At 40.6% G+C, this 116,515-nt stretch overlaps 2 protein-coding genes across 3 annotated transcripts; both read right to left on the bottom strand.

Moving 5' to 3' along the window:
• Positions 1–3,483: 3,483 nt before the first annotated feature.
• Positions 3,484–69,161, bottom strand: FBLN5 (fibulin 5). 2 transcript variants are annotated; one of them, XM_076345306.1, is made up of 11 exons: positions 69,103–69,161; positions 56,200–56,254; positions 53,656–53,707; positions 52,245–52,487; positions 24,772–24,894; positions 21,399–21,515; positions 20,325–20,444; positions 17,377–17,499; positions 16,714–16,840; positions 13,619–13,814; positions 3,484–11,471 (listed from the first exon to the last, which is right to left on the bottom strand). In XM_076345306.1, exons 4-11 carry the CDS (start codon positions 52,441–52,443, stop codon positions 11,310–11,312), a joined length of 1,167 nt encoding a protein of 388 aa, XP_076201421.1. In that variant the 5' UTR covers positions 52,444–52,487; positions 53,656–53,707; positions 56,200–56,254; positions 69,103–69,161; the 3' UTR covers positions 3,484–11,309. The 2 variants fall into 2 exon arrangements, with proteins under 2 accessions (XP_076201421.1, XP_076201420.1); XM_076345305.1 differs by lacking the exon at positions 69,103–69,161 and adding an exon at positions 58,408–58,903.
• A 5,492-nt stretch (positions 69,162–74,653) lies between these two features.
• TRIP11 (thyroid hormone receptor interactor 11) lies at positions 74,654–109,967 on the bottom strand. The gene is made up of 20 exons (XM_076345307.1): positions 109,829–109,967; positions 107,149–107,225; positions 105,933–106,043; positions 104,515–104,790; positions 103,602–103,670; positions 102,714–102,879; positions 100,469–100,834; positions 99,753–99,793; positions 98,507–98,713; positions 94,819–97,848; positions 91,816–91,956; positions 91,406–91,599; positions 89,714–89,877; positions 89,301–89,404; positions 88,866–88,965; positions 82,771–82,852; positions 81,799–81,913; positions 80,525–80,647; positions 79,069–79,216; positions 74,654–76,922 (listed from the first exon to the last, which is right to left on the bottom strand). The coding sequence occupies exons 1-20, from the start codon at positions 109,965–109,967 to the stop codon at positions 76,714–76,716; spliced, it is 5,862 nt and encodes a 1,953-aa protein (XP_076201422.1). The 3' UTR covers positions 74,654–76,713.
• Between the last annotated feature and the right edge of the window lie 6,548 nt (positions 109,968–116,515).

Genomic DNA, 116,515 nt, shown 5'->3' on the forward strand with positions numbered 1-116,515 from the left:
CTACCCTAATTTAAATGCTTTAATCCAGCTGCAGGGTGTTTGGCCATGATCCCAGACAAACCAACCAATATACAGTCAACCTGCTGCCCACCCTTCCAGCCTTCACTTTGCAGGCCCGCTGGCAGCATTGGCTGCTCCTCACCAGTGCACCCAGAATCACTGGGAAGCAAACATGCTGCAGCTACAACCCTTGTTAATATCACTGGAGATTTTAGGGCAGGAAAAAGGATGCACTCTCACCCCAAGGCAGGGGATTATGCATATTGAACTCATGTTTGGTTATATGCATAAATATCTAGAGAGGGGAGAATGCGCAGCTCTTCAGAGACCGCTCCGCTGAACAGACTGAAGTGGGTTACCTTCTTGGTACAACTTGATCATATACCCAAGCTGAATGGCGCAGGTGTCACGAACCTGTGTTTTAACAGAAAGTTTAACAACTGCGAACTGCAGGATGTTTATTCTTGACAGTATTTTCTTGACAGGTTATTTTCAAAAATCCTGACTCAGCAGTAATAACTGTAGGTGCAAATATTTGTTTGCAGGACATGGTAGCTTTGCCATGTTATTTACCTGTTCTCCCTAAGCCAGAAAGTTTATGTCTGTATGACTAAGGCTGGCCTTCCATGGTGAGCAAATATCTGCTCGCCTCAAGTATTACATTCAGCTGTCGCTATTGCTTTAACTCTTAGCTCCATAAGAACTAGATCATATGGTAGCAAGGAATTCAAGGGTGAAGGGTTAATCATTTCACTGCAGCTCGGGGATTAACTTCACATTAAAAACATGTGCATTTGTATCCAAGTGACATAATGAAAAATGTGGTGGGAGATGGAAGGTGCACTCATTCAAGCAAGCAAGGATTTATTGAACTAGTTCTTCAAGATCCTAGGAAATTTCACTGAACATTTCTCAGCCAAAGCACTGGCTGGTCCCTCAGTTAAACTGATGTGATGATCCCATGACTGACAAGGATTTTCATTAGCAGGCAGATGGAGGCTGTGTTTCGGTACTGGATTTTAGGGGGCCTTGGCAATCATTCTGTAATGGTATGGTGACTGAACTGTGCAAGAGCCCAGGAAAGGAGAAATAACACAGGCTAGAAAGAAAAAAAAAAGGAAATGCAGAAGTGCCATTAAAGATCAGCAATCAGCTGCCATTTGGGACAGTCCTTGCGAACAGTGGCACAGACTATGAACCCTTGCGTTAGTGTGAACGAGCTGAGTTCACACATGCTGTCCTAATGAGTTATTGGTGTGAGAAAATGTTCACCTGTATGAGATGGGGAGCTGCAGTCTGGCTTCCTGGAAAAAACATGTAGGGCTCATTTTTTCCATCGCTGATGTGGCTATGTGCAGGCTGACACAGAGGACTGCTGTTTAACAGCAGTCAGCAGCACCTGCAGGCCCAAGGAGTAACCAGTGCCACCAAAAACAGAGGGGAGGAGAAGGCAGGAGTTCTGGTACACAAAATACAGCCCGTGGGACTTCTCAAGGAAATACGATTCACAGCTCATCCTTAAGGAAGTGCAGCAGGAGGTTAAATCCCTGCAGGATATCCGTTTTACAGGCCAGCCAAGCCCTATCTCTCCAGCAGCACAGTGTCCTTTACCAGCTGGCTGGACAGCACTGACAGAAGAGAAAGTGCAACCCCCTTCTCCTGTCCACACTTGTGAGTCAATTCCGGAGATACCGTTGCCTTATCCACAGAGCTCTTGCTGAACGGAGAGACCCTTGGCTGGGAGGGTACTGTCAGAGCAGATTGGTCTCGCATTGTGAAAAGAGCAATAAAAGGGGAGGGGATCACACTATTCAGTCCCATGTGAAACCCTGTCTAAGACAAACATGACAGCATGTATAATAAGAATAACCTGAAAAGCAGACTGTAAGCAGCTAGAGAAAGAAGGATGCAGTGGCTCAAGTCTGGAAACCTCAGATTAGGCTCCTTGAGCTGTATGCCAACAGCTAAATCTGAGCAACTTTGTTTCCTAAAGTGTCCATTCTCCACCAAATTGAGCGGAAAGTCCAGCTGTTCGGTGGCTTCACTGGTCAGGCCACTTCTACCAAGGCACCCCGGTGGGGACTGAAGAACAAGTCTTTGATCATGGGTCACAGACTTGCTTTCTTATTTTCTTTGAGCAGTTCTAGAGACTTGTTTGCTTCTCCTGAAATTTTGCAGCCCAGTGTTCCTGCACTTGGCCTCACCTCTTTCACTTTGCATGTGTGCCTGTTTCAGTGTAATTTTTCTTGAGCGTGTGATTCAGAATTAATGCATTTGCAGTGCAGTGGAGGGAACTGACGTGTCCTTGTGATACTGTAAATGAGCAGCGGCAGTTCCTTTGAGTTCAAAACAGCTATAAAGATCTTTATCGGCTTTCTCAGTGGCCTGTAAATCATCACAAGCCCAGTGAATGGCGTATTACCTACCTCACTTCTGCAGTGAGTTATTTGAGTGATGAGAATGCAAGAGCGCAACTGTGTGACATAAGTTCATTCACTTTCCACAAAGTAAACCAGAGCCAGGCTTGGCTGCCCTTGCGATTTCCTGAAATAAGAACATTCCACCTGCAAAACACAAACCCAACCAACAAACAGCCAAACCCCATTAGGCATGGGTCATTGAGTATGGTGTGGGTGGAAAAGCCTTTCTTGTAGTAAAGTCACAAGCTATATAGTGCAGGTGGGAGTGAGAACTAGCTACTAGTTAATGATTTATGTATGAGGAAACCAGTTCAGTCTAAATTATCTCATATTAACAGTACTTGTTAAGGACATAAGTTTATTCTGCAGAGCTAAGCAAATTCTGCCCCTAGTCTCATGTTCGCTGCACAAACCCCTGCCTTCACTGGTCCATGTTGTGCCTCCCAAGACCCAGGGCAACTGGGAGAGGAGAGTGGCACCGTGTCATGCTGGGAGGAGAGCTCATCTCCTGGGATCCTCCGGGAACTCCTCCAAGGCTGCAGCATGCAGCCTGTACACCCTCCCATACACCCTTCGAACACGTGCCAGGTAAAGCATTGCTGGTGCTTGCGGGAACCGGGCAAGGGAGCCATCCCCACCATCAGAAGTGGGGGAGTTCACTTCCGTGGAGTTGCAGGGGAAAGAAATGCCTCAGATACATCAAGCTCCTGGTACAGATGAAGTAGTATTACACAAAATGTTAATTGGAGCCTTATCATGCATAAACCCAGCAGGAAGAGAAGGTAAAATACACACATGTACCTCCAAGTATGGGCAAGTTTACAACATAAAAACTGTGAAAGACAATTAGCCTCTTGAGAATTAATTGTATTTTGCTTTGAAGTTTTCTCTGCTACTGTATATATGTTACTAGAGTTTATGACCAATAGATGTACCAGTATCATTGATCCTCATTCAACTTGCTTTCCAGAGGGGTTACATGATTCTGGCATGAATACTTGCAATGATCTTATATGATCACCGCTAAACCAGGCAATGATCAAAATAAACTATAATTCACTTATAATTTTTGTTAGCAATATATTTTTTTATTTTAAAAAAGCTTTAAAATAGTCCCTACTGGCATATTCAATGTAAATTGCTCACAAGTTGTAAAACAATGCAAGAATTAGAAGCTCATTTTCTGCTACAAATGAAGTAATGGTTATAGGTTAAAGGGGCAGGACAAGGGACATTGAAACCATTCATTCTAAATTACAGTATTCCTCTTCTGAAAAGAATGAAGACTACAATATATAACACGTTTATTAATCTGGACAGCCTGCAAGTAAGAGTTAGGGAAATGACTGTTTAAGCAGAAGCAGAAGTTCTGTGGAGCATCCGTCGAGCTGGGCAGTGAGTCCTTCTCCCTCCACCTGTACTGGCTGCAGGAGCAACTGTTGGTGTAAGGTGGTGCTATATGTGCTATACCTTAAATTGTACTTGTAGGCTTCCGGTGTCCAGTGCTTCTCCTTAGGCGACAGGCTAGCCAGGGCAGCATGATTTTTTTGAAAACTGGTGCTGCATTCAAACACATGAATGCTGCCCTCCTATTTTTGTTGAAGTGACTGTTAGCACTTTTCTGTCTTTCAAAGGCCCAAGCAAAGCTAAAATGCTTCGTACAGCAAGAGAGAGACTTGTCTCAGAGATCCTGCACACTGAGAGCATTCCTTAGTACTTTTACATGGTCTTGGTTTGTCCTTCCCTTGCCTCTGGCCATGCCTGCCTCTTCCTTGGCCCATCCGTTAGCCAGCCACTGTCTGTATCCTGGTAAGGATCAACCGTGCTTAATCCTGCCGGTGGGAGACAGGGATGCTGGAGGTCAAGGAGTGAATTCTTCCTTTTCCAGATGTTAGGTGGGATGTCTTCATTCCAGAGCTATTTGTAGGCTACGTGGGCACTTATCTTTCTAAGGAGATAATCTCCTTTTTAATATTTTGGGTTTCTGGTTGATTATTTTGTTCATAGCAATGACATCATAACCAAAGCACTGAAGGTTAACTAACGAGCAAGCTCTTTTTTATTAACTTTCTGGTTCAATTGTACTTTTATCCCTCAATAATTCTCTTTTTTCATCTATGGGAATGAATTTACGCTGGTGTGAACTGAATGCTGTCACTTACACCATCGTAACTCACACCAAATCAGACCGGGTAATTCTAAGTGAGCACAACCCTGGGGAATGGCAGAGGGGTATGCTAGAGCTTGCTGCAGGTAGTATGCATGTGGTAGGCAACAGCTTGGTCCTGTCATTTTAAATTTTCCATAGATGTAAAAACACAATGATAAATTTTATACACATTATGAAGTAAATCTCCACCTGACATCATTAAGAAGTCAAGGAAGATATCTGTCTTCCAGCTGAGGACATGTCTCTCTGAGTTTTGTGCCTTCCTCACTGATCTGGGGTTCAGGCTTGGGCTGACAGGTGTTTCTGATCGCTGCAGGAGCCCTGGGATCTCTGTAGAGCAGCTGCTGTTGTTTTGGAAGCAGCCAGGTTTTTTCATCCCCCTCCCCTACCTGAATGGCATCCGATGTCAGAGTCCAAAGGAATATTTTTAAATGATGAACTAGATTCAGGTTTTCTTGGGGATACTGATTTGGGTAACAAATCTGTGTAATCTTGGCAGGCCTTCTGCCTCTTTGTTTGCATTTCACATAATCTACAAAATGAGTTTACTGACCAAAATGTTTCCTAAAAACAGCGGTTTCTTATGAATACTGAAATTCATGGAAACATGTCAACGAGTGGCTTGAAATACCAGAGGAAATTTTGAAGTGTCAAAGGATATCTCAGGAAATCTTGAAGTACCCAAAGACAGTGCCCACAGAGAAAGAGATACTGCAATCATACTACTGTTTATTTACTGGAAACAATCTTTCAGCTCTACTGTAAAAAATAATACATATCTGTTTACATTTATACCACTGACACTGAGATTCAAGACTTAAAATAAAACTGGGCTAAATCCAGACCTGATGTAAGGTGGTTAGTGATCACTGACTTCAGCATAGTGGTGATCACATTGCATTCTTTCTGACTGGGCCAAATACTCTGTTTGCAACCTGGGAAAACCTCATCCAAGGTGTGAAAAGCCTAAGGATGTATTGCATAAGCATGTCCTTATCAGGCTTCTTAAAAAGCCTTGAGATTATCAAGCCGGTATGATATAGATGCAATTTCAGGAGAACAGTGATTCATGAGGACCTAAAAGAGCATCTATCGCCTTCCAAACTGGGAGGTTGTGGGGTTTTTTTTAATCCTCTTCATGAAGCCAGGCTCTGCCAGCAGGCTGGGCAATCCCTTCAGCCATTCAGACCTAGTATTTTGCTGTAAGGGTGCCTAACGACATTGCAGAGGGAGGGGGGTACAAAAGCAGCAGATGGGCCAATAGCAGTGCCTGCATTTTCAGTGAAACACATGAAGAGCTTTTTGTACAGATGGTGGGTGCAGAGGAACCTGGCAGGGAAATAACGGATCTGCCTTGGCTATGAGAAAAGCAACTGAGGTCAGTCAGAGCCTAGAAGAGACACATAGCCTACAACTGATCTCCGAAAAGCAAAGTGAAACATGTTACGTAGTGCCAGAGGAGAAGTGGAGCTCACTCAGCATGTGCTTGCAGTGCATGACCATAATGAGATCACTTGTCCAGGACAAACTCAAAAGAGAGAATGAGCGACTTCTGGGATGCAGGAGGGAATTGAAAGAGATTGAATCTTTCAGGAATTTTTGTTTGCTGAAGTGTTTTCTAAAGATCCCTTTGCTACCCAGCTACATTCCTCAATTCTTACGTCAAGGTTACTGTATCATTATTCACTTGCTGGTGCAAAAGTGTATCTGCCTTGTACCCAAACTATCCCTCGTGTCACTTCATCAATATTAGTTGAGTTACACGGGGGGATCAGTTTGGCCAATGGAAACCACCAGGGGGATCTCAGAAGTTTGAACTAAGAACTGGAATAGGTGAGATTTCCACCTCTGATGTGCACACTTATAAACATCAGATGCACTCTGCACTGAAACGGGTGAGGAAAGAGGCAGCTGCAGGACCAGAGGCACCCCCGCACAAATACCTCTGGACCATTACACTCCCTACAGCACTGACCCTTCAGCACAGGTCACCTTTCTGGGCAGGCTTTCTGCGGAATCCCCAAAAGTCTAGTTATGACCATCAGCCTCAGTCTTCATGCATGGCACCTACTTTGGGGTTGAGCTATTCAGAATTCATTCAAAGACTTAAAACAACCAAATGTGATGGGTGTAAATCACTTGTCTGCACTCATCTCGGATGAGGAAACACAATTTGCTTGTGCTGTGTTATCTTACAACTTTTTGACTTCCAAATGCAGAGCCACACTACCACAACTAGTTTTAGCTTCTGTAAATTCTCCTTGTATACAGATACATGCACAATGCTTTACACACATACAGGGAAGATCCTAAGGATACTTTTTATCTTTCCATTAAAAAGCAGCAGTCATGCAAATTAACACCAGCTGAGGGTTTTGTCCATCCAGGATAGAGATTTATTTTAACAATAGTCAGGCTTGAATAACGTTAGGGCATACTTTTATTTCTTTTTTTTTTTTTTTAACATCTTTGTGCTATGAAATTTTCATTGGGTTCTAATACAGCTACATGCTACAGAAGATATTCAGTAGCATATTCTGTGAATAAGCTAGACTGGAGAACTTGAATGATTACAAACTGTACTGATTCTATTGTTCTGCTTGCTCTAGACAGAGAAAAATGAATGTGTAAGTTCTGCTGATGCTGATACCATGTTTATGAGACAATGAAAGTTGACTCTTCTAAAAGCTGAGCCAAAAAAAGGTAAATATGAGTACAGGCCCCCAGTGTGAAAAGGAGAAAGCTCTGTGTGAGTGGCCCTGGACACTACACTCAGTGATGGTGGGTGACCAGGTACTCAAAGTAGCTCAGTTATTCTCAACAAAGTTATTGTTGTCAGAGAAGTACAAGTTGAAAAGCGATTCTGTGGGATCCAACAAACTCTTAGGTAAAATAACATTTTGTTGTCTGTGTCAAAAAAAGTCAATCCCCTAAAAATATCTCAAAGTCAAATAAGCCAGATGATAGGACCCATTCAGCTCTACAGCACTGGATCATTCATCTCTTGCCATTCTTCTCCCTCCCGACTAGCATGAATCACTTGATTCATTTATCAGAATAGATTCTGCTTCCCAATCATTGTGATCTGTATCAAAGATTACTGCCATTTCTGCTTTTGTTTACTTTTATTCCAATTATTGCACTGGCAATAGGTGCTATACGAACACATAGTGAGAGGCAATCTTTCTCCCGAGAACCTTCGGTCAAACAGACATGACAGCCGATAGGCAGGAGAGGCAAAGAGCTGTCCCCCCCAGCTTGGCCAGGGAACGGCTCTGCCACCCTGAGCGAAGAGCATGTCAGAGCAGAGCCAGAGGGAAGCCACACATACCCAGACCAGGGTCAGTGCCCTCATCTGGTGCTGGCCAGAATACTGTCTATTAACCACATGGTAAAAGTCTTTGTGTTAGAAAATCCTCAGCAACAGGTTAGAATAAAGAATCATTTTCTGAGCAGACCTGGAATTCTGTCTGCTTTTAGGGAGGCCCAGCCTCAAAGGAGAACATGAATGTATACAGCAGTTGCAAGTTTGCGTTTTTATCTTTCATGCTGTAAAAACCTGACATGCATAGTCCTTTTTTTTATTTGGTGAGAATTGCTGTAATATACGAGCCTGCAATGGTCTATTGGAAACAGACCCCTGACTAGGCAATGGAGAGTTTAGATGTTATAAACTGCTAGTAATTTATTATTTTGAAATTGGCATATATTTTGGCAAAGTTAAAGTTGGCTGGAGTGATAGTGAGTGATGAAAGATGTTATGGCGGTGGATAAGTGCCTGAATTCCTTTGTTTCCAGACTTTTCACTTTTTTTTTAAGGCGCAGAATGTTTATATAGAAAGTGTAATATTGTTTTATGAGTATTTGCTGGACCCGGCTAAAACCAGGCATTCAAGCCTTACTCTTTTAACAAAGTGTTTTGTTATGGAATTCCTCTGGGTTTTGATGTTTCTAAATTAGGGTTAAATCAGGTTGGTATGTGGGGGCCATGGGAGAACAGCCCAGAAGTGAGAAACTGTCTGATGTCTAACAGGGTGCACTTCCTCTCCAGAAGGTGATGTGATGGCAGGAAGAGAGAGGTCTCCTCAATTGGGCATGAAGAAGCCATAACATATGGGCACAAAAGGGGGAAAAGGGGGCTTTTAAGCACTGGGAAAACTTCCAGCATGTTAAGAGTTTAACGTCTTTAATGCAAGACCTTGCCTGCCCCTTGTCTGCTCTCTGGGCCACCAGAGCCTGCTTGTTTCCCACATCTCACTTCCATCATCTGGGACACATGAGCACTTTTAGACCCATGGTTATAAACTAGCATTCCTCCTTCCTGGTCATCTCTATTTTCCCCTCCAAGACTATGGTATACGATGAGCCATGATACACTCAGGAAACACATTCTTGTTTCTAATATTTCTCTGCACATTTCCTCTACATTTATCTCCTCCAAGTCAGCTACTCACAAAACTCATTGGCTTCCTGCCCTCAGCTTGGCCCACTAAACCCTGGAGTCAGGCTTCAGGCTTTTTGTTTTTACAAAAAGGACAGCCTGTGTACAGAGCTCTGAGCCACAGGATCCCAGGATGTTGTAGCAGCACGGAGAAAACTTTAAACCATTAAGAAATGGAAGCTGCTGAAGCACACTCAACTCAGCATTTTGTGGCTGTGAGCCATTGCATCAGGGCTTCCTTCAAGCTGAATACAAGTAAAAAGAGCAGAGTCTCTACTAAAGCTAAGGAAGAACAACTCCAGACTAACTCACAAAGCTTATTAGGAACAAGAAAGTCAATTTTCTGATTGTGTCATGTGGTCTGTGTTGTGATAACTTTCTGAGTCTGTATTCTCCCATTTAATACTCCACTTTAATGAAGACCTCACATAATGCTTCTACTCTGCTTCAGCCTGCTCGCATTATAATCTTCATAAACTCCTTTTCCCAAGTAGCATTAAGCACTTCCAGTCCTCAAAAAGATGAAGCAAAGGTTATCTTTCCTGCCCTAGTGATGCCGGAGAGCAAATGAGCCAATAAGGAAAAAGCAGGGGGCAGAAGCAAAAGAGCTTGTTTCAGAGAAATTTAAGAACAAGGCATATGAACCCTCATCCCTACTAAAATAAAAGACCAAACTGCCAGTGGCTTCAACAAGGTAAGCATTATACTTCCAAACTCTACAATGATTTTTATTTTTTTTTCAGACTCCTAAACATATATATAGATTTAGCGTAGCACTGTGAGGCCTCCGCTGGAATACTTTTCACAGTTTTGGGCACTGCACTTCAAGAAAGACGTGAACCAACTGGAGAGAATCCAGACGAGAGCAACAAGAATGATCAAAGGTCCAGAAAATGTGATGTATGAGGAAAGACCAAAAGAATTGGGTTTGTTTAGACTAGAGAGAAACAGTCTGAGGGGAGACGTGACAACAGTCTTCAGACATGTTAAAGACTGCTGCAAAGGGGAAGATAAACTGTTCTCTATTTCTACTGGAAGTAGGCTAAAAAGCAATGGATTTAAATTACAATAGCGGAGATTCAGATTAGACTTTAGGAGAAACTTTCTATTGGTTACAGCAGTTATACCTGAGAAGACATTGCCTACGGAAACTGTGGGATCCCATCATTTGAGGTCTGGGTACTGGTATAGTGGTGTCTGCTTTGTGGCAGAGGCATGAACAGTAAGACTGGTCCAAGTACTTTCAGCTTATTTTCCCCAATGTTAGGAATGTAGGAGAGAGACTGCACGTGAACAGAACAATTTTTCTGAAGGAATTTGGACGGGTCTGAGCTGAGCAGTCCTTGAACAGGAGATTAGTTGCAGCCTTAATTACAGTTAGTATCACTGCCTTATAACCATTACAAATTGTTTGCAACTACCACACTCAGGAAAACAGGGAAAAATAAAGTTCTGATTCTCATCTGCTCTAAAGTCCCTGGACGCTATTCTAGCAGTGGAGGCCTGTGTCAAAGAGTCTGGGTGTAAATAAGTGTAACACCCTAAACATTGTAAAACATACCAACCAGTGATAGATTTCTATGAACTCTGTTATATAGAAAGATTTAATACAGGAAGGAACCCAAACATGTGACACTTTGTTAGAAAGTAGAAGATTACATACTACAACATGTATTTTTGGAATGAATTTACAATGAATTTTAACTATAAAATAGAATCAAAGAAAAAACAGGTGAAACTAAGACAAATGCAGGGTGAATTGAGACAAAGTGCCTGACTGATAATTCCAGAGATAATTGGGAATGTAAGTTAGCACTTCTGAGATCCCTTGTTTCAATAGGTGGCTTTTTGTTTCTGTTTCTGCTTGTTTGTCTGCTTTCCATTTATAATGAAAAAGAAGGCAAGATTGCAAAAGCCAGCTTTTTCCTCAGTTTCTTTGGTGCTTTTTGCTAAGCAGCCTTGGAGCTACAAAGGTTCACAGTCTTTCAAACATAGACTCATACCCTAGAAGTGTTTACAATGGGAAGAAGAGTCCTTAAAATATATGACCACATACAGAATCATATGGGATCTGCTGACGATACATCTTCAGAAGTCTGCATCCTGGTAAGGACTGTGCATGAAGAGACCTCCCTCCTCAGACAGGCATAGGTCACCGGGTCTGTGGAAATACTGGTTTGGTTTAGAGCTGCTATACGTACTGGCTTCTGAGGAGAGAGTTCTGCAGAGGAGGAACCGTCTCTTTTGTTTTAATGTTTCCAGGGCACAAACTCAAGGTTTAGAAGGAGTACTGTGATACATATATCCTCAGCCGGATGACAGAGCTTCCTCTGAAGTTAATGACGGTGTTAACAGTGATCATTTCCAAGTCCAACTGAATAGTACGGGGCCCCTTCACGGGGCGGGTCATCACCAGAGTAGCACTGATCGGTCCTGTTTGCTGTGCACAAAACAAGAGGAAACAGGTGAGATTTTAAAAAACGGCTCTTGAAAACGATCATCTCAGGTGAGACAACATTATGGCCATGGTCCTTAGGCAGCCAAAATAACACTGTTTTCTGCTGTATTGTTAGAGGCTACTGCAATTCACGGCAGAGAGAGCTTCATTTCAGCATTTGGCTCCATTTCAGTGTTTTGTATGAACTATCACCTTCTATAGTTTGTAAAGCTTTTGGGAACCCTGCACATAAAAGGAGCTATTGAACATAGAAATTTGCTATTGTCCAAATGGAAAAAGATGAAAACATGGATTTAGGGTATGCACAAGCAGCGACACCAATTTTTTTGTGCATAAGATATTATTTTGTTTGATATAAAGAGCACTGTTACTTTGAAGGAGCAAACACCAAGAAGGGGTTATGTTAACAGAGCTTGGCGAACAGATGTTCCTATGTGAACAGGATCAGGGTTTGTTGTATAATTGCATATGTTAACGTTGCAAAACTTTACCCTCTGAAGAGAGCTTTAAATATATGAAGGCACTTCAGAAAAATCTGTCTTTTAGTAAGTGGAAGCAGACCTTTGAAATATCTGGCCAGAACAGTGGATTATGAGCATTTAAAAATCAGAGCTTCTGATGTTAAAACCAAGTGCAATTTGCTTTCCAGCAGAAACACAAAGCGGGACCTGTTTTCCCACGAAATGGAGCGTTTGCATTATCTCTGATCGGAGAAGCCTGACAAAGCCGTGAGGAGGAGCCGGGTGGGCCGCCCGGGCCGGGCCGCGGGCCCTGCTGCCTCAGCCCCCGGGGAGCAGCGCCCCGGGGCCCCACTCCTCCCCAGCGCCCCTTCCCCTTCCCCTTCCCCTTCCCCTTCCCCTTCCCCTTCCCCTTCCCCTTCCCCTTCCCCTTCCCTTCCCTTCCCTTCCCTTCCCTTCCCTTCCCTTCCCCTTCCCCTTCCCCTTCCCCTTCCCTTCCCACTGCTCTCGCTCTTCCCAACGCAACAAATAGGCACCACCTGCTGGCTACCAACCTGACACGGGAGCAATGCTGCTGCCAGCGGAGGGAAAAGGACAGCCTGTGCAAGTGGAGTGTTTTATGTGACAAACGAATGGGGGGTGTGATAAATAAATAAAAGAAGACTAGCAGGCTTGAGCAACGATGCTGGTCACTGGAGCCTTAGCACCTGGTGGAGCGACCGAGATGAGGGGAAAAGGTCGGTGGGATCAGTAACGACTTTGCAACATGAAAGATCTTGTGAGATGTAAATGATCGTTCTTGGACCACTTTGGAATTTTGAAACATTTTCTTTTTTTTAACAGTGAGAATCTGAGGCTCTCGGGAGAAATATGTATTGGAATCTACTGAAATCCATCACGCTACCGGTTTCTGTGGGGCATGGGAACCAACAATAGCTACTGAACATCACTTAACGTGAATATCAAAGCCAGGTTTTGCCTAGGGTTAAAAATCAACCTTCTGAATGCCACCATCCCTGGTGGCTGTGCCTCATTCTGTGCAGACACTTCCCATCACCCCCGTGTCTCAGAGGTGTAGTGAAGATGACTGGGGAACAGAGATGTCTTCTGAGGAAAATTCAGATTAAAAAAAAAAGTAGTTGTGTTTTCTCTAACAGTTTCTACATACAATATGTGTTCTCAGTGAAAAAAATACATAACAAATGAAAGCAAAGCACCCAGAAAGTCAATTCTTGGGATAAAGGGGGGTTGTTTTGCTTACTTTTTTGGTTTTCAGGTTTTTCAATTTCCAATGAAGAGTTTAATAAAACAAATGAGAAACGTTCACTCTTTCAGTGACAATTATTGATTGCCCGTCAGATGAAAAAAGGTTTGGCACAATAGTTTCTCCTGAGCATGGGAGACCTGAGCTATTCTTAGACATGGGTACAGCCCTGGACTTTCCTGAACCTAATGTCTCATAAAACAAGCGTGTTTGCTTTGGGTAGGTTACCTTCCTGAAAGAGCCAGCAGCTCATGCAGATCAGCACACCGCTCTGCATGTCTGCATGTAAAAATGCCTCATACTGAAGGTTTAAATGATATTCATTAAAAACTGAGTTCTGCTATCAGAAGGATAATCAGCTAATGAGAAGATACTCCGTGTTTTCTCTCAGTGAGTGCCAGACTTACCCGCATGTAGAATTCCCTGCCCTCGTTCCCTGATTTGATTTGGAAGATATAATAGGCTCCAGGGTAGCGAGTTGTTGCTTGCATCTGAAAAATGTCAGAAGGCACAGACCGCCCGGACACCATATCCATCACTCTGTACAAGATGGTGAATGGCTGATCTCTGCAACCGGCGTTTTCAGCTGGACACATGCAGCGGCTAATTGTCAAAGATAGGATTGTCATCAGGGGTTACAAATTGCTGTAATATTTGATTCTTTATATGCAAAAACAGCTGCATAAATAAATAAATAAACAAATAATGTTGTCGACCAGCTAAAAGAATCAATGAAACTTGTAATGAATTTTCTCCCTTTTAGTATTCTCTGTGTTGCTATTCTGACCTACCTATATCCCTGCCTTCTTTTTCCTGTCTTCTAGGCCAAAATATCTTGGCATCCTGGTCTCCTTAAATCACTCGAAAATCTGTACTTTATTTAAAGCAGCTCTGCAGGTGTAGAATACCCGGTACGTGTTTGTTCTGATAGTAATTTAAACTGAGCTGTCCCCAAAATAATGTTAATTGTTGCATCATTTCACTGATAGTGCTACATAAATGTTGTATTCTTTGTTTAACAATCTTTTACATACCATACGAAAACATACAGCGAGACATCCTGGATCAAACCAAAGCTCTAGCATCAAATGCAGAGCCCTAAGGAAGAGCAGGATAGCAAGCCAAGCGTATGACACTTCTACCAACAGACTCCCAATTGTTTGTGACTCAGGAAATTCTTGAAACAAAGTTGTCTTCTGTGTATTCATCAGCCCTTAATGCATTTCTTATCCATCAGCTTGTCCAGCTTCCCCTTGCACCGACATGAATGTTTGGCATCCACAGCCCCCTGTGGCCAGGAGCTCCACAGCCCCCTTCACCTCCCTCTGCACTGCCCCTTACTGACTTCGTCTGATGCTCCCAGCTCTTCTATTGAAAGGAGAGCAGCCAGTCAACCCCTGATCATCCTCCTCACGCAACTCAGGGTTTCATATTTGACCCTGTTCGTGGCTGAAGAGTCCTGACTTAGTTGTTTCTCACAAGGAAGCTATTCCATCCTTTTGATCATCCTCATTGCTCTTTATGAACCTGTGTCCAGTTATATTTCTTTTGGGAGGAGGGGAAGGAACTGCACAGTCTTGAAGATATGGGTACGCAATGGCACGTGCTCTAAGGATATTCTCTACCTATTAACACCTCAAATTCAGATTGTTTTTCTGACCTCTAGTAAGTGCTGCAGATCATGGAACTATCTATAATAACCCTCAAATCTCAGTTTGGATGGATTGTGATCAGATCAGTGCTCTTTATTTAATTTGTGCATTTGGGATTGTCTTTTTACTTTACATTCATATACACTGAATTTCATCTGCCATTTTTATTGCACAGTCATTGAGGCTCCTTCTACAACTGTTTTCTGCCCACGCTTTTCTCTACTGTCCTCAGATACTGTTGCACACTTTGCCCATCTCATGGTTTACCCTTTTTCCAAGATTGCTTACAAATATGTTGGACAAAGCAGGTCCAGCTCAGACCTCTGCAGAACTTCACTGTGAAAGTTGACAATTTAATACTATACTCTATTTATTTTTTGTCTTTCAACCTCTTATTCTTCTTTGCCAGGGACTTCTCTCTTACTTATGGCTGCTTAATTTCCATAATAACCTTATGTGAGGTTCTTTTCAGAAGCCTTTGGAAACCCAAACATCAGCCCATGTGCCCTAGCCACATGCTGCTGCTTTCTTCAGAGAACTCCAGTAAATTGTGAGGCAGGATGTCCCTTTATAAAAGCCATGTTGGGGAATTTACTGGAAAAGAGTTGGGTCTTTTTGCCTGTTTTTTCCTATAACCTCCACTACTGACACCAATTTCAGACAGTTCATCTGGCATGTCCCCCATAAAAAGGTTCCTGGCATTACAAACACCCAATTCCTTCCACAGAAAACACAGATGCAAGGAATTCACTTGGCTTTCATACTGACCACTTCTAGACATATGCCACAAATTAAATGCAGTCACATCTAGACACGAGCCAAAGCCACCAAACACAAAGCTCAGAGATCAAGAGTTCTGGTGCAAGATGATCTGTGAGGACTCTGTAGTTGGGCTCTGGGGAATTTAGATACAGAGAGAGGCTTCAGATATTTCAAATTCCAGTTAAAGACTCTACCACCTCTGAAGGTAGGTAAACCCAGAACTGGAAGAACAGAATGTGTCCGCTCCTCAGCTGCCCTTGTTCAGAAAGCAATGTAAAGACGTGAATAAATTATGATGGAAAGAAGCTGATGCCTCATCTCTTGCCTTTCTATAAAATACATGAGGCTACCAAGCAATCCCAAGTAATTGGGTTTAATGCAAACACTATGGATGAAATACTATGGGCTGCAATATATAGAGATCTGTCTGGAGCTGAAATATTTTGAGCCCCAGGCAAATACCTACAAAAATGTAAAAGAAACAGGCAATTTTTAGAGATGTGGGATTTATGTTTTTGCTTGCTCAAATAATTCCAAATTTAGACAGCAACAGTGCTAACAGCCCCATCCAGACATACCCAATTTCTGGACAAGGCAAATCAGTCTGTGGACTTTTCAGCACTTTTAACCTTTAAGCAGAAAGAAACTACTTGTATCCTGCTATAACTATCATCTAATGTTTTAAAGTACTTCCCAGACATAAGCTAGTTAATATTTACAGGAAATACTCATACTAATAAACAGGCTGCATTTGAGCATATATGAAGTCAGTTAGTAACGTAAGTAAACATCTCTTGTTACACTACAAACCTTGCTGTTTTCTCTACTCACTGATAGGTGTTTTTCCAGTCTAACCTCCCACATATCTGGGTATCATATCATATCATATCCCACCTGGTGACCTGGTAAGGAATTGCAATTTATTATTTTTATAAAGCTTACCAATGGTAAATGCAGCAACAGCATCTATGCATAGCTCTCTAGACACACTTCATGGCTCTGTTGTAAAAATGCAGCTCATTTGGTTCACTCTAGATAGGCTTCACAGAGATAGAATTTGCTTTTGTGGCTGTGCGTATGTTACTCACTTCTCATTAATCTGGATATAAGGATCCTCGCATCTTACTGGGTCTAAACATTTATATTCTCCTGGGATATTGAAACACGTTTGCTGCGGAGTGCAGGTGAAGTTTCTGTTTTCACATTCATTGATATCTAAAACGCAAGAAACAAGAGAAAGGCTAAAGCAGGGAAATATGTGCAAGACACCACTCTTACAAACCGGTTTCCATCTTCAGGAGTTGCCCCAAAATTCATAACACTCTTGCACCATGAGAAGTGGCCTTTTGATAACTGGCCCCTCTTTTAAGATCAGTTTTTACTTCATTCATTTCTGCTTATTGGAAATATGCTAAGTGCTGCAAAAATGTAAAAGAAATTGGCTGCTCAAGCTCTCTGACCTTAGAGAATGGGAAAACTAAAGAGAGACATGCAGCAGAGGAGAATATCTGAGGGCTTTCTTGTGTAGCTGTTTCCTAGTCAGTAAAGTCTCACTTACACCAACACACCAGTTCACCTCAGTGGGACTATTCACGTGATGACATTCTTCCCAGAATTACATAATTGGCCCCTGCGAGTATTTCACTGTGCAATGCCAAGACCAAGCATCTCAGTTCTTGAAAACCTCTTTCCAGACACAGGACCTATTTTCTGGTCCTCTTGGGTTTTAATCAGCTCAGGAATGTTCTTACCTTGGCAGCTTCTGCTATCGTCAAGCAAGTTATAGCCCGAAGGACAGATACAGTAGTAAGAACCAGGCCCGTTCACACATTCGTGCTGGCAGAGGAACTCTGAGAAGCTGCATTCGTCCATGTCTGCAGTGGTAAAACAAAGTTCAGTGTCTTTGGCTTTACAGTCAAAAGAGCAGTCGCACAGGCAGGTGGCCATCCAGTCTGTGTGCCCATCACCCCAGCTGGAGGTTGGCACCCTCCAACTCCCTAGAGCTCTGCAGCAACCTGGCAAAATGCTATACAAGTTCTTGGTTAAACATTTTTCTCCTAGGGAAACCAAAGCTGCTGCTGAACACAATGCGTGGCTTTTATTTATTTATTTTTCTTTTTGGATACCTGTCACCAGTTGGCCATGTTTTTAGTTCTGTTTTACGTCAGAGATAGGGCTACTCCAACAACAAAGCTGCAACTGTAATTTGAAAGGAGAGACTTGGCAGTGGTTTTCTTTTCTTTTTTTTTTCTTTTTTCTGGAGAGCAAACTTCCCTTTCCCAGGGCCACATGGGTCCCAGCAGAAGTCCTGCAGCCAGCCCCGGCTGTTTTATGTTTCTTAGCCTCTAGCCAGTTACTTCCAAGGCATTCCAGGAAGACTACAGAGCTCATCCCAGCTTGGGTCAGACCTACTGGAAGGCCCAGCCATCTCCCAGATACCCAAGAAGCTAAGCAGTCTGTCAAATCTCTGACTGAAGGCAGAAATTGTGCTCTTTTCCCCTTGCACTCATGAATTGACCAGTCATTGTGTTCTGCAGAACTGTGCTCAGGCGAGAAAGACAAACTTCAGAGCTGCTCATGGAGGCATGGCTGACTGAGGGGAAAACACATGCAAAGATGCTAGACTGAAGGAAGCTGCAGTTAATCATTTCCTTATTTCCCTGTTCAGAGGAAGAAAGAAACAAAGGCCAGAGCCCCAGCCAGGAACTCCCAAGTTCTTATTCCCAGCTCTGACATGTTGACTCTCCCAGGCAAATCACTTTTACTCTTCGGACTGAATTTCCCTTTCTTCTAAATTGGGCTCAGTCCATTTATCCACTTCTGGTGTTTTGTGCAGATGGATTGGGAAGTATTTGAAGTCCAAATATGTTAAAGTGGCTTTATGGCTGCAACCACATTATCAAAAGGGAGATGAAAGGAACTCTACACGTACATAGTCCTGTTAGTGTGTGACTTGACCCAGAGAGTCCGCTGAAAAAACACCTTCCTGACAAAACATGGACCGAGGGCTGGCTCCATAAAGGGACCGAGATATCACCCACCCCCTCGAGGTGTCCTAGCCCAGACCTCCAGCACATCGGATTCATATGATCTGTGCTCAGCTGCTGTTAAGTGCTGGAGGGACTTAAAGCCCCGAGGGTCCTACATTTCTGCTGCTGAGCCCACACAGGACAGACACACCTTTGCTGTTCCTAAACACTTCTGGCATTCTGCTGACTATCTGCAGAGGACAAGATGGTAGGCATTTCAGAGCACATCTAATGCACATGCAAGACCTCTGTGAATAGAAAATAATGCCGAAGTTGGGAAAGCCAGGTTGAAATCTCTGCCTCTCTCCTTGAATTGGGCAGGGATGCCTCCCATCTTCAAGGTAAGCTGGCTGCTAGGCCATGGGCTAATCCAGTGGCTGTTGAAGTACATCTGGATCCTGGATGTCTCATAGGAGTGTCCTCCTAACCAGGCATTCCCTTTGTGAGCCTCAGAGATGTCTAGTGATTGCTTGTGAAGTGAAAGAAGCTCATCCAGAGAAATTTGACCTGCTTTGACAAGCATTTTCTTGCACAGAATTGTCAAGAAAAGGTTTTCTGCCCTAAATCTGGGTAGTGGAAAGTCCCTTTTGCTGGCTTAACTCTCAGACATGAATGAGGCTCAAGCATCACCTTTTCTGTCACCATTTTGTACTGGCAATGTTTATGTGGCATTGCGTTGAACTTAACTGGTTCAGGCCCCCAACTAGCTCAGGAGCACATAAAAAGGTGCAGAAGTCTAACTTAGAAGCAGAAACTCCATTAAAAAGCAGAAAACTTGAGTTAGGTCTTGCAGCTCTAAATGTTAAATGACCCTTTAGAGATTTAAGTCTTTGTTCTTTCCCTTATAATAAGGAGGTTTACATGGAAGAACAGCTTTGGAAACACTAATCTATACACATACTGCATATCACATGTCTTCTCTCTCACAAACAGCATGTTACATCTGTTTACTGTAAATTAAAAAACAAGTATTTTCCAATGCATTTTTCCTTCCAAGAAATATTGGCGGGATTCTCTAATTTTATCAGGCTGTGGGAACATTAAGCACAGAAATAAGTTTTGCCTTCAATTAAAATAAAGCAATAAAATAAAAACAAAAACAAGAGAGGAAAAAGTACAGTGACATAAGCACAGTTTCTTCTGCTATGTGCTGAACTGATTAGCAATAGCTGTACTAAGAAACCATATATTGCTTCTGAAGTGTAGCCAGAGCCAGACAGGGGAAACTGGGGAAGGTGTCAGGCAGAAGTGTGCAGTCATAACAGCAAGAGGAATACAGGCATTCACCAGACAAATGGAAAAGTGCTTTATATATAGTATTTCTTTAATCATGGAAGAATGTTCTAGGGCTATCCCTACTTTACTTGCTCTAATAAAGCTTCCTGTTCAGCATTACAAAGTGTTTTCTTATGTTTTGCTGTTATCTTGGAGCTTTTTGGTGTTTAGCTTATTTCCTTAAAACCACTTGCAGCCCCCCTCCATTGTGCTTTTCTGGGTATTTGCTGTGTGCTTTAACTGGAAAGAAAATCATATGAGTTGCAGCTATCCTGCTGCTAATCATGGACCAAGGCAAAAAACTTTTTAAAAAGCATGTACAAAACAATACATTGGAAAAAGAAACCTTAATAGAATTAAAGAAACCAAAACAATAAATAACTAAAGACAGTTACCACTGCAGTTAACTCCATCAGCTTCCAGTTCATAGCCAGGTTCACAGCGGCAGAGAAAAGAGCCGTAGGTATTGACGCAGGTCTGAGTGCAAGGGTTTTCGCTTGTACATTCGTTCACATCTATGGGAAACCAATGCCCAATGCATCAGTGACTTTTCCCCAAACTCTATTTTCAATTCATTACTGTAAAGCATTTCAAAGAGATTAGCTGTGCAGTCAGAATGATTTGTTCTGAAAAAATATAACCAAGTCAGTATTGTTTATTGGGATTCAGGCTGATGCCTGGAAATAGCATGTTGGAAACACAACATGCGTGGAAATGAAGCATTCTGGAATGTCTTCAATCAAAAAAATAACATGGAAGATGGGGATGAAATATTTGTTACAAATGCTTCTGTCCTTATCCTGCAATTTTAAAACCATTGAACTGATTTTGTCATAACAGACCTGAGACAAAATGCAGCAGGATATTCCTGAGGAAGATAATGCAATGAGGAACGGTCCTCATGGAAACCTAGGGCTAAGACAAAACCAATTTTTTTTTTCCTTTTAGGACATTAGCAGCTTCTGGACATCATTAGCACAGACCATTTCCTGCAGCATGTGGAAAGATGCTCCCCGCTTAGCTAGGGAGAGGCTTTATGAAGAGGTTGTGTTGACTATGATTGAGGTAGCACATCACAGTGAAAGGGGGTCCAACGCTCAGGACCCTAGTCTGGAACTTGGGAGACTCAGATCTAATTTATTGATCTGACAGAGTTTTCCTGTCTCAGGTGGGTCACACAGCCTCAGATTTTAAAAGTAAATTCAGTGCCTAAACTCTTGGTAATTTCAGTGAATTGAGTAACTCTATATTTTAGGGGGCTTGGGCCTCTGTGCATATTCCTCCTGATATACTCATGTTGCAGCTGTACCCCTCCGAGGTACTACAGAAATATCTCAGGCTGGCAAGGCTATGAACATTTTCAAAAGCAGTGTTGGGAAGGTTACTTGTATTCTAAAAACTAAACAAGTTTTAAGGGTGTTGCTGGGTTGGGACCAAAGATTTCAGTCGTGGTTTACCATACACAGTACCTTGGCATGATCTTCCATCCTCATTAAGGGTAAAGCCTGGGTTGCACGTACAGGAGTAGGAACCGGGCACATTGGCACACAGCTGCTGGCAGTAGCCGTAGCGACATTCATCTATATCTATAGATGGGAAAGACAAAAAGTAGAGTGGTCTGCATTTTCACATGCAGGTACAAAGCCGCAAACACACTGTTTCAATGGTACCAATAACACGGAAGTAACCCCGCGTGCTGGTTACGGATATAACAGCCAAACTTTCAGGTGTTGAGACCCAGAGTTATAGTTAAAATACATCTCTACCCAAAAGAATGTAGTAATGTGTTTTTATCCACAGCTGACATCTATCAGTACGTCCTATGAACTGATTGTCATTGCTGTAATCTTCAGCTTAATGTGATGTCATCAGGAAGCCCACAGTCAGTCCCTTTAAGCAGCTACCTCGAAGCATACCCGATAGCTGGCACAGCCTGTCAGCACAAGCGCAGCCAACGTTGTAGCAAAGTTTTGTCAGAATCAAGATAGAAACCTTTTTTACCTCCATGTATACCAAAACTACTCTCTAGAAAAGCAATCAGTATTTGTTACTAAATACTTCTTTTTTTAGATAGGATATTCTTTAAAGACTTTTTTTCCGAATGGTCACATTCACATTTTGGATGAATTTTCAACTGACAAGTTATAGACTCTAAAATGTAAACAGTAAATTTAATGCCAAAATATAAGTTTGGGCTGAATTGCAGCATTAGCCATACATGCAACTGACTGTTACAAGCACAAGAAAATGCTGTAAGATACATATGATGGTAAGTGCTAGAAGAATTTTGCCCCTGGACTAAGAACTGGAGTGAAACACCTGGAGTAGTTGTCCTTTCCAAGGCTTTACATTTCCTTTGGTATCAACTGGCTTTTGATTTATGGAGACTTTTTTAATGGCTACTCTCAAAGCTTTGAAGTTAAGTTTGTGCAGTAGAAAACCAAGTGTATTATCTCCAGTCAGGTTGCCAGAAGGAGCAAAGCAGGAAGGCACAGATTTTGGTGAAATGCCCCCCACCGCAGGTTCCAATGCACGTGAAAATCAAAATGACAGTACTCTCCCTATGGTTCACACATATACATATACATCTGCATGAATTCCAGCAGTTCGTTATTTGTTAGCTAAATTGGCTGCTTCCTGTTTTAGTGTTAGATATTAAGAATGTGTTGGGAAACTGAATTCTTGAACTACTTGAACATTTACATGATGTGGTAATACCATAAAAACAACAATGTTGTGAATCTGTTGTACAAGTAGCTACATCCTGCAATTCAAGTTTATTTTTTTGGCCTCATTGAGGCAGTTTTGCCATAGAAAGTCTCAGGAAACCATGCTGAAAATGTCAAAAGTCTTGGAAATACTCTCTCTGTGTAAAATAACAAGGACGCTGACACTCAGTTTTACCCTTACTAGCTTTTATTTCCCACTGCATTCTAAATAGCAAGATAACCTAAAGGCCAGGGTCAGCTACGGTATGTACACCAGCAGTAGGCTTGGCCCAAATCCTGCAAAAACTGACATGGGTTTTAAGTAAATTAATACCTCGTTTCACTGACACAATGCATTATTTAAATACATGCTTTGGCTTTTGCAGGACTGTTATCTCAAGAGTGCTACATTTTGAGTATAAGGACTTTTACAGGGCTTCTTGTGGGTGGGTCGTGTGGATACTGCTGTACTGGCTCCTCCTGTATAAACTTTACTGGGATAATTACAACAGATAGAAGTGTAGCTTTTTGTAACTGCGGTTTACTAACAGTGCACCAAAAAAGCCTGTCTCTGAAACCCAGCCCAGCCCTCTGATTACAGTAAATGGTCTTTTACTGCTTTATGCCAGCAAAAATCACTTCTCCAAGGCCAGTGGAAAGTATGGAAAACTCAGAATTTTTTGACACTTAGGGAAAAATATAGCAACTCTAAACACAATTTGCTTTTAGCTCTTTGCATTGCCTTGTAATAATCCACCCCATGATTACTTAAAATGGGCAACACTGGGATGTTATTGCCTATTTTAAATAGCATAAGCAGATATTCAAATCAGTTCAGCAATGCAGCCATTTCAGTTCTCTGGTATATCCATCAAGCAGTAAAGTACTTTAGATCCATGTCCAAATCCTTGTGCTGCACACAACCCTTTCGTTTGGGCTGTAACTGGGAGAAGTAAATGGGTAACAAAACAGGTGATGCAGAGCAGAATCCCCCACCCTGCCCTCCCTCATCCCCACCCCATCACGTACGCCTGTACAACCCCTGGCACAAGTTTCTTTTCCCAAGAGAAGAGGAATTATCAGAGATTAAAGAGCAGGGGGCTTGGACGCTTCGTATCCCAGGGGAACTACAAGACAGTGATTCCCCAAAGCGGCTATGGCTGCACAGACCCCAGCTTGGATGAGGCTCAGCTCTGTCCCTGCCAGGTGAGTTACACAGCAGCTGTTTGCAGTAGTTAGGAAAGCAGCCGTGAGTCAGTCCTTCACTGGAATTGGTACTTGGGAGGAGAAAGTTGGAAAATAACTGGAGAGGCTCCAGGGATGAATGGGCAGGGAAAGCCCGTTCTCCTTCCAGCGGAGGTGTTGTGACAGGACGGTCCAGCTCCGCAGAGCTGGCAGGCAAACAGCCTGCGCTGAGGGGAAAAAAATAATAAAAAGCAAACTTAAAAAAAAAAAGTTGTATCCCATCTCCCAGGTCCTATCTGTATACCTAAAATTAACATCTACTTCATCATCCCGTGGGCATGTCTAGTGAGGGGAATGGGCTGGAGGAGAGGGGAGCTGGGAGGTTTTCCCGTGCTGTTTGTTGAGGGATGTTTTTTTCAACAGGGCTGAGCTAAAAGGATGAACAGGACATTGCTGCAAGGCAAATAATGAAATCGAAATAAAACTGCTTGGAAGCTACCGAAACGGCACCCAGTTCAGAGGTAATTTTTTTCTCACCCCCAAGCAAAACGGTTCGTTGAATCTAGGGATTTACTGGCCTGTTTCTTGGTGTCAAATACTGATCCCTTCGGATGCAGACTCTCACGGTGCGGAAAGGACAGGTCTGTTTGGGAATAAATCTTTTTGTATACATGCTTGTGACTGATCTTATGTGAAAGGGAATCCTTCAGACTGGAAATATGAAAATCCCACGTTACATGGAGGCTAGTCATATGGCATTTGCATCTACATTTTTGTTCCACAGGGGAGTCTCTCTGCCAAGCATACCATTGGCACTTACAAAGATGAAAGACAGTTTCCACGTAGCCAAAGGTTTAACCGTGTACTTGACAAAGATGCTCAGTGCCATTATTTCAACTGTTCACAAGTACGCATACACAGATGCTCAAATACCGCACGAGGTTTTTACCTAAACACTGGCCTTCTAACAGCCAGTAGCCTTCAGTGCAGGAACAGGTATAGCCCCCCTCAGTATTTATGCAGATCTGGGTGGGGTTACACTGGTGAGAATCTGAAGCGCATTCATCCACATCTGCAACACAGAAATACAGCAAGAACATATTAGAAATAGCAACAACAAAAGATTATTCACACTGTACAGGGACTTGCGTGTACACCAGCTCCGTGCGAGGAACCAAAGTGTGGTGGAATAGAGAGAATGACCATAACCTGAAGTAAAATTCATAATAATAAATGTCTGAGGGCAGTGAGAACTGAGGGTGCTCATCAAACCTCTCCCTTTTGCAGATGACCCAGTGTTTCTCAGAGCTCCTCAAGAAAGGGATCGCATTACCTCGAGCTTTTTATTACTTCCACATTTGCTTTGTCACTGAACTGGGATTTCCATGCTACAGGGTACTGTTCAGCCCTAGGGAAAGGCTGCTGAAAGGGCTATATAACCCCACTGCGGAGTAAGAGATGAACGAGATGTTCGAGAGATGTACAAACACAACTCAGACATATAAAAAAAATTACTTCCTACCCCCACCAACACAGATTATCTCACTGTAATTTTTCTGACAGAAGGTTCAACCAAAATCAACCTTCACCTGACAAAAAATTGTATACTTCCCTGGAATCAATTTCCTGACAATAAAACTCTTTTCCTTTTTTTTTTTTTTTTACTATCCTTACTGTATTTAATGTATTTGGTTTTTTATTACAACCCCTTAGGGTGGTTTTGTTGTGGGCGTTTTTTTTGTTTTTTGGTTTGGGGTTTTTTTTTGTTGCAAAGGAGGTGAATAGCATTCCTACATTTATATAAGCCAGGACCCTGGAACCTAACTGATTAAAAATGCCTTTCAGTGTCAGAAGTTCAGTTTGAATCCCTCCTTGCTCAATCTCTTCCGTGATGTTTCTGGCATTGGTTTTGCCTCTAGATGTCAGAAATGGAAGTATCAAAAGATAAATGGTGTCATTTTTTCAGCCAACTCAGATTTCTATGTTTTATTTATTGATACCTAAACTATTTTTTATTCCAGCATACTGTGCACTGGCCTTTGCTGAAGTACTATGTCATCCAAGCAATGCTACTCCCTTGATCCCCCCCCAATTCTTATTAACCCAGACTTTGCTGGGTCGTGACTGAAAGTATCTCACAAATGCACTGGGCTGGAGCAGGCAGCAGAGGGCAGGAATTGCATCTCACTATCTGCCCCTGAGGCACCTAGCACAGTCAGTCAGCTGTAAAATCCCAGCAGTCATGAAATAACTGATCCAATCTACCACACCAACATACCTAACATGTTCGGATATATGAATAAATACATACATATTATATATATGGAGAGAGTCTAGAATTCTTATCTTGCCAGCATCTGTACCAGAGCAATTTATGGTGAGTCAAAGCTGGTAAGATAACAAGAGTGGCACAATTAGAGGTAATTAACTCTGTTGGAAATCAGTTCCCATGTATTTATTGGCCAGATGAAGGTTGGCAAAATGGTGGGGAAGTGGGAAAGGGGTAAGATAACAAGTCTAGACTATATAGGTACAGAGGTATGTTGTTCAGTTCAGCTATTGCTTCTGCGATTGGGCTAAAAATTCTGGATTCTCCCTTCATACGGCGTATCACACATAATTGGTAGTAGCTGAACACAGATTTTATCTAACCATAAATTTAGTAAGAATGACATTAATGTTTTCTAAATGAAAAATCTTTCTATCTGTCATGTTTGCTTATTGTTTTAGGAGTGGGACCTTGGGATCTGGCCAATTCTGCTGTTTCTAGCCTACCCCAAGCTGAAAAAGGAGATTCTCATTTTCCATGCTCCCAGCTTCCAGTAATATTACTAGGTGAAGCACAGTGGAGACAAAATGAGGGTCAGGGTCTTACCACCACATATGGTAGCAATGCTGTTTGAAGACTATAGATCCTCCACTCTTCTGTGGTGCATCTTTCTTGCAGGGGTACAACATGCATCGTTCACCAAAAGCAACGGGTGGCTACAGGATCGGTTTTGTTCCCGAGTCATCTTTGTAGCAGTTGCATAAGCAGCAGTACAATCACTCCAGAAAAGTAAGACATCAATCGTCTCTTCTTTGCTATCTACCAAGCAGATTTCTTTGCTTACTCCCAGTCTTCAGCTTTTGTGGTGGTATTGGAGACATATTTCCATTTGAATGCAGAATTTTTTACAATGGAGGCTACCTGTGGAGTTTCTGCTGTCCCTAGAAAACCTGATCAACCTGAAGTTGTCTATGCAGAACACCTTGACTCCCCGCATTTTACACTGAATAATACCTCACTGACTTCATTAATGAAGTTTTATGCAACCAACAAGTGTAAACAGCTTTACTGGTAGAATCAAATCTTTTTGCTTGGGCCTGAGCAAAGAACACACCCAGTTCTATATTACATATCTCTGGCTTTCTCTAAGATTGCCCCTTACCATGATGTGCCATTAAACTCTGACAGACCCAGACAGTGCAATCAAATCAATTATTTTTGGCAAGCAGCCTTCTCAGTTCAAACAGGTAGTATAACCCCAGCCTGTCTGCCATGGGTTATTTACATTACACGGTTTCACTAGGTGAAAGCTGATACTTGCTCACTGAGAAAAAAGTCGGTGCAACAATTGGCTAACCATTAGGTATCCTCGTGAAGAATAACAGAGCTGGGAGACAGAGGGTGCCTTGCCCAGCCCATTTACACAGTGTGCATACAGTGAGAACTGGTGTGGTTGATAAAGTCAAAATTAGACATTTGACAGGGAAAGAAAAAAAAAAACCCAGCAATTATTTCCACTGGGGAGAAAGCCAGCCATAAAACATTGAGAGATTGCCTATAATGGATTCACTAGACTTAGGTGCCAGCATAGAAACTATATCAAAACACTCCCAGGGCATTTTTGGTTGAGTGGAAAATTGCAAGTGGAAACAGCCTGACAGCTAGTCAATAATGTGTAAATCATTTCTTATTCTGGTTGCACAGCTTATTTCTGTCCCGTTCAAACATAAATCTTAGGTGTGTTCATGCCCTGGCAATATCACTTCAAAGCTCATTTGTACCACCTCTGCCCTTCTGATGGGTCATACGCAATACTAGAGTAAAACTGTGATGCTAAATATACATGATACTAAATTGTCAATAGTTTTGTAGGTTCAAAGCAGATAAGACAAATTCAGAGAATAAAAAATTGTAAGGACTACTCAATACAAGGATAGCACATGTGGCTTAGAAGTCCCTGAGATGCAGTTTTCTGGAGCCTGGAAGAGTGCCTCTGACCCAGCATAACTTGTATTGCAGTCTTCACCATGGAAAGAAATACAGCAATAAGTTGTCTGAGCCCCAGAGTAAAGTCTAATCAGCTGGAGAGCGGAAGAGTTACTAAAGTGAAGCAAGCTAGCAAGAAACCCTAGAAACACCGTTGCCCCCTATTCACGGTGTTAATAGATTGTGATATTTGATGATTTTGGCATCAGTACCATGAAAGCATCAGATGGTGTCACCCATCACTGATATCCAAGGATGGTTTTCATTATAGTGAACCTGCTTTTAGTACCTTTCATCGCCAAAACCCTTAGAAAACATTACTTGCATCCCAAGAGCAAGTCTAGGTTTTACCAATAGCTAGTGTTATTGAATACCTCTTCTGTGATTTTGGCTAGATTACTCAGTACGTGGCTACAAGAATTGCCATGAGGTGAACTAGGAAGCAAATATAAATTAGGTCTGTCCTCAGTGAAAACAGACTAAGGTACCTGGTAGTTACTGTGCAGGACAAGGAACTGGCACCAGTGACCACCCTGTAACTCATGTGCTGAGAATTTACCTTGTGGGAACTCATCCTTGCTCTTCATCTTCCACTGCCCTGCTTCCGATTTGAAAAATGGGGATAACAAAAATCTCTGTCATAGTCCAGCCTCCCTCACTGTTTAGCATCTAAAACTATTCAGGGCAGGGCCTGTCCTCTTATATACAGAGCCAGTTCACAATTAGTCCATTTTTATTTGAAACCTTCCAATCCTAATAGAAATCAAACTGTACTACGAAACCCTGCAATGTCCCACTTGGTGATAAATATCAGTGCGCCTGGATTTTAACCAGAAAATTCAAGACTAAGGAATTAAAGGACTAGCCTGTGACCACTCAACAAGACAGAAGCAAGAACAGGTCACAGATGTTTCTGACTTGTAGTCCTTCAGGTAGCCCAATACAGCCTGCCCCTATTATATGAACACTTAAAGATGTGTCTTTTTCAGAAATTTTGCGCAGCCTCTACATTGGCTAATGAGATCTAAAGTAAAAGATTAACCATCATTCTGAAAGCACTATGTTCTGCTAGGAGACCTCAGAGGCATCAAAGGCTCTTTCAGCTAAACTCTATGCTACTCACTATGTTACTGTTCTACTCTAATGGTGCATTGAACCTCAGTTTCCAGTAGTTACTGAAACAGAGAGAGAACTAGTGACACAGTCCATGGCAAATTGAAAGAGTTATCTAGCTACCACACCTCTTCGTACCCTTACAGACAGGACTGCGACTGTTGCTGTGAAATTACATAGGAAAACAAGAGGATGTTAAAGATCGTCATACCTAATCATTTTGAGTAAGTCCGAATTTTCCCAAGTGACTAGTGAGTCTGGGTGACTCCTTAGAAGTTCCTGATTTTAAGAGAGCAGCTGTTCGGCACTTAAAATCAGAATGGATCCCTGTTCAAAACTTCTCTTGCCAAGAAGTGCTTGGCCAATGCTGGCCCTGAATGTCTCGGCTCTTGATTATGCTGCTGTGTCCTACCAAATTAGCAGTCATCTGTATTCTTTCATCCATCCTTCCAGTTGTTCTGTTCACATTACTGCTCCCACAGCTAGTTCCAAGGGTAGAAGTTCAGGCAGAAGTCCAGACTGAAATTAAAATTTGACCTGAAGTGGGAATGATTTACTTTGTTACTTCCCAACCGAATACTGAGAGCAACCACACGGCCCATCCAGACCACTGCTCTCTGTCTCCTAAGAAATACCACCTAGAATGAACACAGAGCCTCATGGCTCGAAGCCATGAGTTTTTAAAGGTCTTTGGTTTACTGACTAAATGAGAGAATAGGTAGTCAGCATCGCCATATACATTGTCAGGAAGCCCTTGCTGCAAGAGCCTGAGCCCAAATACTCCAAAACTAACCACATCCCTCTCTCTTAGCTCAGTGTGTCTACCTTAAAAATTTATGGCTGTGGTGGTTTGGTCTAGCAGCCCTGGGGTGTGATGTTCTGTTTACTTGACATTTTGACAGAGGTGAGGTGGCTGGGGAAATGGGGTTTCATCTGGGGATTGGAAGGGTGGAGAAAGTGGTTTTTTATATTTCTGGCTGACTGGTTGCCTTTTGTGGGATGTGATGTGCTGATGCTTTGTTTTTATTGGTACAGATTGTGTTTTTAATGGATGGCGGGATGCCTGGTGACTGGATAGATACAATTTACAATGTCAAAATAAATAAATGAACTAATTGTGCTTAACATGCAAATTACTGGCTTTGTGTTTTATTATCTGTAAAAGCTAGCAGTAGTCTTCATAGATTCTTTAGAATTTAGCTACATCATAGAATAATGAATTAAATTTTTAATTCATTGCCCATAAATTAAAAAAAAAAGAAATAATTTAAAAGCCATGCATACAAAAAAAGGGGCAGCATATTAATATAGTCAGAAAGAAAACCTAGATGTCAAACTGCAGCACAACACCACATCTCACCAGGGAGGCTAATTCTTATCAGAAGACGTAGTGATCTCTTACACTGACTCATGTCCACAGAGAATGCAGGACTGAGGCCACTCTCATTTGTATCAATAATATCACAAGAAATCACAGCATAAAAAGAAAAACAATACTCTAATCCATTGAATTAAGACCAGACATATTCAATACTGCTCAAATGAAAGAGGCTAAAACTAGGAGACCAGAAATCTCAAGAGAGAATCATAAATGTGGAATCATGCTGCGTCTACAGGATCCTGAGGATATGGTTTTGGTCCACTATTTTCCACATTTGGAATAAAATGCAGAGGATCACAAGCTGGCGGAGTTTCAAACTAAAAAGTGAACAGAACTCTTACATAAAAGTAATTTGCTAGGTATGGTGGGCGCATCTGAAAGTGCATTTCAAGGCAGACAAATGCAAGGTCATATATCAAGAGTAAAAAATGTTGGTCATGAAAATAACTCTGGGGTCATTAAAGATAATCACTTGAACACGAACTTTTCCTGACATAGTGCTGCTGAAAGGACAAGCATAAACATGAGAACACTGAGTAGACACAGGAAATTGTTCTTACCGCTGTATACTGCATTAGTAAAATAATTACTGAAATACGTTTCTGGTGTCAACATTTCAAAAAGTGATATTGCAAAGAGATCAGGAAATCTCCAAAGAGTAATTCCAAGTCACAAAACTTTGTCTCAGAGCAAGATAATGCTCCATTTAATAATCTATTTAAGAAAAGGTTCAAGGTATATTTGCCTGTGATCTGTAAAGATCTTCATGGAAACAAAGTTTTTAGCTGGAGATGGTCACTAAAGCTAGCAAAAGACAATGGGATGAAATTAAGTGTTTAGAAGACAAATTCAAAATAAAAATAAGGCACAAACTTTAGTAGTGCTACTGATTAACCATCTGAAAAACATTCTAAAGCACATGGTAGATGTTCCCTTAGTTTAGGGCCTTATACCTGAACAGTATTTCTTCTTTGAAATATGCTGTAGCAAAAAACTATGTGCTTGAAACACCAATTGCTGGGTAAGGTTCTATGGCCTGTGTCAGAAAAAATACAGATTATGTGGTCAAAGTGGTGTCTTAAAGCCTTCCTCAAATGATTTAACATCATTCAACGTTTAGTTATTTTTATCTATATCCATAACCATCACACCTGAGATTTTCTGCTTACCTTACATCTTTTTTCATTTCCTAGGCCGTTAGGAGATCTATCTTGGCAAGTGAAACTGCTGAAAATGGGGATAGGAGTTTGTAAAGTTCTTCCAAGTGATTTCTCCTTTGCAAAGATTTAAATGTATGCATGTGCAATTTTTCATTTTTTTGTTTGTACTTTTATCAATAAATTTAATTTTTAGTGGGAGATATTGTACCTCTAATGTTTGTAGTAACTGCAGAAAAAATACGGAAAATTTAGAAAATGTTGATTGATAACATTGTTATGCTGGAAGACGTTGAGTCATCAGCCTAAAGATGTTGGGCATGCCAACCACCTCCCTTTCAGGACACATAGAATGATTGCATCTTTATGAAGCATGAAGCAAGATAAAGAGGAAGAATCCAAGTTATTACCACAGACAATCTGTTGAATCAAAGACCCCAGAGAGGACTAAACTGCAGGTTAGGGGAAGTGGACATGCAGGAAGCAGGAGATTGTTTGGCAAGCTAAGTGACTTTAAGAGGTGGAAAGCCAGGGGAGAAAGCCCACAGACAAGAGGAGAAAGAGCAGAGGTGCTTAGGAACTCGAAGCCCCTGCCCACTGGAAGGTGAGGTTCAAAAACTCTAAGCAAAGACACTGTTTACCTTTCTTCTGCTCAGAAAAACAGGACTTTGTGCATAAACAGGACTTTATGCATTAAAGAATACAGAAGGAAACAAAGTGCTTAAGATCAGCTCATCAGTTCAGAGACAATATCGGAGTCCTTCAGGAAAAGACTTTCTTGACAAAAAGCTACTTTTAAAAGAAAAAAAAAGTTAAATAAATATATTGATGAGTTTCATTTTGGTATTTATGAGCATGTGGTTACATACCACATGACAGAGTAAATGCATGTGGAAAGCTTACCAAAGAAGCTCCACCCCAAGGAGATGATTTGCACCTGCCACTACAGGAACAAGGGATACTACTGCCTTGTTAAGTCCATCCACTGGTGTTGAAAGTGGTGGGATCCATGACTACACTTATCCCTCCACAGGCATGGTCCATGCTCAGGGTGCTGTGACCATTCCACTCCCTCCGTGACAGCTTCTTTCCCTGCTGGCTGGCAAGGTGATAACGCCCCTAGCAGAGAGCTATCATGGAAGGACGTGGACTTACCATCTCTGAGCTAGAACCACATTCTTGGAAACTTTGGCGATTAGAAGAGAAACTTTGCTTGGACTCTGTATTCAAGAGGGAAGCCAATGCGGACAGCAGATTTCCAAGATGATATGCTCTTGGCAATGTGCGCTGTTTCACAGATGGACTGTTACATTTTGTTCTATTTGGAACATATTTAGCATGCATGACTTCCTTTCTTAAGTAATGAATTCTGATAATCGTGCCACAAATTTCTGTGGGTCACAGTAGTAGCTATGGCTATGTTTCCTTCTTTTGATCAACCATTGACAAAAGTGGGTATGTTTTTGCCATCATGATTATTTGAGAGCCATTAGCACCACGGGGTTCAACATAGTAAGGCTGAAGATTAATTTGACAGTTGTGAGACACAGGTCTTGCAGATCGAAAAAAGTTTGCCATGGAAAGTCTTCTTCCCCCTTCTACTAGGAGGTGTGGGTGATTTTGGGGCCCTACTTCTTTGTTTTATTCTGTCTGTATTTTAGTCCTGCTGTGGTACCATCACAACCCCGGGAGCTCACCCTGCTCTCGAGGTACAAGGTTCTTGCAGAGAGGCTCAAGGCTGCGAGCTTGTTCCAGAATCTCTGTCTGCTCAAACACTGAAGCTCTTTCAGTCATTTATAACCCTCGGGGCTCCATTTTAAAATAATACAAAGATTGGATGCCTATTTTTTATAGGAATAATTGCAGGCCAGGACTAAACATCCGAGCTCAGTAACATGGGTGTCAGTTCCAAGATTACTTGGAACAGAGCACTTTCCCCAAACTTCTCCTCCACTCCTTATTTGGACACTGAGAAATAATTTCCTCAGTAGTAGATTTTTACTCAGTGAAATCACATGTTTTCTCAAAACTTTTTTTTCTCAAGATAATTACATTTGATAAGAAAAGGGGAGAAATAACAATGCCACATTCCTAAAGTGCAGTCTGAAGCCAAATTCAAACTGCTGCTGTGTGGGGTCAGTGTTTTTTTCCAAGGACGACTGACCCTGCTGAGCTTGGACACAATCCAAGATCAACTCCCTAAACACCTGTTTAATTGCATATTTCAGTGTCTGAGGACTGGCCGTTGATTCCTGAATTCATTTTCTATCTGCATCCCATATGCATTATTATGTTATTGGTTGATTGCTAAACAAGGATTAAAGTGTTTCTTCACATAGATGGTCAGCCTGGAAGTGGATACTAAATAGTGTGAGGCATGAATCTGTAATGCTGCTCCTTCGGCCTGGTATGAAAATTGCTCAACATGTGTCACAGGTTCTAGATCTCCTGCCAGCTATCTAAGCCTTTCCTTAGCTAGCACACTTTTAACATTACTCAAAGGTGATAAACAACAGCTAAACTGTCAAAGGACTTTGCTCTCTGAGCAGTTCTAGTCCTGCTTTTGTGATTGAGATTTATAGGACAGCCATGCAGATAAGTGCATAGCAAGGGGACAAAAGGGGCAGCAGCCTCTTCCCCTTCTGCTCAGAACAGACCCGTGCATGGTTCATACACTTGGCATCACCTGCATGACCACGGCTCCTCACTCCCACCAATTACCAGGCTTCCCTGTTGGTACAAGATCATACCCAGTTGTGTGGACTATTTCCCGCGTCCCATGAGAGCTTTTGCACAAATGCACAGTCTGCATGTTAATTCTGGGATCAGAAATGAGACAAACTACTGATTTCAATTAAGGGCTTTGCTTAAACATGGAAACTCCATGGACTGGAGTATAACTGACTCTCTGGATTCATGATTTCCTGTTGCAGATTCTGCACAACTTATGAAATCCATGGTCAGTGCATGCGATTTGGGAATCTTAGTTATTTCCCCGCTGCACTTATGCTATTCCAAGTAGCAGCAGAGGAGTGACCCAGGTACCCTGCTGGAGTGGGGTAGAGATGTGTTAGCATCCCACTGATGACACTGAACCTGCTGAATTAGGAGGTACCAAGCAGTTGCTGCTCAGCATGATTTCATCTTTATCAGCAGGAAACATATTTTTCAGCTGAATAAATGGAGCATTACTGTTGTACTACCCATTTCTCAAAATTACCTATTTTGTATGATCATATGCTACACTGAGATCTGCTGGTATGGTGGTGAGAGGAGCCAGTGAGCACTTACTGAGAATACTCCCAGCTGCTGGGAGGTTATGTAAGTGACACTTTCTATTGCAGTGGAAACGAAAAAGATGTGCAATCAGAGCCAGGAAATGCACACTAAGAAATTAAAACATACTTCTAGCAAAAGGTCCTTACAGTCCTCCCTTTGCTGCATGATATGAAATAGTCTCATGCAAGAACTTCTAGAGAAGGCTTATGAAATTTCACAGAAGAGGAGTAGAACTGTTAACACTGAAAAAGTGCATTTTCTATGGCTGAACTGTATATTTTCTCTGCAATTCTATGGGATAGTTTAAAAAAACCCTGTAAGAAGTTTATTAAGAAGAATATATTAAAAATATAGGAGTTTAAAGAACTATTTATAAAGCTTTTAAACATGTCTGTGAAATCTTATTGGCTTCTCCTCCAACAAATTCTTTCAAAGACTTTTCTGTTCGGGTACAGAGCATGAGAGAACTAAAAGAAGAGAACTGCTATTCCCACTTTTGCTCCCTGGGGAGCTTTGAGAAATCACTAGCACAAATAGTCCAGCCAGCTGTTTTAGCCAATTGGTGGTCAGTTTACATTTCCTCTAATAAGTGAACTTCTTGACCGTACATTTTAACTGAGTCATTAAGAGCTCCTTTTCCAAGTGTTTTGGCAGGCTAAAGAGGTCTGAGACTGTGAATAGACCACAATAACTAGTAAAGAGGAGAACAGCCCTACTTTTAATACAGCAGAAGAAATTGATCCAAATGGATCCAGAAATCAAAGCTGCAATGAAAACAAAGGGATGCAAATATCCACCTGCAGGATATAACGGAAACTTTTATTGGAAGGGTTGCTTCTTCCATTAAAATGCAGCCACTTCGGACGTGCGACAAAAGCTTTAACCATTGCTCAAGCACGTTGTGCAAACATCTGTGGGAGTGAAGTATTGGAGAAAATACTGAAAATACAAGAGAGATTCTAGGTGAGCGATATGTCCATACCCCTAGAGAGAATTCAGTATGGATGCTCTAGTCACTCTCACAGGACACCTTGAAATCCTTAATATACATGAAAAAAGAGGACCCCATGCATGTATATAAACAAGGGATCTCCATTATGGGGAACTGGAATAGTAATATGAGGTTCATCACTAACTAATCTCTCACAAAGCTTCAGCAATCACCACCAGCATCTTATTCAGGAATGGACTGGATTCAAAGCTGCTTGGCTTGAGCATGCAAAGAGGCTCCAGCCGGAGGTGGCATGGCTGTAGATTGCCTCATGTCACTTGAACTGCATGAGTCAAACACACATGCAATGGAGACTACGGTGCTTTGTCTTCCTCCAGGAATCTAAGTCCTTATTCCCTGAACCTAGCTGATAAAACAGGGAAAAGAGCCTGACTGCACCAACAGTGCAGAACATGTGTCTGGACAGTGGGGCAGTTTTATATTTGCTTTAGAGGCTCTGTAGAGCTGACCAGTTATACATGACTCAACACTCACATCACTAGTCCGCCCAGGCACAGCCACAAGCTTTGCAGGCAGCAGGAGTTAGAAGTCCTTCTTAGGAAGGGAGAGCTTCGGATGTCTGCCCATGGCAGCAACCCTTGCCAGCTGCTCTAGGAGCTGTCGTGATTGACTACGAAGAGAGTGTTATGCTTGGCACTAAGGGCATTGGGGAGCTTATCAGGGGAGAAAATTGTTTTTCATATTTCATCTGAGTTTCAAATCTGTCCATGTGTCAGCATGCTTTATAACAATCTCCAAAGCGCCACAAAGCCACAGTAATTCTTGTATAAATGTTAGGACCTTTTGGGCTCTTTTGTAAGCAAAGAATGGGTAGTGGACAAAAGCCAGTGGACAAGAAAAATCTTTGAGAATTATCCTCTGCAAATACTGGCTTCCAGGCTCAGACAGCTGCGTCCTCATTACTGTTAATAGCAAAGAGCTATGCATGTTGGGCAACGTTCCCCTTTGACTGTATACATAGCAAGCCATCTATTTATTTATTTCTGTGGTGGTGATCATTGGAAAATGCCTATAATCCCTGCTCAAATAACTGGCTTTAACTCAGATTTGGCATTCACTGTTTTATAATGATTGAGCCACATTTGCTTGCAATGTTCCAAAAATTGCCGCCAGCCAACTGGGTTGCAAACCTTCCTAGATAAATGAAAACTGTGTGGATATGGGAGGTTTACTTTGTTCCAATTAGTGTGTGATGTGGATGTCTACTGGCAATTCTCCTGCTCTCCTTACTCTCAGTTCATGGCTCCCTGGAAAAAGAGGTTTTTAATCTCAAAGGGCTTTTTCCCTTTCTCTCTCTCTCTCTCTCTCTCTCTGTTTTAAAACTCATTCAATTACCTTTAATGCATAAATTAAGACAGAAACTTTCAAGATTTGTGAAATCTTGAGATAACAAGCCCTCAAAGCAGATGTGCTGAGCCTTTAAAGGCAGAAAGTTGTGTTTCGTTTAGCCCCAAGAACTGCCAGTTTTGAGCAGGACCACAACAGGTTCTGGATGGCTGTGAAACTCACAGGCAGGACAAGATGTGAGGCTGAAACTGCAGCAAAGAAAATTTCTAATAAAAGTTACCTAACGCTTGCAGGAGTCCTGGCCCCCGCCTGTCAATCAATAAATAAGGGCAGATCATTTTCCCCTGTACTGATCCTGGTGTAAAACAGATGTGTTGATCTGGATGGTCTTGACTGAATTTGCACTCGGTGAAACTCAAGATTCACTTCACTGAAAAGCTGAGAATAAAATCCTTCACTTCTGATTATTGCTTCTACTTCGCTATATCATCTTCCATCCAAAGATCTTACAGCACTTTAAAATCAATGCTCAAACTCAAAGCCTATGTGACAAAGAGAATATCACTTTCATTTTATGGGAGTCTTAGATAAATTAAAGGCTAGAACCAGTATCAGACACAGGGTCCTGCACTTCAGGCACTGCAGTCTCAGAACCATTGCACAAGGCATGTTGGAGTTGACCTCTGGAAGTCATCTGGTCCAAGCCTCCACTCAAAGCAAGGGCAATTCAGTCAGGTTGCTCAGGGCCTTCTCCAGCTGAGGTTTGAATTTCTTCAAGGATACAATCTTTAGCCACAAACTTTATGAGCCTCTGTTCCAGTGTTTGATGACCTTCACAGTGATAGCATTTCTCCTTTTATCTAATAAGAATTTCCTATGTTGCAACTTTTGCCCATTCCTGTCCATGTGCACCTCTGAGATAAATCTGGCTTCATCTTCTTCGCGCACTCACATTAGACAGTTGAAGACAGCAAGCAATACAATTCCCTCACCAGCCTCATCTTCTTAAGGCAGAGTAAACCCACTTCTCTCAACCTTTCCTTGTATGTTATGGGCTCCCACCCTCTAACCACCATGGTGGTCCTTTGCTGGATACCCTTCAGTATGCCCATGTCTTTCTTATACCAGGGAACCAGTATGGTTGGGAGAACTGGGTGCCTGTGAAGGCAACAGGAATCCACTGCACACTGAGCTCTCTCCTGGAGGTAGCTAAGAGAAAATACTTAGAATGCTTGTATATACAGATTAGTTGTAAACCTTGTTATCAGTGTGGTTCATCACAGCAGCAATATTTTGTGAATCTGCTTAATTTACTAGAAACTGTTGAGGTGGGAGAACTATTTCATTGGATGCTGTACAAACACAGCTAGAACCAGGACTGCCCTACTCACACATACAGATCTGCACATTTTTGTCCCCAAAACTTCAAGGTAAGTCTACCTTCTCTGCACCAGAATTCAGAAATTGCCGACTAGCACTAAAGGCTGAACATGTGGCCAGTCATATCATCAATGTCACAGGCAGTCCCACCAGCTCTCACAGTACCCATGAAAGCTCAGAAAGACATGTGTTCACATTGAGCATTCCCAAGCCAAATGGTTCAATTCCAAGTAGCCTGGCCTGAAAAAATGTGTTCTGTTTAGGTAATTAAAAAAAAGAAGTACATAAATAAACAAAAAAGGCAATGTTCCCAACTAGCAGGAACATTTAATGTCTGTGGTTATTCCTGGAGCAAACTCCTGCTCTTACTCTCCAGAAGGCACATCCCAGTGAATTTTCCATCATGTGGGCCTGCTCTAGTGAAAAGCTAAATTACATTTTTTCCTTTATCGTAGTACTTTCCTTCATTAGTCCCTTATTACCACAAGGTCTCTGGTCATACTCAGTCATGCAAGAAAGCAGGCACATTTTAGAAGGCACAAGCTCCAGCACAGAAGCATGACTAGCAAATCCTTAGCATGATTAGCATTTTACCATTTGTAGTCTTTCTAATAATCTCCAATCAAATACCGCAGACAGTGTTTAATTCAGCATTTCACATGCCTCCCCAGGTCAGAGGGAATGAACCACGGATGGATCATGTATTTCTGAAATGGTTTCATGTCCGAAGCTTCTAGATGTGAGCTTGAAATTTTGGTGGAGCAGAGTGCGATGGTATTTTGTATCTTGTGACGATATACATCCCTTATCAGCTTCAGAATACACATGATCTGCTGGGCCATTAATGGATATACTGCAAATTGTCAGCTGCTAATTACATTTAGAGGTATTCTCCATTCCGTGTAGGATACATCTATGCTGCAGCTCTCTGGGCTCAAATCTACACTCAGGTTTTCAAAATTGCCTGGGGAATATGGAGATAAAATTTTCACTTTTTTCAATTAAAATCACAGGCAGTGTTGGAAGTCGTATGTGTAACCCTGTAAAAAAAGTCTTATTCTCTTATGCCACTTCTCATCCATGACTAGTGAAACCTCTTGAAAATGTCTATGAGCCAAATTGTCATGTTGTAAGCCAAAAAAAAAACCCCAACACTGATTTCACTGAGAATTTTGTCCCAAAATGCAATGTACTACCTGAATAACGTAATACAGATTTTACAAAACCATATCTTCAAATAGCAGTTATTTAGTGGGGAAGAACACCTCCTTCCTAAAGCTGGCGTGCTACAGTCTTTTGGGATGACTGCATGAAACCAACTGATAACTGCCAATGCACAGTTCTGGGCTATTCCATCACAAAGTCAGCCCTGCTTTTAATTAAAATAATTTCAACCTGCTTCTGAATTAAAGCTCCAAATGCGGTGCTTAGTGATTTGCTGGCAACAAGTGTTGTATATATTGCTGCAGTCTGCCTTTGAAATACATGAGCATGATCCAAGGCTGCTCCAGCCTATGCCTGGTTTGGGATTCCCCACAGGGGTTGCAATAGCAGGAAATTAGCAGCGTGCTATAGTTTTCGGACCACATCTCGTCTCCCTGGCCCGGTTCCTGCTCCAGGAGTAAGGAGTGGCAGTCTGGCAAACTAACTCTGCGCTGCTCCAAGATTCCTCCTTCGGAAAGGGGATGTCAGGCTACCCGTTTAAACTATCTCAGCTTTGCGTTGCTCCACCATAGTGGCAACAACTGTTATTTAACGGGTGGAGGCTCTTACCCGTGCTATGAACTTTTCTCTGCAGCATTAAAGCAAACAGTTTTCTTTTGTGCCTCTGTGTGCACTGGAAGCTGGAAATACATCAAAGGACTCAAAAGTACAGCAACTTAAAGATACCTGATAACATCTATCCCACCCCCAACTTGTGCAAGACTCTTTCTTGCTAACAATTGTTCCAGGCAGTTTTTAAATGGTTCTGGTGCTACATTTTGTACTATTCCTCCACTACAACATACCTAGTGTATTCTTGTATAACCTGATACACTGCACTGTCATAAAGGGCTTTACTATGTTCAGTCTAAAAGTAGTTTTCCTTCATTTCAGCAAATTATACCCTATTCAGGAATAATCATTCTTTTGTACCACCCACCACACACAACTTCTGCTTCTCTGACATTTACAGTTCCAATTGCTGTCATCTTACCCTAAGCTTTACAATATACTTAACTCTTTTAATTAAAGTCAGCCTCAATAATGCCCCCAATTTACTGTTGCTCTATACTGAGATTTCCATAAAGTTACCTACATTTATCTGGTAGTAAAGTACTTACACTTAATGTCAGTAGGTTGGATCCATTCTCAGCAGAACAAATTCCCTCTCTGTTCTGCGATAAGTCTTAGTAACACTGCCAGAAACTACCCCATGCTACACTGCTCTTGACATCACTGCCTTCTACTGTTCATCTTCCATCAGATGGCCACGTGTTAGGTTATCTTTTCATCTACTGCTGGGTTTCCAGTCCCTTAATTTCCTGAACACAACTGCAGCTTTTCTAGGCTTCTGTGTATTACTGTTTGTACAATCTTCCCATTCAGTGTCACCTATAGATATGTTGGGGTTGTGCCACAAAACCAGTTAATGCCTTTGATCCAACCAGGAATTTACCAGCTCACCAGCTAATGCTTCATTTACTCAGGGGGCTGGCTGGAAAACAAAAATTTTACTTCACAAAAAAAAAAAAAAAAATAGAAAATGGAAACAAGCTCAAAATATTAGAACAAAGCAGACATTAAAATTATATCTTTCTGTGGAAAAACAAAACAAAACCCAAACCAAACAACACAGTTAGTGTCAGACCAAGCAGATCATGGATTCATTCAGACCCTGCAAGTTGATGATGCACTCCTCTCCCCCTTCTCTTAGGCTCTCCCTATTTAGCTGAAGCACTTCTTGTATTTTCAGTATCTGAATGCCTCGTGAACACAAACAGATTTATTCTCACTGTAGAGGCATGTTATTTATGTAGAGCTGAGCCATAGAAAATCTAAGGAAATTTTCCAGAAGGACTTATGAGTTTGTATATACACACTTGCAGGTGCCCAAATGAAGATACCATGTGCACACTGACTTTCAGAAAATGCTGAATGCCTCTGCCTGAAAACTTAGACCCCTCAAGGGTTTTCAGCTGGTTGCTCAGATATTGAGATTCCTCAGATAAGTAGTCAATTCTGAAAACAATATTGAGCAAAGAGGTCTGAGGTTATACTGGCAGCCTGTGGCAAAGACTGCAGGCCAGATTAATGGGCATTTATATGCTAAACTTCCACTGAGGATGAAGTTCAGTGAGAGCAAGGGACCTAACCAAGCTTTGGGGACCTGGGCCTCCATTTCAGCTGTCCTGTCATCCATACTACTGCCCTATCATCTGGACCATCCTTCTCCTCATACTGCAGCGTAGCCTTATACCACAGGGCACCTGCAACCATGAGTTATGGTTGAAAAGAACTAAAAGCAAAGAGGGTTTTGCTGGTGTTAAAACTGAAGATGGACTTCAGCACATCTTGTCATCCCCAACGGGCAACACATCCCAGCCAAGAGGCAGAACACTGAAACTACTACCCTGAACTGGGCTGGTGATGTGTAACTCCCGTTCATCTTCTGGTAGCTTTATTTTTGAAAAATTCTCTCATCTCATTGAAGTACTAAAATGGGAAGCCAGTCAATTGGCAGATGAAGGGGTCAGAGCATGTTAAACTCCACACAACATCAGGCAGCTCTTCTATTTCTGCGTGACAGCTCTGTCATGGGTCTGGTGTCTTAGGGACAAGACAAAGGAGCAATGCCAGCACATTACCGCTGCCTATAGAGTCTGGCAAAACATATGGTCCATCTGGCTGATTTATAATGGCAAAGGAGCCAATTCATATTTTCTATATATTTTGGCTTAACATCTTGATTGTGACATATAACCATGGCCAATTTCAGGCTGGAACCAAGCAAAAAGAAACAAAGCTGACCCAAAAAATATAAGGGAGAGGCCAAGAAAAATGGTGACTTTTAAGTCATTGAGAATACTGCCATCTCTAGGCACTCGGGGTGCTGCAAATATATGCAAAAATTAACGTAGGCCTGAGCAGAGTGCTGGTGCTATGAAGGGCACTGGAAATAAATAAGCCTTCCATGTAAGGAGAGACACTCTATCATGTACTGAACTCTGCACGTTATGCCACAGGGAGGTAGAGAAGGCGTCACTCATGCAACCAAAGTCCCCAAGGGTTGCAGCAGAAAGCTAGGCATGGACTGTCATCCACAGCCAAAACAGACACCCATAGGAAAATGAGAGAAGAACAAGCCACGGAGCCAATGGATTGGGGAAGGGCACTCATGAAGTCTGTCAATCTTCCAGCACCATTAAGTGACTTAATTTTCTTTTAAGCCCTGTAATTGTCTAGTTGGCGGGACTGCCTTGCATGACAGCTATCCCACAAAGGAAAGCTCACGAAATCTGCTCCAGAGCAGACAGAGCTAATTGGTACATAGTGGCTTTAACTGATCTGGCACTGCTGAAATCCCTGGAAGTAAGACATAATAAAGGCAAGGCGGCCACAAAGCCCCACATATCAAACCGCTGTTAGCAGCGAGTCTAAGGAATCATTCGGAGATTAACAGCAGGGGTGAGAGCCCTGCCCTGGCCAGCACATACCTGAGGATATGGCAGGCCGGGCACGATTACTGCTTCTCTGAAGTGAGTCAGATACAACCTCCTGCCAACTAGCCCTTGGTGACAAGGGAAGTCTATGTATTATCTGGCTCAGAGCCCAGTGACCAATAAACCCCAATTCAGAGACCAAGCTCAGCCGAGGCCATTAAACCAACCAAAACCCAGACTATCATTTAAACCTCTTTCCCTTGCATATCCTTTCTCTCTGTGGTCTACAAAGTGCAAGGGAGATGGGATTCCTGGGTTCTTGCCACCTTGTATACCAACGTATCATACAGTTCCAAGAAAGAGGGAAAACTGAAACACATCATGAAATAGAGAGGTCACAGTCTAGAGAGGTTTTAACCTTCCTGTGTCTGGACTGTGGCCTGCACATCTAAGAAGACATGGACATTGTCCCTTCTGTGCTTATGCCCCTTCTCTGCATACAAACCAGTTATGTTTTGTAATGTGATATATTCTCATTCAGCTGTCCCCCACCATATGCCACTGTGCTTCCCTCCTGGCTCCCAGCCTCAGTACAGAAGAAACCAGAAAACTTTTAATCACCCCTAATAAGCAGGTGAATGCACTTCCACAGACAGAATCAGTTTAGCTCAAGCTAAAGCTGAATGCAAATTTAAACACTCCTGGTGGCCACAGTTTTTAATCACAAGGTGATCTTCTGACCAGCTGTCTATTCTTCCCTCACAATGTCCAGGAAATCCTTATCATGGTATCAGGAGTCTGGCAGGAGGAAGATATGGTGCCAAACTCCCTGACCATAAGCTACTTATGGTCAGTGGCTTAGGCTCAAGACAGATTAACTTAAACCTAATAAATTCACTGCAAGAACTTCTGCTCCAAGATCCTAAAATCTTCACCAAAGTCAATGGGGACTGTAATCAGAGGTCTAAGAGTTTTTGGTCTCCAGTTGACTATCCAGCTGTCTACCCAGTATGACTGTAGTTCAGTCAAGTTCAGTTGTGGCTATACTGTAGTTGTGTTTATTTTATTTTCCCTTCTCACATCATCACACATAAATACAATCGGTCAGCGATGCTTGAAAGGCACTGACATGCAGAATGATACACTTGCACTTACTGTTACACTTTGCCATACCCAGGAGCCTTCTGCTTTTCATTCCAGTACACAGAGATGCCAGTTTTCTTAATAACATGCCAGCCTTCTTGGCTTGCATGTTATATTTCTTCATTCAATTTTTCTCATTTCTTTGCGAGTAGTAGAAGCTTCACAAATAAACGAAGCACTCGCCTGTGCTTTAACCACCAGACAATATTCCTCCCACACTGCACTTAGTGAGAAATGAAAGAAGTAATAAAGCCACAGAAGGTTCAGTTTACCCTGCTACAGACAGATATGTAAAGCAACCTCTTCTATCAAGCCAACTCCTCCACCACAAATGGATTCACTTCAGTGAAAAGCAGCATTTCCACCCTCATTCTCCTTGGTAAATTCTGCTTGGGGAGGATATGTTTATTGATGGTCCAATTTCTGTAGGAATGACCCTACTGATGGACCGTACTGTAGGGACTAGCTGAACCTTGCCTTTCCTCAGCCCCGGCCCATCCTCTGTGCTAATGCAATGGTTTCCTGAGGGAGGAAGGAGCTCTGAATGTTTTCAGATGTACCTTTTTGCCCATGAATATTTTATGGTCAACTCGCGATTACCTTTATGAAGATTGTTGGGGTTGTGAATAGATCAGGCCATCAGATCAGAAGCACTGAGGCTGGACCCAGAAGAATTATAGTTATGTTTGTCTGGAGCTGTATAATGTGGGTTTATCCAATGGGACAGGGCTATGTTAAGTATGTCTGTACTCTATGATGTTAATGAACCTTCTTCCATTAGTCCCCAGCATATGGTCTTCTGTCTTAAAGTACATAGTTTGTATTTTCCACTTCTTTATTTTTTCTGACTTGTCTAGTCTCATTACATTAGATAATCAAGGGTCAACCGTCTTGAATTGTGCTAAAACATTAAATGAGCACAGCATAAGCAGATGGTGACTGAAAAACTCCAGGGTCAAATAACCACTGAAAGCTTTTGTAGCACAGGTGTTCCTGAAGTAAATGGGAGATACTGATAAAGTTCTGGGACTTCCCCTCTCCTCTGATCTATGCAGAAACATAAACAAAAGTGCCCAGTGATTTCCAACCAGTTTAGTGCACTAGGGAAGTGCACAAGTTCCACATGTCTCACTTTGAGCTTCGCTGTTGTAGGATTATTAAACTGGGCCTTTTTTCTCCTGTTTACATATTTTTGCATGATACTTGTCAGGGAGTTATCTCAGCACCTATCATCTACTTGTGAAATTATCCTCGGCACAATGTTGAAAATTAATTATTATTTCAGTTTACACAGGATGGCCTGAAGCCCCAAAATACCGAGCACGTTTATGTATGGCAAAGTCAGGAACTGAATGCAAAATCCTCCAACCCAAGCCTTAGCCACCAACTATAGCTTCTTCTTGAGATGCTTCAGAGGCAACTTTTCTGTTGCTGTGGCAGCATGAGGTCCGAATTTATATTCCCCCATACAAAAGCCAACAGGAAAACCATCTTACGAATAAAGGCTACGCATCATGGCCCTTAATTTAATCAGGAGTTGTTATCAATTACATATCCTTTCAGGAGGCTGCCCTCAACCTCTTGCAGAACCTATTCTTATGCAATCTTCCTTTTTTTTTCTCATTAATTTGGACGTGATGGCAGTGCTGGCCTAACAGGGACCATGCATAGCCTTGAGGAACCGGCCCTCTGGAATAGCGAAAGAGATTGTCTCACAGACCAAGAGGAAAAGGGAAAGACACAGAGCTGAACCAAATAGGGTTAAAAAAGGCAATGGCAGGAGTGGATTCCATTTGTTTTTCCTTTACACAACCCCTTCCAGGGCATAATCTCCTTGCTGCATGTCCCTCCTTTTCATCCTCCTGTTTCTATATGCCCAGAGAGGTCACTAGAAAAGTCACTATTAGGAGGCAGCCTGGGTTAGTGGCTAAGCCATTGGATAAGGAATTCTGAGCTCTATCCCTAGCACAGCCATGGGCCTGCCGCAAGACCTGGGCACCTTTCAGTTCTCTGTATCTTCATTTCCCTCCCCTCTCCCCAGACACACACATCTGGTTCCTTTATTTTGCTTGAAAACTCATCTAGGCATAGGCTGTTCTTAATGAGGTTGCACACAGGGCAGGTCAGTACAATTGCAGGCTTGGATGTGGGTTTTCGGAATGCTTGCAATATAAATGATAATGATCTAAAACCCATCTGTGCAAAGGTAATGTTTTGAAGGAAAGAGTTTCACTCCACGAATGTGGGACTGGGGACCTGTAGGTGGGGAATGCAGGAGGTCCTGGCAGTCTTTGAGAAATGAGGAAAGCTGAAGCAATGACTACTCCACAGGTGAGGCCTTGAAGAACAATTCTCTCTTACGCTTGGAAAGAGCATCTTTCCATTTCCCTCTGTTTTCATGCTTCTTTCTTTTAGCTTTTGTTTTAAAAATAAAGATGATGCCTTTTTTTTTTTTTATTAACTCCTCTGGCCTTCTCCCTTCTTTCTGTCTCTAGGTCATACTCATCTTGCCTTACGCTTATACCTTTCCTAACATCCACTTCTCTGTCTTTGCAGTCTGCTTTCTCCGATCCCTCCATTCAGCCCTCTTAGATGCCTCCCCACCCCCATCATCTCCTCGCATCGTGCATGTGCATTAATGGGAGAGAAAGCAAAAATAAGAGCCCACCCATTACAGTTCTCTCCACAATGCCCAGAAGGATCTGTGTTTGAGGCATGTTTTAAAGATCATTGTAAATCAGGAAACAGCAAGGTGGAGTGAAGGGAAATTGGAAAGAGCTCTCAGCTTACGAATGTATAATGCAAGAACATGGGCCCTCGCTCCAGTTTAATCTTGCCAACAGTTACTAGACCAAGTTCCTTGAACAAAAAGTCATTATTATGACTAACCATTCTGTATTTATAGAGAAGTAACATTAGAAGAAAAACAGTTCAAGCAGCACTCTTGCGCTAGATGTTCTTTGCTTTTTCCTATATGTGGTCTTTTATTCTAGCGTTAATTGTGGTTATAAATTATTCCCAACCTGCTTTGGAATGAGTTTACACAGACTTTGTGCTGTTGAAAACACAGTACATTTATACATACAAGACATAAAGCATTCAGCAGCTCCAGGGGTAAAAATACCGTGTATCAGGAATCAAACCCACAGAAGAATTAAAAAGTACTTATCATTAAAATATTTCTCTGCCTGTTGCTACAAATGGCTGCAGCTACTTCTGCACCACGCAGAGGACACTGGACTGGGCAAAGTGGTCACTGACAGGTGTCTTTGAGAGGCACTTGTGACACGAAAGTTTTTGTTTTCACAAAGGACGAGATCTGGAGATAAGAGTCTTGTCAAGACTGAGTGGTGAACAGGATGGGGAAGGAACGTGGGCACCTAACCCCTGTGTATGACCATCCAGGCCAGAAAAGATGGGGCCAAAAAAGCTTGAAAGGGAGAAGAATGGCTTATATTTCTTTTTTTGCTGTGTTGGAATATATCAGCCCCCACGAGGGGGAATGTTATTTGAACCACCCGGGGTGCACATTCCTCTGAGAGCCAGGGAACGTGGAGCCTTGGCAGGCAGGCCAGATGCCAGGCCAGGACAGAGCAACCCTCTCACAGCCTTCCTATGTTTCTGTCAGCTCTAGCAAAGGGGGGAATGAAAAAAAAAGAGCTTGTTAAGTCTCATACAGCTTTCAGATCAAATTTTTATCCTGTTTCACTTTGGAAGTCTCTTGAACAAGCTCAGTGCTTCAAAGCTGAGGCTGCAAATCTCCCAGGGAAGGTTCCTGTGTTTAATAAGCTGTTTTGACTGGAATTCAAAGAGAAAGTAAAGACTTCTGTTGGCTTAGCTGTAGAAAATGCGGCCCAGACCTGTAACCTCATATCTGACCAGACAAAAATGTGTACTCTGTTAAAAATTGGAGATTTCTCAGAAACATTGGCATTAGAATAGCTCTGGTTCCCCTGAAGTCAATAGCAAAAAGTCTCATCATCTCTAATGGAAATACCTGTGACTAACTTTATTTGGAAAGAAGGTGCTGGAAGGCGGTGCCATAACACTGACATAACAAACCTGTAAGTTATATAGTGGCTCAGCTACTGGGCAAAATAGTTTATTCTTTTCAACGATTCCACCACAAAATTAACCCTTGAAGGGCTTCGTATGCTAAAAGCATGCTGAATGCTGACAGGCAGGGAAGCACAGAGCAACAGAAATACTATTAACACGATGCAATGCTTATAATTAACTTATAATAAGATGGAACCATGACTTATGCGATTCAGACTTTCTTGAATGACCTGAGTGAAATTTTGGTGGTTTCTGAGGACCCTGTCAAGTTTCCCTGGTGCCTCATCTCCAAGGCCTTCAAGCACGAGGTTGCACATCACCCCTGTTAACTGCACCAGAAGTCCTGGAAACAGTGGATCAGTCCTTCCTACCACTGCTGCAGTGAGACATGTACTCATACCACTTCCCTTGGTGCTCACACTTTCCATCCTAGGGCACACAGATACAAAAATAAATACTGCATCAAGACAGTGAATGTCTCCAGAGGATTTCACTAAATGAAAAATGAAATCTAACCCCAGCAGAGACCCCTTTGCTGTGACAGGTCTTGTTTTCTTTAAGCTTTGTTTTTCTTCCTCTAACACAAATATGATCCATCATCCGCCCAAATTCAAACCTGATGTAGACTTTCAAAAACTGCTTCCAGCTAACTGTGGTACTTGAATTGCAGTCAGTCCTTTCCCATCTATTCTTGTTAATGTCTCTATTCACCAAACTTTCCCTCACAATTAAATTCCCATATTTGAAAGTTAAAGTGACAGAAGTGAACAGCCCTGCCTGAAGAAAGCATTAGTCCTCACATTTCTGCCAGCGTGGATAGGAACATATATGCCCTTTGCAGGCTGGAAGGTCCACTGTAAAAGTTTCCAAAATCCACCTGTTTTGATTAGTATGGTTTGCGTGCAGGAGGCCAGAGAGAGTAAAATATAGAGCTTTCATTTCCCCTTTGATTTCAGCACTTCTTTTCTACTAACTGCCCCATTTCCTGATTCATCTACATCAAAGTTAGTAAAATGAAAACACTCCTGGAAACCTACAAATCAATAGATAAAATAACTGAGGTTGATCAATTTGCTAAGGTCAGAAGGACTAGTTGCAATTTTCAAATGACTGAAGAGTATACATGCTTATTTTTATAGCAAACTCATCAGTTATCCCAGGATTCCAAAACTCCTCATTAAAAAAACAGGTTTTTAAATTTTCCAGTAGGTATTACTACTAGTGCTGGTTAGAAAATACGTTTTTCCCACCTTGGAACATAATGACGGCAATGATTCAAATACAGAAAAATGTGACCCAAAGTAGCTGAATTTAAATCTAGACTTTCACAGCTCCCATGAAGCATCATGGGGAAGCAAACAAAGTACATCATCTGAAACCAAGTCCTGCCAGAAATTTCAGACAATAGGGCAGAATCAGCCCAAAAGACAAGTCAGTTTTAGCTCTTGTGATGTTCTGCAGCAGCACTGAAAAGAGAAATGTTCTGAGTTAAATGCAGTTCCTTAGTCTACAGACAGGCAAAATTCCCTATAGAAAGCTCATATCTTCTGTAGTTTGGGCTTTTTTTCTTGTCAAAGACCAGTCCTATTTCAAAAAAGATTTTGATAAAAACCTTCAGACAATCAGCTACATATAATAACAGATAAAAAACTCACTTTACCATTAGGACAACTGAGACACAGCAATAAGTAGTGGTTATAGATTAACTTTGTGGTAGACCTGTGGGCTACATCTCCAGCATTTACCCTGAGCAGCTGCCAATGATCAGTTTGATCCTGATCTCTTGATTCCAAGTTTGGCATCCAAATAAATATTTTGGCCAGTAGAATTTACTTTAATTTAGTTCAGAAATTTTCTCTCCATTCCTTCATAACATGACATTATCAAAAGCAAGCAAACCAAAGGGACAGAATCTAAATCTCCCTTAAATTTGAGTAACACAGGAGCAGCTTACATCCAAGTTAAACACAGTATAAAATGAAGTAAGTGGAATCAGAATCTAGCAAAAGTTGCAAAAGTAGAAAAACTACCAACACAAGAAATTTTTCATAGGGTTATTTGGTTTTTGTATTGGAGATTGGGGAATATCAAGGCACTAAGACAATGTCAACGCTCTGCTGGGGCAGCGATTCTTTCCCTATGTGTTTGCGCAGTGCCTCGAACAAGGAAGCTCCAGTCTCAGCTGAAGTCTATAGTCATTAAAGGAATGGTAGTGCTAACAGTTGTGTACCACCCTCTAGATAAGCAACGTATGTGCTCCAGGTGGCTCACAGTCTAAGTGAAGAACGCAAAGCATGGGAGGAAGCAACTCTTATTTATACCATTTAAAGGAGGAAGACCAAGGTCCAGAAATCTGAACAAGGTCATATATTGCCAAGAACTGAATCAAGGTTTCCTCAGTCCCCATCTAATGCTTCAAATGGGGGGCCATCTATCTTCTCTCTCAAGGAGAGAATCATAAGCATAAAAGGCATGCCTTTGATGCACTGACAAATCACCTGCCATCAGACGGTTGTTTATCTCATAAAAACATTCATTCTGTCATAAAAGTGGGTTTCCTGATTAAATAATAGAACTAAATAGGGGTTGGTATTGGGACCGGCACTGTTTAACATCTTTGTCGGCGACACGGACAGTGGGATCGAGTGCACCCTCAGCAAGCTTGCTGATGACACCAAGCTGAGTGGTGCGGTTGACACGCTGGAGGGAAGGGATGCCATCCAGAGGCACCTGGACAGTTGGGCCCATGCAAACCTCATGAAGTTCAACAAGGCCAAGTGCAAGGTCCTGCACCTGGGTCAGGGCAATCCCAAGCACAAATTGGGCGGAGAGTGGATTGAGAGCAGCCCTGAGGAGAAGGACTAGGGGGTGTTGGTTGATGAGAAGCTCAACATGACCCAGCGATGTATGCTGGCAGCCCAGAAAGCCAACCGTATCCTGGGCTGCATCAAAAGAAGCGTGACCAGCAGGTCGAGGGAGGGGATTCTGCCCCTCTACTCTGCTCTGGTGAGACCCCACCTGGAGTACTGCGTTCAGCTCTGGGGCCCCCAACATAAGAAGGACATGGACCTGTTGGAGTAAGTCCAGAGGAGGGCCACTAAGATGATCAGAGGACTGGAGCACCTCTCCTATGAAGACAGGCTGAGAGAGTTATAGCAGCCTTCCAGTACCTGAAGATAAACAGTACCTGAGACAAACCACAAGAAAGTTGGAGAGGGACTTTTTACAAAGGCATGTAGTGATAGGACAAGGGGTAATGGCTTTAAACTAAAAGAGGGTAGATTTAGATTAGCTGTAAGGAAGCAATTCTTCACTATGAGGGTGGTGAGGCACTGGAACAGGTTGCCCAGAGAAGTTGTGCATGCCCCATCCCTGGAAGTGTTTAAGGCCAGGTTGGATGGGGCTTTGAGCAACCTGGTCTAGTGGAAGGTGTCCCTGCCCATGGCAGGGGGGTTGCAACTAGATGATCTTTAAGGTCCCTGCCAACCCAAACCATTCTATGATTCTATGATTCTAAATCATATCTTTGCCTGCATTGAATAATGACTATATGAAATGTAGGGCTCACATCCTTTAAAAAAAGTAGCTGAACTTCAAAAGACTGGGCTTCAGTGTTACAATAACTAAAGGACAATTGCAGGACAGTTGTTTTTCCAATGTCGGACAAGCTTTAATATAAATAAAAGTATAGAATAAAGATTTCTACTACTTACCAGCACACTGATTGTTTTCATCCAACTGGTAACCAAATCGACAGATCAGAGGTCTTGTAACAGTAGGGTAGTTAGGAACGGGGCCTGGTGCTGGGGGCGGTGGATAAATATTTGAATAAGGATTCAGATATGGTGACCGATACACTGGGTTTGTTCGGGGTACGCATAAATAGCCACCATTCTGGTTGACACACACCATATCTCCTCTGCAGGCCTCAGGAATAGTCCGACATTCATCAATATCTGGAAGGAAATTGCAAAAGTTAAATGAGTGAGTGCTTCTTAATGGGACCTATCCAAAAAATAGTTAACATATTTTTCTCAAGACTTTGCTAAAAAATTTGATACTCTTTTTGAACGGAAAAGCTAATCCTTCCTTGTGGAGCCTCACTTTGAAGTTAGATCATAATAAAACAGGAAACATCCCATATATTCAATATATCCTGTGTTCTACTTGTTTTACTTCACTATAAGAGGGTAGAGGGAGAGGGGAAAGCCTGCTTTGTTATTCTATAAATGTTCAGTTTAAACACTGATTTACACATGGCTACAGCATGCTACTGCCTGTTCCTGGTAGAGGGTCTGTCCAAACCACAACATGCAGATCAGGATTTTAAACACTGGTGGTTTGGTTTGCCCAGCTGTGAAACTTGGATCCTGATTTGGAACTCCTGAGCTCCCTCCCACAGAAAAAGTTAGGGATGTTCAGATCTGGGGACGTGGTTCAGGCCTCTTTCTTGCTCTGATTGAGATCGTTGCTGAATTAAATTTAGAAAGATATAAATGGTTTAGCCAAACTGAGCATTCGCTTGGTTCTTGGAGCACAGAAGCAGTAGGTTGCTATGACAGGGCAAGCAATCTGTTGCTTGTTTTTCCCTTACTGTTTGAGTGACTTTAATGCACACAGAAGATGCTGCCCTGGAGACTGAATGCCATTGATAAAAAGATGCTATAGGGCAAAGTGCGTGTTTCCCTATATTGCCTCAACAATTTACTTGGAGTTTCAACCCTGAGCAGTGCTAGACTTTATCTGAGCCTCCAGGTGGAGGCTGCCAACAAAGATAGTAAATAGTCTGGAGGAGAAAGAGGAGGGTAAACAACCCTTGTCATTTGGCAACTAGTCTGAGCTCCCAAATTCATCTCAATGCATCACAGCTATTTGAGAAGTGCTGGCAGCCAATTAGTATCTCAACAATGTCAAAGATCTGTATATATTTGCGCTATGTAAACACACACACATATTTCTATATATACGTATATAATTTTGTATATACATATACACAAACACACATATTTGTCACACAGCAAGAACTTTTCAACTAAAACATACTAACAGCAGCACAATGTTAACTCAATAAAGTCAGAATTTCTGAACCCCAATTTAAATGTATTGATTTAATTAAGGTCCTACCTAAGCACTGCCCAGAGGCACGGTCCAGGTCAAACCCATTAGTGCATTGTTGCTAAAATGAGAAAACAAAGGACACTCAGTGACTGTGAAATGAGAGGGTTGCAGAGTCAAACGCTCATCTGGATTATTATGCCTAATACAATTGTTCAGCACTATACAGTACACCAAAATAAAGTCCCTTCCCCAAAGGACAGTCAGCAAGGCATGAACCTGAGACATTAGCACGTATGCCAGCCCCTTAACTCAGAAGGTCAGTTCCCTCAGATAGTGACGGTGTCAGGCTGTTCATCTCCCCGGCAGTAACCAACACATCATGTGTGATGGGCTCCATACCATTTGTTAACACAGAAGTACATTCTTCTCATTTGGTGTCTTGTTTTTGCCAGAACAGGGGGGCTCCGTTAAAAGGTACTAGCTAACTTCTCTAACAGGCTCTAAAACACCATGTATAGAGAATTCAGTATGTATGTCTCAACACGTTAGCCATCTGACCAAATTGAAACCATAGTTAAAACACAACGAGCTTAATAAAAGTAAGGCTTTTACTTTACACCAAACCTTTTGATTTTTAGAGGATAAATCTTTACATGACATGTGTTCTAGGCTTGCAAGGTTACTTATTCCTTCCTATCCTATGGTGTTGGTCTTTACCAGGGCTGCAACCCGGAGTCTTCAGCACCTCATCAGTGACCCTCAGCAGTTCTGTAACAGTGACAGTCCTGGTGATGATTGTGTCAAAGCCCATTAAAAGGATTCCCTGCTCTCCCTACTTTTTGACTGGGCCTCCGGCTATTTAACAAAGGGCCAAGCAGTTTTCACAAGCACAGGATCCTGCCAGTTAATAGGTTATACTAAGGAATGTAAGCAAGAGATATCCAGAAAACAGGAACCACTGAAGTAAGCAGAGGGCAGAGGGATGGAGTGTGTTCAAGATTCTTCCTTTTTTGTTGTTGTTAAGTAATAAAGACACTTATTTTTGGCTTTGTGGAAGAAATCAGTGGAAGAGTAAAGTACTTGGTTCACGTTTGGAAAAGTAGTAAGTTGTAGATGGGAGACAAGGGGTGAGATGGGTAAGTCAGTGGAAGCGGGCCATTGCAGGAACTAGGGAGGGGACATGAAGTGAAACGCATGGCACTATTTGGACTGCACTTGCCACTTGCACACATGAATACACAAAACCATTACTAGAAGTGTCAAGCAACTATGAAGGAATTCTGCCTTCATTTATTTTGGCATTCCGAGATGTTTTGGTATCATGCTGTGGAAAACCAAGATATTCTGATGGGAGGATGTATAATCAGCCTCATGTTTTAAAGAATGTACGTACTCTACTTTTGGTCTCTTTTCTGTGCTGTGGTGTATACACTACACGTAGGTTAGCAGGAAAAGTTAAGATAGTTTTTAACAAAATTATTTTCTTTTGGACAGTAAACAATGATTCAGAAACACTGAAACTACTGTAGAACTGGTTTCAACAACTTCCTAGAACTAGAAATCTTGTCCTAGAAAAGATTCCAATATTGTTGAAATGACCAGTCTCAGAAAGAAATTGTTGCTATCATCTGCTATTCAGAAATTCAGAAAGAATTTGTTGCTATCATCATCTTGGTTTCAAGTTGCTTTTTGCTTAGACTTCAAAATCAATTTACGGTACAAGATGTTTTTATAAAAATAGCAATGGAAACAATATTTTTTAAATTATAAAAACAAACCCTTAAAGACATCTCAAAAATTCTCCAGGGGCATGAAAAGCATTTCCCATACAGATCCAATGTTCACAAAAATATCAATAAGCATGCCATGTGCAGGAAATTTTCAATGTAGTAGAAAAAAACCCCTACATTTTAGAGCCTTTTGGCAACAGTATTTAGAAACACAGCTCTGGACACTGGGTATATCTGGATTATCAAATAGGAATTCAAACTTAACATGCCTGTGGGAACTGTTTTTCCTAATTTAAAGTCCACTTGGAGCCCAGGAACACAAAGAACTAATGCTTCTGCTATTTCAAGAACTGGACTGCTTTACTTCCGTCCACACTCAAGAGCCCTGCCTCTTGAATAAAAATGGGTTTGGGCATAAATTAAAATGAAAACTAGGATGCAGTCATTCAGGATCACAATCCAAAATTAAACAGTCTTAAGACAAGATCCTGCTACACACAGAAAACACCTATTTATATGAATAAGTTTTCCGAACGTGGATGTTCCCCACCACAGAACCGAGCTGTCCCTGCTCTCGTGGGATGGCTTTTCCTATTTCCTTTTCCAGAAGTGTTCAGTTCAGAGGCAGAATCAGGTTTTCAGTGAGGTCCAGAGATATTTTGCTGAGCTGGCAAGGATGAGTCAATAAGCTCAGTCCATGTTCAACTCCAGAATCCTGCTGGCTCCAAGTTCTCCCCTCTAAACCCTTAGACCACACAGCTTCCTTTTCATGTAAACCCCAGACCACAGAGCTTCCTATTCACCTGCTAGCCAGTTAAGTCTCATGCCATATAACGCTTCAGTACAAAACAGTACATAGATCTCCGTGTGCACCTCTCACCTGTGCTTTTCCAGGTCTTGAAAGGCAGACGGCCAGTGTGAAAGCAGTCAGTATCCTGTAATGTGCATAGAAAATAGGCTGAAAACCTTCTGATATCCAGGCTCATTATATAGAATTAAATACACATGGACAAATTAATTTCTAGTGACACTTCAGTGTATTCCACAGAGATTTGCTAACATGAATTTGGCCTCTGGAGAGGGAGTAATAAAACTGTGGGCCAGATTCAGATCTCAGCGTCACTAATTTTACTATGGTTTTATGCAACTGGGATCAGAATTGGACTGAATATGTCTATTAACTAATCTATTTTTTATGATACCCCATGCAGCTGCTTAATGAACAAGTGCATAATATTCAGTAAAGTATTTTTGCCCCTCTCTGACACCTTACTTTTGAGAATATTAAAGTTTTTCTTGCACATTATGCACATTTTACAGATGGGTAAACCAGAGCACAGGCCCTGTCTAAGCTCACAGTGCAACGCACTGGCAGGGCTGCAGACATGTCATGCAGGAGGTCCTGAATCCAAGCCAGTTGCTCTAACCGCTAAACCGCATTTCATTCCCAGGAGACTATATTTGAGATTAATCCATTTTCTTAGGGCCAGATTCTGTCCCTTTACTCAGTCTTGAGTAATACATTGCTCTGCAAGTAGACACACTGTGCCAGGTCATCAGCTACTAGAAGCTGCTATCTTCAATGGAGCCTTCCCCAGTTATATCATCTTAGCATCTAGTGGGACCTACTGGGTCTCTTCACTGCAACTGAAGGAAGAGGATCCCTCGCTAACAGAGCTCTATGGCTGTATTTGGAACTCCTTACCTGGAGCATGAAAATTCTGGTCAACTAAGCTCCCACCCCCAAGTATTTACTAACGGACAGAAAACCAGGAAAGGACAGTAAGAAATTATTTTTTTCTATGTACTATGGATTTCAGTGCTTTGCCGCTGCCTTATGTAACATTTCTTCTCAAAACAATTAGACCCACATCTTGCTTATCTTGGATTCTAGTTCTGAATGGCAATTGTATACAATACATTCCCACAAAACCAGTACAGGAAGCAAGGGATATTTTAGGTAGCCTTAGTTCTTCTACGCAAGCGAGCTGCCAACTTTCTCTCTTAGAGCTGTCTCTGATTGCCAGTGCAAACTGAGCTGCTGAACAAGACCTACAAATGCATCAGACAAAACCACACACAAACAGTGACCAACACATTTGAACAAATTTGTTTTAAATGAGGAGACAGGCACAAGCTCTGAAAAGTAAACATAAACCCTAAAATGGTTGTTCATAGTGCTGAGGAGATAGATCGTTCTTGTTGGCAACCTTTGAGTGACAAGGAAAGGCAAATTCTGTACAGACTTTTCCTTAGAGTGGGATGCAAAGCATTCAAAATACAACGTTATCCATTTAGGCTTGCACTTCATTTATTGATTCCTCAAATCTTTTTTGAAGAGATTTTGAAGCATGCACTGGTATAAACACTGCATACTCACTTTGCATATAGCAAGAACAGCACTGGAAGGAAATACAACAGGTTACAGCCGAATGTTAACATACCTAGCAACTGGGCTACACTCTACATTATTGCAGAGCAGTGCACGCTGACAAAATCCCCTATAAAACTGGTCAGACAAAACTCATACGTTTCTAGACGGTCTTTAGTTTCCGTTGTTACAAGATGATATATCCTTTCCTCTTGGTGGGGGGGCGACCTTACTGCCTCATATGTGTTCTGCCTGCAACCACCATCTCAATTTGCTCGTTACTTTAGATCTCAAATCCCCTCAAGAATTATTAACAGACATGCAGCACAACCTATTAACACTATATTCAGCTGGTCACAGCAGCTTGCCCAGCAGGCAAAATATTTTGAACTAGTAATTAACTTCTGCAATAGTAACTAATTAGCTTCAAATCAATCACTGTAGCCAGCGGGATCGTTTGCTGTCGCAATTCAGCACTCCTGTGGATGCCGGGGTTCCTAAAGCGCAGAGTATAAGCACAGATCAAGAAGGAACTCGTCAGAGACAGCACAGCTTTAATAACAGACAGATCGTCTTTCCCCACCTCTGACCATTGAGATCCCGTCTCTTTGCAAATGGCTTTAGCAAGTGGATTGGCATACCGAATCCCTGCCACAGATATTTTCCACAAGTAGGTTTCCCTTCAGTAAGTAAAGAAGTTTCATGCATACCACTTACCTTTTTAATCCTTGCATGTCCAAAACCGTTGGGGAAAGGTGGAAAAAAACCAGAGTCTGTGCTGATGAATAACTAGAAAGTTTTTCCAAACATTACCCTCTGCTAGCACTTCAGTTCCTCAGTCATTTATAGTCCAAAGAATGAAATAGCAAGTAATGGAGAAGATCAGGAGCCGTCTGTACCTCCTCAGACACTGGAGAGAATACAGAGAAAGCACCTGGTTTTGCTTAGTTCTCTTCTGTAATTCAGCATTAAACCAATTGGAGGAGGAATGTTAAAAATGAACACTTCATTTTCTAAGTATGTTAAACAATGCAAATGGGGGCCTCAGCCTGGGACAGCTGGTTTAGATTACAAAGCTCACCAACTGGCTAGACTCCTCACAACAACCTCGAGGAGCCTGCCAGGATAAAACACTAACAGCTTGAAGGAAAGCCTCTCCCGCTGCAAACTTCACAGTTAAATGTGCCTCAGAGCAGAGAGCACCGTTATTGGACAGAAACCCTTATCAAGGGACTGGAGAAGGGAAGGGATTGTTTTCCTTGCTCTGAGAACAAAAAAAATGTCAGTCTTTTTGGAGGCCCTCTAGCCGGTGTCTCGGACGATGAATATGCAACACTCGCTGCTTCGTGCCAATGGCATACTGATGAAAGGTCTGACCCTCTGGGAGGTGAATAACTTGAATTCATGACGATCGCAGCTACAGGAACTATATTGCTTGGGGATTATTTGAAAACAGGAATAAACAAATTAAATGCTCAAAGGAAAACAAATGGCTTGTCTACAAACACTGGCCCTTTTTAAACTGACCCCATGCTTAAGGGAGCAGTTTGTGAAATGAAATGCTTCTCAGGAAAGACGTATCTCGCAGATCTCCAGTTATGATTGAAGAGGAAGGAAATGAAGTACTTTTTCAGGTGTTTTGCAACTTTGCCACAGGCAGAGCTTTAGTAGGTCAAGCAGAACATTTATGAGATGTGAGAGGTAAGCAATCAGATGCTGCAAAGATTATGCTAGATCCAAAGATGAATACTGAAATTAAATACAGACATAGACATTGAATGAATACTTTGAATTTCTGTTGAGTCTTCCATTTGAGGAAACCCTTTATTCCTAAGGACCGTGAAATGTCCGATAAGATAAAAATCTATCATACATCTCTCTGTACCAGATTGAGAAACAGAAACAGAGTTATAACAGATATTCATAAAACTGGCCTCTAAGCATGGATACCCAGCTTGAGATACAAAGATTGAGCTGCTTCAGAGTTGCTGAGCACCCACAAGTCCTACCGGTGCCAATGGGAAGTGCACGAGCTCTGTACCTCACTAACTGGCTTGTAATTGTCCAAATTACCTTTCAAAAATGACAACACCACACGCTCAGTGCCATTTCTGACAGTTTGTGTCTCAGTGACTTGCTTACATCACTCGCATTGCATGGAAAATTAAACACCCTCCTAGAATTATTCAAACAGCGTCAATACATTTGCAGATAAACAAGAACCAATTAACTTATTTTAAATAGACTTCCCAAAAGGTTAACAAAAACTCACACAAGGGACTTCTGAAGAAGCTCACGGGGCATGTTGTGAGAGGAAGGTTTTTGTCACAGGTCAGAAAACAGGCAAGAGAGAGAAAGCAAAGACTGGGCAAATTTTAATTGTGGCAAAAGGTTAGCAGTGAGTATTCTCATTACTCCCTAAGTCCAGGGTTTCTCAATACACTCAATGATCTCAAGTGCTTACTGTATGCTAGGTGTGTGAAGATCTACTGAAACTATGAGAAACAGCTCTACAGCAAAGCGGATGCTCTGAGCATCCATTTGTGTGGATTAAGAGCTTGCTTCATATACTTGTTGATACTTCACTTGCTGATCCACTGAACTTTTCTCAGCATCACATGGTAAAACCATTGTACGTGTGCCAGAATCACTGTACGAGCGCAGCACCAGTCTGCTCCCAAAGAATTGCCTCAGACTAAAGAGTTCTGATTCATCAGTCAACTGGCAGAGGTGGTCCAGTGCTGGAGACGGGAGGTGAATCCAGACCTGACCACCTAAGGGGCTCCCTTAAGAAGGGATACTGTACAAATGTTTTGATTTTTCCTGTCTCCATCTGACAGCTGGAGTGGATAAAAAACAGAGTATAAAAAGTGTACCAAACAACAGCTTGCGCTAGTTTACAGTGTGGTGACCTTTTTTTTTTTCCTAAATATAAGGATGTGATGTTATGGCTAAGTAGAATTTCTGCAGCACCTTTCTGTAACTACCATCAGCCACAAAATAATGAGATGCAGCCACACCCACCTCACAAGTCTCTTTGATATGAGGACTTGCATAAAGGAAGATGTTTGTGGTACATAAAAACTCCTTTGTTCACCCTATAAAACCATGGACAGTTCAACATATCTTTCAACACCATCTGCTGACACCTTCACCATTTATGCTTAGGATGGTCTAGCAGCAGGTCTAGCAGCACTCTCACTTCAATGGTCTCAACTATCCCCCCATGTTATAAAATCCACTAGTTTATTTAGATTACCTTGACGTTTTCTTTGTCTTCACGAGGAGGTGCAGAACAGCCCACAGTACAAAATGGGGCTCTGTTAAGTAACTGAGTATGTTCTTACAAGTTTGCTTTGTGCATAGCTAGGGTTGAAACTATAGCTCTAATTATGTTTGAGCCTTGGATTTCGGAAATTGTGTAATATATAATAATGAGGGGCACAAGCTACGTCGTGTAACCTTAACTCTACCTTCCTCGGATGAGACGACTGAATGTATGAATTACACCATGCTCCTGCAGATAATGCACCACGCTGGGTTAGCAGGGACCCTCAGCACCGGAGAACATAATCTATCCGCTTCTGAATGATAAGAAAAAAGCTGTGTTTAGGTCAGGGAACTCAATAAGAGTTAACTACACTCAGACTCCTGAACAAAAAGTCTGCTTCACAAAAACAAGTCCTCATCTACTTTTACAACACTTCATCTCCTTTTTTAATTCTATCTGAAATTATACTTACACTTCTCCAGAACTATATCTGCCAAACACCCTTCTTAGATGTTCTTGCCATTTTTTAAAGTTCACCCTCTCTGAACATTGTCAAGGACGTTGTCAAACTGTGGGAGCCGAGTCAAATCACACAGATCTGTATGGTGGTAGGTGTGCGAGCCCAAAGTCGTTGAAAGTGACAAGTCTTAGACATCTTTTACACAGCCATACAGACCTGAATTCACTAAAGGACTTTGCCAATAACTGACACTTGAAGGGCCTATGTCCAAGCTTTAGATGCTTAAAACATCCATTTTGCTCCTACCAAACCTTATGGAACCAAATTTTCTATCAGCAAAACTGGTAAAACACTTAGAGCACAACTGCTGAGCATTTGCAGGAACAATTGCATTTTGATAGCACCTAAGCTCCAAGAGATTCACAAGTTGGGCTTTCACCTGACTGTGGAGATTGATCTAAGTGTTCTCAGAGACTGCCAAATAAGCAAGCTTTTGATATTGCCACACGTAGATATAACACACGACAGGCAGCGATTTGAACTACAAACATCTCACCCTACTGCCACATGAATAGCACTAAGCACATGGGAAACTTGGTCTCAAACCCTAATTCTGCCTGAAAAAGAATTCTGCTCGTTTCTTCCACCTCCCAGGACAGAATCCCAATTGCAAACTCTTGGTGTTTGGGGGGGGTTCCCTCTCGTTTTTCAAAGACTGCCTTATGCTATCAGCTGAGGTCTGCTTCATTCAGTGTCTGAATTGTTATTGCCATCTCATAACATGAACAATGCAGTAACCTGTTCCAGATGGCTCCAGCCAGAAGCTCAAAAGCACAGTCCCACACATATTTTCCTTTCCCAGCCAAACATAACACAAGCAAGAATTAACAGTGAAAATTAACATAATATGTAATTTTAAAAACATCACTAGTGCTAACTAAAATGTACTGCGAACGTAGAGTCTCTGAGATGTCTTGTCATGTTGTGTCGATTTGCAGGTCACACTGCTGTTGTTAGGAAGGAGGAAGTGTAACAGTTCCTGTTGTGCCACTGTCTCTTGGGGCTCAGTTGTCTCCATATGGTACAGTTACCACCTGTGTGAGATATCCGTGGAAAAAAGAGCCAACACAGCATCCTTTTCTTCCCTCCTGTGTGGGGATGTCACTCACCTGTCTGAAGCGTGCATTTCTGTGGGATGACAATACTGCTGATGCTATCGCTGCTTCCCAAGAACAATAAGCAGAGTGCCCCTTTAATACTGTAGCAGATGTTCTCAGAGTACCCTACCAGACGGACCACATAATTTAAAGTTTTTGTTTTACCTTATCTAACTCTACATCTTATAGATGTAAATATCTTTACGGGTCTGTGGTCACTGATACTGGTTTCTAACAGCACATTTTCTTGCAGGAAAAAAGTAATCAGTGGAAAATCCAGACACCACTGGATCCATTCTGAAAAGTAACAACGGTAAAGATGGACTGATACCTGACTCCACTTTATTGCTTTGAAAACGTATTAATCATCCCATTAAATGAGGAATAGCAGGATCTAGCAGGTACATACTGAAACCCAAACAGCTTAAACCTGTGCCCAGTGAACTGCATCTGCTGTAAGACAAAACTGTTCCGGGTATAGTTCCTTTAGTGAGATCAAGTTTGATGTTCATGATCACCTGTTTAGCTGTAGTGTTTTCTAGGAAGGTCTAGGAAGGCCACCTGAGGCAAAAAAGACTAATATTCCTGGAAGAATGCTTCATATGGTTCAGGGGTTTTTTCCCCCAGCAAAAGTAAGGTAAGCAAACAAACTAAAAGCTTTTTATAACTTTCCCAGGAAAAATAGAGTTTTTCATAGCATTTTTGGTGCATGTGACAGCTCTCAGCACATCCCTTCACATTACTATTCATTTGCAATGGTATACAACATTCTTCTTGATTTTTCAATCCTTAAACGACCGGCATGTATGCTTTTAAAACTATTTTCCTGTAAAAAGTGTATAGAACATCCTCCTGTAACTAAAGACATAAGATCTCCTTGAGAACTCACAGCTCCCCCTTGAGTTGTTGTGAGTATCCAAGAACATGATGCCCCAGCCACTGTTAATAGTTTTACTTTTTTTTCTGTTGCATCTCATCCTTGAGCATAGCTCTGGTAAATGCAATTCACATTTTGCCTGAAACTAGACAGACATATTTGTTTGGTTTTGTTTATTTTCTAAGATTGACATGTACATAAGCGAGGCTGTGGTCTTTTCTCCTCTGCATTTTTGTCAAATGGTCTAGACAGTGTGGTTGAAAACAATGCTCTTTAATCTTGTGACAAGATGTTTACCAGCCCCCTTTAATAATAAGCGTAAATCCTTTATGGCCAATTTCAGCTAAGAATGACCTTCCATAAATAAAGACCTAAAACTCTTTTAATACTTCTGGATGAAGACTAAAGTCTGTTTCACTATTTGAGCAAGCCAACATTCAGTCTTTGCAAGTGCCTGGGATACATAAAACATTGGTCTCCAATTACGACCAGACAGTAAGAAGTACACACTAAAATGTATATTTTCCTTAGAAATATTCAGGACCGATTTATTTTATGTTTAAATGCCTCAAGGCTGCAGTGTCTTTTGCAGTTTCTCAAGTTCTTTACTAGCTTGTGTACCACCCCGTACACACCGGGCACATCTGGCACAACAGCATCAGGCTGCACGTTAGAGCAGCTGACTGGAGACAGTAGTTCACCCTTCCAAGTTAACCTGGCAGCGTTCCCTCTCTGCTGGGGCATGCATGCTAGTAAAACATCGGCCTTACCTGTGCTTCCTCCTCTCCCAGGTACTTTATTTCTATCACATGGAATTTACATTTTGGGTAGGTTTTCTTTTTTTTTTCCCGGACTTAGAATCATAGAATAGTTTGGGTTGGAAGGGACCTCTAAAGGTCATCTAGTCCAACCCCCCTGCCGTGGGCAGGGACAGCTTCAACTACATCAGGTTGCTCAGAGCCCCATCCAACCTGACCTGGAATGTTTCCAGGGATGGGGCATCCACCACCTCTCTGGGCAACCTGTGCCAGTGCTTCACCACCCTCAGCGTAAAAAATTTCTTCCTTATATCTAGTCTCAATCTACCCCCCTTTAGTTTAAGGCCATTCCCCCTTGTCCTGTCGCAACAGGCCCTGCTAAAAAGTTTGCCGCCATCTTTTTTATAAGCATCCCTTTAAGTACTGATAGGCTGCAATAAGACTTAGTTGAGCATCCTTTCTCCTTTTTTTTTTTTTTTTTTTATATTTCTTTTAGTCTGCTTAGGCAATTCACTTTGTTTTTATACAGAGCAAAAGATTACCCTCCATAGCATGGAGCATATTCTGCACTTTCCATCAAAACACTTCAGGTTCTGAGCAAACCCAAACAAGTCTGTGGAAATGCCATCTCTCAGCGGGGACGGTTGAATGTTCACAAGTATGTGCACTATTTTTGTAAGGGCACCTGCCAGAACCCTGCCGATGAATCCAGAGTAGAAAAATATTTGACATCAGCCCTCTCTTCCAGAGCTTCTCTCTTTCCAAGTGGTGGAAAACATTCCCTTTTAAAAAATGTTTCACTCTTCTAGCTGCACATATAAGCAAAGACTTCTGGTTTCTTTTTCCAATAAAATGATCGGCAAAGATGCCCACGTTTTTGGATCTTTTCCTTATGATTTCCAGGGCTATATGTTAGACAAATACAGGAGTGGCAGAAAGTTTCCGCATGAGGAGAGGGATAGTTTTGACTGTTTTGTACTTATTCATCTGCTTTCCTAAGCCCAGAAGACATTTATAAACTTTTCTTCAATTTAAAAACTACTACACTTAATTTACTTATTCCCATAGCAGGGATTATACCATTTCACAATTTATCTGTTTACTTTTGGAGTTTTGTAAGTTAACCATGCTGTTTGGAAATAAATTGGCTGTGAAGCTGGGTGATAAAAATGATGTGTGTTGTCTATTTGTTTTCAGACTCATTGTTCACTGCTCTGCAGCAATGAGGGCTGCTATAAGGAAGCGATTCAGAATGCTCCAGGTAGCAATTCTGCTGAGCAGGGGATGTACTCCTGTTTGCTAGGTCTGCTGTACACACGCTGCAGTGCTTACAAAGTCTTGCAAAAGGATGCAGTTTACAGCACAGATTGTTTCTTTTTTTTAATCTGCCGGCCTTTGCTTTGACTTGCGCTGGTTGTCACAGCACAAGGAGCTCAGCAATACCGGCTGTTCCCAGGGGCTCCAGTCCGTTCGGGTGCTGTGGGGGACCAGAACCGCAAGCAGCCATGCGAAAAGTCAGTGGAACTGGACCCTTCTCCCAACAGAGGCGCTTGTACTGCTAACAGAGCCCTTAGCTGGAGCCTGATAAAGCAATCAGTCCCCGTTTTGTCCACTGTTTCAGAGCAAAATTCAAGAAGCTGAAGGGTGCCAGATGAAGAAAATAGAAAGGAACAAAAATTCTGACAGGTTAAATGTAAAAAACAGAAAAGCGGCCAAGAAAGTTTGAGAAACAAATCATAAGAGGCATAAAAGCTAATAATAAATTCTTTTTCAGACACACCAAGAGCAGGAAAACTGCCAAACAGTCTGCAAAGCCAACAGATGAACAAGGTATAAAAATAGTGCTTAGAAAAGATAAAATCACAGTAGAAAGTTAAGTGATTCTTCTTCATCTGCATTTGCTAGAGAAACTTCAAGAGGTTCCCATAGTGGAATTTAAAAAAAAAAGAAAGAAAGAAAGAAGTAAAAACAAACAAACAAAAAAACATACTTGGGAGAATCTGCCTAAAATTGAAGTGCCAACAGAAGAGGTTGTAGAACAAATCAAGAAAATGAAGAGTAACGATTCACCAGAACTCACTTAACGTTTAGAAATTGTGTTGTAACTGAATTAAATGTGAAGGTATGTAACAGCTCAATTATTTATCATAAGTGTAACCTCTCACAAAATTGCCTTAGTACTAGCGGAACAGGAGGTACCAGATAAAATACTGTATTTAATAGGTTTCCATATAATGCTTAATAAAATACAGAACAGTAAATCTAATATATCAGGCAAATCAATAGCACAGCACAGGGGACTTAGCATTGATCTTTTAGGCATAGATTTCCTTGGAGATTATCCTTAACAACTACGTATCTCAGAAAACTAGCTCTGATCCACGGTATATGGATTTATTTTTACATTTACTCTGTTAGTCCGTGCAACTGAAACTGGCTCCAGCCAACTCCTAACTGGCACCTGTAAATAGCAAACATGAAATTTTCCTGGCAAAAACTTGGGAATTTGGGTATAATAGTTGCCGTTTCCTTCTAATCTAGGATTTCATCTACAGCCTTTGTAGCCACCCTTGGTAGCCCAAGAAAGTGACGATGGAATGGGCACCGAAGCTGAGTTAGGTGTGGCTAAGACTCCCATTCCCTAAGAACATGCCTTTAGGAGGTCTGCTGAGATGCCTTTAGAAGACCAGAGAATGGGGGTAAAGAGGGAAGGACCCAAGAAGTAAGTCCAACTGCTTTTTGAAGTGGAATTTCTCGGCACTAAGCTCATCTCCTCTCCTCCGCACTCCATTTTTGGTAGCAGTTATAGGTGCATCAGTACCCTGGGCAACTGGGGAACTCAGTGCCAAGCACAAAGTCAAGACCACGTCACCGTGACAGAGTACACATAACCTTCTTCCTGTGAGTTACACGCTCAAATCAGTCTCAGTTTGGCCTCTCACCAGAGTTTTGTTTATACCTCCAGAACTGGAAGGTTGGCCTTTCAGTTTTGATCAATTGCAATGCTTTCTGATGTTTCCCTATTCCATTTTAGTTTCCGATGAAAATCTTTTCTTTCATGAACTAGATTTACTAGTCACATTTGGCCAGGGCAGTGCAGGCTTCAGGTTGCCTGCAAAGCATCTGACTATCAAAAGTACCAGTACGAGGAAGTTGGAGCCACTGATTGAGTTCAGGAAAAGAACATCACAGCCAGAGCGCTGAGGGCTCCCTGAATTCCCAGTCCAAGTAGGCAGGTTCTGGGCAGCACACCATACTCATCGTTCTGTCAAGAGTCCAGTAAAGACAGAGGTACCATCTACAAGATCTTTGCCTGCAGGTGGCACTCTGTAGGTCCTTGATCCTGAGTACTCTGCAGACAGTGTGCTATTCAGAGTCTGGGTTTGGGTCCAGACAGATCTGGCAAGCCTAGTTATGACTCATTCGTTTGCTTTAGAATCCTGTAGTTTCATAATAAGCCTCCTCTAAGTTAGCTGAAAACTGTTAAACACATCTGTTCCTGCTCCTATTGTCAAAAATAAGGCAGTCTTCTGTTTGCCTTCATTTTTATTGGCACCCGCTACTTGAGCGTACAGAGCAAAGTGCAGTCTAAATATTTTCCAGTTCTATTTCCAGAAAAAGTTTGTTTTGATGACTATTTTTCAGTGCTCCAGTCTACCATTCAAGCCCCTTCCTTTACTATATTTTTACTGCTGGTACAATTTAGTGTTGGATCCATGGTATGGCACATAAACCAAAACATATGGATGAATGAGAATCAACTCAGTGATTCGCCTGTAATTCTGAAAACACCCTTTTATTACAAACAAAAGCATCACTCAAGTACTTTAATACCTTATAACAATAGAGAAAACTGCTGCAGGAGATGGGGAAATATTTTTACATAAAGGTTAATTTTACAACCAACATTTCATGTGGTTGGCTCCCCCCATGACTAGCTGAATGCCAAATCCTTTATTTCCCTTCCTATATGCAGCTTCCCAGACACCTGCACCCGAAAGTGTTCGGGATCATTCTCACGTTAACTACTTATTCTCCTGACAAATAATGTTTGCAGCTCTCATCTTTTATACATGTTCCCAATTAGGAACTAATATTCTTATCCAACTCGCCTTATTTGCTCAAAACTGCTACTACCTCTTACTGTTGCGCTATTTACATCTGGTTGCCACTTTGTTGCTTAAGCTAAATATATTTTTATTGATAATACTATACTTACTGTTCAGGAACCACATGGATTCAGGCTACCTAAGTTGTATAAATCCAGTTGCCTCTGCCAAACTTAAGATGGGCTTCTGTCTCTCTGGGCAGCATCGAAAGGTCAAATTCCCAAAACCTTAGCATGTCCTTAGCTCCCTACTCCCTAATTTACAAAAGTTTAGATTGGAAGCGTTGTAACTCTTAGCTTCCTGTTCTCGGAAGGTTGTGTCTAGCAGTGCTTCCCATTCTAGGGAGTCAGGAGCTACCACCAGTCTGCTTTTACTAGGTCAAGATTAATCATCCGACTTTGCTCGCCTGATAGAATAGCCTTCGCAGAAAGCTGCCAAATGATAAAATACACACCATTTTGAGTGCGTTATGTGCTTCTTTTCCCTGACCCCTTGGACTATTAATTATTCCATCAACAAACATTAGATATGAAGTGGTATCTAATGTGCTACAGTGATGGCTAATAGTTACTATTTCATAATGACATAGAAGAAATAGTTCCTAGCTGCCTCAAATCAGTAAAGTCTCTTTGGTCTGTGCCCCAAACCTGGTCATGCTGCAATTCAACCCATCTTGCATGACCATCTTGAAATCACTGGGGGGAAACACAAGCAGCATCTGATGTTGCAAATGAAAACCTTAGGCTTAACCACACGGAAGTACTGCCAGATGCCCCTTACCTTGATGATACTGGTTGATATTCAAAGTGTATCCAGACAGCTCTCTGAAGAGTTAGGTTTCCTTTACGCTAAGGGAGACAGAACAACGTTCTAGGTTGTTGGTACAGCAAGGGTCAGACTTGCTCACTTCGTTAACGAACACCAAAAATAGGCATAAGTAGTTTGTTTCCCTGATACCGTTGATCTGTAGTCTGTCAGTGCTTATTGAAATACCATGTGACAGGGCTTCTAAATTCTGTTCTGTCAATCATTGACAAAAACCTCTAATAGTTGACTGTAACTCAAATATTATAATCTTTTCCCACTTTTCCACAGACTCATACTTTTTAAATGGTCCTCATTAAAACAAATGGTTAATTGCAAGCATTGAAAACTAGACGGAGCCACGGGGAAATACGATTTCTGGTCTATTCCCTGTCAACCACTGCATACGATTTCTTTCATTCATTCATACAATTCCCACCTGGTACACATGCAAAACTCTCTGCTGCTGACAAGTTCAGCAGCCACGTGAAGTACCGAGACTAAACTGCAACGCTGCTTTCTTGGTAAGAAGAATGGTCTTCTCAAAGCCTGAGGCATATTGTCAGGGCTGTTAAAAAGCAAGTAGCGAGTCTCTAGCTGTATTTCTCTGGGGACAAGCAGAAGACCACAGCCTGTCTCACACACTTCAGCAGAAGCAAATGTACTGACAAGAGTGAAGCTGAGAAGGTTTTGATGCAAGACACACAAGAAATCCTCTTTAATATTTATTTTTATTACTGTTGTGGGAAGTTGTAGGAAGACAACTCTCACATTGCACACACCGAACAATATTAGTAATTTTTGGGTTTGTCAGCATACTCACAAATGGGAAAGTACATTCAGAAAGACATTTTCTAGTCTTGGTGGCAAAGAACGCCCTTTTCTTCGGAAAAAAAATTCCACCTTCAAATTCTCTGCTGTCAGACACACATTTTAGACTTCAGTAAAGGAGTGTGGATGCTAGCAAATGCATTTCATCTTCTCATCCACTTGCAGGAAGTGCACACAATCTCCTTTTTTCAGCAGACTAGGTTAAAGTTTAACTCACGCAATAAGTATACAGGCCCTAAAAGACATAGGTGATTGACCTACTCAAATATATGCCCCTTAGGAACATTATAGCTGCGTTTCACTATTGTGCATTAACACGTCTTCAGTCAGGAAATCCGTTGTCCCACTTATTTGCCAGTTTGACTTGTTTTCACACCTTCATGAAACGTGTTAACATCTCTGTTGTCACTGACTCTGCAGGCACTTGCCTGTTAACCATAAAAATACCTAAGAGAATTTGGGAATATATTCCCCATATGCTCCTTCAGAGCAGGGGGTGCAAGTCCCAAGATAGGCTGGATCTTGCCAAAGCAAAACTGGACTTCATTAAAATACACTACGCTAGAAGTAGATGATTGAGGACTCCCGTGTACACACAAGGTTCCTTCCTGGGTGTCTTCCAGCTGACTGGGCATTAGAACCACAATCCGAGATTGTACAGGTTTTAGGATTGTAGGAAAAAAAAAAAAAATATGTTTACACTCATTTCTACATAATTCAAAGGGTAAGATGTTTATACTCCTAATATTTGACAGCTGATTGATGGTTTGAGGAAGACTAGCTACATGCAGTATGATCCAAAGTCTGCCAGTCACTTAACAAAATGGCAAGTTCTCTCTCCCATATAAATCAAAACACAAGGATCCAAGGGATCCTTTCTCTATGATCTCAGACAAGGAAAACAAAGCTCAGGCCACAGCTTCTATTGTTGAGTAAGAAGCTGCAGAACTCTTTTCCTTTCTTTATTGATTTAGGGCAAAATTCCAGCAAAATAGAACACTGCTACAAAGCTTTGTGCAGCTGCTACCATGGGTGAGCAGAAACTGCCTACTCAAAATGAGATTATCTGGGCTGCTGTCAGTCTCCGGGGCTCAGCTCAGTTGGCATGTGGCTGAACAGTCTTGAAGGCATAACCTTAGCTGTGACGTTTCCTCATTTGTGTTTCCTCCTTCAAGCTTAAGATGTTGAGTTTAACTTTTTTTTAAATGTGGCAAAGCTCCAATCCCTACCAACAGACACTGTATCTTTAAAATAGGAATTATTCTTTCATCTTATGAGGATAATGAATGGTTTTGAATTTGTCAGGGTAATCAAATGTTAAATTTGATCAACATGTAAGTGTATTCTCTCTTCACTCAAAAGCATGGTCCCAGAAGACTTGTTACTACATTCATATGTTTTTCTTGACTGCTATATTTTCCTAGTCCACCTAATAAATGACAACAGAAATACAGCACAAGAGAGTCATCTGTTATGTCCTACCCCCCCTTTTTTCACCTTGCACTTTTGAGTTGGTGTGAATCTGCACCTCTCCTAGCAATTTGAGATGTCACTCCATTTTCAGCTGTGAACTCCACAGCTACATGCAAAGATTTGCAAGACATTCTTATGTCTAGTTAGGTGATCTAGTAGCATACACGCTCAGCTTCTGCAACCACAAGAGCCATCCCAGCTGTGGTACTATAACATTCACAAGAATTTTAGTTATAGGAGGAAATCTAAATAGTGTACATTCACACTGGAAGAAAATATTGCTGTGGTAATAGGAATGAAACAGAATTGGCAGAAGCAGACTTAAAAAAAGGGGCACTTTCTGGGTGTAACATTCCACATAGCTGGAACTGTGAGTGGCAAGGGAGCTGCATCATGTTTCCTCAAAAGGGGAACCATTTGTGTATGGTTCCCAATGAGAACAATCCAAAACAAAAAAAGCCAACCAAAAAACCAAACAACCCAAGGCATAAAAGAACTCAAATCAAAATGGCTACAAATAGAGAAAAAAGGTTTTTTTCAGTCTGCTTAAGAGGCCTGGGAAGTGTTTTGGTGTTACTGTGGATATTCACAGTGATACTTAGTAGCTGACCACCACAGACCACAAAAGGTTAACCTTTTCAAAGGCAGTTTGGCACAGGCTGCCAGAAACTTGAGAGCAAGCAATACTAGTTTTAAAATCTAATCTGTGAGAAGCTGTTTAATGGCTATCTTAACAAAAGAGTAAAGAAAGATTAATACACTATCAGTGCTCAAGGATGATGTACAACATCTGTGAACATTTAAAAAGAAATTGCATTTAACCAGCAATGCCACAAGCTCAATAAGGCAGCACAGAATGACCCCAGATTACTTAATATGGTCACTTACTGAATGATAAATGCTCCTTTCTGTGTATGAAAAAATTAACAGTTATCTTCCAATTGTTGTTTCCAACAAGGCAAATAAGCCTTTAATCACTTCATACAATTGTCTTCTGCTTGGCAAAACGTTTGAGAGTTTTAGCAGCATGGCTGAACTCCCAATTTGGAATAAATTTGCCTGAATTAGCCTTTCAACAGATCTAACACAACCAGCAAACAACAGGCGCATTTCTTGCACACTTATGCTGATAACATGCTTTAACGATTACTTGCTACAAAACGTATTTCAGAGTTAGATAGGTGATGCTTTCAGATACTGAAATTTAGAATCTCATACTGTTCTATAAGCTTGAAACAAACACAATAGTCCAAGACTCAGCGCTGCTACTGCTGTAAACAACGTACCATGTACAGATTATTTTTTCCTTTAAATAAAATGCCAGCAGCTGTCTATTCCTGTGTTTTTTATTGAAGACTGGTTTCCATATTTAAGCTTTGCGGGGCTGCAAATAAATTCAGTAGTATATAATGGCACAACACAATAGAACAAAAATTGTAGGCTGGTAATTCTTACATATTAGTGTCTAGGAAAGCTAATTAGAAGCTTTCTACCTGAAAGAAAACTGCTCAAGGCAACAAACTATTAAATTACTGGAAGGGGAAAAAAAGAGCCAAAATAAAACAAATACATACAATATTTTTAATTCCTCAAGCCTTACTGCTACCACTGCTGTATGTGTATATATGCTTATATGTATTTTATGTATTTTTTTTTTAAACATTGACACAAAGACTACTTTGGTTTCAATGTCTAGATAAATCAAAGACTCCTCTGTTTGAAAGAATGCATGAAGCTGTTACCTCTGACATTTCCACAGTATACTAATGTGTCTCTGTATTAAACAAACATTTGTATTTTTTCATCAAGTAGATGACAAGAAAAAATTTAATTTTATTCTAGTTAAATCTACTCCCACATTGGGAGTGTTTGGGAGGATGCGACATCAAGTTTACAAGTATGTCTGATTAAACGAGTTGAGAAAATTATTCTTGAACTTTTATACGATAATGTGGCAATAAAGTCATCAAAACTGGCAGTAAGATGACATCAAAGCTTAAAATTGCAATGCTCTCATGTGGTATGTGATAATGTGAAATACTTCCAAGGCAAGCATCTTCCATTCTGTCTCTTCTGCTTTAGCAATCAGTCACTGCTCTACATATTCCAGGTAGCCTGCCTTATTAGTTGTTTATGCAAAATGGGTCAAGAACATGAATAAGAAGCAATAATAAAATGCAGGCTGGGAACTGACATTTGGTAAAAAGAATTCTTTCTACACTGGTCACTCTAATGTGACAAGTTATATGGCTGTGACTAACTGGTTTAATGGAGGGGAGTTTAATTTTTAAAAAATACACCTGAGCATTCCTTTACAGTAACAATTAGAAAGATCAACCAGTTACTTTCTTCTCTTTGCATAGAATGCAGGATGAGCAAAGAACAGCAAAAAAAATGAAAGAGTAAAGAGGAGAACAGAAAATCCTAACCCTTATTTTCCCCCCTTATATCAAGTTTGCAAAATTAATTCCTTACTAGAATTCTGTTACCTTACCACTAAAGATAACTGACAGCTTGTTACACCAAAACAAGGAGGACCATACTCTTCTTGCCTCACAAAAGCAAGGTGAAAGAGTACAATTAAGTTAAATGAAGAATGAAAATTTTCAACTACTGCACCTGCTCATAAATTCCCCAGAGAATTTTTTTCCCCCCACTGCTCTGTGAAAGACCCACACAATTAACAGCATAGACTATGTGAGTCACATACTTACCATGTGGGAAACTGCTAAGGTAAATATATACGAAACAGTTATCAAGCACAAAGTAAACACAGAAGAAAAATTAGAGGAAAAAATATATCCGCTAATCTTTCAATAAAAACAAATCTTGAAGGTTTATAATAGTCTGTGAAACAGTCTAAGAAAGAAGAGAGAAACAAGGCAATGAAGTTGTTCTACACTTTTCAGTGGGAAAGCACTGCCTGGAACACAGAACACATTTGATTTCTAACAAAGCAACAAAACTCACCAATGTAGTTGTGGAATAAGCCCTAGAACAGAAACCTCTAAGCCATGGGGATTTTCTCCATAGTTCAACAGACCTCCTAGGACTTAAGGACTGAAGCCTCTTATATCTCTCCTGTAGAGGATTTTCTTCTCTTGGAATTAGCTTAATGAGGAATGCTGAAGTTCTTCAATACCTTTTCTTGGGTTTAGATTTCCCTCCTCAAACTCATAGCTTACTGTATAAATGGAGCTGATTCACAGCATGCAGAAACAAATGGTCTTACCATGTTTTATTTATTGGCATTTATAAAGCTTCCTGGAAGAGAAACATGTACATATTAAGTACTCTGCAATTAAAGAAAAAATTTGCACAAAAAAGTTAAGATCTGTTCAGTTAGTATATTCAGAGGAGAGTGAGCAGCATGAGTCCATTTGTAATTTCTAATAAGTCACAACTTTTAAAAAATAAACATTTCCTTCTGCTTTGGCTCACCAAAAGGCAATTTTATTCTGAAGCAGCTATAGATCCTTAAACAGATATGACAACAAGAACGACTGCACAGAAGACATCCAATTTCAGTTTTCTTTATATTTGTTGTAGAAAAAAAAGGTACCTATCCCAGTCCAGTTTAAACGAAGATGTACATTTGAAGTACCAAACTGAAATGTTCTCAGCCGAGGTAATTTCAAATTCTCATTACATGTATTACATAATGCAGAATTTACTTTGGTATACTATCTGCGGCTGCTATCCTTTCAGAAGTCAAACTGCCAAATGAATTACCTTGTCTATAATGGAGTAAAAAATTTAAAATAAAAATTCAATATGGTCAATCCACTTCCAAATTTGCATAAGTCGTCCATGAAACATTAACATACTGGAGAAGAGGGACTCAAGCAGTTCTTAAGGTAAACACATTAATTAAAAAAAAAACTTTGCTAGATTTCAAGGCAACAAAAGAAATTCACTATTTGACCTCTACATAAATAAATGCAAAGATTTCTTGCATTATTTTGGTTGATTCTGTACAAGTTTCAGTAATTAATTTTATTTAAATATAACTCTTACAACAATTTAATCCGGGATCTTAATGAATATGAGAAGTAAAGGTTGACAGTTCTAATATAGAACTTGCACAACAGTTATCTTAACACTGACTAAACAGGGAACGGCATACAAAAAGATTTAGAAATGACACATTTTAAACTGAAGATGTTTTATCTCAGATTCACTATGAAGATGACTTTTGCAAGATGACTTTTATCCTTTACTATGCAATTTCATTCTTCACCTGCCAAACAAAGTGTACAAGTTATCACAGCAAAATTTACACAATAATTGACTTTGGCCTTGGTATTACAAAGACCTATTTACACATTTGAGATAAGTAAGTATCTTTTTCCCTTTAAATTCTATACATGTGTTCAAGCTTTAAGCCTATATTTGGATCTACAAAATCCTGCAAGATAAAAAGTCTCTCAAATATACATCTTAGACCATTAGAGTACAGTGTCTTTATGTATGTGAACCTACCTTTTGCTAAATTACCCCCTCTTCATCACATGGACACCTCTAGAAAATGAAGCACTCGCTTCCACAGTTAACTCCTTGGTGCTGATGGGTTTGACCGCTGAAAGCAGCTATTAGTCAGGGGGGTGGGGGTGGGGGTGTCAAATCATTATGCAAAAAGGGATTAACATGCCTCAAATTGCCCCCAAATGTGACCAGTCCTGTAAATAAAAAGATACATGTCCTAGTGTACATTAACTAAATGTCATAAATCGTGTGTGGGAAGACTGCAGCTGCTCAATAATCACACTCCCATACGTCCACCATCTTATTCTTTGGAGTTTGTGTCATTAATTGAACACCTCAAGTAAGATCAAGTTTGGCTGGAGGTATTTTTTTTTTTTTTTAATTCTGGTTCTTGAAGGCCCACTGCCAATGGCAGATCATTTTAATGGAAAAACAGATCTCAACACCAAAGAGTTAATGCTGTCTATGCATAACTGAAACAGCTCAGAGTATAACTAAGGTTTAAAAGTCCTTCTATTTGTCTTGTGACAATCTAGCAACGAGATAGATTTTTTTTTTTTCCTCAGTTTAAGATTTAACCCACACCCAAAATGAATGCCTGCTGTAAAGAAGGCAGTTATTCATGCCACCATTAGAGTTTCCAAAGCACTGGTTAGTTCGTAATTAAAAGAAAAGCAAGGTACAATTACAAACAAGTACATGACTTTTTACAGAAGGCCTCATTGTGGTAAATTATATACAGCATAGTGTTCTCATTTTCCTTAAAGTGCTACTATCATCATATTGATACAAGATTATCTATTGTTTTAGGAGGTCTTTTAGTACAGCACCAGCACTGGCATCAGGGGACACTGGCAGTGGTGTAAAAGTAGGCAACGTGTCAGAAATAGGTTTCATAAGCAGATGTCCAGAATTACTAGCAGGTGTTATGAGAGGCACTGCTGCAGATCGAGGTGCTAAAAATGGATTTGCATCTGGTCTTCTGCTCATTCGCGAGACTGCAGAATCTGCAATGTAAAAAAAAAAAAAAAACAGAAACACTTTGTTAGAAAGCATTCATAAGTCTACCCAATTTTTACAGCATTTGTTCACAAACAAGTTCTAATATTACCTATTACTTTTGCAACATGAAAATCCTATCTTTTTGCCATGAACCGTAGACGCTCTCAAAGACTTTCATTCTTTCTATCTTCTCTCATCTTGGATCTCATCTGCCACTGCTTCTTTTGCTGAACAATTCCTATGTCTACACTTCAGGCCACCAGTTACAAGACTGACTAAAAGATCAGGGCACTCCCAGGACCTGCCAACCATATTGTGCTTGTTGGCAGCTGAAATTCAGTAACAGTTCAGGCTACCCAAAAAAAAATCTACACATCTTTGTGACAGGCACCATTAACACCTTCTGCCAAGGTTCACTTCACGCATGCAATATCAGATATGAAATATCTGTCATGTTGACTCCAGCACTATGCAAAGGCGTAAGGGCCCTTGTGCAGGCACTACAATGCAGCACACAGGTAGGTTTCCCACCCCATGGTGTAGTGGCACACCTTCCCCAGGCTCAGCCCCAAGAAAACCCCTGTAAATAAACGTCACGGACAGTAAGTCACAATTTAGTCTTGAGACAAAACTTAATGTTCGCTCATTAGTCAAATTATTAAAACAAAAATTTTGTTAGAAAGTATTAATAAACTATTTTTTCTTTTTAATCTAACGATCGACTTGTCCCTCCTCACCTTCCCCCATCAAATCCTCACTCAGCTCCAGATGTAACCTGTTCTCAAGGTTCCTACACCAGATGTAGAACAGAAACTAAAATGACATTCCCATATCATAATAATTGTTTGGATAGGTGATTTTATGCAGATTTTTTTGTTTTAAAAAAGGTCTTTCATCATGTAAACATCCTAATTCTCATAAATGCATTTCTGTGTGGATATTATACTGACAATTCTATGCACTTGAACTGCTACCATATGGTTTATTTCTAGGAACAAAAAACTTAAAGCACCCAAACAATTAAAGGGATATATATATTGGGTGTCTAGTTTTACAAGCCAGCAATTTAGCTCCTGAATGGATAAAAGAACCAAGAATTTAGTTCTTCCAGACAAGGAAATTGGTTTTTTTGCCAAGTAAAATAGGTACTTTAACTATTATATTACTGTTATACTACAAGGAAGAAGAATAAAAATAAGATTAAACTTAACTTAGGTTTATTAAAAAAATAAATAAGTACCGCTTTCAGAGATAAATTGGTATTTCACAGTAGACATTTATACTTTGTAACATCCAACTACTTTAGGCAAATTGAAAGAGATTTTTTTAGCATATATATCTCTCTCTGTAGATCTATGTAATACCTAGGTTTATGGGGTTGTGGGTTTTTGGGTTTTTTTTTTTTTTTTAGTTTACTTTTAAAAGTTTCAATCAAAACAAGCTTCTGCAAATCAGCAGGACTGTATTAAGATGAAGTCTTAAGTGCACATAAAAAAATTAAGTACAAACTGGATCAGTCAGACTGAAGATTTGGCTCTTACATTAAACAGAAGTGCATTAATTTCAACATGCATAATATAAGCAAAATTGTTCTCTGCCTTAGGAAAAAAAAAAAAAAAAAAAATCAAAGTTAACACTCATGCACAGCTTACAGAGATTTCAAATCAGGCCACATACTTAACTGATTTTATTTCAGTCCTCTCTGAGCAACCAGGTTCTACATACCAGAGAGGCACTACAAGGTTGGTATTACTTGCATTCTTCACTCAGTGAGACCCAAGCTGATCAACAGGGATGCTGAAAATCAGGACTGGGTTCACTGATATACCATATGGAGTTGTCTGCACAGCATCTGTTTGGCTCCAACAGGTGCTGTTAAAGGTTTTCCATATCAAAGGGAATTTGGTCCCTCTGATCTTCTGTACTGAGATTTTAGGAAGCGGGATATAGAAGCAGTGGGAAGGAGGGGTGGGGGAAGAAGAGGGAAAAAAAAGAGAAGAGAAAGTAGGAAATTGGGGGGGGGAGGGGGGGAAGAAATCAAATTCATAGTTCACAAGTGAGGAAGCACAGAATCATTGAAATCCTCTTGAAAATTCTACCTTTAGTTACTTATGTTCTTTGTATAGATTCAAATTTTCCTTCAAATGTTACCTTGCATTTGACTGTTGGATGGAGTACTGCTAGTTTTACCAGTTCCTGCTGCTCCTAAAGGTTTCATATCATTAACAGAGAGCTTGGGTGGAGGAAGGCTTGGGCAAGATTCTGTTTCGAGGAATTTCACAAACAATTCTGAAAAAGACTACGAGAGGCTACTAGTTATTATATTTTACTGATGCTCTTTTGAAAAAGTATGTAAGTTAAAAATACATACACACATAAACCAAAAACATGTCAACAGCCTCCAAAGAATTTTGTACTGGTACTTAGTACTAAGTACTTAGTATTTGGTACTAAGTAGTCCTTAGTGAGTGACAATGGAATTTATTTTCAAAATACAGTTTGTTGTTGTCTCAGTAAGTGGTGTTTATGTGAAATTGGTAAACTCTAAAGATAACACACACAATTCCACCACGGTTTCATTATTGATTTAAGCCAATTGTTTCAAGAATCCCATGCTGCTACTGACATCGCAGCATTTCCTGTGTCCATGCTCAAGCAAATCACTCCTCCAGAAACACATAAAGCTTAAACATTTCTCTTAAAACCCATTGCTTTCTTCATTTGACAAAAAGTCTTGAATAAAGGAAGCATGGAATGATTAAGGTGTCAGTAGCATCACAAGATAAAATTTTGCTTAGTAAAGCCTGTACTATACATACAAAAGCATTAATTTTCATCTTCTACATCCGTAGCTAATCAGACCACAATCCTCTGGTAGCCTAAGTGCCTGCATTATTTTAGTGGGCAAAAGCCAATTCCTACACTTCACGATAATTTACAGGAATCGCTTCTCAACATGCTTTTCTAGCTCAATGAGCAAAAAACCAAAGTTAATCCAAAAAGCCCAATCTCTCAGTGCTCCATTCTTGAGTGAGTTATTTACTGGTCTGCAAAATGGAAAGTTCCATAGATTAACTGCTCCCACGGACCATGCTATGAGAACTGTTGCTTTACAGTATTTGAAAGCTTAAAATATCAACTTTACATACTGTACATAAAAGGCACTAGCTGCAGCAGCTGAGAAAGCTTTTCAAATTAAATTTAAAGGACATATGGGAACACAGTCATCAAAATATGATGTCATGGTCTTCTATACTGTTGAATACTGCAGAATTCCAGACTCCCACATGTATTTAACCTCCAGCACTGTCAACTTGCAAGATAAAGTCCATTCTGTAAGAAGCCAGTGATCCCAGGAACCAGTGGAACAGTAATTGGATTTCTGTATCAGCCCAACACTTAGTATTGTATAATTTTCATCAATGCCTACATATTTATTTAGTGCAGAAAAAGCCTTATGCCAAAGCAGTTGCACAAAACAAGCAAATAACACAAGATACAGTAGCATCAGTAAATGAAGCTCAATATACTGATGAACCAAACATCAGCATTAATATGCAACTGCCCTGTTTTTTCCACTCATAGAGAATGCATGATTAATTCTTACGCTATTAAAAATGTTCTGATGAGTTGGCCTCAAAGGTGTGCTAGGGACACTCTTTGACCCAGCTCCTCCACCAAGCCAGCCAGTCACCCATCTTGTAACTCCTCTTTGGTCTTCAGATAATAACTAGAAAGTAATTAAAAAAAAAGTTAGGAAACCAAAAATAAAGCAGCAGATAAAAGAAAGTGCAATATTGTGCTCATTATATTTATTCACCATAACTACGTGGGAATCCTACAGATAAATAAAAACTTTAATTACTGTCAAAACCTTATTCTCTGCCTCCCAAAGACTAGCAGTCTAAAAACCTGACTCTACTTAAAAATATAAGCCCCACATTCTTCATAATACCTAGTGGTACTGTCCTGGTTTTGGCAGGGATAGAGTTAATTTCCTTCCTAGTAGCTGGTACAGTGCTGTGTTTTGGATTTAGGGTGAGAACAATGTTGATAACACACCAATGTTTTAGTTGTTGCTAGGTAGTGCTTACACTAGTCAAGGACTTTTCAGCTTCCCATGCTCTACCGACTGAGAAGGCTGGAGGTGCACAAGAAGCCGGGAGGGGGCACAGCCAGGACAGCTGACCCAAACCGGCCAAAGGGACATTCCATACCATGTGACGTCATGCTCAGTATATAAAGCTGGGGGAAGAAGAAGGAAGGGGGGATGTTTGGAGTGATGGCGTTTGTCTTCCCAAGTAACCATTACACATGATGCAGCCCTGCTTTCCTGGAGATGGCTGAACACCTGCCTGCCGATGGGAAGTAGTGAATGAATTCCTTGTTTTGCTTTGCTTGCGTGCGCAGCTTTTGCTTTACCTATTAAACTGTCTTTATCTCAACCCACGAGTTTTCTCCCTTTTATACTTCTGATTCTCTCCCCCACCCCACTGTGGGGGGAGTGAGTGAGCGGCTGTCTGGTGCTTAGCTGCCGGCTGATGTTAAACCACGACAGTCCTATATAAAACTGGCTTACTTTTCTGTAACTGACATATTACAACTATTACACACAACAGCAGAAAGTTAAATCCCTTCCTTTCTGCATTAGCATTCCTCAGCAAAATGAGATCCATTCTATTAAAATAATGTTATCAAAAGATTCCATTAAGATCAGCATGTCCCACATAAAAAATTAAGTCAGATGAGAGAACAAAAACCCCATACTTTCCCCACAAGAAGTGCAGGGACAGTCACATTTAGTTTAGCAGCAAGGCATTCTATTTTCAAGTAAGGATACCACAAATAAAAAAGGAAGTCTAGTTTTCTGCAAAGTATTACCTGATCGAGTTCTTCCTTTTTTATTCCCAAGATACTTCCCATTAACCTTAACACTTCAGGACGTTTATTTTTTGGAGTATGAAAATGTCCAACAAAGAGATTTCTCATCAGGAGCCTGCAGAACAAAGGAAGCTTTTTATACAATCTGCTCTTATATAAGAGTTGATACTGAAATATTGATGCATTTATTCCTCATACTCTTGCCTAATTTACAATAATCCAAATAAACAAATCTAATACAAGGAGCTAAAAGGGTACCTCACCAATTTCCTTCCCCTACAAGTTATAACATTTCTTATACAGTAAGTGTCAATTTGGACGGTATTAGAAATATTGTATGCAGTAAGGTGAAACTGAATTGTACATGAGCAAGTTTTGATGTAAGTACTACAATCAGGGAAAATGTTTATTCTAAGATCTTGACTCAGGAAAGCATTTAGAAAATACTTATATGCAGTCCCAAATCAAGACGTAAGGAAGGGGACAGGGGAACCCATTTGCCTATCCCCGTTTCAGTTCTAAAAGAGAAAGTTCTCTAAGGAGAAGAAGGGAAAAAACCAAAACAAAACAAAAAAAAAAAACACACCACCAAGGAAGAGAGATTTATACAACATCCAGGTGATGCTAGCTACATGAAAGGGCTTGCTGTTCACACCTTAGACATTATAACAGACGTTCATTAAGAACTTTTATCTCCATTTGCAGAGCTCATGCTATTGAAGTGCACTTCTACTTCAGAAACACATCAGTAATCCAAATTTACATACACATTGGTTTTACTAATCAAAATTACTCTTTACAACCACCAAGCAATTTAAAAATGTCAAAATAATCAAAGTATAATTACAAGATCACATACAGAAGCCCAGTTCTGCACTACTCTTGCAACTGTATTAGTGACATACCTGTATATTGTGAGGAATAAAACCCAAAAATGTATGGTTTCATTGAAGACTTTCATTAAAGACTTACTTGTCCACTTTTCCTTCTGTGCTGTTCATAAGATTCATTAGTTTATTTTGTACATCTTCTAACATTTCTCTTCTGATCTCACCTATAAAACATTATGTCACAGCAAATAAACAAAAATTGAAACTTTGAAACTTTGTTGCAAAACTTATTAATAATACACGTTTTAAAATAACAATATGTAATATTGTTATGATGCTTTTTTAAAAAAAACAAAATCAGCTTGATCTTTTATTAAAAAAGTGTCAACTTTATAAGTGATTATTATTTGAAATCATAAGCTAAAGTTTCTGGAATGATACTCAATGCTAAAGTACAGGAACACACAGAAAATAAATCAATTGCAGAAGGTCTGATGAACTGCTCTGTTCCACCCAGATAATACAGAACTGGAAAGGATCTCTCGATCAAGGTCTATAGTCCTATGGTGGCAATCTTTTTTCATAATCTGACCAAACTGCATGTTGGCATCAGGTCTTTTGATCTCAGTACTTAACCTCAAATATTTCCTAAAACCAGCTATTCTGCATACTCTACTATAAGGTTGCTAAAGCCTTGAAGTACTAAGGAGTTCTCCAGTCTCCCAGGAGAATTACTGGCTAGCAGAGCAACATCAGTAACTTGTTGTGGGTCTCTTCTGGTAGGACCTCTCCCGCTCTGTTAACCGATGCAAGCTCTTGAAACAGCACGCTGGGACACACACTAATGCATCCTAGAACCGGTGCTGTGCTTCACGATTCAGGATATTGGCAAGAAAGGCTCTGCAGAGACTTATGCAAGATTCCCCATACTTTTGGGAATACAAACATTCAGTTAAAAATGGCAGAGATGAAATGCCACAGCTACCGTGAACCAAAGACAAAACTGAGAGGAAATTGGCAAACGCTTTCAGTCAGGCATCATGGCCTGCAAATTAAGTGAATAGGCCGGTATTATAAGTTAATTAATATGAGGTTGTCTAGGAGTGTGCTAGGAGTCACTACACTGATCTTCTGCCTTTTTTTGCACACTGACTCCAAGTTCTGATACCATTTGTAGTGGCTGCAGTGAAATCGGTTCATCAAGGATAATGACAACACCACCAATAATGACATTCTTGGCCTACACAAAGCACCCTATTTTTCCTCTCCACAAACCCAAAACAGGAACTACTAGAAGAGTAAGAAAGGAGTTTAGATTCTGCATTCACTAGTGCTATAACTTTTCAGCTTTCTGAAATTCTTGACCTTAATCAATGATTTGTCTACTATCTACACACTTGAGCCTCATGACATCAGTGTTTAATGAGGGAGATACAAATGTAGTAGCCCATTTCATTAAAAGGAGCCATGGCATGATATTGTTACATTCACTCTTGCCCAATAATTTCACAGCATCAACTTCTCTACAGTTCTAAAATTCCACTAACACAAATTACTTGTTAGCTCAAATACAGAATACACCCAATTACCCCAATCATTCTGTGTCAGTAACTCAGGCTTCCTCTGACCTCCCACAAAACTCAAAAATAAAGCTCATAATAAAGAAAAAAAATCTCCTAGAAGTTTTACTTGCCATAAATATTTTACAACATTCTGATTGTAAGGAAACAAGGCACAAAGTTTTCTCCTTACGAAAACTCAGACGTACTAGAAACTGGATAAAAGTATCTGATGTTCAGGTCTACACAAGTTTGTACAAAAACCAGAGTAAAAAGTGCTAGAAAAACTTACCTCACTTAAATCCCCAAACACAGGATTTAAGAACACTGCTAGTAAAATGTTCTCAAACAAGAAAACAAATAATTACAAGGTACAAGGAATTCTTAGAAGATAAACTACAAATGGCTTCACCTCAAAACAGCAAAAATACAATTTTTCACCAAACTGGGGTTCTGCAAGATACTACCTTTGAAGTTACTTTTTTCCTAATAAAAGTACAAGTCAGTCTTAATCACACACAAGAGCTTGACAAATATATTATAACATGGACTGTCCATGTGAACACCAACTCTACCCTACAGTTATATAAGCAGAAATGAAAAGCTTTTTCTCCTTTCCCTCTATAAAGTTTGAATGCTTATCTTCAAATCCTACGGCAAAACTGCTGATCAGCTTAATTTCCCTATCATTCTAACACTTCTTGGGCTCATGCTAATTAAAAGTGCTTCATTGAAAAAACAAAACCCACAAGAGACACTTTTCTTGTATCTATCTTGTAGTTAACTTCTAAAAAGCCTCAACATATTTGTAAGAAAAGTGACTTTTATAAATCTGTATACCCTTAAAGTCATCTGGTATGCATGAAAAACATTTCAGTCTAGTTTCCATATGACTTTCAATCTTTAATAAAAGTATGCCATAACTACGTTGACACAACATGGTTCTCAATTAACACCACTAACTCCATGAGAACCCACACAGAGTTTTCGTATATATATATCAAAGAGCTAGGCTGTGAAATGGATACAACCTAATATGTCCTGTTCAAATACTCCACATATTTATATAAACATTTTGCTTCACAAATACAAATTTTAGAGAGTACAGAGTAGAACAAACTAACCAGTTTCATGCTGGGAAAGTTCTTACTCAAGAAACATAAGGATTAAGCTCCTTATTCAAAACAAGCTAAAAACCAAACAGAATTATATACATTATACAACAATATATCTTGTAACAACTACATCCACATGCACTGAAATCCATTCCAATAATGTGACTGCTCTTCAGCACCCCTCTCTCTCAAAACACCAGGGTGAGGCACAGGAGAATTAATCCATGGTTTCAAGGTTACTTAAAATCATGCTACTTTGTAAATGTGGTTAAATAGGACCCCAATACTTGAAGGAAAGCAATATAATTATGGAATGATAACAGTTGTAGGAGCATACATGGAAGCTGAGTTGTTATTTGGGTCTCCACAGAGTAAAAGGGAATTTAAAAAGTTAAACTACTAATGCCACAGAAAGATAAATAAACAGCATCTGAAAACAAGTTTCAAGTAAATCTCATGCGCTCTTGCTATTGCTCTACAAAGCAAGACAATCCTGAGTTTCCTTTTCAATTTTTATTCACATGATGAATTTTAAAACAAATGTATTAATAATTTAAATGAAATGTTACTGTTGTTTTCTATTTTTTCCTGGCAAAAAGATTTTATATCAAAGAGGACCAACTTTTAAGGACAGCTACACAGCTATATTCCATCCACTGTGACTATGCAACTCTATCATTAAACAAATTTTTTAAATGGAATATTTCCTTCTAAAATAGAATCTTACAGTTGAAAAGGACTTAAACATGTACTTCATGTGTATGAAAAGACTGAATAACAAAAGAGACCTGAGCCAAAATTCAGCACGGACTGCTGTAAACCAGACATTTACAACAGTCTCCAATGATTTGTTAACCATTTATGGCAATCCAGAAAACTGCATCTGGTACATCTTATACTTTTCCATTAAAATCACTTGTCCTGCCAAAAAAATCCATAAAGAAATCCTTCAAAAGATTCGGCCAACAAAACTGTGTCTGGGAATGTATTTGGCCAATTTTCAATAAGACATTATATGTTTTCTTGTGTAAATAGAGAAAACTGAGTGGTCTCTCTTTTCTCAATAAAAATTATGATTTATTCTACAACAACACTAAAGTGCCGTTTCCTTTATGCAACAATCCCTTTTTAATTTTTGTTTAACAAGTAAATCGCTTGCCAATATAACATAGCTTGATAAAATACTGAGATTCAGTTTTCTCTCAAAGTTCAAACTCCTCCTGCTTTCATATGCAAAGGTTTGCAATCAAAATTAACCAGTAATGAAGAGCTCCCCATTTGAGAGTGCCATATTTGCCTATGCCAAAGTTAATTTCAATCCAGGGTGTTTGAAAACTTTTGCTGTGAATGTCTGTAGTGAGACAGAGATATACAGATCAGTCAATTCAAAAACAAATCAGTATTTAGTTGCACATTCATGTAGCAGCTTGAAATCTAATTTAGCTTGTAAAATTCCTATGTGAACTCAGGAAGCACTCCTATGACATCCACTTGGATGCCAAATTGCACTTAGACACAACTAAATTTAAGTAAGTACACATTCAATTATGTAGTAGAAAAGTCATAACTTTTTTTTGTAGAGTTCTTGCTGAAATTGTGAAGACTTTCAAATGACTTTTCACACCAACTATATGATCATAAGCAAGTATGCTTTAAGAAAATATTATTTATTTCAAGAGTAAGACAAATTATTATTTAAAAATGAATAGCAATAATTAGTTGTATATGTTCAGAGCAAGAGTTACTGCTGCATCCAGCAGAGATGATGTTCTAGGTCTTCCCCTAGCAAGCCTTAGAGGCATTCACCCCAAAATTTCCCACAGACATGGGGGAAAAAGCCAGAAAGTAAGAGCTGTTAAGTAACCACAGAGCGAGCAAACCTCTGCTCTGCAAGCTCCCTTTTTAGAGCTGCTAAATCACAAATTTTAGGCTCTAAATCACAAATTTTCCTCTGATTTTAGATTTATCCCGTGTGCTCAGTGAAAGCCTGACCATAACAGAGGATGCTGCAGTAACAGCAAAATATGGTGACCCACAGAAATAAAGAGGGAAAGAGAAAGTAGGACTCAGTTGGGAAAATGGAGGAAGACAAGACAGATGAAGACAAAAAAGAAAAAAGCCTAATACTCCCTCAGCAGTCGGTATTGTTAACAAGTTCACACATATCCAAACTGTCATGCAACTAGACACAAAAAGTAACTTTCCCTCTTGGTTCGATGAAACATTGCAAACAAAATTACAAGTCAGGGCTGAGATGTAAGTACAGAAATCCAGCAAAATTATTATTAGTCCTAAGTCCTGCTTTAGCAAATGCTACGACTCCTTTCTCATGAAAACTAAAATTAATGCAGTAATGGGGAAAAAAAAGTGACCTTATGTTACTCATATAGCTATTTTGTCACCTCCAAGTGAGTCTCTGAGCTTATAAATCTTACTGATGTTTGATATTCAAACACATTGTCTAGAAATTACCCTTCATTTTTTTCATTTGATTAGACTAAATAGCTTAAGGCCATAAAACTGAAATCCATTGAAACAATAACAGTTTTTAGTAAAAGGTTATTCTGCTTTTTAGGCTTTCCTACAGTTTTAATGCTAAACATGTTTATCAAAGAGAAGGCTATGCAACTCTTACAGAATTCGTGTTTCAGTGATGTCAGAAAAAGGAAAAAAACCCCAAACCACACCCCAAAACATTCACAGAATTATAAAACCAAAGAAACATTTATGTTGGAAGGGACCTCTAGATCAGCTAGTCCAACCCCTCTGCTCAAGCAGGGTCATCTACAGCAGGCTGTCCTGGACCATGGCCAGTTGGGTTTTGAGTATCTACATGGATGGACACTCCACGTCTCTGGGCAACCTGTTCCAACGTTCGACCACCCTCAGCGTAAATATTCTTCCTTTTCAATACTGTTTCTTCTGGCAAATTCCTCTACCATCTGGCCAAGTTTTGTATTCAAATCCAAAGTAATGACATTCATCAAATGTCAGAGTACTTAATCTGAGAACAATATGAAAGGCATCTTTCTAAATATGAGCAATCAGGAAGCTTATTTGAAATGAGATCTAAAACTACAATCTAAAGATGTGTCCAAGACCTTCCACATAATCTCTTCAGACAGTCTCACATCTGTGCAAGAGCTGCTCCCTCTACATCTCTTACCAACAGCACACCCTTTCTCTCTACCTCACTGTAATCCTGTGTTCATGTCAAATATGGTAGTTCGTTACTTTGGAAAAATCTGACAACAGTTGGTATTTCACAAACTTTTTTAAGAAGACACTTACAGAGCTAAACCAAGGACTTTGGTATTTACAGGGGAAAAAAAAAAAAACACAACAAAAAACCAGCTACTACAGGGCTTTCTTTTGAGAAAGATCCCTAACAGAAGGTAAACATACTTTTTCAAATTTGCTTTATAAACAACGAAGTCCTCAAAAGGTGGCATAGAATTACGCTTTTCCTCATAGGAGACGAATTTTGGTAAGTTTTTGGGAACACTACATTGTCTCCTCAGCTGCTTGGAACATTTTAAGCGGAGATAAAAAAATGTAGTTACCTTCTTTCTTAAGCTCTTCAATCTGTTCCTCTTTGATGTCAAGCTGCTCAGTAAGCCTTGATGCTGCATCCAGTGCAGCATTTGCCTCTCCTAAACTTTCCTGAATAGAGGGCAAGAAAGGGACAAAAAGAAGCAAGGGAGTTTACTATCACAATTATGCTAATACAACACAGATCAAACATAACAGATGCAGAGACTTCAATCACTTGTTCTTTAGAATAACTGGATTGTAAACATCCTCAGAAAATGGATGGTCAGTAGAGGAATGTTAATTTGCTGACTTTCTTTTAGTTCCCCCCTCTCTTCCAAGGAAGAGAGAATAATTACATAACTTGATGTATTCTTAGACAGTAACAATTAACACAGCAGTTAAAAACAAAAAATTCAGTCAAGAATTAGCAGTTTCACAGGGTTCAATTTTGTTATTCAGCCCACCTGCAGCGATACAACTTTTTCTTCTAAGTTTTCCGCTTTTTTCCTCCATTCTGCAGTCTGTTTTTGGTGTTTCTCCAGCTCTGCTGAATACATAGCTTTTTCTTCTAAAGCATTAAAAATACAAAACAAAACAAAAAAAAAAATCTTGATTCACAACATGTAACTCTTTTGGGGATACGCAACTGCAAAAACTCAGCATTATCATATCTGGTCTTCATGAGGTAGAGGTGGAATTCAAATTTCATAAACGGGATATTGACCACCAGTTTTCACAGGGCCAGAATTGTTTTTACAAAGGCTTTTAAAAGACAACAGATTCTGAAATTCAAGCTATCAAAAAGTAAAGCGCATAGTTAACTATCGCAGTTGAAAAACGCTTGTTGCAATCTTTGCTATTTATTGACAAAACTTACCCTGTTGGAATTGCTCTAGTACCATCTGCAGGTTGGCCAGTGACAATGCATACTGCTTCACTTGGTCCTGTGACATGGTGAGCTGTAGCACAGTTTCATCTCTCTGCTTGGAAACCAGGTTTAATTGCTCTTGCAAAGATTCAACTTGCAGACTAGCTTGATGACTTAGTGAAAATAAAATACATTATTTATGAAGACAATAACAGAAGTCATCACAGAGAAAAACAAATCCCAGCAAAAATAGCCTACCTTTAATTTTTCAGCTCAATTTATAAAATGAAGGCATTTTTTTTTTCCTGATTCCTCTTTAAAAAAAACCAACAAAAAACCAACATAACAACAGATTTTAAATAAGCCTGGTAATAAAATTTTGGCAATCAAAAAAAAAACCCAAACCTACTTTTGTTTGAAGTGCATTAGAAAAAGAAAAAAAAAAAAAAAACAAAAACTTATCTTTGTTGTTCATTATTGTAACAGTATCTTTACCAAAAAAAGAATCCATACCTTGCTAATTGTCTGCTTCAATTACTACATGAATCAATAGGTCTTTCTACCAATTTTTACTTTTAAAGCCAGTCTCCCAGAACGCAGTATATCTTGCTCCATACTGACCACTGGACGCCCCATTTAACTTCCCATTATGCAAAAATATCATGAACCTGATTTACTCCTATGCCAGGCTCTTTAAAAAGTGCGTATCAGCTGGGAAATAGGCAGTATTTCTTGAAAGGTATTTGACGAGTTTGATGAAGAATTAAGAAACATTCTGACAAACAGTTTTTACACAACCTTCTCCCAACTCTTCCACTTTCTCCACAATTTTTCACAATAAATTCTGCTCAACCTAGAAATCTCTTTGCTGAGAACATTAAGAGCAGAATCCATCTTTGGCACTAAAAGAAAAGAGAAAGACTGCAGCTACATACATTTTTTTTATTAAAATACTTGTTCATTTGGGCAATTGTAGTAATATGAAAAAAGAATTCTTTTGCGCAAAGTAACCAACATTCCTCTAAATAAAACAATATTTAAACAGTCACGATAGGCATTGAGTAATTTTAATACTTGGATTTTCATTATTTTGGCTGAAAAATGTGATTATGGCAAATAAATAAAAAACCACAGTTGGCTCTAGCCTCCCAGATTCTGCTACCCGTGAGAACTTCAATGCATCTTGCTTTACATATATATATATACACACACACGCTAAAAAGAAAAAAGCTCACCGTGGAAAGTATACACTGCTGTATCGGGTATAAAGTAAGCATGTGTACTTGTCTCGAAAGCAATTCACAAAGCATGACAGTCACATCTGTGCATTGAAGTGTATAAAATAAGACTCATTCAAACTGAATGAAGCCTTGACTTAAAATTAAGTCCATCTTTTTTGATTTGACAGACAACGAAATTGATGGGTTGGGGGATTTCTGTTGTTTCTAGTTCTAAGCACTGTCAAAGTTGTGAGATTTCAATAGTTGCTACTAAAAGGACAAATACTTTCTTGAGTTCTCAACAGTAGCCAAGTATATTTCAAATCACCTTCCTGATTTAGAGTAACAGAAGTTCGTATCTTTTTGTTCTTTCAAGTGCTTAGCATATTATAGAATGGTAATTCAGTAAAATAAAGCCATCGGTACCAGTCTAGATAACTGATATTTACGGTTGCAACTGCTGTATAAGTTAAAAGACTACCTGGCATTCTCCACTGCAGTAGATGAGGACACGAGTTTATCTTCCAAAATCAAAACTTTCTTTCTTAGCTTGACCTCTCTATCTTCAGCAGCTAAAGCTTCTCGCGTATAGGAGTCTTCCATTTCTAAAAGGTGATTACGTAGCCTCTCCAGTTCCTGATTTAGGCGCTGCTCTTTCTCACGCAAATGCTGTATCTGTGTAGAACATACCTTAAGTTGCTCATACTATCACCTTTCATAAAAATAATTTAAGCAAACACAAATCGTGTCCATTGAAGAACGTTGCATGTGTATCCGTTTTAAATGCTTTTTACAAGTGATTGCTACCAAAAATAATCCAGAAAATATTACAGACACAATTTCTTATTCTTTTTTCTTTTATTTCTTGCAACTGTAAATTATTTGGTTTACCTCACTCTGCAGGGCACTGCTCTCCATTTGCTTCTGTTTGAGTGCTACCATGACTTGGTCTCTCTCTTGCTGAAAAGTAACAGCCTTTTCCTGCATTGATTTAACTTCATTTAACAGTTGATTCAATTCTCCTGTCTTGCCCTGTTGAAGACACAAACAAGCATTTCAAATGTGGCAAATAGTTTTATCAAGGGAGACACAGCCTTTGCCCAGAAGAGCGTAAAGACCATACTGATCTTACAAGGAAAAGGGCAGGACACCCATGGCCCTACAGCATAGAAAAACATTCAGAGAAAATATTATTTTGAAGTTCTTTCACTCACATGTTACAAGACAAAGTAAAACTTATTGCTAAAAGACACTATACAGATGCATTGCCTTAACTGACTGCTGTGAACAAACAGATACCTACCTATCTTTAGATGATAGACGTGTATTATGTACATAGTGCCTCAGACACTTGTATACTTTTCCAGTGTTTGGAATCTGTGATACCCATTTATTAGGCCATGCATATGTAAAGCATCAGCCTAGGTAGGTCAACTTGTCTGAACTTAAGAAGACTAAACACATGAAGAAATCTTTAAAAACAAACCATAAGGTGACCTCACTCCCAAAGATTAGCCTTCAATGAATCACAGCAATGTCCATCACATTTTCAGGTGTCAAATTTCAATGAATAATGTTCCCACTTACATGCAATTTACTACAACTTTACATTAGCATATAAAGGAGAAGTGTGAGCATGTCAGTTACACAGAATTCACATGTACACATGAATGCATTTTCAGTTATTTGAAACTTCTCAGCATGCTCTTTACCTTTTGTCTCACATGTTGTTTTGAAAGCAGTTACTTCTATTGAATATGTTGGATAAAAGTAAACCAATCTTTGGTTTTATCACTAATACTTATGAGCTTCAACTATTTGTTTTTATCAAACTGAATATAGTAAAATTCTTTTTGCAGTAGAACCATAAACCTGCAGGCAAACCTTCTCTTTTTATGTCATGTTATTGTCTGACACACACAAAATACAAAACTGTTTGAATACTACTTTTCCTAGTTCTCCATGGCGAACACAAAGCATGTAACAGGGACTTCTCTGATTTATGCAAGAAAAATGTCCAGACAAATGTTCCATACTTGTGAAACTGAAAGCCTAAGCCACCGGTGAGTGAAAGTCTGCAGGCCAAAGACATGCAACAGAGAACCTAGCCAGACAATGCAGGGTTCCACGAGTTAGAATAAAAATAAAAATAAAAAACAAAACACAAAACAGTAAGAGTGTGAATTTGTAAAGTATTAGTATATTTTATATGGGCAAGACTGATGAACGTGAAAAGTCCCAATAGTAATTCAAAGCTATTTTTCACAATGTAACTGTACTTTCAGACAATAAAACTTCTCATTGTAATTCTATAGTATTTCTTTAGAACAGCATAGGGAAACCTCTACTATGACCAAACAGAGCTAAACATCTGTCCTAAGTCAAACTTCTCAAAAAAAAAAAATCCTAGTTTTTCACATATACTATGTCAAAGTTGAGACTTCCAAGTAATAAATTTAGAGAGACACACATTGTTAAATGCAATTCATATTTTGCTTTTCCAAATACATTACCTTGCAGATTTAGTTGGTAGTTTGAAAATGCTTCAAAGAGATGTGAGGGTGGTGAGGCACTGAAACAGGTTGCCCAGAGAAGTTGTGGATGCCCCATCCTTGGAAGTGTTCAAGGCCAAGTTGGATGAGGCTTTGAGCAACCTGATCTAGTGGAAGGTATGCCTGCCCATGGCAGAAGGTTGAAACTAGATGATTTTTAAAGTCCCTTCCAACCCAAACCATTCTATGATTCTATGAAATTTTTTATTATACTTATAGCAGGGGAAAAAAAAAATTAACGCCAAGTTACTTAGCAATGGTTTGCATAAATACCACTCTGATAATGGGCAATGCTTATAACTTTGGAAAATGAAAAGGGATGCTAAAGGCAACAGGAAGAATAAGAACAGTATGCATGGAGGGGACAACTGTAAGAGAAGATTGAAGAATGGTGACCAGAACCACCAAGATGAAGAGAATGGGAGCCTGGACAGTACAGAGGAAAGAAAAATTATCTGTTTGGAATTAATTACCAGAAAAGACTGCCCACTAGGACATATTCACCTTCAGAGCTTACAAAGTAAACCAAAGATATCTACATCCTTTGTCAAGTGTTTGTCAAAACTACAGTAAGACTTTTGCACTGTACTTAATGCCTATTTCTCAAAGAGAAATGGCAATTCACACATTACTTCCTTAACTCCAGCAGCAGCAGTTCATACAACGTGCTGTTGACCTGTGTGTCAGTGATGCCACATAATTCTTTGCTCTTTTAAAAAAGATTCTTCCTCAAATTACATATGCAATAATTAATAAGCCACTGCAACTTTTCTCTGAACATACGCTTTGAAAAATGTATCAATTTTTCCATGTGTCAAATTGTAGAGAAGAAACCATTAATTTAGCTTGTCCAATCTTTTATCTTTTTTTTTATTGCAGTGGAGCTTCTCCAGCCATAAAAGCAAGACCCATAAACCCAATCATCTCACAGGGATGTTGTGAAGCAGTCACATTGGAATGACAAACACTAGAGGAAAGCACATTGGAAAATCAGTCCTGCTGGCCAACTCTGCAGAAGTTTGAGCACCATACAGTAGAAATAATATAGGGCACAATGAAGAATAGGACCAAAGCAAAGTATTAAGCAGCTGTTCAGTAAAGAGCAATTTCCAAATAAATGAAAAGTGTAGTTTATGGCTGCACAATTAACAGACAACATTGTAAACCACTCACCTGCTGACTTTTAATTTCTTAACTTTGAGGGGGAGGATTTTTGGTGTAGCGTAATGCAGTAAGGAGTCACAAATGGATTTCAGGCAAACATTTGATGACTACGTATACACAAAAATGCATTACCATGTAACTAATTCTAAAAGATATTCATAAATATGAATGCACATACCTGTTCTTTTTCTTTCAACAGCTTCTCAAAAGCAAGAGCTTTTTCCTTCATTGAGTGTGACTCAAACTCTTTCTCTCTCAGCATCATCGAAAATTGCATATTAGTCTCCTGAAGTGCTCGGAATTCTGTTTCTTTTTCCCTACACCTTGCAACTATTTTTTCATTTTCTTCTTTCAGTTTTCGAATATCCATTTCTAAAATTAAATTTCTTTCTTTAAGATTAGTTACAGCTTGCTTCAAAAGCTCATTTTCATTTTCTTTGTTACTAAGATTTTCACTCACAGAAAGTAACTGATCGCTTTTCGATTTAATTAGTATGTCTTTTTCCCTAAGGGATTTCTGTAAGACATCATGTTTTTCTTTGATCTGCCTCATCTCTGACTCAGTCCCTTCTTGACTCTTTCTTTCAACCTCTGATGCTGTAGCCACAGAATCAGATAATCGTTGATTGTTTTCCTGAAGAGTCTTAATAGTTGAATCTTTTTCTTGCAACTTTTTTTTCAGTTGTTCCAATTCCTTTTGAAGGAGTTTAGACTCATCACTGAGTACTTCAGGAGCACTGTATTGAATGCCTGAAAGCTGTGAAACGGTGGAAGCTGTTGCCACAGATGGTGTTACCAAATCAAGTTTACTCAGGAGAAGGTCCTTGGTGTTATGAAGCTGTCCTATGCTGTGTTGAACTTGTGCTAATTCCTGGCTAAAACTTTTCAGCTTCTTCTCATTCTGTTCGTAACTCTGAATCAAGCCATTATAATCTACCTGCAACTTCGAATTACTATCGCTTTCAACTGAAATTTGTGCTTGAAGCTTGTGTAACTCTTCTTGGAGGTGAGCTGATTCATGCTGCATGTTCTGAACCGTGGTTATTACTTGTTGCTTCCACTCTTCCATCTTCTTTACTTGCTGTTTTAGTTTATCACGTTCTTGTAGAAGTTCCTCAAACTGGTTACTGTTAACACCTCCTGACCCGTTATCAGTACCTGTACCAGATGTCTGCAAGACAGTCAATAAGGTTTGGCATTTTTGACTTAGAGCATCTATTTCAATATCTTTTTCTCGAATGATCCGGGATAAATTCTGAATAGTTTCTCTAGACATATCTTGACTGCTGTTTTCAGATCTATTAGATAACTTTTGATTCTCCTCTTGCAACCTTACCAAAGCTGCTTCTTTAGCAGCAACCATATCCATGATATTACGATACTCTGTTTTTAACTGACTGTTTTCTCTTGTCTTTTCACTTAGAACTGCTAGTACCTGTTCTCTTTCCATAACATAAGCTTGCAGCTGCTGCTGAAGACAAAGAACATCCTGCCTATAGGAAGCTGAGGAAATTCTAGCATTGAGAGCTTGTATTTCTAAATCCTTCTCTTGAATGATCCGAGTAAGTTTGCCAACTTCATCCTTAGACAACTGATCAATTTGCTGACTTAGAGAAACATTCTTTTCATTTAGAAGCTTAATCTCCATCTCCCTTTCTTTGATACCTTTTACCAGTCTTTCAATTTCAGCTTTAGATAAGTCATGTTTTTCATTTCCATTTTCTCCATTAAGAGTCTGAACTTTGGTTTCCTGAAAAAGGTCAGAGGAGTCAGTCTGAATAATCTGTCTCTGTTTGTGCAACTGAGTTTTAATCTGTTCAATTGTTTTCTGCAAATTTTTAATTTCCTCATCTTTCTCTAAAGAAAGTCTTTCATGTGTGACATTCATTTGCTCACACTGAAATTTAGACTCATCTATTTCCTTTCTTTGTTCCTGCAAAGACTGCTGAAGTTGCACTGTTGTTTGATTCTGATCTTCTATTGTTTTTTTGTGAACTTCTATTTCTTCTTCAAGATTATTCTTTATCACTTTTAACTGCGTTACCTCACTTTCGAGTTCAATAATAATATCTAGAGTTTTAGGCTCAACCACAGGCGTAGATCTACTTTGCTGATCTTTAAGGCGTTCAATTTCTTCTTTCAAATGATTATTTTCTTCCTTCATGACTGCAAGACTCCTGTCTTTTTCCTCCAAGTTCTGTTTTAAGACATCCTGCTTTTTTGAAACTTTTATATATTCCTCAAGTTCCTGCTTCACCTGTAAGGCTTGGTTTTTAAGTTTTTCAATAAATACCTCTTTTTCTTTTACAAGTTCTGTCAACTGCTTTTGTCCTCCTAAGCTAGTAGTCAACATCTCTTTTGTTTCTTGATGGTCAATTTCCATCTGCTCAATGCTCCTTTTAAGTTCAGCGATCTTAAAGTCTTTCTCTTGATTGAGTTTAACTAGGCGCTCATGTTCAAGCTGCAATGCAGTGGTATCCATACTACGTGCATTTGATAATTCCTCAATAGTTTGCTTATACTTATGTGCTTGTTCCAAAAGCCTCTTTTCCGTCTGGTTTAATTCGCTCTCTAATTGTCTTTTTTCCACTTTCAGAGCCTCCACAACAGTGTCTTTTTCCAAGTGAGCTTTATTTTTCTCAGATATGGCATCACTTAACTCCTGTTTTAGTTCTTCAATGGCTGCTATCAGCTTTCCATTTTCTGTCCTGAGATCAGACACAGATTTCTCCAAATCTTCACTTAGTTGTTTATTTTCTGAAATGTCATTCTGTAGTTTTGCAATTTCTACTTCTCTCTCTTTCAGAATCAGATCTTGACAAGTGTACTTAGATTCCCAATTACTTTTTTCTGTTAACTTGCTCAAGGATACAGAAAGTTCCTCCTCTCCTTCTTTTAGCCTCTGCTGCAGTTCTCCGATTTCTTTTTTATGATGCAAATTACAGTCCTGGGCTTTCCTTAATTGTTCCTGAAGATCTTTAATATTGTCTTGAAGATGCTGCTTACTTACGTGCAAATCATTAAGTGCATATGAACACTGGCTTAGTTTTTCTTTCTGACTATCTAACTCCTTAATAGTTTCCACCTTCTCAATTTCTAATTCTGATACTTTCCTTCTTTCAAAATCTATGTCAAATTTCAGCTGTTTGATGATACTATCACTTTCTGTGTGTTGTTTTGACAGCTGCTCTTTCAGTGTAATCACATGCTGAAATGAACACAAACAAGAATTCATTAGGAGAGGAGACCCAGCTGAATTATGCATTTCATTCATTTTTATCCTCTGATCAACAAAAAAAAAAAAAAAAATTGAGAGGAGAAAAGTATTTCCTAGTTGTCAACTAGTATCAACCAGTCAATGCTAAATTAATTAAAACCAAATATCAAATAGGGATAGATTACATTTCACTAAAAACAAGAACACCATCTCCCCCAAAAGAACCCTAACTACCTATATCAAGGTAGTTATAGAGAGTTATATACAAAAGAGAACTACCTAAGAAACAAAACTGTCAGAATTTGTCAGGGCAGTTGGAAAAGGTATGCAGCTAACACCCATCACTTAAAAAAAGGGAGGCACTAAATTTAAAATAACAAATTACAGAAGTGAATGCATATCTGTATATTCTATTTTCAATTTGCCATATTATTTCTTTGTCTGTAACAAGTGGGTTTCTTGCACTTCAGAATTTTGCAGAGACAGCAGATATGGAGAAACACTGGTCCCAATATTCTTTTTAAGCCTCAGAGGATAATTTGTATTTCCCTGCTATCTATGTTCAAAGATCAACTTAAGATAAACACACACACACACAAATCTAAACATTTATTTTAGCAGCTCAATAATTAGTTGCAATATTTATTACCTGAGTAGCTTCTTGATTCTGCTTATCTAGTTCTTCCAACTCCACTATTAATGTTTCTCTTTCGGCAATACTTTCATTTAATTCATGTTCTTTCCTTTCCAAATCTTGTCTTAGCCGATTTAATTCTGAATTCTGATCCTCAGTATACACAGAAAGAATATTCTCATTTTTATGTTGTGCACTTGTCATTTCCTTCTCAAGTCCCTCCTTAAGTTAAAGAAAATAATTCTAAATATTAGACTTTATCTTGCTGAAATTTGTAAACTGTTTAGATTTGAAATAGTTTCTTTTTTCCCCTCAACAATTAAAAGCAAAACATGCATTTTTATGTTAGAATCTCTAAGCCTGCATGAATATTATCCCAGTTAAAAATTCTTCATTGTGAAGTATTTGTCACTACCATTCATACATACACATTTATTTTCTCATCACTAAGTTTAGGAGTGCAATTTACAAACTTCTGCACAAAAAGCCATGGTCTGACAAGCAAAGTTATATCCACCTCTGACATACGGATCCACAGCTGCGATAAACTATTATACCTCCAAGAGATACCCTAAACATGTAGTACGCTGCATGGCAAGACAGGAATTTTTAATCAAGGACACCTGAATAACATCCTCATGAAAAATGCCATGGAAACTCTTGAACGCATGCAAAACACAGAAGACCGCAGTTGAAAAATACTACTGGACACAAAGTAAACTAAACCAAATCTCTCAAGCATGAGTTTATAGAGGACTAAGTCAACCTTGTCAAAAACTAAAGGTGTGTTCCAGAGAAACTGTATGTTCCACTGCTTAACTTCATCAATAAGATGGAATGTAGTACTACATTAGAAGTAGTTAAGAGTACCACATGGAAGAAGAGAGATGTTTTACAACTGATAACAGTGTCAAAACTGAAACGTGCCAAAGCAGAAGAGGTGAAAAATGACAAATTTTATGGAATGTGCTATTAATACTTTAAAAATATATGTTACAGCAGCCTAAGTAGCAATGGGATAGGTGGAACTCCACTAGTTTTCTTTAACAGAGTATGCTGTGGAGTTTCACAAGTCAAAAGGTATCCTTTCTACCAATCCACATGTAATTATAGAATTAATCTACAGTTATCTCCTTGATTACAAGATTATTTATGTAGAAGTGCGAATGCCTCAAAAAACGTATAGTGCCAGAATGTGTGTTTCCCATCAGTTACTATTGTTAGGAACTACTTTGTTGGCTTAATTTCAAAATTGCTTTACCTGATTTAAACTTGAAAGTCTTGCTATTTCATTTTCTGCTTCTATAAAGGAAAACAAAAAAACCTCATAGTTTTACTACTTTCCAAAAAAACAGTAAAAACAAATCATTCTCCCACCTTGCCCCAACAGAACTCTGCTGCTCACAAGAGAATAGTTTCACAGTATTTTATGATGATAAGCATCAGTGCTGTAAAAGATTCAAATGCACCATCAATCACCACCACAAAGTAGAGCATTACTTTTACAACTGAGTCCACATTAGGAGGACTTTGGTACTACAGTGTGTCAGTTATGCAATATTAAAAGATTTTCTACATACAGATATACTTCTTAAACAGGTATGTTTCAGTGTTTTCAGTGAAGATATTAGCAACAGACTGCCTTTACACACAAAAAGTGTACTTTTAGAATTTAAACAAACAGCTTCTATTGAGGCTTACTTATTTTTGAAGAAAGAAAAACCTATCAAACAGTTGGCAGACATGATTACTTACCTAATCAGAAACCCCTATGATAATCACACTAGTCCTAATTGTCTCCTATTCTGCTTAGCCTTACCTCAATGGACAACCCTTTTCTAAAGCAGCAACTTTTAAAAGGTACATATTCTCATATTCAGTTCCAAATTCTTAAAATAAATTCTGAGCATTAAAAGCTAAAACCTGTGAAGATATACTCAAAATTAAAAGATTTTAAAAAAATCATCATCTTTGTACCTAACAGTGCTTGCTGTAGTCTGACAACATCTTCTGGTAGTGATGTCTTTGATTGGAGCTTCTTCTCCTGTTCTTTCAAGAGAGCATCTTGCTCTGCAACAGAACTTTGCAGCATACTAAAGTCAGATTTAAGATTTTCATATTCTTGTGTTATTTGGATTTTTTCTACCTTTGCCATTTCTTGCTCTTTCAGAAGAATTTTGTTTTCTTCTTCGGCAGAAGACAATTTGTGATTTAATTTTCTTATTTCGTCTTCTAGGTCCTTTACAACCTGCAACTCTTCTACTCTTCCTCCTTCTAGACTCTGAGCATTTTTTTCCTGTTCGCTAATTTTAGAGTCACCCATGGCATCAGCATTCACACCATCTAAAGAACAAAAAAGATTGTTTGCAATATTAAGCAAAAGATCTACAGTGCTCGCTTTGGTTAAAAGTCTCTTCTTCCACCCCTTCTCCTGACAGAGGGAGATAGTCTAAACCAGAGACATGATCATCATCAACAGAAAGCTTACTTAAATAGAATTAACATTTGAAACAGTGCTATACATATTACTGGTTAGATAAGCAGCTTTTCAAATACTTACACATCCCTGGCTCAAAATAATTTTAAAAGGTAGGAGTTGCAAGACATACATTGTTCACAATTTAAATATACTTGACCCCCATCTCTCTCAGTGGGGAGATGACAGAATCTAATTTATCAGGATTTGGAATCCCTCAATTTTCTAAGAATAATTTATCAAACTCCATCTAATTTAGCCTGATGCAAAATCCCTGTTTGTAATTTAATTAATTAAATTTCAAAGGTTTGCTGAATGGTTGTCATAGAGAACAATTCGCTACAAATTAGTACATCATTTGCTAAATGATGCACAAAGTTTTTCACCTAAAGATCTCATTTTGCAGAATTACGTTTTTACAGATCCACCATACTATCATGACATTCATAGTTCTGTACAATCCTCACAATGTAATTTCCAGGTAAGTTACAGAGCATAAAAAGGTGTAATCGAAAATATACAGAAAAAAAGTTAAATTAAAGCACACTGCTTGTGAATTAATTTCAGTGTAAGTTCAAACACTTCCCCCTGCCCCAGTCTGTATTATGTTGTCAAACAGAACGAACAAAATAAAAATATAAAATACTCTAATTCTTTAAAAGCTGTAAGCAGTATTTATTTTACAGTTAACTTGTAATGCAAAAGATATGGGATTCCTGCCTTTGACTTCATTAAATTAGTCCTGCTGGTGTACATACGTGCAACGTGCAGTAAAAGACAGATTACATCTTAACAGGCATCTGATTTTAAGTAGCAAATTCCCTACCAGTACTACCTTTGAAATTAAGAGGCTGTGAAAATACTTCCCTTCTTTCCAAGAAGAAAATGGATCTCTCTTTCCAAAAGGAGAATATACACTCTTTAGAAGTCCAAGTTTTAACAGATAATAAAATGTAGGTTTACAGGCAAATCTTAAATATTTGTGCAAAGAAGCCCCTAAAGGAAACCCGTCATGTCTATTTTTATGGAATATGAAATACCTACAAGACAATAAAAAGCTCCTTGTGAGAACTACTGAGCTTTTCCTACAATCTAATCACGCCACAGACTAAGACGTGGTCCTTATGGCAATCTTTGAGCTTTTGTCAAGTAACCCAATTGGCACATAGCACTTCTCACCAAAGTTATTTTTGTGCCGAGATTTTCTTATCTTCAATTTTGCATGTCTCGTCCACACCTATATTCAGCGCAAGTTAAAAAAACAGGAAGCGTAGAATTTAGAGCACAACATTTGATATGTATAGAAAATGACCCTCTAGACTGATACACGTCAGAAGATGAAATGCTATCATTCCAGTGTTCAAGCCAACCACAGTGAATATAAGATACTAGGACACACGTGTCTTAAACATGAAGCTGAACTAGAGTTGAAATTCAAATTCTTAAACATCACATATTGGATATCTATTACACTGTTACATACATATTTGATGCTTTAACCAAAATTCACTGTACATTAAATAAAAAAGAAAGCATGTGGTAATAAAGACCTTGCTGTAACCGATTCTCAAGTTCTTCAATCCGCTCTTCATATTCGCTCAGCTCTTCTCGGTGTCGACGACTTATCTCTACTAGCTTTTGTCTGTGTGCATCCTGCAATACTGAAAGTTCATGTTGATGTTCATCTATTTCTTGACTTAAATTCTGTTTGAGGTCCTAAAAAAGAAAGCATGTGGTAATAAAGACCTTGCTGTAACCGATTCTCAAGTTCTTCAATCCGCTCTTCATATTCGCTCAGCTCTTCTCGGTGTCGACGACTTATCTCTACTAGCTTTTGTCTGTGTGCATCCTGCAATACTGAAAGTTCATGTTGATGTTCATCTATTTCTTGACTTAAATTCTGTTTGAGGTCCTAAAAATATCATTAGAGAAACAGAATGGTACAATACAGTACAGAAGCTTAAGAAAGAAAAAATCCAAAAGAAAGAAAAAAAGTTTTCCCTAGTAAAATTAAAGGATTTATTAAAGGATTTCTCACAGGAGAGGTCAAGTTGCTGGGCTTTTGTTGGTTTGGGTTTTTTTGAACGTGTTAAAACACGTTCCTTTTAAAAATATGTCTACACAAACAGTATGCTCTACACAACAGCAAATATTAAACCAGTGTAGAGAGACTGCAACTCTTTCATAGGAAGTGGATACACTAGGACATATTTCTAGTAACTTTCAAGGATGACATGCAAATCCGTATTTTGCATCTTCAATGAAAAAAGGCAAGATGTTTCTGAGAAGGGAGAAGAAATTATTTTGTGTATTGAAAATTCAGTCTCATAAGTTATCAACAGCTTCTGAAAGTGATTTGCCTTCATAAATACTAATGTCATTCTTTTAAGCTTACGTACTATATTCATCGAGTCATATAAATACCCTTTCGCAGAATAACTGACTTTTTAAATACAGCACAGCAACATTTCAGACAGCAGTACAATTACATGCCCACATGCATTTTTAATAGAGAAAATCTAAGTGCTAGTGTTGTAAATATTTTAACTACATTCACAAGTCATGTGACCATATGCAAAAACCATTAAGACTAAAACAGAGGAGAAGACTAGTTTGTCAAAGTTGTCATCTTACCTTAACAATATTTTGCAGTTTGCATATTTCACTTTGTTCAGCATCATTTGTCCCTTGCACTTTGGAAGTCTGAGAAAAGAAAAATCACATATCCATGTGAAAATTGTGATAAATATGTGTATTTTTCATGTAAGTGCTTCCTCTGTTGATAATCAAAAGTAGAAAACAAAAAAGCTAACATGAAGCAAAATTCAAATCTACAGTAATTTTGATCAAAAAAAAAAAAAGACATTTTAATGGAGACATTTTAATTTTCCGTGGATTTTTTAATTATTATATGCAAATGTGTAAAAGTTCGGGGTGGGGGGTGTTATTGCACCTATTAGGACAACAGGGTTGCTTAATTTTACTTGAATATTTCCACATGGGAAAAGTATACCTCTGAAATCAGGCTACAGCTTGAAAAATGATAACTCACATCAACAATAGCTTGAAAGATTATATTCTTTCTTGTCTCAGCAGACCATGAATTACAACTGACATATCAAGGACTGAGAGAAGAGTAAGTAAAAACAGTATGCAAGTATCCAACTATCACTTTGAACAGTATTGTGCTGTCAATAAATAATTAATATCACAGCCAGGAAGAAGAAAAGTATTTTTTGAAAGGCTGCACAAAAATGAAACCCTGAAGTAGTATTCTAGGAAAAGGGTTTCATAAACATTCACCTAACTTGACAAATCATGCATAAAAGCATCACGTTTGGAAGTTAGTCACTGAATGTGTCCCTGTCATGTGACAGCAAGAAAATGACTACAAGATCATTAGGTTTTAGCTTTTCCATCAAATCATGTCGCTTCTAGAAATTGTACAGCATGAACTTTCAAAAGACCCACTCCAGAAAAACCAAATGCAATGAAAACACTAATTTGGAGGGGAGAAGGGAAGGTAAGATAGAGGGGAACCACTCACCAGTGCAATCTGCTTCCAGTGGTCAACCTCAGATTCAAGCCTAGAAACTTCGTTGGACAATCTGTTTATTTCTTGTTGTGACCAGATTATATCTCCAAAATCCATGTCATCTCCTTCAAAACCTGAGGAATGTCTGACCACTGGAACATAGGAAGCCGATGTAGCCGCTGGTGGCAAAACACCAGCTCCTAACTGTGCTGACTGAGAAGCTGTCTGTATTTTCTGCAGTTGTTCCTGTAGTGCATTCTGTCTAGCTTTTAGATGGCTGATTTCCACCTGAATATACAGAATACAATGCATTGTTTCAATAAGAAGGCTATCAAAATACACTCTACTTTACCCCTGTCGCCTTATGAAATGTGAACCAACCAAACAACTCCCCCACAGCACAAATTACTGATCACTGTCACTAAAAGGGAAAAAACCCCAAACACTCTCCTAAAGGAGAAAAGCAGTATTAACTGATGTTTTACAAAGTATCTCACGCAGGGACACATATTAAAAGTTTTAATAGTTTTCAGTTAAGTAAAACTTCACTAGAAGTGCTTGCTGATTTTTTTCAGCAGCCAAGGTACCTAAGGACTATAGCAAGATTCAAGCTAACAGGTTGTACAAAGAAATTAAATATTTAAAGAGGGTATTCAGATATGAAAATTAAACAATATATGATGCTCCCCCAGTTATTTATATTACATTTGATTTCTTTTACGCTTAACAACTCAATGTATTGAAAATTTACTTATTTACAATAAACTGAAATATGCAATTTTCTCATAACTCTGTTATTGTATTTAATAAGCAGAATTCTATACATTTCAAAATCCTGCTTCCTCTAGTTCCCACAGGCATTTACAAACAAAGCAGAAATAAAACTCCTTTTGTGTAATTCTAGGCATACTGGCAACTTTCTTCATTTAAAAGGCTATGAAATCTCATGTTACACAATAGGTTATAAAGCTGATGTTTCCATCACAAAGGGACACTTCTCAAATTATGAAAGCTAGTTCTGTTCCCTTTAATTGTATACGTTAAGATAAATAATTATGATATCTACAGACAATATAACCACTTCAAATGAGAATTTGCTCCTGTTGCCTTCCTTCAACTGCTTTGTATTTCTGATTTAATTATCTTTAAGTGTCCTTTCTCACAGTGATTCCAGAAACAACAAATTCTGATATATGCATAACATTCCCAGGGAATCTTCTCGTGTCTCAACTATCTCCTGGCAGCTCTGCTCATATTACATGATTCAATGAGATATGTCTTAGTCTTTCAGTGTCTACATTAACAAACCAAGAAACCATAACTGTGACCAATACTTTCACTGAAAAAGCACAGATACTATAATAAAGAGATTAAACAGCATAATACATAGGTTTATTGGACACACTCAAATATTTGACTCTGTATCCTACCTCTTTCTGTTGAAGCTGATTTCGGTACTCTAGAGATAACTGCTTTATTTGAAGCTCTGCTGCTTCATGCTTTTCTTCTAAATCGCTACAAACTTTTTTCAGTCTCTCATTCTAGCAAAAATGAGAAATGAATGTTGATGAATTTGGAACAATTCTTACAGAATTAGCCTGCTGAACAGTAAAGAAATCAACTAAATTGTACATATTTCTCATGTTATTTCACTCAAAACACACAGTAACAGTAACTTCCAAGTATGGGCCCAAAATCACATTCATGTCCAAGTTTTCCATTTTTATACGGCATGGACTTCAGCTCACTTTCAGAAAAAGGTTTGTGGTGACCAGAGGTAAATGCCAGGAAGAAAAATTCAGGGCCAAATTACATCTTAGCATGATCCACAGGTGGAATTTAAGAACAGCCACAGAGCACAAATCGGAGCTAATATCCATACAGTCCAGTATTCCGTCTCTGATGTTGGCCAATAGCAGATGGCAAGACTCTAGAAAAAGGAGAAGCAGGAACAGCTGCTTCCCCAAAATACTATCTTAACTTCTCAATGCTTGAGGGCTGAAGACATACATGGAAGTTGTTGGTTACAGCCATAAATAAAGTCACAAGACCAACAAGTCCTTTGTAAAAGTACAGAAAGTCACTTTCCACAAGGGATTTGTAAGCAGTTTTGGAAGAGCACAAGCATCCATAGCTATGTCAAAATGACCATACAGTAGGGCAACACAGACAGAGAACTGCATCAGGGAACATGCACACTCTATACTTTGAAGCTTGCTGCAAAAGACATGCTGTCCAGCATAACCAGGCATTCTAGATCTGCTTTTATTTGTGGCCATATACGAAATGCTATAAACCAATTTTAACTCTTTACCAGCTAAAATTTATGAAAACTTTAAAAGATTTTTCAGAGCCAAGACAATGCACTTGGCTGCAGTCCAAGTCCACATCATAGGTAGGAATAGTCGCAGGATGCAGCAGTTAGCAAAAGATGAAAATCTGCACCACATGCATACTCCAATAAACAAGTGTGGCACCCTGTGATGGCGGTTTGTCACCAAAAAAAAGAGCCACATTCTAACACCACTGTCACTCTTGTTTCTAGATTTACCCAGGGAGAAGCAACTTCAGTTCAATATTTCACATTTACAAGAAACAAATGCTATTAATTGCTTTTAACTACAGTAGCATTCCAAAATTTCTTACTTCAAGTTTTTGTGCTGCATTAATACTTTCTATTTCTCTGAGTCTAGAATTGGACACATGGAGTTCTGTTGCTGCATCTGAAATGAAAATTTTAATTTTTATTAAACTACTTTTAATCTGTTAAGTAGGCATCAGTTAAGACCACAGTTATTAATAAGTACCTTACTTTAGACTGATTCAGTGTTCATTCAGTGTTCATTCCTAGGTAAATATCAAAAGCTGCTTTTATCAGAACACTATCAGAATTACTTTTCAGACCAGAGAGTCTTTCTGAACCTCATTTAGTTCTCTCTTATGTAGGCTTTAAGTCAGACCACAAAACTAACAGAAGAGTACAGATTTAACCTTGAAAATAAGGGAAATGAAAATTTTTACTTGACTATTTCATGTCACTGATTCTGTTTTTCATTTAGGACTTTGCCCCCGACATGACAGTTGTGTGTTTCTCAGTAATCTCATGTGAAGTTTCAAAACAAGAATTAGTTCCATAAAATACACACAACAATGACTAAATTTTCATGAAAAAAACCACCCAACCCCAAGCCCAACAAAACCCACAAAATAACCCACACAACAAAACACCAACCCTGCCCCCCACATAAAGGCATGAAACCCCCATTAAGACTTGCTTTCATTTACAAAGGTGACACAATCTACCATACCAGTTTCTCTAATACAAAAGGCACATAATTTTGTCCCTGGATACTCTTCCTTTAATGATCAACCTTCCTCAAATAGGCTACATTTACTTCTCCCATGTCCCACTTTTAATGGATAGAAACACCACATTTCCCTTTATTAATGAGAAATCATCCTGAACTGACTATAAAGCAACCTTGACAATTTTTCAAAATTTGAAATAAATATAATTTTCAAGTAAATACTGTATTTCATCATTTCCTATGTGCTGTTTAAAACTGATGCAGCTCAAGTGCTGCAGAGGCAACAATCTACCCATGAAAACAGCTAAACTTCAGATGTTAAAGTCTATAATCCACAAACACCATCTTCAGTTCAGATGGCAGTCAAAGCAGTGAATGTAAGGGATAATATTAAAAATTAGGAAACATTAGAAAATTAGGAAATTAAAGAAAGGAATGTAAGGAACTGCTTGAAAAGCGTGCTTTAGGCCACACAGTATTTAAAGGTCTTTACGGAAGAGTACTTAGATGCCACTAGATTTTCACACCATCAAGGCTAGTAACCCATAAAAATGTACTACTCTGAAATTTTTAGGAAACAGAAGTTGTTCACAGCAGTATCTAGCAGTCAAGTACACCTGGAAGTCACTACTGAACATCAGCACATCTCTGTTGCACAAACTAAAGCACAAATGTGTGAATCGGAATCTCAATTTATCTTTTAAAAAGGCAAAACAAAAGCACTAGATGACTAGACAGTTTAGCAGCGTAAAATAAGTTTCCAAACTAAACTAATATGGATTTCGGAATTTAAAACGATTCTAACCAAGTCTTTCAGAAAAGTGAAAAAAAGATAACTTTGCAGTTATCAGAAAAAATCTCTCATCCCAGCATTTTACCTGCACACAAAAAAGCCCATCCATATGAGACCAGTAGCATCAGCTTGCCAACAAGATTTATACAATACTTGCACAGTGCTTCATAGTTGTGAAGTTGCAAACAAAGTAGAATTGTTTAATTTCACATTTAAGGCAAGTATTCAGAAGTCTTAGTTGTTCTTTGTGGTTGCTATTCTAACACTGTTTTGAGAATGCTCATTTTTTTCAAGAAGTTACAGTTTCAAGATGGTAAACAATACTAGTGGTATTAATCTATTGATATTTATTACCATGTTATACAATTGCTTTACTAGAAAAATCAAAAGTTTTATTCAAAAACTCATAACAAAAAGGCATTATTAAAAATATAAAGACCATAGTCTAGAATAAATTTACTATTCCTTTATTGAATATCTTACCCTGATGTCTCAGCTTTTTTGTTTCAACTTTCTGTTTTAAATATAAATCATCCTAGCTTCTAATCCCCACAAAACAAGGGCCATGTTCTCCTACTTGGCTGTAGGAGAATGGTAGAACTCGACAGGTTTCTCTGGGCCCAACCAAAATATAAATAACAAAAACATCAGAAACACTGGACCTTTGCCTGTGTGACACGTCAGACTTAGATCACACCAGTGGCAAAAAACCCTCCGTACTACTACTACTCTGCAGTTTTATGAAACCACCCTAAAAGCAGCTAATTAAACGGGATTTTAGATAAACTAAGCAAACAGAATGGAAGAAGAGCGTTGTTTGTGTGATTTCATTACTGATCAACACAACGCTTCATGCAATTCAAACTTCCGAATAATAAACCTAGAACAAGTTTATCTCTGCTATTATGGCCTGGGAATATGCGTGTTTATTCTCCAGATCCGGAGGCCACAGGGGCGGAATAAAAGCGAAAACAAAGCCAGCAGCTCTCCCGAAAGGCACCAAGCCGCGGTTCAGCAGGACCGTTCAGCTCCTCGCAGCCGGCCGGCAGGTGCAGGCGGCGCAGGCCCCCGCCGCTGCCGGTCCCTGAGGAAACCAGCGGCCGGAGGAAGAGCTCCCTCACGAAACCAGGCCTGTCCTAGCAGGTACGCACTGAACAGAGACAGCCCCGGCACGCCCCCCCGCCCCGCATGCCCCCGGCCGGCCCAGCGCCTCAGCCCCCCTTACCGCCCACTTCCTCCGCGCCCTCCAGCAGGATATCCTTGGTGAAGCTGGAGATCTGGCCGGTGAGCGAAGACAGGCTGCCCCCCACCTGCCCCAGGGACTGACCCAGCCCCGAGCCCAGCCCGCCCAACCACGACGCCATCGCCGCCGCTCAGAGGGCTCCAGGCCTCACTCAGCCCCGCGCCGGGCGGCCCTCGCAGCTGGCGGCCGGCTCCCGCGGGCGAAGGGGCGGCCTCCTCCTCCCTTCTCCTCGCTAGGGAGGGTCAAGGCCCCTGCTGCGGGCTCAGCAGACCGGTCTCGGCGACCCCTCCGCCAGCGCCGCGCGCATCCCCCCGGCACGACCCGGCTCAGCGGCTCCTCCCGGCGGCTCCGGCCTCTGCCACCTCAACGGTCGCCATGACACCCCCTCCCGAAACACCATCGACAGCGGCCGCAGCCGGCTAGGGCGCCCCCGCGGCCGCTATGACGTGTACGCAGCAGCGGAGGATGCCGGGATAGTGGTGGAGCGGCGGGGGCGGAGCTGGCTGTTGACGGGGGCCGCCGGCAGCCGCGGCGGGTGCGGGCTGGCGCACGGAGCCGGCAGGCTTCACCCCCCAGGGGGCAGCGGGCCCGGGGCCGTGGGGACGCGTGGTTTTGAAACGTGCTTTCCTTCAGAGGAACGAAACCGGAACCGCGGTGGGTGGTTGGCTTTGAGCTTCTGCCGCTGGGCCCACCTTGTCAGCAGGCGCGGCCGGTGTGTCTCGTCGTGAGTGTAAAAAAATAAAAAAATAAATCTTAGTCTGTGTAAAAGTGAAGTTGGGGGAACCCGGAAGCCGCCACACGAAGCCGTGCCGGTCAGACGCGGTAGGTGAGGCCGGGCGAGCCGCCCGCCCGCAGCGCTGGGCGAAGGCAGCTGCCAACGGTGGCCGGTGGCGGGGCACGGCCGGCGGGCCGGTTACACCGCGGACGCGTCTGCCGAGCTTGGGGCTGGGCCGGCAACGCCCTGTGATTAACATGAACCCGAGCCTTATTACATACGCGTGCTTGGGTCATGCATCATTAACAAAACACGGTGTCCAGCCGCTACAAGAATAGAGACATTTTGTATTTGATTACCAGGGTATTGTGTTTGAATTGTATGTGAACACCGGGGTATTGTGTTTCCTTACCGGGGGCTCGCATCAGGGATGTCGCCGAGAGGCGACCAAGCCTCGTGCAGTCCACTATTATCCGCTGCTGCTGTTTCACGTGGGCACCAGTGACACAGCCAGGAGCAGTCTGAGGACTATCAAGAAGGACTACAGAGCCCTGGGAGCGGCGGTAAGGGACTTGGGAGCGCAGGTAGTTTTTTCATTGATCCTGCCGGTCAAAGGGAAGGGGTTTGAAAGGGCCAGTTGAATCTGGCGAGTCAACAAATGGTTATGGGATGGGTGCCACAGCCAGGGGTTCGGCTACTTAGACCATGGGACTCGCTTTGAGAAACCTGGTCTACTGGGGGCTGATGGGGTCCATCTGTCAGAGAAGGGGAAGAGCATCTTCAGTCATAGGCTTGCCAAGCTGGAGAAGAGGGCTTTAAACTAGACGTGCCGGGGGAGGGGAACCTCAATTCATCCCACTCCTACCAGTTTGATGCCAGGGCCAGCAGTAGGTGCCCAGAGCCTGGAGAAGGAACACAGGTCAGCAGGAGAGTGCCTGAAGAGCAGCACAAAGGAACTCCAGCCAGGAAGACAGCTTCATCAGGGCCCAACTTAGATGCCTCTATGCAAACGCACGTAGCATGGGGAATAAACAAGAGGAGTCAGAGACGTGTGCACGCCTGCAGGGCTACGGCCTTATTGGCATCACGGAGACGTGGTGGGACGGCTCCTATGACTGGAGTGTTGGGATGGAGGGATACAGGCTCTTTAGGAAGGACAGGCAGGGGAGACGAGGAGGGGGTGTCGCCCTCTATGTCAATGACCAGCTGGAGTGCATGGAGCTCTGCCTGGGATGGATGAGGAGCCAACCGAGAGCTTGTGGGTCAGGATTAAAGGGAAGGCAGGGACAGGTGACATTAGGGTGGGGGTCTGCTACAGGCCACCTGACCAGGAAGACCGAGCGGATGAGGCCCTCTATAGACAGATAGGAGCAGCCTCACGCTCACAAGCCCTGGTCCTCATGGGGGACTTCAACCACCCCGACATCTGTTGGAGGGACAACACGGCAGGGCATAAGCAGTCCGGGAGATTCCTGGAATGCGTCGATGATAACTTCCTTCTCCAAGTGGTAGAGGAGCCAATGGGGAGAGGTGCTATGCTGGACCTTGTTCTCACCAACAAGGAGGGGCTGGTGGGGAATGTGAAGCTCAAGGGCAGCCTGGGCTGCAGTGACCACGAAATGGTGGAGTTCAAGATCCTGAGGGCACCGAGGAGGGCGCACAGCAAACTCACTACCCTGGACTTCAGGAGAGCAGACTTTGGCCTCTTCAGGGATCTGCTTGGTAGAGTGCCATGGGACAAAGCCCTGGAGGGAAGCGGGGCCCAAGAAAGCTGGCTAATATTCAAGGATCACCTCCTTCAAGCTCAGGAGTGATGCATCCCCACAAAGAGGAAGTCAGGCAAAAACGCCAGGAGGCCTGCGTGGATGAACAAGGAGCTCCTGGACAAACTCAGACACAAAAAGGAAGCCTACAGAAGGTGGAAGCAGGGACGGGTAGCCTGGGAAGAATACAGAGAAATTGTCCGAGCAGCCAGGGATCAGGTTAGGAAAGCTAAAGCCCTGACAGAATTAAATCTGGCCAGGGACATCAAGGGCAACAAGAAAAGATTCTGTAGGTACGTCGGGGATAAAAGGAAGACTAGGGAAAATGTGGGCCCTCTCCAGAACGAAACGGGAGACCTGGTTACCTGGGACATGGAGAAGGTGTAGGTACTCAATGACTTTTTTGCCTTGGTCTTCACTGGCCAGTGCTCGAGCCTCACCACCCAAGCCGCAGAAGGCAAAGGCGGGGACTGGGAGAATGAAGACCCACCCACTGTGGGAGAGCATCAGGTTTGAGACCATCTAAGACACCTGAAGGTGCACAAGTCCATGGGACCCGATGAGATCCATCCATGGGTCCTGAAGGAACTGGCGGATGAAGTTGCTAAGCCACTATCCATCGTATTTGAGAAGTCGTGGCAGTCCGGTGAAGTTCCCACTGCCTGGAAAAGGGGAAACATAACCCCCATTTTTAAAAAGGGGATAAAAGGAAGACCCGGGGAACTACAGGCCAGTCGGTCTCACCTCTGTGCCTGGGAAGATCATGGAGCAGATCCTCCTGGAAGCTATGCTAAGGCACATGGAGGACAGGGAGGTGATTCGAGACAGCCAGCATGGCTTCACCAAGGGCAAGTCCTGCCTGACTAACTTAGTGGCCTTCTCGGATGGAGTGACTACATCAGTGGACATGGGAAGGGCTACAGATGTCGTCTATCTGGACCTCTGTAAGGCCTTTGACACGGTCCCCCACAATGTTCTTCTCTCTAAACTGGAGAGGTATGGATTTGGTGGGTGGACTGTCTGGTGGGTGAGGAATTGGTTAGATGGTCGCATCCAGAGGGTAGTGGTCAACGGCTCAATGTCCAGATGGAAACTGGTGATGAGTGGCATCCTGCAAGGGGTCCGTATTGGGACTGGTACTGTTTAATATCTTCATCAGTGACATAGACAGTGGGATCAAGTGCACCCTCAACAAGTTTGCAGATGACACCAAGCTGAGTGGTGCAGTCGACAGGCCAGAGGGACGGGACACCATCCAGAGGGACCTGGACAAGCTGGAGAAGTGGGCCCCTGTGAACCTCATGAGGTTTAACAAGGCCAAGTACAAGGTCCTGCACCTGGGTTGGGGCAACCCCTGGTGTCAATCCAGGCTGGGGGATGAAGGGATTGAGAGCAGCCCTGCCCAGAAGGACTTGGGGCTACTGGGGGATGAAAAGCTCAACATGACCCGGCAATATGCGCTCGCAGCCCAGAAAGCCACCTGTATCCTGGGCTGCATCCAAAGCAGCGTGGCCAGCAGGTCCAGGGAGGGGATTCTGCCCCTCTCCTCTGCTCTGCTGAGACCCCACCTGGAGTACTGCATCCAGCTCTGGAGCCCTCAGCATAAGAAAGACACGAACCTGTTGGAGCGGGTCCAGAAGAGGGTCATAAAAACGATCAGGGGGATGGAACACCTCTGCTATGAAGAAAGGCTGAGAGAGTTGGGGTTGTTCAGCCAGGAGAAGAGAAGGCTTTGGGGAGACCTTCTTGCAGCCTATGAGTCCTTAAAGGGGGCTTATAAAAAAGATGGTGGCAAACTTTTTAGCAGGGCCTGTTGCGACAGGACAAGGGGGAATGGCTTTAAACTAAAGGGGGGTAGATTCAGACTAGATATAAGGAAGAAATTTTTTACACTGAGGGTGGTGAAGCACTGGAACAGGTTGCCCAGAGAGGTGGTGGATGCCCCATCCCTGGAAACATTCCAGGTCAGGTTGGACGGGGCTCTGAGCAACCTGATGTAGTTGAAGATGTCCCTGCCCACGGCAGGGGGGTTGGACTAGATGGCCTTTAGAGGTCCCTTCCAACCCAAACTATTCTATGATTCTGTGATTCTGTGATTCTATGAATATGTGTTTTTACAAAATATGCAAGTTCCTGAAACACTAGGCCCCTTCTGCTTTGGATGTAGATGCGATGGATGCTTGGTCGGATTTCCAGCCACAACCCTGACACTGGTCTGATTCAAAGTTCTTTTTGTTTCTGATCAAATGAGGTATTTAAAATTATTAGGGACGACAAGGATTACTGCACTGCTACAGAAAACACAGTATTAAAACAGTATGAACAATACTGATATATATTGGAAATAAAATAGAATAATGGAATCACAGAATGGTTTGGGTTGGCAGGGACCTTGAAGATCATCTAGTTCCAACCCCCCTGCCATGGGCAGGGACATCTTCCACTAGACCACATTGCTCAAAGCCCCATCCAACCTGGCCTTAAACACTTCCAGGGATGGGGCATGCACAACTTCTCTGGGCAACTTGTTCCAGTGCCTCACCACCCTCATAGTGAAGAATTGCTTCCTTACAGCTAATCTAAATCTACCCTCTTTCAGTTTAAAGCCATTACCCCTTGTCCTATCACTACATGCCTTTGTAAAAAGTCCCTCCTGCTGTAGGCCCCCTTCAGGTACTGGAAGGCTGCTATAAGGTCTCCCCGGAGCCTTCTCTTCTTGAGGTTGAACAACCCCAACTCTCTCAGCCTGTCTTCATAGGAGAGGTGCTCCAGCCCTCTGATCATCTTCGTGGCCCTCCTCTGGACTCGCTCCAACAGGTCCGTGTTCTTCTTATGTTGGGGGCCCCAGAGCTGAACGCAGTACTCCAGGTGGAGTCTCACCAGAGTGGAGTAGGGTGGCAGAATCACCTCCCTCAACCTGCTGGCCACGCTTCTTTTGATGCAGCCCAGGCTACAGTTGGCCTTCTGGGCTGCCAGCACACATCGCTGGGTCATGTTGAGCTTCTCATCAACCAACACCCCCTAGTCCTTCTCCTCAGGGCTGCTCTCAATCCACTCTCCGCCCAGCCTGTATTTGTGCTTGGAATTGCCCCAACCCATGTGCAGGACCTTGCACTTGACCTTGTTGGACTTAATGAAGTTCTCATGGGCCCAACTTTCAGGCGCATGCCTGTCCAGGTCCCTCTGGATGGCATCCCTTCCCTCCAGCATGTTGACCGCACCACTCAGCTTGTTGTCGTTGGCAAGCTTGCTCGGGTGCACCCAATCCCACTGTCCATGTCACCGACAAAGATGTTAAACAGTGCCAGTCCCAATACCGACCCCTGAGGAATACCACTCATCACTGGTCTCCACTTGGACATCGAGCTGTAACTACAACTCTTTGAGTGGTCCATCTGTCAAATCCATGTGTCTCCAATTTAGAGACAAGGATGTCGTGCGGGATAGCGTCAAATGCTTTGCACAAGTCCAGGTAGATGATGTCAGTTGCTCTTCCCTTATCCACCAACGCTGTAACCCTGTCATAGAAGGCCACCAAAGTTGTCCAGCATGATTTGCCCTTAGTGAAGCCATCTTGGCTGTCACCAATCACCTTATTTTCCATGTGCCTTAGCATAGCTTCCAGGAGGATCTGCTCCATGATCTTCCCAGGCACAGAGGTGAGACCGACTGGCCTGTAGTTCCCCAGGTCTTCCTTTTTTCCCTTTTTAAAAATGGGGGTTATGTTTCCCCTTTTCCAGGCAGTGGGAACTTCACTGGACTGCCACGACTTCTCAAATATGATGGATAGTGGCTTAGCAACTTCATCTGCCAGTTCCTTCAGAACCTGCGGATGCATCTCATCAGGTCCCATGGACTCGTGCACCTTCAGGTTCCTTAGATGGTCTCAACCCTGATCTTTTCCTATAGGAGATCTTCTGATCTCAAACCTGATCTTCTCCTACGGGGCAGCTAGCTCATTGCTAGTTTCAAATTAATAACTACATAAAAAGATTAATAACTAAAGTATCATATCAATGGTAAAATGAAGCTGAGAAGAAAGAGCATTTTACAGGTGAAGTCTCAACATTTTTAGAGAGGAGCTGAGAATGCAGCAGGCACAAAACACATGCTTTGGAGTTACAAGCTGACAAACATTACCAGAAGGCTATGGAAAAACCGGCTTGTTGCTTCCCAAACGGTATCTTCCAG

The sequence above is a fragment of the Aptenodytes patagonicus genome, chromosome 7, assembly GCF_965638725.1.
Source record: "Aptenodytes patagonicus chromosome 7, bAptPat1.pri.cur, whole genome shotgun sequence".
Classification (NCBI taxonomy): domain Eukaryota; kingdom Metazoa; phylum Chordata; class Aves; order Sphenisciformes; family Spheniscidae; genus Aptenodytes; species Aptenodytes patagonicus.

Excerpts from the sequence above, each read along its gene's own strand:
- FBLN5 (XM_076345305.1), bottom strand. Across the intron at positions 52,488-53,655 it reads TGCCTCTGGGCAGTGCTTAG|ATATTGATGAATGTCGGACT; the intron begins GTAGGACCTTAA and ends ATTTCCTTCCAG. Across the intron at positions 16,841-17,376 it reads CGATAGCAGAAGCTGCCAAG|ATATCAATGAATGTGAAAAC; the intron begins GTAAGAACATTC and ends CTTGCGTTTTAG.
- TRIP11 (XM_076345307.1), bottom strand. The coding sequence starts at position 109,967 with ATGGCGTCGTGGTTGGGCGGGCTGGGCTCGGGGCTGGGTCAGTCCCTG. Across the intron at positions 97,849-98,506 it reads AGAATCAAGAAGCTACTCAG|CATGTGATTACACTGAAAGA; the intron begins GTAATAAATATT and ends TGTTCATTTCAG. Across the intron at positions 89,405-89,713 it reads ACTAGAGCAATTCCAACAGG|AAGAAAAAGCTATGTATTCA; the intron begins GTAAGTTTTGTC and ends TTAATGCTTTAG.